Source organism: Streptopelia decaocto, assembly GCF_964273445.1.
Source record: "Streptopelia decaocto genome assembly, chromosome: 7".
NCBI classification, from domain to species: Eukaryota; Metazoa; Chordata; class Aves; order Columbiformes; family Columbidae; genus Streptopelia; species Streptopelia decaocto.
The window spans coordinates 23723821-23867999 of NC_138661.1; the positions used below are offsets into that span (position 1 = coordinate 23723821).

A 144179-nucleotide genomic window follows, 5' to 3' on the forward strand; every position below is an offset into this window, starting at 1 on the left:
GGAAATTCATCTAGTACAGGAATCAGAACTGGACCACTTATTTCCTTTATTTGTTACAAGTTGTTATAGTTTCTGAAGCTAAATACAGAGGAAGATGCCCATGGCAAAAAAACTGTCCAGACTGGAGGGGGCTGTATGCTTCACCCATTAATAAGGCAACAAAGTTGCCTCGGTCTTCTAGCAAAACTAAGCATAATTCTTCCCGGAGATTTAGCAATGATCTCATACTCAATATCACTTTATGCTTAGAGAAAAATATCCAAATCCATTGCTATTCATATATCAGATGGGCAAACAGACACCAGCTGCAGTGTCGCCCACTTACTCTGAATTAGCAACAACCGTATTGCAATTCAGCCTTTCACTTTTTCTAAAACAGAAGCTGGGAGAGACCATCATAATGTCTGTGATAATGACTGGGGGTGTGGATCATGAAGCTGAAAATTATTTCTCCTAAACCCCTTCCTTAGAAGAGGACATGTGTTCAGATTTGGCTGGCTAGTCTGAAAACGTGCCTATGTTCATTCATCTCTGCTCCATATCCAGTTTGTGCACTGGGACATATCACCATGCTGATTTCAGTTTGACAATATCACATCAAAGAGATAAAAAACATGTGACAAACTTAAACTAACCTTCCACTGCTATATTATTTAATAATTTAATAACAATTCTAATCTTGAAATTACAACTATACTATGCAGAAACCTGGATAAGAATGCCAATTTGATTGCATACTCAAAATATCTCTGCTTTTCAGGAAGACAAACAAGTTTGTATTATAGATTAACATTATGGGCTGGATCCTAACCTCGCATAAACTGGCAACACCACTGTGCTGCATCAGTTTATATCTACTGGAGAAGATATAGCCTAGTGACTTTAACATAATCAGATCAGCAATCCCATCCACAGCACTTAGCAGAACCGTACACAGGTATATAATATAGTACAAATGCTTGCTCACCATGGATTATGTATTTAGAGAGCAAGCTAACTGAAAGGAGTTAAGACTGTGCACTGTGATGCATGCAGTCCTTTGATGTGAGCCACAGGGGTGATGGCATTGTTGTATTGGAATCAGATAATGAAGGCACGAACATGCCGACGTGGCTAAGTATCACAACAGCCGTGCTAATACCTGGAGACTCGTGTAGTGCAGAATGTACAGGCATTTGTGGTTTTCTTGCACTGAGAAAAGACTTTCAGCCACCTCAGCTGTAGGCTGTTGATGTCTGAGGGCAAGGGAGGCATATGCACATGCACATCCATACAACATCCTTCCTTGAGGCTGCACCTGGATATAGTATGAAGGTGGGTATGTTCCCATGCTTTGGGCTACAACAGCAGTTTTAATGGATGCTGAGCCAGATGAACAGGAGTGCCGTGGTATTTCACATCCAGGACTGAGCAACAGATCATCATCCTAGCCTTACAGGAACGCTACAGACACAGCAGGCGGTAGCCTTTCCCTTGTGCAGTTTGACAGGCCGAACACGAGAAGTTCCAGTCTGCCTCAGCAGAGCACACCTTGGCTCCAGCTCTTAGCCAGGCTCCCACTCTCCCTTCCCATCCCACGCAAGAAGTCTAGTGCCTACAAATACCAGCATAGGCAAAACCACAGCTTGTAGTATCTTTGCACGCTGCCCAACCTGGTCAAACACCCAGCTGCTCCAAGAGCATGGCCAGGTACAATCAGGAGTGCTGAGCGTTGTGAGTGTAGCTTTGCCTTTATGTCTAATTACCAATGCAAATTTGCAGAGTCTGCCTCAAGAACCAAAAAAAAAAAAAAAAAAGAAGTGGCCTAGTTTTTAATGCTCTTATTAGTGCTGAATACCTTCCCGCTCTACACAGACACATGGCTGGGAAGCAGGAGACAAGGGCTCTAGCCTTTGTGCATAATCAGGCAGGGCAAGCTATCTGACCCACGCGTGCCTCCACCTCCCTCCTTCCAGTTAGTGCTTTCGTCATGCTGAGCTCCTGTGCTGTGGTTTCCAGGCAAATTTCCACTCGGTGCTCAGAAAGCTGAAACCTTTAGATTAATCCCAGATCTGTCAGCCTCCATCATTTTCAAGCAGGGCTGCGAGCTCCAGGGCACTCTGTTACTTTCTCTAGCACTGAGGAGCCTTAAGCCTCTTGCTCTCAGTCTCCTGGAGACTGGACAGCCCCACTACTCTCCCTCCTCATCCTGAGATGACCCTGAGTCTGTGGCCAGTCTGTTTGCAGCACGATTCTCTGTGAATCAAGTGATCAATTTGTTTCCTATCCTTCAATGAATTTTGATTTGATCTGCAAAGTTCCATCCACTGAGGAGCCAAACACTGCAGCATGCCCTTTGCTCCCTTACACGTGGCTGCCCCAGCCCTTGAGCTGCAGCCGTTCTGGCTGGGACCATAATCCTACTTGTTCGCTGCAGCTGTGGAAATGACCCTAAATACCCCACACGGAGATTCTTAAGCCATTTCACTGATAGCTCACTATTCCTCATCAGATGAATTTGAGGTTTTGCTCAGATCTGTCTTTGGCTAGACTGAACCTCTCTGATTTGTCTGTCAGTGATCAACAGCCAGGGAAATTTCTTTCTCTCGCTCCAACAGGCCATCATTGCCAGTTATCTAGCCCTCATCTCTAAGGCCATGTTCAGCAGTCATTCAGAGAATTTGCAACCTTCCCTTCTGCCTACCTTCTACCTTATTCATTTTGCTCTACTCTGGGCAGCAGCAGTGGCTGCTGACCTGAGGCTGCAGTGCCTAGGACTAGTGCCTAGTGCCTGGGACCATACAGCATGGCCTCCAAATAATTTGTGCTCACAAATCATGTGTGAACCACAGGAACCATGAAGAACACCACCACCACCAAGCTCTTAACCTGCTGGAGATGCTGCACAGCCAATCCAGCACCAGCAGGACCCTTGTAAGTGGCAGGAATAGTTATCTGGAGCTAGCAGAAAGGAAAGAGGATTTGTAAAATTACTCACTAATGACTAAATTCTGGGCTCAGTGCTCTACAAATCACAGGCCAAGAACTGTTCTCCGCCCCACTGACCTATAATCCACCACAGCATTTATTTCCAGCCTGTCCCAGTCTACGAAATCAGGATATGCTTACTCAATCTGCAATCAGATCTGCTGGATCTCCTGCCTTGCGCTTGGGAGTGGCATGGGGATGGAAGCATACGGTAGGCTGAGCCCTGCAGAAGTCACCACTGATAGAGCAAAACAGTCTTGGTCCTGGCTGCTCAGTGTTCACTGCAGCCTTCCATCATTCTGGCAGCTGGGAGGCTGGGGTGAGGGGCTGGCCTGTACCAGAGCACATGTACCCCTGGATGAGTTGCCTGAGACCACCTCAATGCCAAGGGCCAAGGCCTCCCATGTCTGTGACAACCCTGTGCTTTGACTCTGCCATTGACAGGCAAGTGCTGGACAAAGAGAAGAGCATGATGCCAAAGTCCACTGAGGAGACAGGAAATGAAGTAGAAATAAAACACAGCAAAGGGTTGAAAGGTCTGTCCCTGAGAAAAATCCTTGCAGATGCTAAGAAAGGCAGATAACATTAGCAGAGCGGTGCTGGCAGCCAGTGCCCAGGACTCCAGGACTTTTTCTGGACTCTTCCCCTTCACACAGGCACTCTGAGGTGGGCTAAGGAAACCTGGGAGAGACTCCACAAGCTGGGCATGGCCCTGCCACCCAGCACCCTAGGAAAAAAGAGCAGTCCTAACCAAGGGCCTTGACAGGGAATATTTGAAGCTCCAGGCACAACTCAGGAAGCAAAGTCCCACACACGTTATCCAAGACGCTGAGGAAACCACAGTTTGCTCTGACCTCAGAGGAGCAGGTGATTACCCAGCACTGCCAGGACGTCTCCCACAGCCCCTGCAAGCCAGCCCCCATCCCGCCCTCCCAGCCCTGCTGAACAGGGACACGAGTGCCCCTCGAGGTGCCAGGCCCACTGCTTAGCCAATCATCGTTTCTGTGAATAGCCACTCCTTGTTTGTGGAAAGGGGAGATACTCTAGTGCTGGGTGCTGTGAGAAGAGTTTAACCCTTCAGCACGTAATAAATAAATCCTATTATTCCAGCTCCCTGGCTAGTGCTCCCTCCAGTCTTCACTCCCTGAATCCCTTTTGAGAGTAGCTGAATCAATGTTTGACTTGTACAAACAACCACCTGACTGCAAGTTGGAAGGGATTCAGATGGGGATTAGAGCAAGGCGGTGGATAAAAATCTGTTACATGGCAGTATTTATTCTAGATCCCTGTGGCACTCAGTGTGAACTCTGGCAGCATCCCATGCTCCTTATTCAATGGCACATGTGCAGAGGATTGAGAAGAATCACTTTTGGGAGAACATACTGCAGAGCAGTCGGAGGAGAGGGCCGGGATCTGGACTGAGTACACATTTCCAAGCCAGACTGACTTGGCTTTGCAGTGCATTCTCCCAGGGGGTGGGAACACCTTTAGTTTTGAGGAGAATTTTGTACTGATGAAATTTCATTGCTTTGATAGCCCTAAGGACATGTGCCAGCTCTGGTCTAGTATCTGGGATCAAAATCTAATCCTGCCTCCTCTCATTGGGCACAGAAAAAAAATGAGCACTGAGCCAGCAGTAGGAGCTCCCTGGATACAGGACACCTGTCTCAGCCCACAAGAGCAATGCCACAACAAGCCCCACATGGCTGCTCTCTACTAGTAGCCAAGCAATGAGGGAAACCGTTCAGGCAAGGGGTGAGGGGAGCTGTAGGTGGCAATCTTTGAGATGAGGTGACCTGGGAACAGGACTGTAAACAACCCACTCATTTGCCCCAAGGGGCCACCACCGAAACACTGGTTTTGACCCAGCCTGGCCAAGCTAGACAGGAATAGTCTCCCAGGACACGCATCTGGCCCAAGTGCCCTCAGTCCCTTTCCAGAGCACACGCACACAGTCTGCTAGTGCGAGGCAGCATGGGATCGCCAGGGCAGTGCTGCAAGAGGCCGCTGACTTAACAGGCTGTGACAGGGCTGTCCAGCAGCAAAGAGAGGCAGAGAAGCCGCTGCTCTCAAAAAAGGAATGGAAATAGGGGTAATTCAGTCCCAGAACTGAATCACCCATCCCCAGCTTTGCCTTCTCTTGTGCTGAAAGTACCAAATTTTCATCTGCCGGAGGTAGATCACATGTCAAGGGAGATGAACCTCTCTACACCAGTGCTGCAATTTTTTCTCCACAGGATGATAGCGCTAAGAGCAAGATGAGCACCGGTCAAGGCCCCCTTGCCTTGCTGCCACCAACAAGGCAGCGAGCACAGGTGCCCGATCCCTGGGAACAGCATTTCTGGGTTGAGCGATGTGGAGGTGACAGGAACAAATGAACCGGAGAAGGACTGGAGGAGCCTGAGCCGGTTTGGGTGGCCCCAGTGATAAAAGACTTGCTCTGAGCACAGCTGCAAACTTCAAAGCCTAAAGTGGTCATGTCCTAAATGCTTAACAACACCCTCTGGGGACTGTGCACGTGGCTGCATCTGCTCTGGAGTCAGCCTCAAACCAGTAAAGGAAACTCTCCCATGAAGTGCTGGTGCAAATACAGGGCAGCAGTGTTTGCTAGCAGGGAACACCATGGGCCTCCTCTTCCTTACCTCTTCCCTGGGCTCTGCACAAATCACTGCCCCTCCTGTACAGTTGCAGATGTGACTGTCTGTATGGACAGCCTTCAAGTTAACCAGCATTGCTGGGGCCTGGGATGCTGGGTCATTTTCTCAGCTTAGCCATTTGAACTTCTAGTTTAAATTTTGCTATCTGTAAACCAGAGATAAGCCTGACCTGCAAAGATGTTGGTTCACTTAATGGCTAGAAAGCTTGCAATTGTGCTTTAACATCACCAGGGAGAAGATAACAAGAGACAGGCAAAATATTGCTATACATGTAACATTTTATGAGATTATAACAAATTTTAAAGTACTTCATGCACCCATGCATCATACTTTATTTCTTACAGGGCCCACACTGCATTGAAAATAACTAAACTTCTGGAAGGAAACTAGGAAGAAGTCATAACTGCCAGATTTCTGTTCCCTAGACCCTTCCCCTCCACTTGGTCTCTTTTCCCCCTTGCTTTCTCTTTCAGTACAATCTACACTTCTGTTATCCCTCATTTCAACCTGTCTTCCTCCATCTGCTGTTCTGAAATTATTGCTCACTGGGTTTTTTTTCATACAGAAGTAAAAAAGCATAAGAAGTAGCGTGGAGCCCCAGAGGCAACCACACCGGGACAGCAGCAATCGCATCTTTTCCTCTGGACGCACTGACCGCCTTCAGGACTTGTGACAGGGCTGTGAATCTGGGACTCTCCTAGCTTTATGTGTCACTTCTGTGGCCTCATAGGTTTTCTGCAGGGACCAGGGTGAAGTCCCCCTCAAGCAGACCTTCACTTTCATGCCGTGGGAGAGCCTCTATCCCTGTGAGTGTAATTTGGTCCATCCCAGTCCCCAGACACCCTGGCTGACCTTAGCAAGCCCACTTCTTCCAGCCCAAGGGAGATACTCAGGCACTACATTATCTTTTTCTGCTAATGAAGTTGCCTTGTTTGTTCTGTTGCTTAGGGGAATAAGTTAATGTCTCAGAATGCCCTTTAACAGTGTTTGACTTTGTTTATTAAATATTTATTTTGCAAGATAAACACAGTTAAGGGTCTCCTATCAGGATTCCTTCTGGGAGGAGAGAGTGTCAAGAGCCCCAGAGGACAGAATTAGTACAGAGATCCAGGTTGGGTTCTTATCCAGAAAAACATATAGCACCCATCCTTTCTAACAGCATAAAAGATAAACAGTTTCATCTTCCTAATTCTCAGAGTTTATCTGCAGCAGCCAGAAGAAAGTGGATCTGACATGCTTAGGGGTCTTTTACTCTTCTTTGCCTGAAGCCTGACACTCCTTCCCTCCTACTGGCGTAAAATGACTGTGCATCCCAAAACAGTGAAAGGGAATCCTACAGGCTGCATTCTCATGGCTGCTGCTACAACAGGGTTGGCAGGGCAGGAGGATAAAGCAGGATGGCACTGGTACAGGAAAGCCTTCAGTGGCAAAGGGAGAGGGGAAATTGCATGGATGGAGCACACCAGGCTGCGTACACACCTGCTGAGCCTTTCTTTGGGTAAGCAAATGGGCAGAGCAAATACAGATAAATGCAGCAGGTTAAGCAGTCATGATTAGAACTGAGCACTGTGGGCTACCCCGAAGCTTTGCAGAAAGGTCAAGACAGCTTCCAAACTCCTCCTCAGCAATGCTAGCAGAGATTGGTGGGTCTCTGCAGTCAGTCTAGGACTCACAGGATCTGAGAAGGATTTTAGAAGTGACAGGTCCAATGCATCCCAATTCCCCCTCTCTGCCCCTGATGCCCAGAGAGGAACAGGCAGATGGGAAATGGTTCTGCCCTCTTGAAACAGCCACATTGCCAGAGTGAAGATGCCACCTCCTCTCTTGCCATGCACATGGCCAACATTTCAATCTGGCCTTTCTGGTCAGAGCCCACTGAGGCTGTTGCAGAGGGAGGGTTACCCCCATGGCATCCTTCTGCTGGGAGGGTGACTCCCATGGCCTCTCATGGCTGGAAGCAGCTGTAAGGGAAGAATAGCTGTCTCATCCTGATGTGCATGGGAAAGGGAGTGATGTGGATTCAGCCTCCAGCCACCTGCTATACTGGAACGGGCAGATCATTACCCACAGAGCTCTGTAATTTTGCTTTGCGAATGCTTGCCCGCTGGCACAGAGCCTGAGGAGGAGAAGGGGGAGAGAGAAGCTGTTCACAGCTCTGCATGCCAAAAAGGCACTTTACCCCATGAGGCCACAAATGCCTCTGCAGCCATGAGACCCTGAAGTCTTAACCTGTTCTGCTGCTCCCCAAGACAGCTTTTTGTAAGAGGTGAGGAAGGGGTGGCAAAAGAGGGTAGAGAGGTAGAGAAGAATAAGGAGCTGTTGAAGAAAGAGCAATGCAGGGAAGGGAGGATGACAGGATAGCTAGAGAAAGGCATGCAATAGAGGCCATGGAGGTATCTCAAAACAGGAGTCCCTGCAAGAGTTGACAGCAAAGGGACGAGACTCCATCCCCAAGGTCTCCCAAACAGGCAAGCTGTAAGCACCCTCTGGCAACTAACAGCAAGAGCAGGGAAGAGCCTGCTTGTGACTTTCTGCTAAATGCACTAAGGCTTGCAAAGCCGCCTTCCCAGGGAAGCCTGGTTCACATAGATGTACTGCTTGCAACTACAGGAGGCTACCATTCCTCCTGTCTCCCCTACTTCCCCAGAGCTTTTAAACTGGTGGGCAAATTTCAGCTAAATCTTTGACATGGCTACATCTCCATGTGGTATTATATTTTTACAGTTTTCATGAAAACATGCAAAGGGATAGCTGAGAGAAGCCAATTTTTTTACAAAGGGACATGTAAAATGTGAATTTAACAGTTTTCTCATCTAGCAGCAAACCCAAACAGGAGAGTGCTTCAGTGAATAAATGTCACAACAAAGTTTAAATTCGAACTCTCTGATGAAAAGTAGTTTTTCAGCTAGCAATTGTACAAAACCACAATGATTTGATTAAACTGGACCCCCAGACTCTGTTCCATGATGATACCTGCTCTCCTGATTTTGTTTGAGCCCATTCCCTAGAGATATCCCCTGTGAGGTGTACATCAGAGAAGGCAGAATGCTGAACTCACTGAGAACACGTTTAAAGCCAAGTGCTCAGCAATCATTATCTTTGAAGAAACTCTCCCTGCTCTTAAACCACGGAGCCTGCACACACAGAACCAGAGGATGGTTGCAGCCTACGGAGGATCTCTACAGAGATCTGTGCAGAGCTTCTTCCCAGGCAGCAGGGCCTCTACTGCACCAAGACCTGGGTGCAGCTCTGATAGAGGTATGGCCCAAGAGGTCAGGTATGGCCAGGGTGCTGCAAACCAGAGAGAGAAGAGATGGGCTCTACTGCTTTCCACATTTCCCAGTTAATTCTCTTCTTGGCTGCTAGGTGTATGCCTAGATAAGGAAGATGTTTTCAGTACAAAAAGGAAATAAGGCTCAACTGCTCACACCCATATCCAGCCCTTCCCTAGTGAGCTGGGAAAGCCTCTTCTGCTAAAGCACCCCTAGATGTTCCCTCTATGTTCAGGTAGCTCCAAAAAGGGCAAGCTCCATGCTATTCAAATACCATTCCCCAGCCTTGCCTTAAGGGCTCTGGATAAAGCAAGCAACATGCCAACAGAAACACCTGAGGAAAAAAAAAGTGTAAGTCATGAGGAAGCAGGTCTTTGGTATCCATAGACAGATGCTCTCCTTTTTATAGTGGAACACCTGTTTTCTACTTCACAAGTACTCTAAATTTCTAACAGTATAAGCCACAAGAAAACTGAATCCACTGTGGCCACCTGATCTATTGTAGCAGCAAACACGCATCCCAGTTCTGCTGGCACTATTACATACTCCAATAGCACCCATGACTTACAGGATATTCACTGGGCCTAAAAATCACTTTAAGAAGCAACAGATAACATTTTTTTAATGTAATTTGATGACATTTTGATGAGTCACACCATTTTAGCACAAATTTGCATCAGTGCTTATTTTTCTAATTATTTCTAAAAGTGTGCTATGAGTTTTTCAAGTATCTAATTAGGGAATCGTTGCCCTGAAAAGCTTCCCTTGATCCTACATGTATACATGGAGGCTTAACTTCAGTATCAGAGCTTCAGATATTAAAATGGACAAGGGACAGGCAAAAAGGGGACAAACCCCAGGATGACTAAGAGACAGTTCTAAATGTTGATCGTTATGATTTATTTATTTTTCTTCCCTTTCTCCTGAATTTTCCATCCAGCTCTCACCCACTCACAACATGGAACAGTGACAGGTGAGTGTTTCCTTGTCAGAGCTGAGAAACTAAAAACCTTAACTTTAGAATGAAAGAGTTCCTTCAGTCATGCTAACACCGCCCTGTGTGATGTTGGAATGCAGCTGGGAATTAATGGGTCAGAACAAAACATTTTCCCCAAACTGGAAAAAATTATATATTGCTGTTGATTGCTTCATTTCTTTTCTAAGTAGATGAGGCAGAGATCTCATTAATAAGATTTCAAGAAAATTTAGAGAAAAAAAAAAAGAAACAAAAACAACACACTGCTGAGACTTTCTATATTTAGTAGCTTCTCCACTTCAGCGCATTTGCTTGCTAAAAATACCTAAATGTACTTATTGGTGGGGTGGGGGAAATCGGTATTTCTGCTTTTTACCATCCAATTATTCCAGCAACAAGGGAGGTAGACAACTGCAATTTGAGATTCCCTGACAGTTGTCTGCTGAACGTGCAGCATTTAAATGCCCATGTTTGCAGAAGGCAGTAAGAAACCCTCTGGAGAGGCTGCCGTCGCAGTTAGCACGCAGCTGAGGCACTCGGCAGCACACGCGGCTGCGCCGAGGCTCAGCCCAAAGGGCCAGCAGTCGGTCTGGGGTTGAGTACCACTCGTCGCCTGACACAGAGAGGTGCCCACACCTCCCTTGGGCAAGGCAGGGGGACAAGGCCACATCCACGAAAGCCAGCAGCAGGGCATGCACAGGGAAGGAAGATGTGCCAGGAGCAAGATGCCTTTCCAAACACTCAGCCCAGGACACACCTGAGCAACTGGGATGTACAACATGATTTCCATTCCCCAATTAGGATATAAGTTATTTCTTTAGGGAATGCGGGGCTATGCTTACTCTGTTTCTTCTAAGCACTGCCCCTAAAGAGCAGTGTCTGTTTGAAACCCCAGTGCAGCTGGGCAGGGAATTGAAGACCCAAGCTGTCACCCTCTGCAGTCAGAGGAGGTTTGATTGCCACAACCAGCCCTGTTCGGTGGCCGCATCTCTGAAGAAAGCTGCTGATTCTGCTGCAGAATCATGCTGCCTACATGCATTAGGGCATGCATCCTGGCTCACCTGAGTTACATTTTTGGACCAGGACCTAGGGACAACTTTCCTTGGGTCAGTTCTTAGGTTCAACCTTCTTTGGATTTGACTGATAATTAGGGTTTCATGGGATTCAGTCTTCCCTTCAGTATAAATAATACTATTAGTAATTGCCTCCAAGCATGAAGTGAAATTCATAAGTATACATGAAGCCGCTGAGAGCTATTGGTTTAAAGTGCTGAACCATATCCTTTCAACAGGAGAGGTCCTGAACCTAAGGTAGAAATTATTCTTAAAGAGAAGCATAACAGGCAACACGGATTTGCAAGAGCAGCTTTCGTCACAGTGATCTAGCTTCCTTTTCCAACAGAGTAACAGGGTTAGGGAGGCAGCGGGTGCTGTGTCTTGATTCTAGTGAAGCTTTTGACATTTTGACATGTGACTCATGATATTCAAGAAGAGATTGTCTAGGTGAACCTACTGTGGGATAATAACATTTGGTTAGAAAAACATTTCTTGAAAATAGTTATCATTTCATTGCCAGATGAAAGAGGTATTGAGTGGATCTTACAGGCGTTCATTGGAGGGCCCAGCACTAGTCAATGTTTCCATTAATGACTTGGATAATGGAATAAAGAGCATACTTATCAAATCTGCAGATGGCATCAAGCTGGGAGAGAATGAATACACTAGAGGACAGAAATAGAATACAAGACAATCACAGCAAATTGGACAAATGATCTGAGAACACAAGATGAAATTCAACCAGGACATGTTCGTGTAATTAAACTTAAGCAGGAATAATCAACTTCATAAGTACAGAAAAAGGAACAGCCATCTAGGTGGGAATTCTACAAAAAAGAGCTCTAGATGTTACTGTACATCACAATCTGAAAAGCAGTAAAAACCACATCTCACCATCACAGGACAAGCAAGTATCATATTGGGACACTAAGGTCAGTCTGACAGACCTGTGATGTAGGTTTTTCCCTGCAGGATTATGCCCAGTGTTGGGCATCCCACTCTGAGACAGAGGCCAACTGGAAAGAGCCCAGGAAAGAAGAAGGGCAATGGTCAAAGGTTTGGCATCCATGGCCAACAGTGACAGACAGAACAGACAGAGGATGTCTAGATAAAGAAAAGATGACTGGGGAGGATCCCATAACAGTTTTCACACATCCAAACAGCTGCTACAAGGAAAAGAATAATCTGTTTTCCACACCCATGGTAAATAAGAGGCAAGAAATTCAACTTCAGCATGGAAGATTTGGGTTAATCTATTAAGAATAGGGAAGTGTTCGAATAGATTGCCCAGAGCTCAGTCAAAATATTATCAAGGGCAAAATTGGTGCAGCTGAACAGGCCTGGGGCAAGGAGATGGACTAGATGATCTCTCAAAGCCCTCCCAATCCTATTTCTTATAGCTTTTTTGATCAGCAGTAGCAAGTTTTTCACAGAACTCTCCATTCCTCCTCCCTCATATCAGATATTTTCCACAGTGAAAAAGGAGAGTTTTGAAGTTTTTACAATACAGAAAAACACACACATCAGTCCGTACCCAGCTTCAGCAAATCTATTTTCTAAATATGCCACGCACACATTTAGGTGCTCTCAACCCTATATGGAACAGAGCTTGGGACATTAATCTTACAGCAACAAAAACACACTCCTCTTCTAACAAGCCTGCATAACTGTTCCTAGGGGTGACTACGGAGCCACAGAGCCCTGCACATGCCTTCCTCGCTCAGCAGCTCCAGCTAGGAAAAGTGTTTACATCCCAGTCTGTGCAGTCCCAAAAATAAAGAGGTTTTGAGGGTTTTTAAATGTTTTCCTGTGGAAACTTCTCATACATTAAATTTCATGCATGCACCCAATAAACTAAGGTTATGTCTAAAAATATTATAAAACCCTAAAACTGTACTGGTCTCAGACTCCAAACATAGGACCAATAGCAATTAACATTAGCAACACCTGTGTTTGAAATTAACCCCCCACCTCTTTATGAGAATGGAGAAGCTCCTCTGCCAAGAGCTGGAGCTGTTGCAGGACCCGTTGCATGGGCAGATGCTGCGTTGTCCTGACGGAGGGCAGAGCACACCCTTGGAAATGGGAAGGGAACATGTGCTGGAAACACCCCACCCTGCAGCGCTCCCAGATGAACAAGACATAGGTTATGGACATGTATGCTACCAAGAGGAGAAAAAGTGACCACAGGACTGTAAATAGCAGAAATAGGTCAGACAAAGACATCTTGCTTCTTTCTTAAGTGATCATAAAACTTTTCTGCTGTTAAGATGACCAGGGGTGCATGAAACACCTCCTCCCATGCCACAGATGTGTGTCCATATGGACCCATGGCAACTCTCTCCAAACTGAGAAGGTCACACTCTCTTTTCAGGCTGCCAGTGATGAGGAGAATTAATGCCGTATCTTAGGTCAACCATAAAGTCCCAGACCAACACCTACTAAAGTCAGCAAATAACACCTTTTGATGCTAAAGAGCTTCTGAAAGAAGCTATCAACTGGCTCCAGGTATCTCCGCTCCTCCTGTGAGACCTAAGCTGCTGAAGTGTTTTGGTTCCTGGGCTTGCACTTCACCTGGCAAGGGGCTAGTTCTGCTGCATGCTGGGTGCCCCCACTTCTAGGGGTTTACAGGAAACGAGGGCTCATGTGACCCCTAGAGAGTAATTTCAGTACCAGACACAAGGAGCTCCTGCTGTACCTTGTCTAGGGAGATGTGGGTCCCTCCCTGCAGCTCATCCAAGCAGCTCTGCCCCAGGGGAAGGGCACAACCACGCTTTTCTTGTCAATGCACTCAGGCAGGAAGCAGGGACCCGTGGTGCAGAAGATGATCACTGCGGCTGGCCATCCTCCCTCTCCCATCTCTCGCCCACAGCATCTCTGAGCGACGCTCCCATCACTGGCTGTGCCCCTGCTGCTTGAGTTAATTACAGTAATTATACCTGCACTCCTCAGCTCCAGCTCCCTTTTGTTGTCACTTCCCTGCCCGTTCATTTGCAAATCTAATCGCTCAGTGGATTTTTTAAAAAGAAAAGGGATAGGGAGGGCAAAACTACAAATAAATAAAGTATGATTCCTGCAACAACAATACAACAGGAATTGAGGAGCCATTGAGCTTCACCAGGTGTTTAATTTAGTGCCCCTGTGCGGGCTGCATGCTGCTCTTTTGCTGGGCTACAGCACTAGACCAGAGCGGGGAAAAACTAAAGAATTCTATCAGTCTCCCCCAGTGCGTGCCAAATTGCCCTGCCAACTGTTCACAGCGCAGCCCAAAATATTGCCCAGTGCTTCAGAGCTGACTTGCAGAAGGGCGGGAGAGCTTCCTGGGCACCCAGTGTTCCCAGCATGGCAGGATGCCCACACGGGCACCATGAACCTCCAGCAACTGATCTTCTCAGTGCTGGGTCTTACCCACTTCTCAGGCAGGTGTCCTGAGGGCAAGGGGTGCTGCAGTATCAGCTGTGGAAACAGGAATTTCTTTTCATGCCTGGGAGTGGAGGCTTTCCAGCCATGACCCTGGAAGAGCCATTGCTAGAGTTGAGTGTAGAGTTCACGTCACCTGTCTGATAAGGATAGATTTGAAGTCAATCCTTTGAACAAAGAGGAGAAAAAAGTGTAACCAGAAAAAATGAGCAGAAATGGCTTTCCAACTGTTTTCAGGTACTCTGAAGAAGAGGAAGCCTGTGAGGTGCCCTGCCAGCTGACACTGGGATCAGTGTTACAACACTGTCACAGGGCAGTGAAGTAAAGCAGCGGGCTTTGTTCAGCCAGTACCATGTATACGATTTCCGTGAGAAAAGTACAAAACAGCGTTAATTTTCATCTTTTACTGCCAATAGATAGAGACACCAAAAGAGAGCAAGGCGCAAAGGCATGGCCTGGTTCCTTTGCAGTAAGTGTAGCGGTTTAATTACACTGAACTGAAACACCTGCCCCCCAGGCCTTACACCAGCTTGTCAGTGTAGCCACTGACTGGACTGAGCTTGTCCATGTTATCCCAGATGCCAGAAGCACCCACTGTGCAATGCTTTACCACTCAGCACCAGGGCTGATTTCTCTCATTGCCCGTGCAGGAAAGGTGGCCCAGGTAGCTGCAGAAGCCCAGGAGCTTGAGAAGGTTAGGATTAAACTAACTCACCTGATAAAGTATCTCCCATATGAGGAAAGGCTGAGGGAGCTGGGTCTCTTTAGCTTGGAGGAGACTGAGAGGTGACCTTCTTAATGTTTACAAATACATAAAGGGTGAGTGTCACGAGGATGGAGCCAGGCTCTTCTTGGTGACAACCAATGATAGGACAAGGGGTAATGGGTTCCAACTGGAACACAGGAGGTTCCACTTAAACATGAGAAGAAACTTCTTCTCAGTGCGGGTGACAGAGCACTGGAACAGGCTGCCCAGGGGCTGGTTGTGGAGTCTCCTACTCTGGGGACATTCAAAACCCGCCTGGACGCCTTCCTGTGTAACCTCATCTAGGTGTTCCTGCTCCTACAGGGGGATTGGACTGGATGACCTTTTGAGGTCCCTTCCAATCACTAACATTCTGAAAAGAAAAAAAAAAAAGGATAAAAGTATAGACTTTTTTATTTTTCAAGAAGGCTGAAAATAGGTGATGTTTCTCATGATCAAAGTAGATGTTTCTTATCATCATATGCTTTGTACACAAAACAGTTACTGTTTTGCATATCTGCATAGCAAGAGAGCACTTCTAGAGGATGGACAGAAGCAGGAGGTAGAGAGATCTTGTGAACAGTGTGGGCAGGCAGAGAGGCAGTCAAGGAAACAGGTCAGAACTGTAAAGCATTCCTATTTTGAGATAATATCCAACTGGAAATTTCCTAGTGGAGTGAAAGAGACAAATTCATTTTAACATTTTAATGGGGGAAAAATGCAACCCCCCCAAAGTAATGCCTTGTTTCCAGGAAAAAAAAAAAAATGAAACAAGAGTACTGCACAGATCTGAGCAATGTGTAACTGCAGCATTGCAAACTAGAGAGTCTCCAAGTCCTTTAGATTACATGCTTGAAAGGGTTTTCCATCTCCCAGGAGGCTGATTACTAGGGGATGAGAGAAAGGACCTGCAATTAGGTTGATTAAAATAGTGGTCCCAGTATGGTCTGTTCTTCACTGTTGCCAGGAGACTAGAAGGCTGGGATGAACTGTTAAACCTTTTCGTAACAAAAATAGGTGTTTACTTCCACCCCGTATGATCTTGGTCCTCTCCAAAGTGGTGCATTCTCTATTAGTCCTCCAGAAAAAAATCCCAACTCCACTTTCTTAGACTTGTGTTAAGATGGATTTACTGTGTCCAAAACCACACAGATTTTCCCCTGCCTTGATCTTCCCAAGTCCAGGCTCTATGCTAGCCATCCAGTGGTTGTTTTTATACTTACTATAATATTAATCTTGTTTTAACCTCCTCATCTGGACCCTAGTCCCAGATAGGCAGGTCAGTTCCAGGTTACTCCCACCACAGGATCTACATCTGAAGCAAAGGCTGGCTACTTGCCTCTGCTGGTGGGTGAGGACACTGAGACAGGCAGCCACTTACAGGTTATTAACTAGACATGTACTACCCGCAGTCAGTGACTTGTGCTGGAAAAGGTTACTTGAATACTTCAGGAAACAGAGGATCTTGATGTAGAAACCAAATTAGGCTACCTTACCAAGTTGATTCATTTTTTCCTTCCCTTTTCCCAGCTGATAGAGAAATGAAAGGAAACACTGAGTATATTGGTGGGAGATGCTTATAGTCCAAAGTGAAACCCTTGTTTTTGCTTCAGATGCCTTTTGGAGTCCATCCTAAAGCATACTGAGAAAAACATATATATTTGCAGTAGTAGCTGCTCCAAACGTAAAGCCTGAAGACCTTCATTTTTCTGAAGTGTCTCTGTAGCCTGATCTAGGCCTTTTGCTTCAAGATAAGTCTCATCTTTCCTAAAGCCCAGTGCATTAATGAAACTGAGCCAATGTGCCTTTTCTATGGCTTTCTTTTGTTGTATTTGCTGCTACAAAAATTGTGCACGACAAGCAACACTCGCCTTTTAATGCCCAAATGACAACATCCTGAGCAGGAGGCAAGGGCTGCAGTGGATCGAGGGATAGCAGGCATGACACAGTTTCGGAAAGGAAGGACAGAGATGGCAGTGAAGGTAGAAGATTGCAAAAATAGCAGCAAAATTAGCTCAAAGCTTAAGTCTCTGCTACAAATGCTACAAAAAGCTGTAGTGCGCATGTGGGGAAAGGGAGCTTGACTGCCAAGAGAGGGGATCCTTGCTCCTGTTAACACCGCAGCAATCAGGCAATAGCTGGAAAGTGCCATTTAAACCTCCCTGTGCAGCTGTGTTGTAACAACAGCACATAATTACTCATCATGCTCCTTTCCACAGCCTGCGCAGGCTGCCTGCTGGAAGAGCTGTGCTGCGCAGCCACCTCAGCACCGCTTGGCCCCGTGACTCCTTGGTACCCTCCAGATCAGGCACAGGGGAACTCACACGAGTACCTGCGAGTTTCCTGGCTAAATCCCGTAACATGCACGAGGCTTTCATAGTCACCACACCAAGCTCTCTGCCTCCTTGCACCTGGGTGGAGAGATGGCACTATTCACAGGCAAACATAGCCTAAGAATTAGGACAAGCAGCAGGAGCACTGCCAGAAAGTCTGGTTTGGTCCTTAGTCTTCAGGTACTTCACTAGACTCAGACTGGACACCAGCCTTGTTAGAGGCCCTTCTCTGTGTTTGCTCTAGCACATGCACCCAGTACTGTGAACGAGGATCTCTGGAGAGGGCAGACACATCCAGGGACTCCAAAGGGGCTCACAGGGGAGCACAAAGCCACAGCCACGTACTAGAGGATACAAACCCACTATTATTAGCACTAGAAAGAGAGCCTCAGGTTTCTCACCAGCATCTTCATAGAAGTGTTTCTGCTTCAAAACCACCCTGACTGGATGTCAAGGACACATTATAAAGGCAGGTCAATCCAGGTGTGCAGCAATGCAGCATAGAGATAGCAGTTGGAAGATTGCCAGAAGCAGAAAAACTAAGAACACACCCAAGAACCTTAAAACCAGCAAGCTCACTGTGGAATTACTAAATAAATTGCTTCCTGCAACCTCAGATGCTAATTACTTGTGTGTTTTAATTTTTGTACTTAACATTCTCCTACCCAAATTAAGTAAATCTAATTTAATGCCCCAATACAAACAGACTCCAAGTATCTTTTTCCTTGAAAGCTTTTGCTGCTAGCCGGTACCTAGACTCTGTATCAGGAACAGCATTATTTTAACTCCTAAGTGGCTTTTGTCTTACATGTTGTGAACTGGGAAGACAGGCAAAAAGTAGTGCAAGAGCTAGAGAATGTGCCTTCAGTCCTGTCTGTCTACGAGCTATAGCTATCCAGCCTTCAACAAATGCTACTGGGAGGGTAATACAGTCCAGAAAGATGGACCACTCTGCAGTTAACAGCATCCAACAGATGCTTCTCAGGTTTATTTTCTGACTCCACAGGAAGGCAGAGCCAGGCATAGAGCCCAAGGGCGCTTTTCTAGCTTATCTTCAACAATTCTTTTCTATCTACAAACTCTTCTTGGATAGCAGCCTCCTAGCCTTGCTTATACTCCTTCCATCTTGGATATTGTCCCTCTGATATAGTTTGTCCCTCAAGTTTCTAGAGGGCCCTGGCAGCTAAGAGAAACTTCTGCCCCATTTGTTGCAGCATCTCCAGCCCCTGTGGCCACACAGCAACAGGCACAATGGAGACCTGGGGAGGAAGGAAGGACACAGCACAAGTTTTCTACATAAGCTGAAAAAGTCAAGACTGCTTTGAAGGGTCTGCACAAGCAAAAGCTGTTATTTAGCTTCTTGACAGCAAAGTAGCTGCTGAATTTACAGAACTACATCTCCCTCCCAAAAGAGTTTTGCCACAAATTTCTGTCACGTCGTGAAAGCTCTTTGCTTCTACCTTGGTGACGACCTTTGCCACTGACAGTAGGAGAGGAGGATGTTTGTCTTGGCAGATAGATGGCTTCGCAAATCCAGAGGAATCTATGAGGTTATTGAGTAGATGACATAGAGGGCGGATTAACAGGAGCATGGGTTATCTTCGTAATAAATATAGCCTGCCACAGATCTCCATATTTAAGAGCAGCCTCTCAGGGTCAATAGCCTTGGTAGCTTTCGTCAGTCAATAAGACCTAGTATGAGCCTCATCAAAAGTGTCAGTTTTTTCCTTAGATGGTTTATGTTTTGAGTCTCCCAGAGTCTTTTCTACTACAAGCTTTTCCTCACATGACCAAATCCTTTCAAAGTCCAGGGACCAAAACAGAGGTGCTGGAAAGCCAACAGACAGTAATGTTTTGAGCCTGTGTGAGCAACACATTGGTGAACAGAGTCAAAACTCCCTTCAGTGTCACAGGGTGAGGAGGAAACAGGCAGGCAGAGATCTCCACAGAACACAGCACCCTCCAAAAGCCTCAGCACTGCTTTGCTTTTCTGACACCTTCTCCCACCTGTCCTCAGCTGCCACCACACACCATCCCAGGCCCACAACCTACAGACAACACAGGATGAAGGTCCCCTCGTGTACACATTGTCAGGCTTGCAAAGAAGCCCAAGGAGAGGTACACCACCATACATTCAAAAGAAACCACCATCTCCAGGAGCAGGACTTGCCCTAGCAACCCTTCCCTTGGCTTTTTCCCAGACAGCAAAGTAAGGAAATACCTGCCTTTCTCCAGGCCACCAGGCAAAACACCCCCTCTTTAGGGCAACCTCATGGCTCCTGGCTCTGCCCCTTTCTCCCCTTCCTTCTCCCCATCACCTATGTGTCACACCAAACGAGCTGCCAAAGCCTTCAGCAGATGCACTCGTTACCTCCAGCAAGAGAAAAAGCAGCCACGACCCAGAGCTGCAACCTCGTTACAGTTTGTAATGAGCTGACGGGAAAATATTTCTGCCTGATTAGAATCCTTAATGAGCTACTGATTATTACAAGTGGAAGCTGGTTGGCCTCCTGTTCTTTTCCCATCTGTAACAGCAGGGCAGATTCTAGTATCCCCCAAGTATCTTTTCCCCTCAGCCCAGCATGAAGAGGTATAGTCTTCACCAATCTGTACCACGCTCTGGCAACAGCAAAAGTGAAATACTGCTGGTATTAATATATCAGCCTCCACCGTAAATCAAGGGTTAAGATTTCTCCTGCTTGGGAAGAACCCTTAGTCACCAGCAATGTCACCAAAGACACCAGCCAAAGACACTGAGTCATATTATGCCCCAGAGCCTGCTGTTGTTGAAGGTTTTAAGACCCTTTGACAAGCACTTGGAATCAGGATGCTCTTTTTAATTGTACTTTACCTATTAAAAAATTGTCCCACTCAAGCAATGGTTACTGTCAGGTGATCTCACTAGCAGAGGAGAACTGCAAAATTTGAATTTACAATAGAGCAAGCAGGCAATACTGCACATTAATCACAGGGCCAGGGTCTCCCAAGGCAGAAACTCAGATCAGGCACTGCTACACTTCCCCCAGATGTGCTCCCAGCTGGCAGCTTTACAAGCAGGGCAGCACAGCCAGGACTGGGAATTTCCTGTCATCCCAAGGAGTATCCCTGCAGGGTGGGCTTGTGGTGTATCTGCAAGGCTGCTCTCTGAATCACATGTAGCATTTTCTTGTCTTTTTTCAGCTTGGGACCCCAGATGTCCCCACAAGACCCTGCCCCTTGGCATCTTCCACATTCTCTCAGCACTGCAGGCCCACCAGACAATGGTGATCAGTAGGAGGATCCAGCCCCTCTCTACCCCACATACAAAGAGACTTTATACCATGGAAGAATCCTCCACCTTTATCTCCTGTGCCTTTGTCTCCAAGTCAAGGCCCTCCGCTTTGCCTCCTCCAAATTCTTCAGCCAAATGCCATGCAGCCCTTGTTCTTCGCTCCTTCTCTAAAAGCCATGACCGCCAGCTTGTTCCTCACATCAAGCTATTCCTTCATCCACAGTGCCCAGTAATGTAATTTCTCTGGCTTCCCAACAGTCCTTTCTACAGCCCAAAAACCAGGCCAATGAGTGGGAGGGGACAGAAGAGGTTCTCCAAGCCCAGCTTACCTTATAACACAACCAATGCGATGGTCACAGGCAGCATCAGTTTGAGTGGAAGAAAACAAACTCAAACACTAACTGGTCTAAATAAATATTAAAGATGAAGCATACCTTCACTGTATTATTAAAGGCCATCCTTGGAGTTTATCTGCAGTTAATTGGAGCAACTGAACTTATCTTGGGAACCAATATGCCTCATGTGGTCTTGGTGATTCAACTCCAGCCCACATAACTCAAGTGCCCAAGATGATCTGGTGATGTGATGGAGCAAAGTGATTCATATGACTAGGAGGGCTTGGACAGGACACCCTGGTGACCATTGTGACTCAGTCTTTGCCAGTGTTGAGTCACAAGGAACGGATGGTCCCAGATAGACACAGTCAGTTGGTTTGTCACTGTGGCCTGCACTGGTCCTAAAGATCAAGTTTTCAAGGTACTCAGTAATTATTGAAAATAGGCACAGCTGCATTATATGTAAATACATACAGATATATAAGTATAAATCTTAAGAGATAGAAACTTCCTTATTAAAAGTTTAGACCTGCTGTAAACAGAAGTATGGAGTAGAAAGAAACTTCTCCAGTTGGCAAGTCTTAAGTGTAGTCCATTTGCATGGCTTTTCCACCTGCATCTGGGCCAGCCAGGATGAACTACTTTGGAGACTACAGAATGGACTAGATAGAGCATTGGTCTTATCCAGCCATTAAGATTACAGTTTCATGTTAGAAACGGCAACTTTTAATTGTAACTAGTGTTAATATTTTAATTACTTTTTTCCATTTAGACATCACCATTGCCCTTCAGTCTGTGTCATGCCAGATGCTCAGGGCATGTGGTTTGTCCTTCCAGCAAAGGAGAACTAGAGGATTTGTGCCTGGGAACATTCTCCACATTCTCTATATGCGCAGCCTCAGCCCAGGACTGCTGTAGATTTCCCCTTGAACTGACCTTAATAAAAGACTGAAGCAGAACAGTGGTGCTTACAAGGCTCTCTCTTTAGAGCTCCTGGCTGTGCCCCAAAACTTGCAAAACCCCCATGCCACACCACATCCTTCCATGGCCAAACATAAGAAAAATAACTTTAAAGACTATGGGTACCGGGCTCATCCATTGGCACATGCCTTAACAATGTCAACATATCTTGTCTCTTAACATGTGTTACACGTTCTTTAACTGAGGCATTAATACTCAGCACTTGTCACAATTCTAATCCACATATATCAAAGCACTTCTGTGGAAAGAGAAATACTGCGTAGGCTGGCAGGAGCCTAGAGATAACCCATTAAGATTTGTAACAGTGGCTAATATACTCACTGACTCAGTTGAAGATGCACAGAAAAGTGACAAAACCCTCTGCCCAACATGCAGTTGGGTTGGTGTGAAGCCCAGAATGGCTTCCCTGGAGTAATGTAGCGTGGAGTTTAAAAACATCTTTATGTGAATACTGTAGTAACACAGAGCTGTCTCTGTAATTAAAATTCTCCTGCTTCTAAGTACAGTCTCCATCAGAATCTGTTGTTTGAATCTATAAGGCATCAAATCCCTGCCTGAGCACTTCTCATTGACATCTCAACAGAGGCAAAGGGGACAGAGACTAAACAGCACTCTCTGCTCTCCATGTCTCACATTTGTAAGCACGTGGCATTTATTTCTGGGAAGAGGCTGCACTGTCCCACTGTGGAGAGATCCTGGGCAGCTTTTTTCCATTGAACATGTGAGAGAACAATGACAAAATGAAGGCTGCTGGTGGAGGCTGAGTCCTGTCCTGCTGTAACACCCAGTCCTCTTCTGTCATTCCTTGCCAGGGAAGAGCCCTTGACTTTTTGCTTTATGCTTTTGTTTTCCCTTTTGCTTCCTCTTCTCTCCCTCCAAACCATGCTGTTCTCTCTTAGATTTGCCCACCCTCTCCCTCTCTGACTGCTGCCCGTGCTCGAAGCGATTAACTCTGCCACTTTCTCTGGGTCTGTTCCTCTGAAGATTACTGTCTCGTGTTCAGAGTGGATAATCCATCAACCAAATGGCCAGCTGCCACCCAGGGGTCTGACACAGTCCTCTGGCTCTCGGGCTGGAAGGTCTCTCTGGCTGCACGGCTGGCAGAGCATGGAGAAGGCAGCGCACCAGGAGCAAAACCAGCACGGGCAGGCAGTTAGTGTTCCAGACAGCATGAACACACATAAATATGAGCACACATATGTATGCTCACACTAGCAGCTTCACAGCCTCAAATCTCAGGAGATGGCTGGAAGAAGAGCCCAGGAATGACTTAGCTCTCGGGAGACAAATTGCCTGCTCTCACACTGCAGAGACCTCCCTTTAAATCAGAAGGGGCAACTCTCCTTGCTAAAATCTGGGTAGGGGTTTCAGATGACTTATGGACCCTACAGAATGTTATTATCTGAAGCAAATGTGAACGTGAACTGTAGCTGAACATCGTGCCCATGCTGAGACACATGCCGGGAGCACACAGGGTGCCTTGAGCCTTGTTGTTGCAGTGCTGTGGGACCTCCCTGCCAGAGCCTGTGCTCCTGCAGACTGGCTGAGGGGCTTCAGCCTGGTTAGTGGAGCATCTCCTTTTCCCAGCTAACAGTCCTCCTGCACAGAGCTCAGGCCATGCCCTCATGAATGATGGGATGGCACCTCCTGGCCTGGTGATGCTACTGCACACCTGGCTCTCCACACAGCCCTACCGAAATGCCTCCAGTTCAACTACTGTGTCTGTTCAAAACAACTGCCCAGACTGAGCTAAGTCTGAGTTACACCACTATTTAAACCAAACTTGACCTTTAGCATGATCTAAAACACACCTAACATCACTCTGCAATAAGAACCACCGATAAACAACATCAGTATCTTTACGATACAGCCCAGACCACAGCCAGGCTTCCTTCAGCCCAACAAGATACCTTGGAAAGGCAAACCAAGAGTGAGAGAAACATCACTGCAGAGTGGGCTAAGGAGGCAGCATCCAGCAAGAAAAGCAAGGGGAAAATTACTCAGTACTTGGATAGACCACATAGTCTGCTCTGGGCAGCTGGGCACGGCCCTACCAGCTTCATGCAGCTGAGCATGGGGCAACATCTGCCTCATGGCTGAAGCACAGAGTGAAAGGAAGTTGCATGCCCCATGCCAGTTGGCAATTCCTCCCTGTGCCTCATTTGCCATGCCCCTAGCACAGCCAGCTGTGCCATGAGGCAACAGCACATGGTCTGCCAGTGCAGCAGAAACTGGGGGTAAAAAAAAACAGGCTGAGAAAACCAGTTGCAATTGGGAAAAATATGTGAGAGGCCAAAGACTGAGATGCAAGCTCCTTGCTGGGAGCAGGGCTAAGCTGGCCAGGCTGCACGTGGAATGAATGGAGATCTGGCTGATATAACAAGCCATTTAAGAAGTCCAGTCTCCTCTGCTTTTCACTATCTTTTCTTTCCCATATTTCCCTGGTTAGTTTTTTAAGGGCAGACAGCTTATCCCATCAAGCTGCCCTGAGAGGAGGGACTGGGCTGTCTGACCCTCTACCAGTTCCATACTGACAAGCATTTATTCAAACCCTTCTCTAGTTTCAACCAAGAGAGAGGCACACAGATCTCAGAGATAATGAAAGTGTTATAGATTTAATGAAAATAGGTAGCTGGATAGAGGACTCTCCGAGAGTCCCCACTGCAGGAGAGATTACAGTGTGAGCTAAAATACCAGCCCCCAGAAAACCTTCATGGGAGGCACCACATAAATAGCCCAGGCCACAGGAAACACATATCATCTGCCTCTGCGCTCAGAGGGCACTTGCAACTGGACACACAGCAGGGAGTCAGTAGGCGACGGCAGCAGGCACAGCCCATCGTGCTGGACCAGCACAGCTCTCTGTTCCCCTGGCCTCTGCAGAGAGGGAGGGCACGGCTCTCTGGGAGCAGATGCATCCATTGTACCCAGTCTGCTATTGTGTGGGTTCTTTTCCTGTCATCACTGGCCAGCATTGAACCGTGCATTAATGTCCAGGACTGACAAAAGTATTTAAAATGACTCTCCATCTCTCACTTAGGAAAGAGCATCCCCATCCCTCTTTACACCTGCCCCAAGGAGACTGTATCCTCTATACTAATGATGCTGGGCCAGCTCCATAATGAAGCCACACTGTGCCACTAGTGTTCGTGCATCCTCTCTGCAGAGCGAGGCAAATGAACCTGCTCCCTGTGCAAGTCTTCCCACACCCTCTCTGCAAATGAGCTCATGCCAGGTCATAGCCTGACTCCACTGCTGACTTTGCTGGAAAGTGACTGCCCGCCAGTTCCTTCAGAGGCTGATGAACAACGTGAACCAAGCTTAAGAATGGATGTGACTCTTGCCTGCTCCCTGAGTATTTTCTGTACTCTGCCTAGGAGATCCCACTTCTTTCTCTGAAGGAAGAAGGAAGCAAATGGAAGGGCATTATCACTCCTGTTTGCACTGAAACACTGGCCGTGCCAGCACGTAAAAAAATGGAAGGAGCCATATAACTTCCTCTTTAAAAAACAGAAGGGCTATGACGCTTTCTAATCCTAGAAATGAAGTTAAGGCCAAGGCTGACATTTCAGGGATTGTTGCCAATTAATTTAATGAATAAAAGTTTCTTCTTCAGATGTGCTCTGTGCATGCAAGAGAGGAGCCGGATTGTTTTCCTGCCCCAGTTCTGGGTAATAATTTTTGCTGCATTCACTCAGAGACATCTGTCTGTTTTCATGCCTGCAGCGTAAGCTGGTGTTGAAGTTGCATCTGCTAAGGAGCCTCTCTGCTCCCTTTCCTGGGGGCTATTTCAGGGCAAAAATACCCATTAACTGCTTACACTAAAGCACATACTTCACAAAAACACGAGCAAAGAACATAATGATGCATCAGGCTCTGCATATAACCCATCGGCTGTGGTTATCCGTATGGTCGTGTGGTTATCCGTATCCATGTCCGGATAAACAGAGGGAGCAGTGGTCTGGAGCAGGGTGGCTGCTCGTGCCGCAGTGGCTGGGCTGCACGGGCTCCCCCAGCTCCGTGGCCAGACCAGCACAGCTGGGTCCTGGGGCATTGCAACAGAACCAAAATCACCAGCGCTGCACATTGTCCACACACAGCCCCTGTTCCTGAGGACGGCTGGGCTTTCGGGGTGGCTCTCCCCACCTGCCTGCAGACCCTGGGGGGACACACACGGCCCTGAACCCCTGTGGTCCTCCTCCTTCCCTGCAGAGCCAAATCCACACCATGGCCACCCTCCTCCTGCCACTGCCGAGGCCCAAGCAGCACTTCCCAGCCTCGCCAGCAGCTGTTTCACCCGACACAACTGAGGTGCTGAATGAAATAGCAACGAGTTCCCAAACACACTACAAAAAGAAAGAGGGAGCAAGAAAGGGCCAGGTGTGATGTGTGTTTCAGGGTATATGAACGACTGGAAACAAACCCCAAATCCCTGAAAACTTGGAGAAAACAGGAACAAAAGGTGGGAGAGAACCACACAAGCAAGGGGGAGGTGGCGAGGAGAGGGGCTCTCGGTATTGATGTTTGAAATGGGCTCTTTAAAATGGAAGATAATGACACTGAAAATTATTCTGAGCTTTTCAAAGGCATAAATGACCAAACTGCCTCCTGACTCCTGAATTACATTATCCAGAAAGAACTTAATAGCATGTTATTATCGCTTCTCCTCGCTGACAGGATTTCAGCGCTGAAAAGACAAACAAGAAGCGCATTCATAATCGCAACCGCATTCACCTCTGCAACGCGCTGGCCGCTGCTAATTTCAGGTAAGTGTCTCAGCAGCCGGCTGGGGAAGCTCAGCAGGGCTCATGGTGCTTGGCAGAGAGGTAATTGCCTTTGTCACTGCCTGAGGGGGACGGGCTGGGTGTCCCCAGGGGGCAGGCGGCACCAAAAGCCTGCTGCAGGGCGGAGAGCAGCATGGCCTGAGCCAGCTGGTGGCAGCTGGTGGGGACCTACCCCCAGTGGGGCTCCATGTCCCAGTGGATGCCTGCGAGTGGCCCACAGACAGCAGTGGGGACCCCGAGTCTGCTGCAGCCACAGCTCCGCTGGCCTGCCAGGAGCTTATAAGAATGGGATCAAGACAAGAAAGGGGGACACAGGGACATGCTGGGGCTGGGGAGTGTGAGCAAACAACCTGGCTTGAGCTGCCCAGGGGTACCCCAACCTTTGGCATTTGTGGTGTGTGGTTCCTTTTCATGCCCTGGAGAGAGCAGTGCCACAGATTTCCAGAGCTGGGCAGCCTGGCAAGCCCCTCTCCTGCCCCTGCTTGCCACCCCATCGCTGTGCCCCAGTTCACAGGTCAAAGGGCAGCTCCATCACATTGTGCTCCTGACTGATCTGGCTGTCTTGGCCATGCCCTGGAATGGGCATCGTTCTGGTGCAAGCCAACAATGACCCTGGCATCACACAACACCATTGTGCCGCCATCTGAGGGCCACAGCAATGCAGCAGTTTGCTTTGGGCCATTCCTGAGGCCTTTCTTTAAATTCTCCCTGGTTTTTATCAATGTGCACCACTGCAGTCCAAAACGCCTCTCTCCCAGGAGGTGCCCCATCTCCTCCTGAATTCCCCCCCAGCAGCCAGAGGTGGGGCCAGCTGCAGCCGTGGCAGGGCAGTGCAGGAGCCCAGCCTGGAGAGAAAGAGACAGGGAAGGAAAAGAGGGGGAGAGCCATTTTGTGGGCTCCACTCAGCTGCCATCGCCACAGGACACATTTGCATGGGACAACACAGGATGCAGAGGGTGACCCAGCCAAGCAGGGTCCCTGGGCCAAACACCATCCCTGCTACAGTGCCACCATGACAAGGCCAAGCTAAGCCCCAGGGAAAGCCTTTGCGCAGCACTCTGTGTCTGCCTGTGATTTATGTCCAAGGTTTAACAACATTTCATTTCAGCAGCCACGCTCCGACGTCTGTAGGCCCCTAAGCAAGTGAAGGCAGTAACTGCCAGTAACAACAGCCAGCGCTGTGCTCTGCCGCCTGCTCGCTACACCTGTAGTCAAGATTTTTTCTCCTAGTAGCGCAATATGGCAAATAACCCTTCCCAGCAGAAGACGGGCTGCAGAGGGAGCTTATGCAGCACACCCAGAGCCGCCTCTGTCATCGGGGTTGGACCCACAGCCCAGACTCAGCAGGAAGCTCTGGGAGAGGGGCTGTAAGAGCATCTGCTCCCTTGGCAAAATTCAGGTGCTGCTGGGGACAGGAAATATGGCACAGTAGCACCTGAACAGCTCTGCAGTCCTGTGACCTCTCACAGGAGCTCACCAGGGGCTGGTCCCTCATTCTGCTTGCCAGGGAGTATGAACGCAGCAATCAAAGGAAACCACGGGGACAAGACCTGGGATGGAGATCGCAAGAGTAGGACCATGGACCAGTCTCCAAACTAAAGGAGTTTCATGAACCACATAACCCAGACAGGGCCAGGGCTGAAGGGCAAACTGCATGGAACAGCCTTGGCCAGCAAGGACTGCTCAGGTGACCTTGCAGAACCTGCGCAGGTCCCCATCCCCTTCATCATCTTCACTAACTCTTATTCTCTGGCTACACAATTAAACAGTCAAGTATAATTTCACCAGGGTGAAACTCTCCTCCCATGAAACTGACTGTCCAGCCTGCCATGCAATTACCAGCAGTACCACACTTGTAGCTGACTTCCCACTCCACAAAAGACACTCTGCTTTTCCTCCCTCTGTCTTCCTCTGGGGCTCTGTCCACCTCACACCAATGCATTTTAGGTACATTGATACCCCGAAGTAAATCCCCAGCTCACATCACCTCATTGCTCAGGTCTCCACACCAGCTGTTGCAGAGCAGCTATTTCTGCGCTGACCTGCTGCTAGTGGCTACACTGACAGTGCTCCCTGCTTTCGTTCTGCTCCGATTTAACTGATGGCCCCACGATGCAGAGGAGCAACTTGCAGCCCCAGCGCAGACTGAGTGCAGCACAGGCAGCCATGGGACTGCCTACCCTGTGATATATGCATCTTATATCACTGGGTTTTCCTATCAGCCTTATCGGCATGATGGATAGTTCAGGCACAGTAAAGAACAAGATAGTAATAACAATGGCCATGATTACTATTTTTCATATTTTCTTTAGGAGCAATATGATATTACGAGGCTCTGTGCACGTCACTTTGTTTATTGGCTACCACTTAGTAATCTCTTCCATCTCCGCTTTATTAAAGTTAGAGATGCTGTTTGGCTGTGGACTGAGAGGAGAGCAGCGGCTCACAGGACAGCCACCCTGAGAGACACTCACTTCCTCACATCCATGCTGAGCCTGGAGCTGCAGGATTGCAAACCACCACGAGCTAACGTGCATTTTACATGCTGACACATCCTGCTAGGTCAGACCTAAGTCTTGTTCCTTTCTTGGCAGTGTTTCAGTTATAGGAAGAGTCTTTATGAGCGTTATTCATGCTGATATGTATCGGAGTGGGGAAAAGTAGTTTCAGCAAAAAATAATCTGAATCAAAATAAAGTAAAATAAAATAAAATAAAATGGTAAAATACCAAAGCTCCTCCCTGATCCACACTGCTGATGCAGCCTGGCTGAGCAGTTTTTAACAGACAACCAGAAATCAAAGTACCCAGGATACAGCAAGCAGCTTAGGAGGCAGCTGTGCGAAGAGCACACACTGATCAAACACCATGGCTGATGTGGAGTGCCACAGAGGATGACAAGCACAGGGATGCTCTCTGGGTCACACGCACAGACCCAGAAAGGCCACTACCCTTTGACAAGGTCACCTTGAGCTTCATGGGGACTGCTGGGGGAGGCCAGTGCTGCTGCATGTCACAGGGTCAGCAGGAGGTGTGCAGGTGAGCACACAGTCATGTCCTGCCCAGGAGCCCCTCAGGCACAGCTGCAGATAAATGCTTCGCAATGATCCCCACAGGGGACAGAGACTCGGACCACTGTCACATGGAGAAGCATCAGCTTTTTCCCAAGCTGGCATGGGCAAGGAAGATCTCTCAGCCAGGTTTATCTCACACCACCCATATGCTGAACGCCCTCAGCCAGGGAAACACTCAGCACTGTCTCTATGAGGCCTGATCATCATCACCTAGAGGTCACCTAGCATCCCTCCAGCCTGCTCAAAAAGCTTTCAGCTGGATGTAAGTAGAATCTATGCCCAGTTTAAAGCCTGTTTAAGGCCCGAGGCAGCTGTAGCAGGACTCTGGGAAGGCACACACTGCCTCTCCTCAGGAAGGCACCATGACCTGCAGGTTTTGCACAGAAAGACCCAAGAGGCAGCTAGCCAATTAAAGCTGCAAGGCGCACTTCTCAGTCTGGTGTTTGCCGGGACAGGCAGGCTCATAGCCCTGGCATCACAACCGAACCAAATTAAAAGAGCCAGCTAGCCCTGGCCTGGGCTTCAGAGCAAAGACCTGGGCAGGGACATCATCTTGTGTCTGAGCACAGACACACAGGGAAAGCTGGGAAGGGTGAAACCCAGACCAAACCTCATCCCACAGCACTGACTTGACAGCGATGAGAGCCCTTGCCTGCTCCATGCCGTGACTGCATGGCTTCATGGCAAGGCTGTGTGGAAGGGGCCACAGAGCATCTGTCTGTCTGCACTCCGACTCCTAAGGAGACTCTCATCAACAGGAGACCCACTGAACCACACTTCAGCTGGCCAGATCCTTGAAACCTCCAGGGTTGGAGACCATCCCTGGGTGACACACTCTAGCTCTGCACCACCCTCCCAGTGAAGAAGTTCACCCCTGTGCCCAGTCTAAGTATCCAAGCCATAACTTGTGGCCATTTGCCCTTGCTAAGTCATCTGGTGCTCCCAGAAGCAGTTTGGCTCTATTGACTCTCTAATTCCCTTTCAAAGAGTCAGTGGCCATTATCAGCTCATCCATTTGCTTCTTCCTTGCCGAACTAAACAAGCCCATCTCCCTTGCAGGCTGCGGAAAGTAGATCCTGGCCATGTCACATGCCCTCCACTGGACCCAATCCAGTTTTTCAACATCCCTCTTAAACTAAGAGAACCAAAAGAGGACACTGCTTTGAGTGTGGACTCAGCAGCACCAAATAGAATCACAGAATAGTTTCGGCTGGAAGAGACCCTTAGGATCATCAAGTTCAACCATAACCTAACTCTAGCACTAAACCATGTCCCTAATCACCACATCCGCACATCTTTTGAACACCTCCAGGGATGGTGAATCAACTGCTTCCCTGGGCAGCCTGTTCCAATGCCTGACAACCCTTTCCATGAAGAATTTTTTCCTAATATCCAATCTAAACCTCCCCTGGTGCAACCTGAGGCCATTTCCTCTTGTCCTATTGCTTGCTACTTGGGAGTAAGTAATGTCTTGGGAGGGCAAGAGTGTGATTGTCAAGGCTACTTGTTCTCCTGATGTAGCCCAGGACTGTGGTTTTCACTGCAAGCTCATGTTCCCCTGAGGTCCCCTGCAACCCCTTCCTGCTCCTTTTCAGCAGGGCTGCTGCTACTCCACTAGTAGGTTTTCTGTTCATCTGAAAGGTCCTAGTGACACCTCACAGAGTAAAACATTAGAGTATGTTAGTATCACCTGTATGATGCTTGGAAAGGACAATTAATTAATTACAAATGTCAACCTCTTATTGTCCAGCTCTTTTACAGTCCTGGGCAGCACCTGAGCAGCTGCTGGAGGACAGAGGATGACCCCGGCCTCAGACACCTTGGCGGGGCTGGCAGAAGGCCAGACCCATGCCACAGGAGCCTGGTGGCCCTGGTGCCCTGGTGGAGGAGAGACCCAGGCTGCCTCCCAAGTTGGGGCTTTGCATCCACCAGCCTGCCATCCCCGGCAGAGTGACAGCTGCTGGCTGACCAGCTGAAACAACCACCAAGAAAAGCCCATGAGTCCCACCTAGGGGAAGGAGGGAGGGAAACAGCCACAGGAACGCTCCACAGAGACAGAGCCAAAAAACCATTCTGATCCGCCTTGCAGAGACCGCTGCGTCTTGGCAAGTAACACATCATGCTGCAACGGTGTGTGGGGCGGTGGGAGGAAGTGGGAACCCTTTGTTGTGCCAGCGATGGTGACTCACGTGCCACAGCGTCTGGGTAGCCTGTGAAAGAAAAAGCAGAGGGTGCAGTCCAGAAACATTTAAAAATCACAAGTCCGTTTGGAGCCATGCTGGGTTTGGTATTTACTCTTGAAACACAGACATGCTTTCTTTTTCCTTTCCCTTTTCCCTTCCCTTTCCTCCTCCCCTCCCAACCCCAAACCCCAAGCCCTCACTAGCAAAAATTAATTGCTGCAAACACACAGCAGCATGCGCATCCTCCCGCTGCTTGTCGAAGAGCAGTTTTATGCCTGGGTGGAGCACAAATGCTGCTGCTAACTGCCAGCCATCGCCACACTGCGGCGAGGCAGCCGAGGCCAAGTCCTCTCCTAAACGACAGGGGTAGGACAGCAATCACTTCCCTGGCCATCATCACACAGGGACTGGTGATGGGATGGAGTGGAAAGCCTTTGGGCCTTGCAGACTCACTCCATGCAGCATGGCATGAGGCACTGAGCAGGGAGAGGTGGCAGCAGCTTGCTCCCAGAGACACCAGCATTTCACTGCCTGGGGTGCTCACCATGGGGAGGTCTGGAGGTCCCGACCCCCAGCACTGCTGCAGCCTCACCGAAGGTATGAAGCTGCAGATGTGTGTGGCCTGGGAGCCTGAAGTGGGGACAGCTGGGGGACAGCAGGATCCCCTGGGGGCTGCTGTGCTCCTACAGCAATCAAGACCCTTAGCTATGTCTGCAGGTGGGAGATGGCTCTTTGGAACAGAGCAGGGAGAAGCCTTTCTGTTTCTTCGCTGTAGAGATTAAGAGGGATGTGATGAGCAAACTCACAGGCTCCAGTTGCTCCTTCCCTATTGCCCCTGCTCCACCTTATGGCCACTTTATTCAACTTGTCCAAGGATCAGCAGCCCCAAGCAGACATGGATTTACCCCACAGGCCAGGAGCCCTCCTGCCTCCAAGCTCAGCAGTGCCGGCAAATTCTCCCTCCCAGTACAGGGCACAGCTCCAGCCTGCACCCCCCTTATCTCATCTCCTGGGTGAGATGGGGGTGGCCACAGTTCGGGCTGCAGGGTCAGGAGCCAGCCCCAGCCTCTTTCTTTTAGACAGGAGACAAGGAGAAAGAAATGCCTGCCCCTCCTTTCTAGCCACCCAGTTGTCACGGGGCAAAGGGGGAAGCCACTGGCTGCCCTGAGGGTTGCACCCCTCCAGACATCTCTCTCTTTGCTCCCACTTGAATGCTGGGCACGCTGGCACAGCACGCCACGTGTGACATTCCTTGCATGCTCTGGGAGCCAGCGGCCTGCCTGCACCCCTTTGGACTCGGGGTACAGGAAGGAGAGTGGTGCCAGGGGCACAGGGAGATGCACAGCGGTGTGGGGGGAAGAGCCCTGCCGAGCGCCGTGTTGGAAGGCAGCCCCCGTGACCCGAGGGGAGTCATTTGTGAGGGAATGACTTTGGTGCTGGCCAGGCTGCTGGCCAGTCACAGTTCATTTGCTATGGGAAGCAGAGTGTGATTCATTTGGAAAGCTTCTAAGCTGCCGCTGCACGAGGTTCATACGCCCCTGCGAGATGGCAGAGGGCACCAAGCAGCCTTGATTGCAAATCTATATGTCACCCACTTGTCATCATTAAAGTTCACTGGATGGGTTAGGTAAAGTCTACGGTGTTTAGCCTGGACTAATGCTCTCTCTTGCTTTTTTTTCAGCTACATATAAAAAGCCTGTTCACTCCATACCCTGAATTCTTGTGGTTTTGCATGGCAACATCGTTTACCCAGACTGTCCCATTTCCAACCTCCAGTCAACCTAGTAATAGTACATTTAAATGCTAGATGAAATGACTGCTCTTCCTCAATACTTCCAAGAGCACTGAGAACCTTTAGGGTGGGAGATGCCATGAGGCTACAATGTAGTACTTCATATTACAGGAGCTGAAAGCTGACCCTTGGTTTTGCACCTCTGGCTCCAGCTCCTACTCCCTATTTGTCCCAAGAAAGAGTCAGTGGGCTCAGGAGTCTGCTGCAAGGCCAATGTTCAGTGCATGCACCAAACTTGAGTTTGCTCACAGCTGAAGCCGGGCAGACAGCAGCCTGTGTGCCAGCTGCAGGCAGAGCAGCAGAGGCTGTGTTTGCGGGTGGTGAAAACGCCAATAAACGCCAAGTGCACAGAGCAGATCCAGGTTACCCATGTTTGACAACCACAAATTGGGATGAGAAAGCATCTTTTCAAAATCCTTTTAACACATTCACCTTTGAGAGCTTTCAGCAAAAAGACAAGGCAGGAATGTTAAAGGGTCAAACTCTGGGTGTTTGCTTGTTCTGTCCTCAGGCAAACCTTCATTGATTGACTGTAGGCAGGGCAAGAGCTGAGCACCACTGACTGAGGAGTCCCACTGCTAACATGGAAGATCACAGCCTCTTGGCAGAGACTCATGTCAATAGACAAAGCTCTTCCAAACACACCCCGCGCTCTGCCCACCAAACACTGCCAAAAACGACAGTCTGAGGGGCTACGGGTTCCCTACCACTGTTAGAGCCAGAACCTTCCTTCGGCAGCAGAACAGGCAGTCACGTGGTGGGATTTTGGAGGGCTGAAAGAACATGTGTGGCCAAGAGTGGGCTTGGGGCTCAGCAGTCAATGCACATGCCAGCTGCAGGGAGCATCTCCACAACATGGGATCCTCTGGAAATGAGGGATATGCCAGGGTCTCACTGTGGGATGAGCTTTCACACACAGATGTTAATGAGACCCAGACAGCACTCTGGTTGGTATACTCAGGCACAGATACGCAAAGGCATTCACAGGGGCAGCTACAAGATGAGGATGTGCAGTCGGTGACCATTGCTAGAGGGTCTCCTGAACCTTAGTGGGTGCACCAGGGCAATTTCCTGAGCAGAGCTCTGCTCGTGACAAGAATAAGACAGGCCCACCTACGCTGGCCAGCCTACAAGCTGTAAGTGCCTAAGCAAGGCACTGATTCAGCCAGACTGTTCCCATGAACAAAGATTACTCAGGTACAGACTGCAGGACCAATAATACAGGGCCTCTGTGACTCCTTGTTGACTCAGAAGTCTCATTCACTGCAATTACCACCACTCCATTCCCCGACGCCATCACACAACACAGAAGTCAGGGCAATTTCTGACAGGTTGGGGACAAGTTTACAAGGACTTTCAGTCTAACCAGTGTCTCTTTTTTTGTTCTTAGCAAAGATAGGAGAGCACATCAGACCTGCTGCTGCCCCCTAGTAGAAAGTGCTCAGAGTCAAGGCCAGGGTCAGACGATTGACTGCACAGAAGACCAAAAACCCAGGTTCAGTAATTCCCCATCCACAACTCTGCCAACCACACACGACTTCTTGACAGCCCTGAGCCAGCCAACTGCGCCTACACTCTTGCACTCATACACAGTCACTGTCATAAGCCACATGTCCACAGTCACTGACTCACCATAACCAAGCACACCTGCAGTCAGGTACCTTCTCTGGATTACACACCTCTTCCCTCTCCCACACAGCCAGCAAGAGAATCGGTTCGTCAGGGACTGACACACGCACTCACCCACACTCTGCCCCCTGCTTCCCTTCCCATGCAAATGGACATGTTGCAAGGTCTTGCACCCCTGCAAGCTGGGAAACTGCATGCAAACTGAGAGAGCAAGAGCTCTTCTGGTGGCTTGGTCTCAGGCACAAGCCTGAGGCCTGAGTAACAACCCTCAGCTTAGCAAGCTTGCTGGCAGTGGAGAGACATTCTGATCTTGTCCTTCGTGTCCCCTTTCACCAAGATGATCTATGAGAAAGCTGAAATGATCTGAACAGTCGCCTCCATCCACCCTTCTTGGCTACAGGAATCCTCACAAGCAGCAGGGATGTCTCTCAGGATCCCAAATATGTCTCACACAAAAGAGGCCTCTGGGTGAGACTTCCTCATAGCCATCCCATAGCTGCCAAGTCAGAGCCATCAGACCTGTCACTTGCACCACCAAGCAAGCGGCAGGTTCTCTTCTGAGGCAGGAGCAGTGGAACGTCACAGGTAGCGATGAGGTGAAACACTCAGTGCTTGGCACAGGGACAGTGATGTCTCACAGATGCGCCATGGCATGCTCCCCCAGGCAGGGAGGGAGGCAGGCTCAGTGTGGATCCGGGTGACAAAGTGCGGTGCCTCTTTCCAGCAGAATGACACTTGCGCCTCCATCCCATCTCAACACCCATCTGAAGCAGCACCAGAGGACCCAGATGTGGAACAAACCTCTTGGGAAGAGGAAAGACCAAGAGGCCAGCTCATTTGGTTTGCAAGGAGTTAATAATGCTGTATGGCATCACTCAGTGGAGAAATGGAAACCAGACTGAGGTTAGAGGCCCAAACATCACTGTAAGTGCACAGCCAGGCATCCCTCCCCTAAAGGTCTCTGACACATTTATTTTGCTGTGTGGCACTATTGTACAGTACACATACATTACCAGCAGTTTTAGAACCCTGAGTTGTCATTCTTCCTGCCTTCCCTGAATTTCAGAAAAGAGGCAGGACCACTGTTCCCTTCTCCCATTTCACGTGCAAGGAAACAGGCCAGGAAAAGTCCGGAAACATAGAGACACTTGCTGACAGGACTGGAGATGAATCACAGAAAGCCAGACACCAAGTCCACCACTCTCACCATTAGGGTCACATTTGCCTGGTTCAGGGAGAGGATGCCCTAGTGCCAGCTCTCCACAAGGTCTGACTCCTCTGAGAAACAACCTGCACACCTGAACAGAAATCAGACTAAGGAGATTGCAAAAACTATTATAAACCCTTTTGGATTTGAAAGGGACTTACCACCCCTCTCTGAGGCTCTGAGAAATGTTTTGGGGCATTCTAGGTGGGTTGGGATTCTCTTAAATTCTGCAAGATAGTTTAAGAAAGAGCCAAGTAGAGGCTTCTGCTTCCAGCACAGTCCCACTGGAATCTGAGTGGAAAGTACATACCCAGCCCTTCCTGACACACAGTATCCTGCACCTCCTTTTGCTAAACCATGAAACAGCAGAGCTCCAGTACTGACTCCACTTCTCAGCGCCACAGAAAAAGCTAATGCTGTAACAGGCAAGGACAGTGCGGCATGTAACGTGGAACAAGACCCAAAAATAGCCCACAGAATAGGTAGAAACAGTCAAAAAGGGAAATGTGCCATGGAGAGCAGAAGGGAGTGAGCACCCGGGCATCTCCCACCAGCTCACGTCAGTACGTGGAATGGTGCATCCGGCTCAGGAGAGCAATGACCCAGTTCCCCAGCTGGGACCCTTTCAGCCACAGGAAGAGTTCATACAAGTTGATCTGCCACAGGCTCAGGGCTTCTGCGAGAGAGATCTGGGCCCTCCTGTAAAGTGAGTGACTCTTGCTCCTCTGGTACCTAGAATGAGAGAAACAGCTGCATTAGATTGGGCACGATGCAGCCTGGCAGGAAGGAGGCCTGCCCTACATCTTCAGTACAACTGACCCTCCCCAGAGGAGGGGAATGTCCCATGTCTGGAGAATCACCAGCAGTGGGGATACCCGGGACTTGGGATTTTCTCCAGCTGATGTTCTTGAAGAGCTGGGGACTGGCCTCCTAGCACGAATTTGGCAGAAGAGACAGTCTGTTCCCTTGTGAACCTGTTTCCCACCCCACTGCGCATCATGACCCTGGGCCATGGCATCCTCTGCTTCTATTCCCAGCTTCACTTCCACTAACAGGGACAGCTGCACACCATAGCCCTTCCTGGTAGCACACTCGTAAGAGTCCAGCAGTCCTGACACACGGATTCCAGGAAAAGTAATTCTCTGTTCTTTAGAAGCAGAGATTAACTGGGATTTGTAGGTCCCTCATCAGTCAGAGAAATAACTGTTATTTCTTCTCCAAGGAGGAGGAATCTGAGGCAGAAGTGTATTGACTCAGAAGACTCACATGGAAGTCACTTGCACAACTCCTGTTCCTGGCTTTTAAACATTGGCCTGATCTTCAGTCAGCCCTAGCCCCTCAGTCAGGCAGCAGAAACTGGCAGCTCTGAACTTGCAGATCTCGCTTACCCACAAACACTTCCCAGTGGTGATGCCTGTAATGGGTAGTAAGCCACTTCCCCTCCTCTGGAGGGGATAAACCCTAAACTCTTACCCTAAGGCCTCCAACTCCATCCCTGTCCCCAGCCCCAGGGTGACAGATCTGTCCTCTGGAGAGCCTGGTGGGCATGAGAACAGCACAGACACAGGCTGAGACATGTAACAGCAGGGGTGGACCACAGCAGATATGCTAATGTGGGGGAGGGGTTCACAGCTAAAAGTAAGAGGTCAAGTGGTCAAGTTAGGTCTTGTTACAGCCCTGAGTGGGTGGCTTGAATAAACCTTAATGGCCCCAACTAGCCTGGGACCCCCTGCAACCCTCTGCTCATAGGCCCAGGAGCTCCAGTTAATCTCAGGCCTGCACCTTCAGTCCCTGCCTGAGCTATACTGGAAGAGTAATGGTCCTCAGTGCATGCCCTGCTGTGAAGCCCCTTGACTTGGACCTCAATGCACATGTTGACCTCTTGGCTTGACCTCAGCACTGTCTTGTCACCATGGACCTGCCTTACAACCACTGGACCTGACATACAGCTTGACTTTTTGGTTTGACCTTGGACCTGCCCTGTCATCATGACGTCACATTATGATATGGACTTGGGATTGGACCTGACCACTATCTCCGGTTCTGTCCTGCTCATCTGGCTCAGCTACTGTGGGACTGGGCCCTGGCTGGCCTGCTGGCCCTGGGATCTCCCCTGGCTCCTAGCCCCAGGGACAGCCAGCCCCTGCTGCTCCACATCTGGTGCCTGGAGAAGAGACTCACGTGGAAACGGCTCTGATGCAGCAGCGAGACATGTTGAGGAAGGAGCTGGCACTGGCCCGTGTGTGCAGGGCTGACTCAATCCCCCTTAACAAGTCATTGGTCTTCAGCAGCAGCAGCATCTGGCGGGGGACGTTGTTGAGAAGCTGGGTGATCTGTGGCAGGTAAGCAGCAGCGTTGGACCGGATCTCCACATCCTGCAGCCAGCCAGGTCATGTCAGAGAGAAAGGAAAGAGAAGCTGAGAGTGCATGGGAAACCCAGGTCCAGATACAGCTGAGATTTTGGCAAGAGGAGACGATGTTTTCCCCAACCACGACTCTAGGCCCAGGGAGGCCAGCCTGAGAGCTCTTTGTCCTGCTTCCCTGCAGACAGCTGGCTGTCCCAAGCACCCACTGCACAGTCACAGATCATTCTTGCCGTATTTCATCTGCCTCTCACTGGGATAAGGCCCCATCCCCTCACCGGCAGGACTGACAGCCTCTCAGGAGAACAGGGCACTCGCTGCTGTCTCAGTTCTTGGCCCCAGGCAGACCATAGCAACCACGTCTCATTACTGCCCTTGCCGCCTTCTGACCAAGTCTCATCTCACCAGCCCCACAGCCGGCAGAGCTGCAGGTAGCACACGATGTCTCAGGAAGGTGGAGGCATACTGCAAGGATAACCAGCCTCCTCCAGTCACTCCCAAGAGGGTGACCCGTGCAACTGACGGCTTTATGCTATACTGATGGAGCTGTTTCCAAGGCCTAGTTTCATCCTCTGTTTTCAACACAGCAGAGGTGAGAAAGCATTATGCAGCTAAGTATCATGCTAACCCAAAAGATCAAAAACTGCCATCTGTCAGACTAACGGTCTATCTAGACCCACACCCTGTCTGGCAGCAGACAGCAGCAGACACTTGAGGAAAGAGTGTAAGACCGAGGCCATTCATGGTCCTTGGTTCCCCAGCTTCCAACAAATAAACTGCCCACAGTAAGATCCCAGAGATAACTGATGGGCTACAGCCTAAGCCATGGAAGATGGGCTCCCCTCCAAACATGAGCCACCACAGCACACAGGACAGCCAGTCCCCACTCTTCTGCCTCTTTAAATCTGAGAGTTTCTCCACCATCCCAGTAAATGTAGGACAGTGTGGTGTGGAGCTGATCCCATATGCATATCATGTCCCTACCTCTTCCTACAGAGGCCATGACATGAACTGACAAAAACAAACAGAGGTCTTAGAACATCTGAAATTTCCAGAATCCAGCAGGACACACGCAGAGGGCAGTAAATGACTTCTTACAGGAGGCAGGCTGCTTTGTGGGGAAGGGAAAGGACAGCTCTAAAACCTTCTCTTCTCTGGAATGAAGGATGGACAGCCTACATTTCATGATACGGGATCTCACACTCTTTGTGAACTTCAGACTTATTATAAAGGAACAGACCTGCACAAATCAAGCGTGCAGGTTGTGATGGTCAGAGATGTACACAGTTCGCACACCACCATGGTTGCTTTGATGCTCACAAATAAATCTTTGTGTCCTCCTGCCTCAATCACTGATCAAATGCACAAAGCTTCAGCAAGAAGACACTTCACTCTCCTAAATGTTACATGCTTTGTTCCATTATTTGTTGGCAGAAAACTCCTCCCTGATTATTTCTTATCCTAGCCAGCATCACTCCAGTGCCTACTTTGTTTTCCACACACAGGTTTCCTTTCCTATTTCTTTTATTTTTATTTTTAGCTCCAGCTGCTTGTCCAGATCACAAAACAACCACATGATCTGTCATCAGAACTGTCACTTTCTGTCAAGAGTGAAGCCTATGTGCAGAGGAAGAAATAAGCTGTGCCACAGGACCTGAGAAAAGCCCCTTGGCTGCAGTGGCTGAGGCTGCTGCAGGATGCAGCAAAACACAATCATAAAATGAGATGAGATGAGGCTAGCAGCCACCCTGAGTGGTCAGCTGCCTGGCCTTAGGTTAAGGCAGACAGAACTAGGCCTATGGCAATCCTCACACATTTGACTAGCCTGCTACTAAAACTCTCCAGTGATGTGACTCGGAGCCTCCCCACACCAGCATTTCACTGGACTTGCCATGAGGTCCAGCTTATCCTGTGTTTAACCTCTATCTCTTTAGCTGAATTTAAATCCATTACTTCTTGTCCTGTTTGCAGCAGTCTTTAACAGATTTGAAAATCACCACTACAACTCTTCTCAACTTGCACTTTTCTACTTTTTTTGCCCTAACTTGCTCAGACTTACCTCACGGGTTCTCCCTGCTTGACCACCAGTCCTTGTAGCTTCCTACTGGACTCGCCCCAGTTTCATCAAACCTTTCTCAAGATGCAGTACCCCGGACTGGACATGGGACTACAGACAAGATTTCATTTCAGGAGGATTGTTTCATTGTCTCACAGGCTACTCTCACATCAACATATCCTCAAGCACACTCTCCAGAGCTCTATGCTGATGGTACCTGCCTAGACAGCACTTGGCTCTTGCTGCTGACACAATCTTTCAAATTCACCTCTAAGCTAAGGGCAAGCAGTGGCTCATCTCCTAATGCCACAGGAAATCTGCTCAGATCCCCATTATCCACTGCAGGATTATCCAGTTTCAGCATTAATTGTGTCATGGAGGCAAAGACAACAGAGCTGGCTCTATACAAGCAATTCAACTCAGTGACAACGCTCATTAGCCCACACGAGGAACCATGTGGCTGCAGTCACACCTCTGGCATAACCTTCACAAGCCAGTTCAGGATAAACATTGCTTATTAGCTCAGATTCAACACTGGCCTCGTAGTATTTGAGCCAGCACTCTGTCAATACATCTTGGTGCCTCTGATGTTTCTTCTGGAGCTACCAGCTCCAGAACTCACCACATCAAGCACAGATCTGCTAGACAGTCACTATATTATCTCTGATATGCAGAAAATTAACTCAGGTAGGAAGCAGTTGCATTACTGGGAGAGAGGGGGCCCATTACCCAAGGTATCTGACCTACACATCGCTATAGATAATGGCCAGCCAGTGCAGCAAAATCCACCACATTCCAACCCAAAGGAGCTTCCAGAAGAGAATTTCACAGGACAATATTATAACACTACTTAAATGAATTTCATCCTCTCTACTACAAATGCATGCAGATAAAAACAAACCATAGAATACAACGTATTTCCACCTACAGACACTAATCCATTGGCTGAAATCACATCACTATATGGTCATCTCTAAAAACAGCAGAGTTGGCAGGGGCTGCTGCTGTTCTTAAGGTGGTATGTGCCTGTCAGGAGTGTGAGGAGATGTGAGAAGGATCCCAGCATGTGTGGACAGGAAAGGGTGGAGAATGTAAGTGACAATTTCCTAGATTTGTAGTGATTGAGTTGACAGGATCTGCAGTTAAGCAACCTTGACTCCAAGTTAATAGGGTTGCTGATCGAGAGGTAATTTCCAAGGGTTTTAAGGAGTTTGTATCAGTGCTGATAGTCATTTACATGAACAGTGATAATGCATTATCTTTCTCATGTCTTCCCACTAAGCCTTTATGTCTCCTCTACCTAAACCTATCCTCCTTGATGGTTCCCTGCACAGCTGCATTTGACACTTTTTTAAGAAAAGGCTGATGTACAAATGCTTCCCATGCCAGAACTGGTGAACACTTAACCATTAAAATATTATACAGAATTTAAGCAGCGCATGACAAGCGACACTGGGAAACTAAGTTCAGCCACTACAAAACACATTGCAGGAATTCTGGCTTTTTCTAGCTCAGCTGTCAGTGCAGATTTTGCCACAAGGCTCACCCACCATTGCTGTGATATCAGTGGTACAAGTGGTTACAACAATGAAAGGCACATGAGAAGAAGGAAGGGCACATGACAGGGAAGGGCACACTACCTACCTCTCTGGCTGAGACTGGCGATCGGTCAATGCCCCTGTTGACAGACTCCCAGGACCTGGCGGTCAGCATGCAGGCGAAGAGAGGGTACAAATCCCCTGCCCCAAGCCGCCGGCTGTACTTCTGCACCCTCTTCATATCAGCCTTGATGAGGGCCTGCCAAAGGCGGCAGTAGTCCATACGGAATGAATCGCTCAGCACCTGTGGAGGGAGACATAGCCCCCAGAAGTCCACGGAGAACAGGGAAAACGGGGAGAAAGCTTGTGGCCCCTAGCTATGCCCTATCCCCCATTTCAGAGCCAGGAAACATCCTTGGAGGGTTACGAGAGTAACAGGAAAAATGTATTCACAGGGCCTTAGGGGGCAAGGCTGCAGCTGGGTGTGCTCTTTCAGCCTGATGCCCCACAGGCAGCCTCACAAGGCCCTGGAAGCCCTCATAGCCAACATACCTGGTAGAGCCCATGGTCCAGGAGGATAATGTGGGCCTTGCCAGAGGCCGGGCATTTCTTCACTAGCACGTTGCCTGGGTGAGGGTCACAGTGCACAAAGCCATTTACAAAGATCATTTCACTGTAGAGCTTCCCCAGGTTGCGAGAGATCTGTGAGGAGACAGGAGATGGTCATACCCTGCCACCCACAGCAGGGTGCCTGCCGGGGAGGGGAGGCAGCCCCAAATGCCAACACTGCGGGGAGTGAGGGGCTGGCATGTGCTGACATCGCCACAAGTTCTTGCAGCTCCTCACCCTGACAAATGCACAGGGTGGCTGCTGGTATCTACCGGGGGTGAGCCCAGGAACACAAGGAAGGATTCACACAGCAGGCATGGTGAAGGTGTTTGTGGGGTCAGGGGTTATCTAAAGACACTTGCCTGGTATAAAAAAGATAAAACACCTGTGGGCAGGAATAGGGTTTCTGGTAATGAGGAGGGAAATGAGAGGGCAGATAGGGAAAAACACGTTCACAGGGAAGGCATGGAAAGAGCTGCTGGGGTGGGTGAGATACTGCTCAGAGGAAGACTCAGGTGTTTCAATCCATGGATGGCAGCAGAACCCAGTGGAGAAGGGGTGGGAGGAGACTCAGCCTGTCCATCTGCTTACCAGAATGAACATGGGTTCCCTCTCCCCTGACTCCATCGCACTGTTCCCTACTTTCCCCCTTCCTTTCCTCAGTCCTCTGCTAATCTGATTTGCAGTGTCTGTGAAGATGAAGCAGCACAGAAAGGCTGTTTAAATCATCCTGTTACTGCTGTGTATTCCCCCATGCTACTGCTCCTTATTACCAAGAGAAGTTACTGAAGTTAAAAACCTCCCAGGAGCACGCAAATATCCCCAGGGCCCAGGATCAATCCCTCACCATGCACTAACACAGCAGCCTTGCCCTGACATCCCACCACCAGCCCTCCCTGCCATCAGAGCAGCACAGTGCTCCACAGACGAGTGCTGAACAAGCAATTAAAAGACAACCATTATAAATTATTCCAACCATGTCCCAAGCCACACAGAGTAAGCAGCAAACAGGCAGCTGTCACCACAAGCAGAGGTGGTAGAAGAGGTAGTGGAGATACTAAAAACAGTGCATCCTGCAGAAAAACGGACAGGGAAGGGCTTGCTTCACCCACCTCTGATGTGTAGCTACCTCTAAGAATTATGAATAGTGCCCAAGTAACTCCAAGAGAAAGAACGGGAACCCTTCCTGCAGCACATCAACTGGGACAGCTGTAGGACCAGGTGGGACAGATCTCCGTCCCTCAAGTGCAACCTGGAGCCACTGCTGAATGATGGGGAATGCTGCCCCCATGCAAAATCACCCATGCAGGTGGCACAGCACAGCCATACAAGTCTCCTGTGGTGCAGCTCCCCTAATGCCCCACAGGTGTTACTGTAAGTACCAACTGAGTGGAAAGACATTTCCCTTCTGAATCACTAGCTCGGATCACTAGAGCAATGAAGTGACACTTATAGATCTCCTAGATTGCTAGGGAATAGACTTCCTTAACATAAATCAACAAGCTCTAAAATTGGATAGGACCGAAGTACCAGGTGCTGTGACCTCCCAGAAGAGCTGAGTAGCACTTGATGACAGTCCAAGGATGTGCCAAGATAGTATGTTGTTCACAGGAACCTGCACACCAGAAGGAATAAACTTGGACATCACAACTGATAATACCATCAACCACGATGACAGTGCCTAAGTTGTGAAAGTCAAGCAATGGAGCAAGTTGTCCAGAGAGACTGCAATCTCCGACCTCAGAGTTTTCAAGACCTGACTGGATAATACCCTGAGTAAGCTGGTCTGACCTCAGAGCTGACCCTCCTGAGCAGGAGGGTTTGACATGAGACATCCTGAGGTCCCTTCCAGTCTCACATATTCTATAAACCCACAAAACCACCTTTCACCAAGTTATCTACACTACCTCCATAACAGCATCTTCTGTTATGACTGTAGGCTCCAGTTACAGGGAAGGTCTTCCCTCCTGAGCCACCATCAGCAGACAGGTTACTAAACAGACCTGTGGTCCCAGCCTTTTGCAGCCCACTATGCAACATACAAGAAGCTTGGGATTCAACTTCTCACCTCATTAAGAAAACAGAGGGGTCACAGCCGTGTTCAGACCCACAGGCTGGGTCACAGGTACAAGACAGTCTTCACTGCAAGATCCTCATCCTCTCTCCCTTCCCTCATGTACTCATTTACCTGTTTCTCAGCATGCAGCCTTGATGCAGTAGTTAATTCATTGAAATTAGACTTTAGGGCTTCTTTTGGAAAGAGGAACACATTCTGTACAATTTAGTTAGCATACAAAAGATACGTTACAGGGATTTATGATGTAAGTATATAAACACTCTTTACTTCGAAAAAAAATACTCAGTGTATTTTTGCATATTTTTGTCTGTTAACATACTTCTAAAATAGGATAATGTGCTGGTTTGACTGAAAATTAGTTAATTTTCTTCATGCAGTTAGAAACCTTTCTTTTTTCATAGCTGCCACAGTCATTATCTGGACATAGTTCGAGAACAAGAGATAACACCCCAGGAGAGAGTTAATGTTTTTAATTGCTCTGGTCTGAGAGCCAAGGACATTCTGAGCCCTCTGCCCACAGGTGTGAGACATCAAGGAAGGGGGCATGGATGGGGCAGAGCTTGACTGACATCCAGACTGATCAATAAGAGTATTCCATCCCGTTAGCATCATGATTCATATTTAAGGAGAGTCAGGATCTTCCAATCTCTCTCTCATGCGTTCTCACTCTTGCTCACTCTCAGGCGTTTTCTCTCTCGTGCATCTTTTCTTTGCTCGTTTTTGGCAGAGCCAGGGGAGTTCGCTTCAGGACATTTAGTTTGGCCTTTTGCCATTTGCAGAGGCCTCTGGGCTTTTCTGACTTTTTCCTCTTCAGGATCAGCTGTTCAGGAGCAGGTGCTGCTTCCTGGGACTGGCTGCTCAGTGTGGACAGAGCTCATGAGGAATTGCACTGAGTATCTTTTATTTTATGTTCTACATCTATTTTATATATATATATATATTTACTAGTAGTGTATTAGTATTTTGTTATTTTATTAAACTGCGTTTATCTCAATCCAAGTTTCTCCCTTCCCTTTCAATTCTCTCCCCATTAGGTTGGGGGGAGAGTGGTGAGTGAGCAGCTGTCGTGGTTGTATTGCTAGCTCAGGGTAAACCACGACAGATAAAAATTAAATTGATAGAAAGCATCAATACTGTTGAATTCTAAACAACAAAGAAAGGTCATATTTCTAGGGCTTAGAGTGTAATATGTGAATAGCAACCTATCATTACAATTCAGACAGAAGAGTTCATGTTTCTAGAGAAAAACTTTAGGAAATGAATATGACACCTTTATATATATTAATTCTCCAGTACTGTGCCCCATCACTATGGGTCTTTATGCCACCCTTAATGAGAAGGCCACTAAATAAATAACATATAAAGAATTCACTTTGGAAGAATGCAGGCAGGTGAAATGAGAAAATGAACGAGTGAAAACCTCTACTCAGGAGAAAGGAGGAATTTAGCATGCATTTAGGTTGTGTACAACCTCAGGGTGAAGGTGCACCACAAATTAGACAAAAGGTTGCAGTGATTTACAGAAGCAAAGACCAAGGTAAACACATAGGTGTTTTGTTATGACACAGAGAGGTCATCATTCCTTAACCTGCGTAACATTTCCCTGTATATCATCCAACACGAGGCCTCTATCTTTTCCACAGTCCCACAGCATTGTTCTGCTGCACATCGTAAAAAAATAAGTATCACCTTTGGAATCCTGAATTCACTTCCAGACACCTCATTAACAGAGAGATGCAGACAACATGGAGTGAGTTCAGAGAAACCAAATAAACGGGCAAGATGCATGAGGAATTTACTCGGGAAAAATATTAAAAGAGCTGAAGATTCTGAAGTTGCCTAAGGAATGGTGGAGGACGAACAGTCTACAGATGTTAAAAGATTTGAAGAGCAAGGAAGCAGAAGCACTTGTAGCACTGGATGTGCTACAAGAAATATTATAATACAAGTAGGCAGAAGGGGGTGTAATCAAGAATGGCATAATTTAGGCATAACATAGAAGAAAAAAACTATGCTAGTCAGTAAGCAAAGCTGAGCTTGATACATCAGGATGACACCAGACTCTGGCCAGAGGCATGTCCTTGCCTATTGCCAGGGGCTGTGTTATTTTCTAAAGGAAGTTCAATTCATCTGTGCTGCGGCAGAACATGATGACTACAGTCACCAAGTGAGCCTGTGGCCTCACCAGTCAATGCAAATAGCAACCTGCCATTGCCACATTACGTGACATGACCATGATGCTGTGTCAGGCAAACCACACCTTTTCAGCCCAATGTTTTAATTTTGAAAAAAATGTAACTGAGGAATAAGCAGATTGCAGATGATGAAACGGAGAGTCAGCAGCAGCCTGGGGAAAAACAATGGAGTGACATGTATAACAGCCAGACTTGGAGTAACTCTTCACCAAACTAAGCAAATTATGTTCATTTTATGTACTCAGTGTGGCAAGGATGATACATGTCACAAACATGTAACGTGAGTTACAAGCCAATCCAGAAGAAAATAAGAATACAGTGAAGACATTGATGATTGATATTGTACAGTATCACACATTCTCTCTATAAACTGCTTAAGTTCACTGGAAATAAGTGACAGTAAGCATGACTTCAGAGGTTGTTCCAAAAGCTCACTTTTCAGATGGAGGGAAACTTTCCCCTAAATCCCAGCCCAACTTTAATGATGTCCAGTTTATATCCATTATTTCCTGTGTTAACATAACCCTAGAGTTTAAACAGTCCCTTCCCAGTGTTTACTAACCCAATGTGTTCACCAAGAAGGTAATTATCAGCATAAATACTGCCCCATTTCTACAGGATGAACCTTTATCTGATATGTACTGGGAGTCAACCTGCCTTTTACACAGTCACACTGCACTGGAAACACACACCCTGCGATTGACTAATATCCCACAGCTAATTCTAATATGGCACCTCCCTCTGATAAACTCCCAGCATATATAATAAAATCTTCTCATTAGTTTTTAAGTGCATGGCTTCTACTTGGTATTGCTGGTTTTTATCTCTTTCGATCACTTCAGTCCTCAAGGTGCTATTGCTGCTCTGATCCTCCTCTATAACGACAGAACCTCCCAACTTGGTGTCATCAACAACCTCCTTCACACAGTTTTGTTGTGTCGAGGTCATCACTGAATTTACTAAATAAGATCAGTTTGAGGAGCAAACCGCACAAAACTCCACTACGGTAATTTCTCTCCACCATTGCCTCTATCAGTTTCTTACCTGCTTTGCAATTTCCCTGCTAATTCCCACCTTTTCTAGTTGACCAACTCGTATCCAGTGTACCAAGTATTTTACCAAGTACACCTACTGCATTTCTGTAATCTAATTCAGAGGATCCCAAGCTGCAGTATAGGTACCAGCAGTGATATATTTCTTCCTGTACACATACACAGCTGCAAACTGCTGCTGCCATCATTTTTGAAAGCCTAGACAACCTGTTATCCTTGCAGGATCCACTGTGAAGTACTTTTAATGAACCTGTGTTACAACTCTTGCATACAGCCCCATAGCAGCAAACCTTGGGCACACACCAGCCCCTGTCAGCACATCCAGCTGACAGGGCAACCTGACAGTAACAAAACACTGGAAAACCCATCACAAATTAATATATTTACAAACATCAATATGGAACAGTTAGCAAGAAACCTCTCAGAAAGGATAGAGTGTGTGCGAATTTGAGCCTATGAATACCCCAGCAATAAAAAGACAGCACATATATCATGTTCATGGGTAGCTGCAATGTAACAAACCAGCCTGGGTTACCCAGGGAAAGTCACTTTCCTGGCCTTGTTAGCAAGCAGGAGTGGTCTTGGCTCTATGTCTCCAACTGACATGAAGAAGAAAGGCAAAGAAAAAAAATCCTGTGACATGGTCATTGTAGAGCTGATCTCACTGCCTGCCCCTGATAAGTCCCAGATGAAACTGCCTGATAAGGCATCATCCCTCCTGTCCCACCTCCATTTGTGACTGTCTCTTTAGATCGGGAGCAGATACTAGTCTCTGGCCTTAATTTGGCTGTAATATTTGCCAATTATTTTAAGAGATGGTGACACTAACTTCTATTGATCTCATTAAAAGTAAAGGTCGTTGTGCAGCTCATTTCTCAGTACTCAATATTACCTCCTCGGGCCAAAATAATAGCATTGATTTTGGAACCTTAATCGAAGGTTAATTGGATTGAAGAGTGTATTGGGTTTTTGCTTTTTTTCATTGTTGTTATTACAGGCATCATATAAGCATTTGCTTAATCCTGCTAGGGCAATCCTGCCTAATTAAACTGGTGTCAAATTAGCAAAGGGTGCGGATGGAGAATAGCCACAATTGGACCCTGCTGTGTCGCTGCTCTGAAATGGCTCTTGTCCCTAGCAGATTAGGATGGTCACAAACAAGAGATCAGATTTCACACTGTGCCCTCTGTGATCCAGTCATGAGGATCAAAACACAGTGCTCTGTAATGCAGTACTATTACTATGCACTGATCTAGTGTCACAGCAAGGTGATGTCTGGATGCACACAATGTCATTAAGATACAGGAACAGTTTTTAGGACTCCTGGAGTGTACTCCTAGCATGCCCCATACTCTCTGTTGGGGACTGAGGAAATAATTTTCCTGCTCAATGCCCCATCTTCCGTGGTATTTGAGTGCGGAGAAATATTCTGACTCGTCTGCCCAGGGAACTGAGGGAATAACTTGATAAGTTTCTACAGATTCTCAAAAGGACACAGGTAGAGAAGATCAGCCATTGTTCATTTAGTTGTTTCTTGCATCTCTGTCACATCCAAAATGGCCACGGAGATAATTTTTCCTTTAAATGTAGTTGTATTTCCTTGGAGTTAATATAAAGCATCTTGCTGAGACTTAAGCGATTGATTGACTTTGATGCTTGAGACTGACTTCCAGTAAGAAACAGGTTTGTGTGTAATTTAACTCTTTTGGCTGGTGTCTTTGCACAGTTCAGAAATCACTATCCTTGCTTACCAGTGCCTTGTGAATTTTTATTAAGGTTCAGACAAGAGGAAGCATAAGAGAATCTGTAAGGAAACCTCTCCCCAGACTAAATCAGCAGGTGCAAAGAGCAATAGCCATTTTCCCCAGGAACAATGTTCTTCTCCATGCTCCATTTCATCTAATACTTGAGTGTTATAAGCACAAATACTTGAGACATGAGAGGTTTCCACACTTGTGCTGACAAAGGGATCCTACCCTGGGAAATCCCACTTAAATTTTAGCAGCTACAAGGCAGCAGTTCCTGACTCTCGGCAGAAGGGTAAATCCAACACTGAAAGCGTATTTCAAGTTGCAAAGCTGTCAGCCATGAGAAGGTAGCTGGGCTCTAAATCGAGCTAAGAGATACCATTCCGGTGCAGAACCCATTTAGTAACAGAAGGAAGCAAAAAGCCACAATAGCATGAAGTGACAGATGGCAATAATTGTGCACAGTAGCTCATCTTAAGTACCTTAGCTGTTTGCTTTCACTTCTCAGCTGGACAAAACACTTCCCTGACTTCTGAATCATCCACAGCTCATGACCAGGCTTTTAGTGAGCTGAAGTACATGGCATCGTTTCCTTCCCCTGACGCAAATGTAAGGCAGGGCGATCATGGGGGACTCTCCACTTGGCTACCTGAGCTGGCTGGTTAGTTGGTGACAATTCGGCACATGTCAGAAGTGCATCTGTAAGCTCCACATCTCCCACGGCCAGCTGATCCAGCAGCCTCTGCTGAGACAGGCATCAACAAGGAGGGACCCATGCAGCAGATCAGAGACAATGTAAAGATTTGTATATAGAAAAGGTCTCTCTAAATGAATCAGATAAAATGAGAATGGGTGCAAAAGGAGCATTTATGCCATTTGGGATGTTCTTTAGAAGACCATGTTCTATGTAGCCTTGCTGTCCTCCCTTCCCTTTTGCATACGGTATGTTACAAACATCTTGAGCGCTCCTCGGCCTCATTTTTATCTTCTTTCCCTGCTCCACCCATCTTTTCCAAATGTATCCTCCCAACCAGAACTGTAAATGCTCTTGTCTCTTGAAAAGGAACAGCCAAGTTTCCAAATGGCCCCCTTCTTAACCCTGGCCTGGTCTTCCCTCAAAATTCATGCCATTCATTCATTTCTTGATAACTCCACCCTCCAGGCTTCCCTCCCGCTGTCAATATCCCAGCTGCATGCTCATCCTCAGCTACACTTGCACATGAATAAGTAACTGTTCTACAGGCAGATATTTCAGTGTTTGCACTTGTCTTTAGAAATCAAAGCCTTCTCTGATTAAATGCCATTACAATCCAGCGCTTGGACGGATTCAGAGAGATTAATGTGCTTTTGGGTAGCTTTAATGATAATCCTGCTACAGATGGTATTAAGTAAATGTCAGTAACCTGGTTTGAAGGGAGCTTTCACCTCGGGGATCCTTTCCATTTAGAGGAGAGAGGCTCAGCTTGCTTTTCAAGGCTGCATTGTCACACAAGAGAAATCCTGCTTAGTGAAGACTCCTCTTCCTCCACTCAGTAAAACAAAATGGAGTAAGATGATAGATAGATAGATAGATAGATAGATAGATAGATAGATAGACAGATAGATAGATAGATAGATACATGGATAGACAGATAGATGGATAGATAGATTTAGGTGATTTATAGGGAGCTAACGCATCTCTTGAAAGCCAGAACTGCTGTATAAGTTGTGTCATAGTTTTAAAACCTGGGTTGCCACCTGCTCCCCATGCTCCTTTCAGTGTCTGCTGCCTTCTGCTCACTTCACCAGATTGCCACACAGTTGTTCACCCACGGCATCCACAGCAGAAGTCAATAATGACCCTGAGACATATCTGTCCCTGTCTGCTGCACCTTGCCAGAGTAGTCGTCTGGGGTGTGCACTGCTCCTACCTCATCTTACTGTGGCCATAACAACAGATCTTGTTGCCCATCACACACTTCTGACAGACTCGGTATTCCCTCCTTTGCACCGTTGCTTTATTGGTAATCAGTAAAAGTTAATCATATATTTTGGGGGGTGAGGAGAGAAAAGGAGGAAAGAACAGCTCAGCAGAGGCACTGAGAGAGTCTGCAGGAACATCTAGTCCTACTGCTAAGCTAAATAACACCATATACCTGACAGATTGCCACAAACCTCTGAGACTTATACTTTGCAGTAGTAAAAGTCTGTTGGCAACTTCTTCTAAATTACATCTCAGCCATCACTTAGAGGCCAGCTGAGAATCAGGAAAAATATGTGTCTTCATTGCTGCATGGAACCTATTGTGCCAAGACATCACAAAAATCATCTTCCCAAAGGGGCAAATGAACAAAAGAATGGGCTGAATTTCCACCCTAAATCTCCCTCATCACAAGCAAAAGCCTCTGCAAGCTAGAAAAACTGAAATCAGCTGCTTCTCTACTTTATTTTGGTACATATTGGCAGCAAAATATGCCACTGAAAGGCTGCAGTTACTGAATTTTCCACCCTGGCTGGCTGAAGAAAGCCATGGAAGACAGCAAAGAAATGATCTTCCCTGGGCTTCTCCAGACAGCTTGCTATCTCCAGTAGTTTGAGAAAATTTAAAGAAGCAACCAACGTCCCAGGGAGCTATGGTCTGCTGGCTGCCTCGATCTCAGAATGGATCTGCTGTCCAAGAACTGTGAGGAAGCCCAGCTCAAAATCTGCATGTAAATATTGCTCAAAAGTCCTGCTAATCCATCAAGACAAGCCTTTCTGCCCAGGCAGAGGAGTTGGAACTAGGTGATCTTTAAGGTCCCCTCCAACCCAAACCATTCTATGATTCTACGATTGTTTCAAGACTTAAGGAATATTCACTTTCATATCTGAGTGCTGAGGGCTAGATTTGATCTCTGCTTTTATAGCAGAAGGAAAGGATAGGATAAATTCGCTCAAACAAATTACTCTCTCACTTTTGACAAGTTAAATTAGCTGAGTGAATGGAGCTGACTGGGTGCTCTGCCATGGACCAGGCTTTTAAAATCACTCTTGATAGCAAAGTCCATGATTTATCATGTTCTCACGAGTCACACTATGATGTCTTTGCAGACCAGATGCACCATTGAGGCAGTTACCTTGTGTGGCAGAATGCAAACCCCCCTCTCTCCCCCTCCCTCCTTCAGTATGGAAGGACTAGGCACATCTCCCTCTCTCTCTGCTACTTGAGGCTGACAGCTTCTTTTGTTTGGCCCCAGAGCACCCCGGCCAGGGCCATTAGGAGAAGGGAGTGCCGAGGCGCCACTGAGCCGCTGGGCACCTGCGGCCAGTGTGGGGGATGTTTGGAGGCTTCAGGGGCACCCACAGCCAGTGTGGGGGTGCAGAGAAGCTTCTAGAATGTCTGCAGTCAGATCTGATCAGCCAATATAAAAACGGGATTCTTGTCGAGACTCCGCCCATTGTCGCGGGTCTCTCGGAGCACGAGCAAGACGCTGCCGCCGAGAGCCCCCTCCCCGGGATGGAGACTCCGCTTGCCTTGCCGCCACGGCTTTGAGTAAAACTTCTCGCAGGATTGCGAGTATATTTATACTTTCCGTGCACATCTGCACGCGTAACTTTCCGTGCTCAATATGAGCACGTGTATAAATTATTTCCTCGCATAATCGCGAGTGTATTTTCCTTCCGTGCACATTTGCATGTGTAATTTTCCGTGCACATTTGCACGCTTACTTTCTGTGCTTAATAAAAGCATGTGTACTTTTCGTGCACATTTGCACGTGTAACTTTCCGTGCTCAATACGAGCACGTGTATAAATTACTTCCTCGCACAATCGCGAGTGTATTTTCCTCCCGTGCTTCCACATAAGCACGTGTAATATTCCGTGCACATTTGCACGTGTAAATTAACCCTCACAGGATTGCGAGTGTATTATAAATTTACCCTCGCAGAATCGCGAGTGTACACTTCCCGTACTCACTACGAGTACGTGTATCTCTTTAAAAATAATCCCACACCGTGTTCAGGCAAGTGTGTACTTCTCCGGGACTCAGGGACGGCTCCAGCATTGTTTTGGGTGAAGCCATGTGCATGCACTCTGTGGACCACCTGTTGTATTAGTTGCTGCCCCTTAATAATTTTCCTCAACTGATATCCGAACCTGTATTTAAGTCACTTTTGGAGTGCTAAAACCCTGTTTCTCACCGGTTTAATAAAAGTTGTTTTGGACCCTGTTGTCCCTTAAACTAAACTTGGGGTGCCTCCATGACACCTTGGTAAATACAAGGAAAGATCATTGGCACAAAATAGACACAGAACTGTGTCTACCTCTGATCAGCTGACAATGACCTCTGTGATGCTCTGACAGGAGACAGGAGGAAAACCAGTGACTCAAATGCTGCAACATCTTCATAATGGAGGCATGCAGGGAGAGAGACTGTGCTATCTGCATTTAAGAAGTCCCTTGAATGAAAATGGACTTGGACATCTTGCACAGAAAAACTGTGTGTTATTCACTATTGCCCATCGGTCTGGGCTTGTACATCACAATTACAATGGAAAGACAATCTCAAAATCTGCTTTAACCTTAGACCTTCCTTTCCTGTTTTTCAGTGGAGAAACACATGAAAATGTGCCTGCCTTTCTGCCTGCAGAAGTTACTGATAAATGTCTCACAACTTCTGCTGAGTGAAAGAGCAAAGGAAGATGCAAAGAGAAATAGAAAGAAACAGGTAGGTTATTCAGTCCCCCACCTGTAGCATGGCTGAGCTCTTTATGCTGAGAAAGAGCTGCATGCTAACTTAGGGAGGCAGCTGAGAAGATACAATTAATGTTGTCTCCTTGTGAGTTTGGTATGCCCCACAATTCTCGTCCCTTAAAAGGTCTTTATCATGTCCCCTAACTGATGCCACATAACATTGCCATGGATTGCCAGGGAGCAGAGAGGAAGAAGAGCAGAGAGAGAGGAAGCATTCAGATTTCAGAAGTAAGTGGACAGACAGATTAAGTACAATTGATTTTACACTATAGTTCATTGATAGGCAGTCAACCAAGTCCAGCTTTGAGGCTCATCAACAGGGCACAAGGGGAAAGGTGAGCAGCAGTGCCTCAATCAGCACTCACTGACTGAGAGGGGTGGCTTGACACACTGTCCAATGGCTCAAAACACTTTCCCCAGGCATCTTCTCAGTCCTTCTGGGAAGTTATACCTTCTTTTCTGCAAAAATCAATCACCCACAGAGAATCTAAAGTGCTCTTCCAACTTCATGCCACACATACAAATTACTTCACTTATCAGGGAAATGTAGCCTCTCTGAGGATGAAATCTGACAGCTGTTTAATGAAGGACTGCAAATCTACACAGTAATACAGGACCAGGAAGCAAAGAAGAAAACTGTTGCATCTGGAAGAAAAAGGGAGATTTTGGAAGGCAGAAGAAAATAACACATGTCAGAGAATTAGGCAAAAGCACCATGGCTGAGACTCCAGTACTCCAACAACTGTGATCATATAAGAACTTTGGCTTACATCTTCTTCATAATGTGATAGCTGTTGGGATATAAAAGCTACATCCCATGTGTTTGCCCAGGAGAAAGCTAGTGCAGAAGAAACAGAAAGGAGGAAGAGATACAAAAAGAATCAGAAGCTGAAGTTCCTTTAGGATAACAGGAACTACCATCTTGCACCAAACCATGGGTGTATATAATATAAGAGCATGACCATCTTCCACTGCCTGACTCCTTGGAGATATCTCTAACTGTGCAGCCTACAGGAGAGTGCTCCCCAAAAGAGGTTATGTACTTTGCACAGAAGCACAAGAACTGACATCTCTCAGATTGATTGCTCTGTTCACATCTGTATGTGCTCCCTTTTCTGCCCTCTCCTGTCCCATCAGCCTCTGTTTGGCACCAACTTCAGCTGATGTCAACATCAGTTTTACATTGCCCATCTTGCCCAATTCAGAGATGGCTGAGAAACTACCTCATTGACATTGATGCCATTCTTCTCCATGTAGGCCTTGTCGTTCACCTGTCCCCCTTCCATAAACTCCATGAGAAGGACACGCCTTGTTGAGAGTTCCCAGTAGATCCTGGGGACCTGAAACAGGAACAGATGGGTTATGTCAAACGACAAACTGGGGAAAAAAGAATATATCACACACGTCCCAGAAAAGGAGTAAAAGAGGAAGAGGCTGAAGTGGGGGCTTGCTTTCTTCCTGAGCACAAGCAAGGTGTTAAGGAAGTTTATTTGACCTAGGTTTCCTGAAGCAGAGACACAACCATGTTTTCCAGAAATTCTTCTTAAACAATTTATTTATAATGTACAGCATAGACCAGCTCAAGCTGGGTGCCTCCAGAAGAGAGACCTTGAATAAAGAAAACATGTGGCAATTATGTCCTTACAACCTAAGCTTCCCATCCCTCACACATCAATTCGGGCCAATTGTAAAATTAGAGTCGGGGGTCTCCTTGTTCTTCATTGGATATCTTCATTTTTGTCAGGCTGGCCACTTCTTATCTCTGCAGGTAGTTGTTTGTCTTTTTACCAACCAGAGTAGACACCAATCAAAGTGCTGACCTTCAGTTGCTATTTTGCACCTGCATCTGGGGAGAAAAGCAAGGCCCTCGCAATAACCAAAACATTCTTCTCTTTCTTGTCTTCTTTTAGATGCACTGTTCCATTCCTTTACTTTTCTCTAGGGATGTAGCTCCTGTTGACAAGCAAAAGCTCAAAAGCTCCTTTACCTTCTTGCTTGAACAAATTCTGGGTCCCTTTTTTGCTTAACAAGGCAGAAAAGTTTAAAAGTTCAGAGCAAACTTAGTTACTCATGCTAAGGAGTTAGTTATAAGCAATTTCTAAACAAATTCTATAAGAAGCAGTATACCAAATAATTCAGTAGGCTAAGGCAGTCTATTCCCTAACAGAGGCAAACCTAGCTACTGGCCTCTTCCCCAGGACAGCAGTAATGTGTGCAAGGACAAGACACCAATTCAACAGTAGCAGGATCTATGCTCATGCAACATTTCAGACACCACTTTAAAAGACTTTGTCCATCTCCCACTGATGTCTGAGAGCTTTCTTATCTGCTCTGCAGCTCCTCTAGCTGTGCGGTTTAACTAGTACCTATTGCAAGTTTCTGAATCATCCACTCAGCTCCTTTAGACAGGAGCCGCATCTCGTTTGCTACGCACAGGGCCCACTTATGTAGCTCTAAAAATGATAAGCCATCGTCATAAATTGTATCTCCACAGTGCCCCTTGGAACACTAACGCCTTTGAGCTGACAAACCCTGCGTACTTAGGCCATCTGCAATTGAACCGGGAGAAAAATCAAGCGTCACAAATAAGAGGCTTGTCACAGAAACCCTGGGAGACCCTTCACTATCTTATAACCAATGTGACACAGTAACAAGTGTAAAATGTCAAAGCACTTTTCATTCCGTCTTCAGTAAATCAAGCTGAGGTACAAGTCAGAGGCCCCTTGTCACCCAGGGAGGCAGTGACGCAGACATCGCTCAGTCTGGTTCCCCCTTTTCCAGCTTCTCCAGCCAAACTCTTTCTGTGCTGAAATCCCCAACTGTCAAGAGTCCTTTTGCTGAAGTTCCCTTTGGATAATCCTCATGTCACTCTGACTGTGTGTCTCTCAAGCTGTCCAGATTTTCCTTTGCACACAGGTGAAGACATGCAGGTACACGTTCCACCTATTCCCATTACTGTGCCCCAGTACAGAGCCACGCTTTGGATCCTGCAAAGAGAGAGCTGGCTGTGCAGCCCCCTCTCCTCACCCGCCTGACTTGGCTGTGGACTCAGGACTTGCACCCTGAAAGGGTGCAGCACCCTGGAGCAGGACAGGAAGAGGTAAGCGGTGTTGTCCACCTAACGCAAGCAAAGCCAGTGGAACCAGCCAGGCCACTGCTGCTCATCATAACTCCTGAATATGCAGCATTTGTTTCATACTCTGCTTGTAACTACTGACGGCACCTCAGTCTCTCCCAAACTATCTGCCTCCCCTGCTGCTCCTGTCCTAGAGAGACCATTTTCCCAATGTCACTTACTTCTACCTCACCATGTATGCGACACTGTAGATCAAAGACTCCTTTGCTGAGCAATTCCAGTGTCCCTCAGTTTCCTCATTCCATGCTCTGGGCATAATTTGCATGTTAACTTTGCATGGACTTTGACGCCAGGGATCCATTATGTCTAAGGGGGACTGCAGCCATCCCAGGTTCTCTGGGTGTCCATTCTTTGCAGAGTTAGATTGGTGAAAAAGCAAACAAACTCCAAAGCTAATCAATCCCCAGCTCATCTAGCTCACTGATCCCTGCTGCCTTAGATCATTTCAGATGACACTCACTCTTGCCTCCAGATTTACAGAGGCAAGTCAGTGGGTTTGCAAAGCACTATCCATACTCTCAGAGATGCCTCTCTCACTCACAGACAAATTCTTCAGTGATTTTTTTTAATTACTCACAGATGTTTGGCTGTAATGCTAGTGCGCAGAAACAATTTATCTTAGGCTTTAAAAGCTCAAACAGGTTCACAGACCAAAATCCACTTCTTAGCTTTTTAGCGTGTTTAGGAAAATTAATGATACAGCAGCTCAATTCTTCTGTTGCTTTTGGGTGATGAACACGTCTCTGAATTGGCAGGTCAGACAGGAGGATCCATTATTTAGCCATCTCAAGCCATTTGTTATTACTATACGTATCGATATCATGATAGCTCCTTAACCCAGCAAGGAGGTAATTGGCCGTCTCCATGGGGATTTACTTCACAGTATCCTAGTTACAGCTGCAACGGATACAGCTCTCCAAGGTGCATCACTTCTGATAAGCGCACACTCAGCAAAATCATTGGCCTTTGGCCTTCTGTAGCCCTGGTGGCTTTTAGCTATCTGTGTCTATGGAAAGGCCACTGCTGCCACTGGGCTCCAAAGGGACTGTCACAAACCTGGAGTCAGGTGACAAGGAATTACAGCACTTGCACAGAAGAAGCAGGGAAAAATGGATGGACCAGCTTGTAAAGTCTAACAAAAACTCATCTCATTTCAGACATATGTCACTCCCATCTTGAGATTTCTGCATAAATAGGAGGTGAAAACCTCATTTTCATGTGTGTATGAAGGAAAGCCCAAAGGATGATGCATTTTTTGCTGCCTTTACATATGTGCAAATGCAGTTATATCAGTAACTGTGCCAACGGCACTTTGTGCTTTACCATACTTTTGTATTTCCAGAATGCACACAGTGGAGGCTTTTGCCTCTTGTGTGTCAGAAAACAATCTGTAACTGTGCAAGTTTGAAGATGTGAGCTTATGTCTTTCCAAGAATGAGATGTGTACATGTTTGGTTCTACTTGAGACATTTGACAGAGACCTTAGTGTGTAGCAGGGGAGGCGGGGTAAGGGTGTAAGCAGGAAAGAGCAGCATACGGGTGCAGTTGAGTTTGTGTATGAAGTGTAACAGGAATGCAGTAGCCACGGATGCGTATGAAGGATGTATGCTCAATTGCAGAGTAAGAATGTGCTTTTTTGCAGGAAGAAGGATCCATGCAAACATGCTTCCTCCTGAGATACATGGTCTCCTCAATCTTACTTGACATCATCAGCTTCAGTCTAGCTTTTTTGTTTTATGACTATTTCTTGCCCTCGGTTGAGATAAAGCCCAGGAAAAGGTACCAGCAGATGGCTCAGCAAAGAATGGCAAATTCACAGGTCTCTGGACCTGTGTTTGGAAAAATGAGTAGCAGGCTCCAGAGACTGATGGTCCCACACCACCACTCCTCACCCAATCTACAGTGCCTACAGCAGGAAAGATACGAAGAGGAAGCAGCTTCTGGTCCCTATCAGCAGAGCAGTCAGGATGAACAACAACTGAACTCCATTCTCTCTCTATATGGTTCCTCCAAGTGGTGAATGAGGTGTACAAGAGGCATAAAGTGAGACTATTAATGCACATACATACACAGAAATATGTGTTCCCTCACCTTCAGGAAGTCAAAGTTCTTCAGCATATGAGCAACCTTCTCAGCATTTCTGCCCTCATTGAGGAAATCCAGCTCCAAGGGCAGATTCTTCTTAGCTTCTTCCACCAGCCACATGAACTCAAAATCTGGAAAGATCTGCTTCACAACCAAGAGGAGAACCTGAGAACAAAGAAACAGACAATCAACTCCACCCTAGCTCCAAAGCCACACAGCCACACACAGTGCTGTTTCGATAGGATCATTCCATGTAACTTACAGAAAAAAAAAACAGTTTGCACGCCAAGTGCTTGTAGGTTCCTGCAGTATCATAATACAAAATGCGGTGTCAGGCCTTGGTCTTGTAACACAAATGTTGGCCTGCCATTCCACACAGGCACACCTAGGATTTGAATGATGGCACAGACACCAAAGGGAGCCCAGCTGCCTCCTGCCTAAACATAAGAGAGCAAAGCCCTGGAGAAGATCTCACCAAGGGGAGGGCCCAAGAGCAACTCTCTTCTGAGTCCTGTAATTCTACGAGTTATTGTCTGGCTTCACATGCCTCAGATAATGCAGAAGAGGAAGACCTAAAGTGAGACTTGTCAGCTCTCCATTACTAATTCTGCTGCTGAGTAAGAATTTGCTAGCACAGAAAACCCACCCAGAAGTTCAGAGAAGACAATGGAGTTCAGATACAGGTAGCAGGCTACAGATCTTTAAAGCACACTCCTGGTGGGGATCAGAGGAAGATTTGCCCCTCAGTGTCAGTCACAGCCATCCTCAGTGTTGCTAAGGTGGTCTTTTCTAAATATCATATATCCACCACCTGGCACCCTCTTCTTCTTAAAGTAATTAGGTATTCAGCTGCACACACACTTGAACAGATGTGGGAAACTGCAGCAGGTCTGTGGAATTCTTGACAGAAAATATGGGAGTAGAGATCAGCCCTGAAGATATTAAGATTTACCCTTGAGAAGGATGGGAGTAAAAGAGTATCTGGAGGTACGGAGTTGTACCCGTGAGAGAGAAGGGGATAGAAGAATAACATGGATGATAGCAAAATTAACCAGAGATGTTAGTGCTGTAACTTGTAACCAATAGTGAAAAGACACATGAACTGGTAGAATTGTATAAAAATGCACTTGTAGCAATAAATGGCACCTATTACTTTCATCTTGAAGGAATTTGGTCCATGTCGTTTGTCCGTCTCAACCGCGACAAACAGCCCAGCTGAAAAGTGCCTAGAAACATTTGCTTACAGCAACATTTAATAAAAGAGTGAATGACGGGCTGTCCATCCTGAAGAAAATCAAGATTATGTGATTGGATGTCATAATCAAAGCTGTACAGCAGCTAAGCATTTCTGCTCAAATGAAGGACCAGTTTCTCAACCAGTGTCACAAATTTACGCAAGCTGACAATTTGGACCACATCTTAAGCAAAATAATTTGTTTGGGTTTTTTTAACTACTTGGGTCATAAAACAAGAATAAAACATAAAAATGCAATCCACCTTCCTGTCTTTATCTTACTTGTTCTGTACATCTATCTGAAACTGAAAACAGACTTATCAGTGTGTGTTCCTGAACAGTTTCCCTTCCTAGATCTCCCCCACTGCGGTGGGAATTCCTGCACTGCAGGAGGAACGTTTAAAGCACACACACAGAAAGCTGCTATCATGGAAACGTATGACAAAAAATAAATTTATGAACCATCACTGCTCCTGTTCAGCTGTGTGAAAACATTTGTTCTCCACCCCTGTCTCTACTTTTCTTATCTAAATGTCAGTTCCAAACTCAATGTTCCTTTAAAAATGTAATCACCAGGTTCCAGACACTATTGAATGATATTTCTACTGTTATATCTAGAGGCATAAATCCTTTCAAATTTATGTCACCCAAATGAAATGTAACCAGCGATCTTCATGAACGTGAACATAAACTTTATAAGGGCTGCAGGATTATTTCATTGGTGCATGATGTGAGAAAATTCATGCATTGTTTTTTCCTTCCTTTAAATGCTCTTTTGAATCCATTTGCCAACTTGATCATCAGCAGGGACATACTTAACAAGTGTTTAGCCTGTCCCTTTTCTGACATCTGTCTAACATATTGTCTTGAAATTGAGTATTGATATAAGAGCAATGAGGTATCTCTCTCTGGATTCATCAGATGCTGTACTGATTTTTAAAGAGTCAGCGCTGAGGTTATGAAACCTCAGGTGAATTTAGGAATTTTCCATCTAGCTTTTCCCATTCAAATTCCTTCCTATTAGTCTCTAAATAAGACCATCTCCACCAATATTTAAATTAACCTCTACCTAGCTGCAACGTCTGTTTGATTCTTAAAGGACAAGAACGTCAGTGTACATTATCTGGCTTTCAGTGTGGCCTACACAAAAACAGTCCCATACAAGAATATGATGATGCATGCAAACTAACACTCCACAAGAGACCCTTTGAAAACAAGACTGCGTGTGTCATGTTGTGAGCTATAATACTATCCCATGGTTGTGTGTACACAACAGATCTCAAGAATGCAAACTAGATTGTCTGTAGAGGAAGGACAATACTAAATAGCCAAAAGGAAATACATTGGTTTAGTTTCAAGTTTCCTAGGAGGATTAGTCTAAAACACAGAAAAGATAGAAAAATTCTAAAATCATTTGTTCAAATGTTTCTTAGCAGTGTAACCAGCAATCACAGCAACATGGTGTGACAGGGGATTTTTTTCTGTTATACTTACTGTTAAAAGTGCAAATGTCCCAAGGTGGATACACATCTTGGCTCATTCATTCACAATCCTCTTATTGCCCTGGGCTCACAGTCTTTCATTACCATGCACATCCTTTTTCCTTGACAGCTTAGTTTCTGCCACCCTGTCCTGGGCAGGAGTGAAGGATGCCATAAGCCCCGGAGAACTGCTGCGCATGTGACAACTCACCCAAGCAAACTCATTGGGCACACCAGTGCAGTCAGTCCTGGAAAGGACCTGAATCAAATCCCAATCTACAGCTGTACCCAAAGTGAGTTCAAACAGTTCTTGATTCTCAAACCAGCACCGAAACAGACATATCTCATTTTACTGGGATATCTTTATTCAAGCCAAAAATTTATTTTGCTATGAGTTCAAAATAAATATTCAGCTGCAAACTGATGTGCTCTAGCTGGAACCAGCTGTGCTTCTTTGCAGACTAGCCAGGATTGCTCAAAGCAGGGTGTTTCAGTTGCCTCAAGAATCTTTAGTTATGCGCTCTCTGAGAGGGTGCTGGCAGGATCTTTGATTCCTGATCTCATGTGATGGAGAACTGTGTGTCATTATGTCAGCAGTACCGTCTTAAGCAGGGGTGTCAAACTCCCTCAGCTTAATCTTCCCCTTTTTAGTCACATGGTCATACTTGTCTGTCAACAGATAGGCACATTACTGTACTATACATACAGAAATAGTCTTACTAGGACACCATTTACAGACCTAATCCTTCCCCTCTCCTCCACCTCAGTCCTGTCTCCATTTCCTGCATTGTACCATACTACTGGCATCTTTGACTACTGCAATGAAGAGCAGCGCCACAGCTTTTCTCCAGTTCCTTCCTTCAGTGGACTAGACTGACAAGTTTGGGAGAATCTACAGCAGTGCACAAAGAACATGAGTGGTACCCACCACTCAGGAGAGGAAAAGGACACAGGCACTGACACTTTTTTCCTAGCCAAATCCCTCATTTGTGCATCTGCCCGTGTTCAGCGACCTCCATATCTCACTGTTTTTGTTTCCAGCATGAATCAGCTCAGCGTTAAGGAGCTGATCAAGAAGCAGAACTGAATGACAGCAAGCTCAGCCACTGTTGAATCCATACTGGAATTTAACTGAAAAAACATGTTAATCATGGAGAATGATATTTTTCTTGGCCACACAGCCCTGACTGCAAGGGGAAATGAGACCAGTTTAATCCACCAGCTAACAGGCACACACGCAGGAGAGACCTGAGGAATCACTTTCTAGCTTTTAAATCTCACATGGACCTACTCAGATGTCATTCATGTTTACCTGTCTTCTCCTTCCACCTTCCTTCACTCTTACCCCCTTGCTCAGCCTCTCCATTCCCAGAGTCACCCTCACTGCAATCCTCACCAACTTTCTGTATTATTGCTGTAAGGCAGCATTTATCTGTGGAGGTTCCAAAGCTACAGGATGGTGTTGTCATAGCTGCTTACACCATGGGTGAATATGGCAATTGCTCTTTAAGTCAGGATCAACAGGTATTTTTACCTCCATGAGCAAAATGTCCTTGGAGCTCTGAGCTTGGACCTTTGGGTGCTGGATTTTCACTGCCACCGTTCTCCCATCCTGCAGCACCGCCTTGTGCACCTGGGCTAGTGATGCTGCTCCCAGGGGAGTGTCCTCAAAACTCATGAACAAGTCTTTTATCTGCCAAGAGAAGAGAAAAGAGGCATTAGCTTGGGGTGCCAGAGACTACCCCAAGGGAAGTCCTGCCCACAGGCCAGACACGGCACATGCCAAAGCTGCGCAAGCTCAGCCCTTCTATCCTTTCTCTGTCCCCTGCCTGAACCTTGTCACTGCCTGGCCTCCCGGTGGAGCCTGCCAAGCACCAAAGTGCCCTGGAGATACTCTGCTTATGGAAACCTGGAGCAAAGACCCAGCAGCACATTTCATCTAGGACAAAAGGTCGACAGGTGACACATGAGGGACCTCTCCAGGCTGTCCTGAAAACTGGCTAGAGCAATTATGGTCACCATTCTTGGCTGTTACTGGGTACAGAAGCCAACAGAGGTCGCTTTGCATGTAATTCTTTTGCAGATATTTAATATTACCCACTGTCACCCCCTGAAATCATGTGTGTTCACAGAGCAGCATCAGACAGTTTACATGGTGAAAGCTAGGCACATGATCAGGAGCTGTGGTAAGGACTGGATTTAAGGCAGGGGGACAAAAATTGCAGTTTGCACCTCTGATGACTTGGCCTGAAAACAAGTTTTATGTGATTAACTTTCTCGTGCCGCCAATAAAAGCAAACAATGCTCTCAGGTCAGAAAAAGCACCAGATGGGGACAGCAAAGCACAACATGGGCAGGAAAGTATCAGCAGCTCTAGGTATGAAACTCAGGACTAGCCTAAAAGGAAAGCTGAAGAAGTAAATTCACCAGGGGGATGTCCAGGAAACAAAAACCTAGACAGACATGGGTGAGGCAATGAGAGATGGGCAAGGGCCCATCTGCCCTGAATAACACAGCACCCTGCTAGAGACCGCCAGTGCAGCACTGGGCCCTGGAAGCACCATTACCCAGGCAGCGTGCTGCCAGCCTGGCTGCCCAGCCAGCCTCCTCCGCACAGCTCATTAGCCCCGAGGGAGCACTAATGAGCTTTAGTAGCTCACGGAGCTAGTTCACGCAAGACTAGTTAAGGGATTGTGTCCTGCTCTGTAAAGGAAGGTGCAGACAAGCTCTGAGGTATCCAGAAGTCAGCAAAGGGAACCTGCCCCACCCTTCCCACAGGCTGGACTGATTTCGGGTGAGCAGTTGAGAAGCCTGTAATTTATGCAGTAACAGAAAAGAAAGAATGTCAGTGCATTTTTATAACCTGCTTTTTAAAAGGTAATTAAACATGGGAGCTGCAGCGAACTAGTAATTAAATATGAATAAAGACCTTCTAAGCAAAGTCTTCATGCAAAGCTTTAAATGAATATTCTTTTTGCTGACAAGGAAGAAAAATACTATACAAGGAGCAGCCTGTTCCCTTGTGCAGCTGCCAGGGAATGAGCCCCCTCCCACACTACCCTAATCCTTCTCTCCCAACCCCTTCCACAGAAAACTATTGCTAGCAACAAGCTGGAGCATTTGCAGCAATTAAATTCCAATAGAGACTCAGCTGCCTCGAGTAATTCACTAGGAAGGTGCATTCTATTTATTTATTTAATTCCCTTTGGTCCTGGCAGCAAAATCAATTAAGTAAAACAACTGCATTTAAAAACAACTAGTTATGTGGTTTTTAATTACAGCAGGTCCATAATTCAAACCTATTGACATTCCTGTCTTAAGACAAAAAAAGGTTTTTCTCTCTTTCCTCCCCACCCTTCCTCTTTGCTCTCACTTCTGGATTTTGAGATTCTCATTTCTGATTAGTATAAAGAAAGAAGCACCCACAGGATGGCTCAGGGGATGCATTCAAGACGCAAGGACTTTTACCTTTGTGTGAAGTTTGTCTATCAACAGAAGAGAGGACCTCTTAAGGCGAAGAGACTTAACGTGCCCAGGAGCATGTTGGGCTACAAGATCCCATAAAAAAAGGACAAAATGCAAACAGAGAACTTGCCACATGAGGTCAAGCTGGGGCTTTCTTCACCTCCCTTACTACCCTACATTGTTCATGTTAAGGGGATGTACCCTTTACAGAATAGCAGCCAATATTGCTAGTCTGTCATAAGGGTGGCAACACCTTACAAAGGTTAAAGCACAGAATCGGGAGTTCACTGGCCTGAATCCAGTGAGGCACATTTATAGCAAGATGACATAGAAATTGGATAAAATTCCATCTGCTCTGGATTTCAAGAGCTTTTTAATTGCCTACGCTGTCAATCCAACCATTTTCACCAGTACTGAAAGCATGCAAGGGGAAAAATAAAAGCTGCACATGTTCCCTCTGGCAGGAATAATATCTATAATATTCTTGTGTGACTAAGTTTTCTAAGGAAACATCACTTGAAGAAAGGTGTCTCCAGGAGTTCTTTTGGACAGAAGGATTTCATTTAGAAACTTGTTATTTAGAACTTGAAAGGCAGGATGGCAGTCACGTCCATTAGAGGCAGCCCAGTGGCCCTGCTGCAGTGCAAGGGGGACTCTGTGTGCACCCAAAAGCTGCAGTGCAAGCAGCAGGGGAAGGGATGCAACAGAGAATTGATGGCTCCTCCGGGAGCTGAAGGGCAGAGCGTGCACATCAGGGAGCAAGCAGATCGCAGCCCGGCCATTACAGGAGCAGGTGTGAGGCTGAGATAAAGCAGCAGCACAATTATGGCTGGGCTCCAGGACCCCCCACTTAGCAAATTGCCCTCATTCATTATGAAATTGTCCTTTTGCAGCTCGCTGGAGGCAGCTTGTGCCTCTGATGCAGGCTGTGTGTCCCAGACAGGCAAAAGCAAGCGAGAGGCTGTATATGACATGGAAGCAGAGAAGCGGTGAGCGAGACTCCCACACTACTGCTGGAGAGCGGCGTCCCTCCCGAGGGAAGGCGGCTGTACCCCTTCCCTGCAGGCAGGGAGCTTGTGGAGCAGGCTGCAGGCTCTTAGGGCTCACAAGCACCCAGCTAATAAGCACCCTTAACAAATACTCTAACCATGCTTTCCAGGATGGATAATTAGCAAGCAAAGGTCTGGGACAGTCAGAGCCCAGCTGACATGGTACTTAAGGAACTTTCGAGCTTCTTTCAGGCCACAGCTAGTCTCAGAGGGCCTTATCAAACTGGCTGTTACCCTCTGTAATCCTGGCAGGAGATGAAGCAAGTATAGTTTCCAGACAGCTTTAATAAAGGTTTAAAAGAGAGAAAAGGAACTTCAGAACTGCTCTTTCAGAAGTGCAGGACAGCCAGCTGTGGTTCAGCACTGTACAGGTGAGCTGTGTCCCTGCAGGCAGTGGTTTCTCTTACTGGCCTCCGGCACAGCCAGCTCCCCATCAACACATGCTCAACCAGCGAATGAACACAACATACTTCACTGGCTGGAAACACAGCCTGGACTGTTCAATTCTAAAGAATGAAACTCATCTAATTTTATATATACAAAATCTTTTCATGATTGTTGGTATTAATATTCACATCTCAGGGAGGTGATATAAAAGCTCTAGCAGGATCTGTCTACTTAGACATTTATTAGTGTGTATTCATGCTGAGGTTGCACCTAGAGACCATCCTTAAGCCCAGAGTGGCACTGTACAAGGTGCACAGCCATCGCAGGCCCTGCACAAACTCACACTTTCCAGGAGTCCCCAGCTGTCACCTACAGGCCTCCTCACATGAAGTGCCTTCCCAAAGCACACGCTGCTCTGCCCCAGTCTGTGGTGCACACCAGCTGATGCCGCAACGCTGAGCTTCAGAATGCCTCGACGTTTTTTGTGAATCCTGTCCTTAAACACTTAGGAAGTTACTGGAAGTCAATTGGATTTAAGCTCCAAAATCCTGAGTCCTTTCTGAAAGTACTGCCTTACACGACCTGCCCAGCACGTTTTGAGAAGTCTTTGACAGAGCTGGGATTTAACCCACATATCCCAAGTTCCAGCCTGACATCTTAATCTCCAAACCATAAACGTTAAATGTGCATGTCTTGCTAGCTAATTTCTTTTGAAATATACTGCCTATTAATCCCAACCTTTTTATATCCATGTGCTGCAGCAAATGATCAAATATTACTGCCTGGTCTCAACCTGCCCACTCCACAGAGAGGTCTGTTCCCTGTTCCAGAAAGGCTGCTAACAAAGTAGCATGGAGACTGTCATGGAGCCCCTTCCTTGCCCAGCACTACGTAACATACCCCATGTGGGACGTGGTGGCTCTGCTCTTCCGTAGTGGCCACGGCAGATGAACAGTGGCCAAGTGTCAGCAGTCTGTTCAGGACAAATTTATGGTGCAGTGGGAAGCAAAATCACAAACAGAAGGTGACTCAACAGCCCAGCTTTGTTCAGCTGGCAGGCTGAACCCCTTTCAGCATGGTGCTCCAGACCACTGGATGTGGCACAACCAGAATGAGGTCACTATGGGGTCTAAATAAGAATACTTTGCATTTACAAGTGCTGTCAAGGAGGTTTCCAGCAGAGTCCAGGACAGTTTTGAAAATTCTGGTTTTCCACAGTCACTTACAAAGAACCTTTTCCTCAACTCTGTCACAGCTGAACCAGTCCACTACAGGTGGTGTCAGGGAGGAGACTTTCAAATGCTCAGCATTTCCCAGGGGAAGACAGTCCTTCACCAAAGAATTTCAAAACTGACTTCAAATATTTCCCAGGACTTCAAAGGACTCTTCAGCTTGGAAAGAGAGACAATGGGGATGGAATGTCACAGAGCTCTTTAAAATCACTTCTGTCACGGACAACAGAATTGGGAATACTCATTCACTCCACAGAACTCATGAGCAGCAAATTGTCAATTAACACATAAGATTACCAGATGTCAGGATTAAAACAAGCAAAAAGTATTTTCTTTTTTTCTCCACACCAATTAAGATGTGGAACTCATTGCCACAGGATGTTATGAATACCAGAAGTCCAGGTGGGTAGATAGGTCGATGAAGAAAAAATCCATCCCAAATTATTAAACATCAAGACACAATCTCTGGCCCAGGAAATCATTAACCTTCAGATTACTGGAAGGTCATACCAGGTAAAGCTTAACTGCATGCCTGCCACGCTTTCATAACCTTTGCCTCTTAGCCAACACTGGCTACAGTTGCTGGTAGAGTGGTGGGCTTCAGCTTTTGGTCTGGTCTGTACAGTAATCCTTATGTTCTCCAGAAGCTCATCCCACCAGACTGACCAGTCTCCATGACAGCAGGATAGAGAACAGAGGAATTGTTTTACCTGCTGCTAGCCTGGGACTCAGTTGCTGTTTGACAGCCTAGAAAGTTAGTGATAGACGCTGCAAGTTTCTGAGAATGCAAAGGGTATGGAGGAACCAGAGCTGGAAGTGGTCCAGCCTCCACAGTAAACCCTGAGCTGTGATAACGGTGCATCTTCATGAAATGGCTGTCATACAACATTCACAGAATAAAGGTGCTTCTGTTATCAAAAGTATAGTAAATATTCCAGAACTGAGTGGAAATATGCCCATGTCAGGCGGTTGCACCAGAGTCTGGCACATCTGGGGAACATGCAGCAGGAGCTGAGATCATCTCTGACACAGGCCATCTCCAGACACTTCACTGTGCTCCACAGCTTCACCCATCACAGCCACTCAAAATAATACACAAAAAGGGGCCCAACAGTGATGATGCTGTTCTCTTATCACCAAAAAAGCATTGCAAACTGAAACACTTAAAACCTCAACCACAATATCACAGCAGATCTCCTCTTCCGATCACAGCACACTGTAATTGCTCCCAAATCTCGCATTTTGTATTTGGAGATAGCAATCTATGAGATATCCTGCTATTTCAGAAGGGGCTGAGTAGGCAACACAGGATTAACTTGAACTTCTTGCCTCCAGGATACTCATCACAGGCCGTGATACAACAGAGCTCCATTAACAGCAGTATTGTGTTGTGATGGCAAGGAGCAGCCCACAGCCTCCTCCCATTCTGATGCCATGCAGCAGCACAGGAAGATGCACATGGGGAAGCTGGTATAAATCCATTCAAGACAAAGGAGATCATACAGTTGGGAGACAGGTCCATGGCAGAAGCTGACAGCAAGAAAGTGATTAAGGTAGGTAAATGTTGCATATCTCCTTGTGCTACGATTCTCCGAGCTGGAATTCCCTTGTCGAGGTGACTTGATTCATCTGTTTTTTCCATTCCTGATAAAAACAGCACTAACTGGCCTCTCTTAATCATGGCTCTATGATCAGCAATTTGCTAAGGTGAGCTCAGTCTGCAGGAGTTTTCAAATATTTACACAGGGATAATGCTGCCCACTGTGATAATGGGACTCGTGAGCTTGCTGGAAAACAGAGCAACACAACACCACTCTGGGAAGAGAGCAGGGTTCCCAAGGAAATTTTGGGTGTTGCATCTGTGATCTTAACAGTTCCTAGTACAATGTCCCCTCAATTCCATGTGGCAGAATAGCTGAAGAGTTACTTAGTTCTATGTCTGATACAGCATTTCTAAGGCTTGTGGCTCCCAGAACTTTTAGAATTTGCTTTATTGACACTAGGACACCATTGCTCTCAGAAGTCTGAATGCCTTTCCTGGACTAGGTCCAAGGGATGTGAGGTCCAAGGCTGGTCATCCTTTCGAGAACATACACATAACTGTCCATGGCACCAAGGACTCACTGATCCCTGCAAGTCTGATAGACCAGAGCTCTAGGTGTGAGAAAATGTTACCTTGGAGTAGAGTGATCTACTTCCCAGACAGCAAATGAGGGTTTTTTCCATTGTCCCAGCCTTTCTATCCCTTCTATGAAAACAAAATGCCACAGTGTTGCTCCAAGAATTATTAAAACAGCAAAACTGAAAGATTAGATTTATCGCAGCAGACAGTGGATTATGAAGAATAATTCATCAAATGTCAGAACAAACAGCCCACAATTTATAGGCGGCTTTGTTGAGTCAGTGAAATCTGATTGGACTTCTCCCCACCTAATGAATGCCAAGCCTAATTGATGGTTCCTAAATGCATATGTCAAGAACATGTATTTATTAACTCAATATTTTTAATATTATTGTAGATATATGCAGAATAGTGGTTTTCTTCTGAATGGATATTAAATATACATGTAAATGTGCATATGTATAGAGGTATAAACTGCATCCAAGTGAATACAGGTAAAAGGTATCTGTGTATTCCGATGCACTGAAACAATTACATATGGCTTATTACACAAAATCCCTGCATCTTTCAGTGCACAGGATGGCAAACCAATGCGGTCCATTTCAAGGGGAGATGCGTGTTAAGGTGCCTGCCTAGAATTTGGAACAGCTGAGCCCTAACATTGGATCTCCCTGATATCCCATGTGATATGGGCCATACCATGTCACAGAGCTCATGCATAGGTGAGCAGAATTAGGGCTGTCCAGTCAGCTATTAATCTGTCCTTATCTAATTTCCCAAGACCCAATTTGTAAATTTAATATCTTTTTAAAAACCTATCTGTATCATATAAGTAGTTATTACACACACAGTCACAGACAAGTAACTTCACCTGCCAGTGGTATACATTTGCTCATGGTGTACCAATAACTGCTAACTTGGTTAATCACCACTAACATTGCACCACAATAGCACAAAGCCAGGACTGTCCATCAGCCTTTCTTCTGGGAAAGGACTGTGAGCCAAATGTGGTACAAAGTTCATCTCTTCCTTTTATTTCTCCCTGGTACCACTTTGGTACTCTGCAGCCCACTACCAGCAATGCCACTGAGCACCTCAGTCACAAAGTCATGAATGTTAGAGAAAATGAACTCTGCTAAAGGAGGAGTCCTTGATACCATCATCCACAGACCAAAGTTGGCTCACTCATCCACTGCCTGACACCTAGGATCCTGGCTTTTCCCTGTTCTGCTCACTTACTGTCTTCTTTCTATAGTCTTTTCTGGCTAGAAAAGCAGTGAGAAATCCTACATAAAGTTACCCTTGCTTTCATCTCATCCATCCACTGAGCTGTACAGCAACGGTATCAGTCTACTTGCTATAGTCCCTATAATTGTTACAGAGCCGTACTTTGAGCAAAAGCACGTTTCATGCCATCCCTGATGATTCCTGCTTAATAGTCTGTGTTCAGACACAGACACGGCATCTTCATTTATTTTCCTAAGTAAAGTCAGATCCTTAAGACAAGGCAGAACTGTCTGAGAATATCACTCATCCTGGATCGAAACCAATCTCAGCAGTGACAGCTACAACAAGCAGTAACAGCAAGGAGACAGAGCTGATACACCCTACCTGAGAGGTGAACCTCATCTCCCGTCTTTCTGAAAGGTGAGCCACTTACCCATGGCTCCCACAAACAAACAATATTCAGTCCAATAAAAGCAAGGATTCTCACAACCAGACGGGAACCTAATCCTCCTGACTGTCACAAGGAGATAAATGTTTTTCATTAATTAAGCTATTAGGTGTTTTACTACCTTCCAGAAACACAGGATGCTAAGATTCACAGACTAGCTCAGTGCTCTGAGAGGCAATGCTTTCAACCGTTGGAGTTCTGCAAGTTTTCTACTAGCATCACCACAGCCTCTTCCATGCTTAGCTTCGTTCAGCTGTTCTTTCTCCAGGTGCTGGTTTCACAAAGCACTCTGAAAGCAGAGAGACTGCACATCGGACTTCTGACATAAGGTAGATATCAAGCTGGATAGTAGGAAAGAGAAGTCCAGACTTCATCTGCAGGCCTAGCACAACATCTTCAGTAGCACAGGCACCTATGACAAACCAGAAAGAGGAAACAGCAGAGCTAGGATGTCTCAGAACAAGTCTCTAAACCACCTACCAGTGTGAGCATTTCTCCTGGAAAAAGTACTTCATTTCAGACAATGCAGACAGCTTCCTCCCACGCCTCTAATTCTACGCTCAGAATTAAATTCCAAGAAACAATTTCTTTCCAAAATGTCCACTACCAATTGAAAGACTTTGCTGTTGGAAGCTGCATCATTATTTTAAGCTGCAAGTCCAGTTCACTTCCCTAAGACAGGCTGGAAGGTGGAAGAACCTTGCACTTTGCACCACTGAAATCAAAACTTCCCCAGTCTGCCTGTGACTTGCCTTCAACAGCAGCCAGTGCTTCCTGAACCAGAGAGTCAAGCCAGAGTGCACTAGCACAGTGGACACCACATGCTTGTGTGGAGAAGGTGGAAAACTGTCATCTCTCAAAGTGCACACTAAATAATGTCACTGTGCACTCTATTTTGCATGATATAAGCATCTTGTAGCCTATGCAAAATGCACAGACCAAAGCTACAGCATGCATATACATATATTATATATCACTGTTCACTTCCTTCCATTCCCTCATGCTGAAAAACAAAGTAGTGACTTGTGAGCTATTTATTCCCTCCAATAGTGCAGGCTATGGTACAAATGCTCCAACCTGCCCCATGTTCCCTGCCCTCCCCTTGCATATACAAATGCTTCCCTTTACCTTAATATGCTCTTTTATCTTGATCTGTCTCCCACTTGAACAATGCTCATTAAATCCACTCTTTTCTCTCTGTGTTTTTGGAGAAATATTATTTCCTGTCTGTGAAGATGGAGACACTTGTCAATCATTGAGACAGATTGGAATCACAGCCCTTCAAGAGCACACAACTTCTCCACACCCAGCCATTTTTCGTGTTTTAATTGAAAGAACTCTCTCTTTCCTTATATTTCTCCCCTGCTAATAAAGGAGGCTCTCAGTTGTTACACCAGTGTGCAGTGAGGACACAGCAGAAGACAACTCTGCTGCCAGTAAACTTCCTCCTGCATCCCATCTGCCCAAAAGGATTCTCTTATTCCATGGTTCAGGAGGAGCAGTAGTGGCCCATTTCTACTGAGATCTTCACAGTTTTACTGTGTTGCCTACAGCTCTTCAGCACCCTGCTAACAAAGCAGGAACACCTCTGTAGTTCCTAAGGAATGGGGCAGTTTCCTCACCCTTCTGCTTTTCTAAGGCTCTGCTAGCATGTCTGAGCAGCTTCCTTACCCATTTCCCAGCTTTCTGAAGATGCTCCACAAAGCTCTGCCCACAGGTCTGACCCCCACCACTGCATCTGGCTAATAGCTCATCTAAAATTCCCACCTCCTTTCTGGTGACTTGGAGTTCTACCTCTGTACTCTAGATCAGCCTGCTTCTAGTGAAACTGCAACTTCAGCCTATCTCTTAGATATCTTCTTACAGATACTCATCCCTCTGTTCACATTCAACAGAGCTAAAGCACAGTTTCTAATCTTCCCACTCAAACCATCCCTCCTCCTCCCTTCTCATCACAACAGAGAATGTCAGCAACTTCCACTCAAGTCCACCTGCAGCCTTGGCCTTGCCATCAACACTGACCTCCCTCCCAATCTTACTTCCAGGCCAGATCTTAATCTAGTACTAGACATCAAGTACGAACGCTCACAAGTGACAGGTAAAAACAATTCAACTGTTCTCCCCTGGTCTCCCCCAAAGGTCCCATTTCTCTTGAGCCACACACATAGTAAGACACATGGTGGTCCCCAACAGACTAAGAAGCCCCTGACTGAATTCCTGCAGACATATTCCCAAATGACATATTATCCATACAGATTTCCAGCAGCCTGCTGCAAAGACAGCACATTTAGAAAGAAACAGCAAATCAATAGAACAGGCTGGGTTGGAAGGGACCTCAAAAGATCATCTGGTCCAATCTTTTATGGGAAAGGGAGCCTAGATGAGATTACCTAGCAGCCTGTCCAACCTCCAGTGGTGAAGGATTTCACCATGTTCCTGGGGAGGTTGTTCCCCTGGCTGATTGTTCTCAATGTAAAACATTTCTTTCCCATATCAAGATGAAACCTCTTCCAAAATGCCACAGAGACAGGGCCAGTTGCCACGTTAAGCAAGAAGGTAAGATTTAAGAAAGTACCCAGAAGTAAAATAAATTTCCAAGACCACTTTGACTCCAGGCACAAACACAACCCTGCCACACACTGGTGGAAACCTGGGTAGGAAAGGGTCAAGAGATCCACAACAAACAGGCTCTGTGTTACTCACAGCCCAGCAGAGGGAGGCTCTGCTGAGGACTGCAGAGTTGCCCCAAGAGCCCTGTCAGCAGCAAGCCTGCACAACAGCAGCAGTCCGGTGAGAAATAACCAGCTGCCAGAGCATGAGAATATACAGGGACCTTTGGGAACACCCATCACCTGTGCCTCATCTGAAATGACTCTGATTCAGCTTTGAAAGCCTGGGGGCTTTGAGACAAGTAAGAGAGAAGGGGTGGTGGGGGAGAAATGTCTGTGGGCAGGTTTGTGTGACTATACAGAGAGTTGTGAGAGGATGGCTGGGGGAGGTGGGCTACAAGCCCCTGATCAGCAAGCAAAGCTGTGCCAGGGCCTGTGCAAAGTTAAGCAGGAGGCACAGGGCAGTGCATTGATGTGTACAGCTTGTGTGGGGAATGGCAGGCAAAATCCTCCAGCCACAGAGAGGCCAGTGAAGAACAAAGCCAGGACAGATGTTTGTGTGTGTGGGCAGAGGCAAGGCACGCAGGGGGAGCAGAGGGCTGTGTTGCAGGGCCCCTACCTGGCAGGACAGCACTGCATATATGTGAGTATATGTTACACTGACAAACCCTTCTGTTCCAGCTCCTGAAATGGAGAGAGAAAGAGAGGCATACTCCCATGAATACAATATGGAATGATTTTATGTGTCTTCTCAGAAAGGGATGAGGGGAAAAGCCTGGGACAAAGAGTGGGAATGACAGAAGCAGCATTGCACAATCCAGCAGCCTGACACCAGGGTGGACAGAGGCACAGTACAATGAAAATGCACAGAGGGCAAAGCCTGGTCCCAGCTAGATTCTGCCCAGCTATGTCCCTTCCTCAGGCTTTAGTCATAATTACATCGATGCAAGCGTGACAATGTTTTATTAAAGCACAGCATTGCCCTAAAGTAATAGGACAGAGAAATAGGAGTGAGGATCTGATGTGGACATGGAAGTACATGTAGCCTGGCAGATGTGGGCAGCTCTGCCTGAATTTAATTCATATCAAGAAAGAGATATAATGAGGTCACTACATCAGAAGAAAGATGCTAAAAAGGTAGTAAAGCCCTGCCAAAGATGTAAAGCTGAAAAGCCCATTACTAGTGCTGACTGTGCCTTGCTGGGTGCCAGAGGCACAGATGTACAGCAGTCCACACCACAGAGGACAAGGTGCAGGGACTGAAGAGAAGTCAAGGCAGAATAACTTATAAAGATATCTGGATGGGACCCTGGAGTTTGTATCCTTTGCAGCCTGCTCTCAGAAAAAATGTCCAGAGATCCAGGAAAGTCATTTGAGAGAGACAACTGCTGGGCAAATTAAATCCACAACCATCTCTGCCAACAGCATCACTGGCACCATGATGGGGAAGGGGTTCTGTGCATCCCCTAATGACCAGTCCTACAAACGCTGGAGCCCAGAGCTTTCTGCACTGATCTAGAGAGGGAAGTCCTGTCCTAAGCCGGCCACATCATTTTCTTCATTCTTGTCAATATCCTGTCTGAATATCAACCTCTCCTTTCTTCTCCTGCCCATACTTCCCCTATTTTCCATGTCTCTGCTCTGATCCATCTGCTCCTTCTACATTTTTTTTTTATTTTCTGTCTCTGCTGTCTCTTCCTCCCATGTTTTTTCCCTTGCCCCCAGATCTTCTTGTTGGGCTGCCAGGTCCCTGGTTCAGTGGTGTAACTCAGCTGATTTACTCTCCTTACAGTAGTGTCTGATCTCATGTAAATCACCCTGCAAACCCAGCCTGTGAAATGGGCTTGTTCACTAAACTCTATGAATAGGAAAGTAGGCACAGCTGGCCTATTCATAATCAACATAAAAAATAGATTAGCACTTTACAGATTAAACATTATCGTTTCAACAGTTAACATAAATCAACCACACTTACAGGCCTACCATTGCTGCTGCCACTGCAGGGTAACAAACATTGCCAAGGAAATGGCTGCTAGTCTGGGTGCATTGGGAAAGACCTCATTTGTCTTCCTCCTTGAATGTTAATTTCTCCTCTGGCACTCCCAGGTTGTACCACTAGAGGTTGTTAAAAGGAGAAAAGTGGGCTAAGGAAACAAAGGTAGGGGGTTAATTTTGTTTCATTCACATGTATTTCCAAGCAATCCAACAACCAGAGCCAGAATCCAACTGCCCTACTTCTGAACAGAGTCAGACCCTGGAATAGGAAAAGGACAAGGACCCTCTAAACACCGACTGGCATCTAGCTCCATTTCCTATGGTTCAAAACCACTGGGCTCCTGTGGATGAGGTAAAACAGTTGGGTGGTTTCTATTTAATGTAAGCAGGGGCACCAATCTCAAAAAACACCTCAACATAGCCTGCGGAGCTGCCTCACCAAAGAAGAGCCAAGGACTGAGATCCTCTCCAGACATGCCCTGTGGAGAGCAGAGCCAGAAGAGAGTAGCCCAGAGTCTGCTACTGGTCAGGCTGCACAGTCTCCTTCATCGGGCACAGAACACCGTCACTGGAGATGCTCAACCCAACACACTGTCATCAGTCGTATAGTCAACAGAGAGATAAGGCCCACAGAACCAGTACAGTCAATACTCTTCCCTTCCTGCCTCGTCACTCACTGAGAACCACCCAGTGTTTGGAGCAGCCAACCTGTAATTCCTGAGCTGGTTCTGATGACTGCAAGGGATTAGTAAAGATCTTTGACAGGATATGCCATTAAGTACCAGCCTCACAGCTCCTTTAAACAAAACAATAAAAAAGAGGAAGGCAGCCAGGGCAGAGACACTAGCAGCTCACAAAGGATACAGCAGCAGAAGTTACATGGAAAGACTTCTTAACAAGCCTGGTAATTTTAATTGTTCTAGCCTCCTTCCAGCCTTTCTTGATAAATGGGAATAACAGTTAATAGACCTGAACCAATCACTTACATCCCATAAGGTGTTTGGTAAAACTAGCTTTGTTCTCCACTCACAACTGATACCACCTCAATTTCATTCATTATCTGAAATGAGCCAGCTAATGTATCTTTTCTACTAATAATTTGAAATTTGGAAGGGTTGGTGCTGAACAGCCTCTTCCAAGAACTTGCCAATTTGAGATGGAGTGGTCATGTGAGCTTTGCAAGGGAAAAACTCATGGGTGTGCTTCAGCTGAGCTCTCCAAGCACAAACAATAGGTCATGTGAGTTTATTGCTTCAGTTGTCACAGACAGCTTCACAGGTTTGGCTCAGAACCACACATATAAAACCAAAGCACTGCAAAGCTTACAGAAAATAAGTGTAAAGTGTGCTTAATGTTCACAAACATAATTTGATTTCCAAAGAGAAAATGAGAAAATTTCCCTTCTCTCAGGCTGGCCTGCCCACTAGAAACTGACACTGCTTAATTATGGTGGAAAGACCTTTGAGGCTCCTGAGATCCAGATTTTTGCTTCAATTCTCAAAACACAAAAGTATGTTAAGTGTGAGGATTCCCATGAGGAGAATTTCCAATGTTCTGACCCATAGCAGCTTTTTCACAGGGAGGAGAACCTGCAGGTAAGGTTGAAGTACTTTATAGCTCAGCATTCTTCCATGGAATCAGGAGCTGTCTCTCAGACAGATCCCAGAAGTGCCATAAAACAGAGCTTACTAGATCACTATACATCTTTAAAATTCATAAAAATGCTATGTGTCTATTCTGCATGTTAGGAAAATGCAGACATGCCAAGGTCAGGTCCTATAACTCCTCCTTTCATCTTTGGTCATTTGTTTCATCTACAAAGAACCTATTGCCAAAAGTCACCAGACTCACTGCATCATGTTTTCATGTTCTCAATGGGTCAAGAGCAAAGTAACTGAGCAGACATAAAATTCTGAAAGAAAACAGGAGATGCTAACCAGGCAGAATCAGGCAGGATATTAAAAGATCAGAAGGCAGGCAGATGACAGGATTCCCTGCTCCCTTAAAGAAAAATCAGGCATACTAAACCCAGCCTGTGGCTAGATCAGAGCATCAAGTAAGAATATTTCTGTGTACTAGCAGCAGGCTTTGAAACACAAGCCAGTTCCTCCACATAGCAGCTCAGTGTTTCTGCCCCTGCCCAGACCCTGCGATGTCATAAATGCATAAAGTCTGACGAGTAAATGAGACACACAGAAACTCTTCACATGCAAGAAGGCCACATCAGGAATATTAATCCCAGCTACAGACAGCAATTTCCAGTGATTGTTTGGAACTGGAAGGGTTACCCGTGTGCTGAGAGGTGGTTTCTGCCAACGGCTAGAGAACTGCTGTGCAGCACATCCACCACCTCTGCAGGACGTGGACACCGAACAGCTCGACACAGCTGTAGTGTGCAGTGCCAACCAACATTTATTTGCATCAGAGCAACATTTCAGGTGTCATCAAAACTCTGACAAAACCATACTGAAGAGAGCCTGCCATCTGCACACACGACACTGTGAGCCAACAAATTCCATGCAGGTATGTCATGCACTACCCCCAGTGAATTTGTAAATTAAAGAAAAAAAAAAAAAAAGTCACGAAGCATGCAGGTTAGAACTACTCCCTGCCAGGCCATTCCCAATTGCATTTTCTGATCTCAAATCTTTCACTTCCTTGCAGAAGAACTCCCAAAAAATCCTTCCGAAAACCCACTGTTCTACCTCCTGTATTGTAAATCTCTGCTAACTTGAAGGAAGCCAAAGGCCATTATCCTCTAATCTGTCCACAGACCCTTCCCTCTCTTGGGCAATGGGGATTAGAACACTCAGGAAGAAGCTGCCAGGACTCAGCCAGATCCTCTCCCAGAAGACATGAGTGAAGAGAAAACCCACTGAAGGAGGAAGTAACCTGTCCCAAAACGTCCCTGGTACTAAGGCCACCAGGCTGTCCTTGGTGTGACATTAAGGGTCAGTAGTGCGGGAGCTTGCAAACGGAGCAAACAGGGACACAAGGGACAAAGCAAGTTGAACCGACCAGGCTGCACAAAGCTCCCTGTTTGCTTTCCCTGTCTGCACTTGCCAGTGGAACATCGGTTCTGGGCAGCTACTGCTCGCAGGAGGACCCACTGTGGAGGCAGCTCTACTGAGATCCACCAGCGGCTGGGGCCTCTGCCCAGAGACAGGGCAGGGAGAGCGCGGTGGAGGCTGCAGCCACAGCAGGACCAGCACAGGCGGTTGCTCCTGCCCTTCAGTTGAGTAATGCGGGCCCATTTGTTCTGGGTGACATTAATGCTATTCGCCATCCATCTCAGACTCTTTAAATTACCTTTTTATGGCCAAAATCCTTCTCATAATTGATAAAAATCTCTTTTTTATATCCCGAGTTATTGAAAAAATGTGAAGTTTTTTTATTCCTCATTACAGTTTTAACACAAATGTGTTTTTTATTGATGGCTGCTTGGAAGCCCTGACGGGCCTGCTGAGTGAGGCTCAGAGGGGTGGGAGAAGGGCCAAATCCTCCCGTCCCACTTCCTAGCCCCTCACACTGTCAGAGTAATGGCCACCACAGCCCAGCCTCCACTCTGGTGGGTAATAGAGAGTGGGTAACTCATGCAGAAGAGGAGATTTCCTGAGATGGACATACCTCCCAGAGCATGCAGAAGAGGCTCATGCTGATCTAAATCTAGTTTCCCCCTGCCTATTAGTGATATACATGAGGGCCAACTTCACAGAGCAGCTCAGCATGGCATTGCTGGAGGGGGGTACCTAAGGACAGATCAAGGGTCATGAGCTACGGGAGACCTAGGTATTCAGCAGAGCCATTCAGCATCAGTCCCACAGCCCCAAGCAGCCATGAGAGCAGCCATGCACTGACTGTGCCATACATCAGTGCTTTTGGACAGAATGCTTGACCACAAGGCTGTGCAACACTGGAGGACGCAGGCATGTGTCCTGGCACCCTAGACGGGACAGACAACATGGCCAGCCTAGGAAGAGGCTTCCTGGGGCCATAACAGGATCTGCAGCATCGTGACCTGAAGACCTTGTGATCTAGCAAGGTAAATGAATCTTCTCTAGGGCAACATATGGAGCCAGCTACGGAAAGTGGCTCCTATTCCCTTGGGAGCCACTTGAAGTCTGTAGGACATGCAGTGTAATACCCAACAGCCTATTGAAGGCCTAGCTGCTCTCCCACAGGGCTGAGCACTGCTTCAATAGTTCTGCAAATAAGAAGTAAGCATATGTCTTGCCAGAGCTTAAAATGCTAATCAACAGTTCCAGAAGGAAGGGAATCAGTCCATTCTTCTCCCTGTCATGCTGTACCAAGAGTGCGTACAGAAATAGGAATAAAAAGAGGAGTCTCTTCTATTGCCTCTGTCTTTTCTCACACTCCAACAGTTTGAGGGCAGGGAAATCTCTGGTTATGAGGATCAACACCTTGCTGCAGTCTCATCCTAAATCTTTCCCACAGCAGGTTCACATGGGCGTACAATTTTTGTCCCTTCCTGTCAAATGGCTGTGTGGCATTGCTGCACAACATTGCAGTGACCATGCTCCCAGGTGTATATGGGTGTATTTTAACAGTGGGTGAATAATGCTCATGTACCCAACCTAGAAAACACTCTGGGAACCTTGGGAGCAATTTAAAGTAGAGGGACAAAGGGCAGCATCCTCTTCAGCCAGTTTTACTGCAGGGACAATGACTTCTCAGACTAGGAGTATCTGTTTCTTACTGCACAGCTTTCGTGCCATGCCAGGTACAATGGTATGAATCCAAGGAGACCAAAGCCCTTTAACTGAAGGCTGGGTCCCCCAAACATCACTGTGAAAATGCATCCTGCTTCACAAACCACAGCACAGGAGGCTCCTCTACCACACGTGCTTTGCTTACAAATCGTAGTCTAACTGTTGACATACCCTGCCCTGCTCAATCAGCAAGCTCCATCACTATATGGCTGCAGGAGGCTTCTTGCAAATGGCAAAATAGTCCTTGATCAACAGGTAAGAGCCGCAACTAACTGTGGATGAAAAGGACAGTCTCCTTGGAGGTGCTGGCTAATCAAGCAATTAGAAACTGCTTCCCATTACCTGCACTCCCACAAAGCAGAGCTGGACTGTGACTTCCTTCCTTCCAAATGACTATCTTTCCATCTACTTAAGCCCTTTATATGATTTGGCTTCAGCAGGGACAAGCCTTGACCTCTGGGCTCTCCCCAGCCCTTTTCCCCAGCTTTGAACAAAGCAAGCACTGGAAGCAACACATTCAATCACCGGTGTGTTCTCCCTATGGAGCCTGCTTTACCTCTCAGCCTTCCTGGAGCACAGCAAACTTCCCAGCAACAGCGTGTGTGTGCAGATGTGGATACCTGGAGTCCAAGCAAAGAGCTGGTCAGGATTTCTTGGGATCCCTCACTTAATAGCATCTGAGACTGCTCAGTTTCAGCAGCTTCCACTCATCTCTGTGACAGCTTCAACAACTGGCCAGAGATGTGAGGATAAGTCAAGGGGCAAGGAGGAAGGAAACACCCTCACCACCATGGCAGGTAAGGCCTGTCCTGTGCCCTACACCAGCCCCGAGGCCCCAGGCAAGGACGCAGACTGGTCACAGAGCACCTGGGCAGCCACACCACAGAGGCACCCACCAGACCCTGCCTGAGACCACACTGGCCTCATGGAGGTGATAATTTCATCCTTGCCCTAACCCCAACTGCACAGCCTCAGACCAGACACAGGAGCAGGGACCAGAAACCTGGCTTGATGGGAACCTGCCAGAAAGCAGCACAGGTGGAGGAATCAGGATATTTCTGAAGGAGCATTGGTGAGAGACAGATGGGGAGGGAGTGTCTCCCACCAAGAAAAATTATCTCCAATGGGAGTTAAAGCCTGGGTAGAGCATGGACCACACAAACACACCGAGGGAAAGAATAAGGAGTCTTGGGGAAAAGGCTGGAGAGTTGATTACAAAACGCTGATGTGTGAGGATGGGCTGGAAGCTGATGAGCAATGGGGTCCGGAAAGTGATGTCCTGCTGTACACAGCAGAGGGATTACAGTGGTGCTGGGTGGGTATAGCTGTGCTGTGGCCTACTGGGATGTGCAACATGGCTGCAAACCTGGAGGTATTTTAGGTAAAAGAGTGTGTTGGCATAGACAGGAGTACACAGTGAAGCCAGGAGATGTCACAGTATCCAAACTCATTATCATTGCATAGCAGCAGAGAAGCAAGACCCACAGAGCCATACTAGGGACTGCACTGGACAGTACTGGAGCCAGCCAACAGAAAGGCACAAAGGACGTTTGGAAGAGCAGGGTTGTAAAAGCTGCCGAGCCACTCTGCAGCCATTCAGTCCTACGAGGAGGGATACTGTGGATAGGCCTTGATCAGAGCAGAGAGAAGTAGACATACTTTTGAAAGGTCAAAGTTTCATAATTGTCCTATCAGTCTTAGCAATGAGCAATTAGCCCCTCTGAGCACCTTGTGCACAGAAATCACATGCAGAAAGACCTACAGAAAGCCCTTCCGTCAGACACAGAAGGGCTGTCAGGTGGAACTGGCTTGGCCAAACTCAGAGATGTCCTGAGTTCTGCACTCTGGGACCAAACTAGCATCACCTTCCCAGTATCCCTGTCTCTCACAGCCACAAGCCAGTATCTTCCAACAGACCTGCCAGAGGGAGGAAATCCCCTAATCCCAGTGCTGACAAAACATTTCTTCCATCATTTCTAGCTTTTAGGCACAATGATTTTGTGCTTTTAGGGTGCAGCCACTCAAAGATTTATCTTCCAGAGTATTTCCTAAGTATTTCTCCCTAAATGTCTGGTGTCCACATTTCACCAGAAGTTGCCTGGTTCTGCTCTGCATGCACTTTGTTGAGAGAGCTTAGCTGAACCAGCTATCTTTCCTTGTGTCATTAATAGCTTTGTAAAGAAAATTACAATTGTGGGATAGGGAACACTTCTTTCATTTTCCACACCTGACACCTTTTCATTTTCAGAACCTTGTTCAAGTAAGAAAGATGAAAACAGAGGTAGGAGAGACGCTTTCATTCATATCTCATGATCCATTCTTATGCACACAGCTTTTCCCAACTGCTCCAAGGAATACAGGCAGAGCAAGCCCAACCTGTGGTATCTCCACTATCTCCCCAAAAGTCTTTTACTCTGTGATCTCGCTGGTGATCCTTTCCAAGAGTCACCGTAAAGGTTTGTTTGTACAGCCTCTCTCACTGTTACTACTCATGTTGTCCTGAGAATCCCACTCCCCACCTCTTGCATAGGACACTCAAAATAATCACCACCTCCCACCATCACTTAGCCAAACCACCATGGCCGAGATTAGAAAGACAGCATCTGCTCACTACTGATTATTTTCATCTCAATGATCCCTGGTAGGTAGATTCCCCCTAGACTTGAAGTCACTACCCCTGGAGGTGTTTAAAAGTCGTGTAGACGAAGTTCTTAGGGACACGGGTTAGAGGTGGACTTGACAGTTTCAGGTTAACAGTTGGACTCAATGATCTTAAAGGTCTTTTTCAACCAAAATTATTTTGTGATTCTATGATAGGGCAACCCACTAGTGAGCATATATGATGCTTTTCCTTCTATGTCCAATCAGCACACATAACATTTGCCTTTAAATCAGCCCATTAGCTCATGGAGCAGAGCTACATGCTGTAGCTCCTAGTCTCCAGCCATGATGCTGGCCTGGAATGGGAAGGCATCCATCAGCAGCGTGTCACGCAAGTCTGCGTGCTGACAACAGAGCCATGTCCAGCTGCTGTAAACCTACCTCACAAGCTCTCTGCCTTTGCTCAAAGATCAGTCCCATTGGCATGCTCTCCATTTACACCAGTTTTTCCACCAAATCACTCAATTTGTCAAACATTCAAGCCTCTGATAAGATTCTCAGGAGTAGGTCACATCAGAAGACAGACTATTTCTAACTGACTGAAGATAAAATGTGTCTATACATGAAATTGGCTTTTTTTGATCTTCATGCCCTTTTGCAAGCTCTTGCCTAATTTGTCAGCTTGTCACATTCCTCCCCAGGTATCTCTATATTTCCAGTTGCTATTTCCCCCATTTGTTCTGCACTGATCCAAACGGTATGTAATTATTTCTTGCCTACACTTGAGATTCATTGGAGAAGCCTGCTCTTGTGCCTGATGGGGGAACTGGAAATCTTACCACTGAACTCGAGAGCAGCAGGGTTAGGCCTAGGCCCCTGGGAATGTTCCCTCACTGTTATTTTCTCTTCTATTTGAATTTATCTGCAGGTTCCCAGGTGTGATGCTGGCCCCAAGGGGGAAGGTTTCAGGATCCCTCTTTGCACTCCCTTCCATCCTGACACTCCACCTTGCCCTTCTGTTATCTATATTTCAGCTAAGTATATCGTATTTAAAGTGTACTGAGGAGGTAGCTACACTGGAATTAAATCTGTTCCTGAAGTAACCCTATTAAATCCTCTGGGCTCCAGCAAAGACATCTTTGGTGCATTGGGTTCCCCAAACCCTTTTTGTTTTTAAATACCTTGATTTGGTATCTTGTAACTAACAGAACTGGGAATTTATCTCAGCTTTTAATACTGTCCAGTTTCACCAGCTCCTTTATTTTTATACGTCATTCTCTGCATTTCTCTCTTTTATCACTACTCTCTTTCATTAGCATTTCCTCTCTCTTTCTTCCCATTTCTACCCTTTTTTCCACCCTCTCTCTGTCTCTTTAAAATTAAATATTGCCTAGCACTGCCCATATGGGTGAAGTGAATGCTAAGAGGGAAGGCTGCTGTGGAGACTAGATTTGAGCTGCCTCGCTGGGAATCAATGAGGCATGGAGGGCTCGGCTAGCTCCCGAAAAGCTAGGAAACCATGGCGTATCAGAGGAAGCTGAACAAACACTTGAGAGAAAAGAAAATGGCTCACCTCCGAGCACTTGGCTCAGCCTCTGAGAGACACCACACAAAACAAGTGAGGGGTGGCTGCTGTGGTAATTTAATGGGGTCTAACCTTGGGGTGCCTTTCTGTGGCTCCTGGGGAGGGGAGATGGCCAGATGGAGGCCCATGGAGCAGCAGGGGTCTGCAGGGAGCAGCCAGCCTGCCCTGCCCCATCTGTCCATTGAGCTACAGAACACAGCTGGTACCAGCCATGCTACAAGGACGCAGTGCTGAGGGAGGGAGCATCTTGCAGGTCAGGGGCTGACATTAACCCTGCTATTAAACTGCAGGGAAATCTTAATCGTCATTCGTGACTAGAAAATACCTAGATCCTTAGTCTACACGTAGTCTACCCACCTCATCCAAACCTGTCCGTAATATACACTCTAGGTGCAAATGCTTCACTTACCTCTTCATGTTTCCCCTATACCTCCTTACCACACAGTCAGACAGTCCAGAAGAACCCAAAACAAAACCTCTATATATAAGCAACGATGTACACACTGTTTTCCTTCTTCAACCTCCTGTCTTCTTCCTCCTCACATGCACCTTCTCTGCCATTGCCTTTGCAAACTGTTGCATCCTGCCTCCCTCTCACCATGTCATTTTTGATCCTTGAAATGCCTCTCCTCAAACAGGGCTGGAGTGTGAGGGGACCTCTTCTTATAAGGGGCAAAACGCAGAATAGCAGAACGTCCTCTCTAAGTACTGTGATTACTTTCCTTATAGCTAATGAACACAGGTACCTACCTCTGATCTCAGTGCTGTGGGCTGCTGAGGGTTAACGGTGACACAGAACCCTGGGCTACTGCATTACCTGACTGCAAGCACCAAAAGTGATTTATGCTATTATTTTCTTTGGGGGTTAATTAGGGGCCTAAGAAAGTAAAGCACTGTCAGTGCTCGCTGGAATTGGTCGAGTACAACCAGGGGAGAGAAGTCATCCCTCACAGAGCTCTGCTAATATATCTTTGTCCTGAACATCAATATCTCCAGCTCCCAGCCCTCAGTGTGGCAGATGTCCCTGCATCCTGACCTCCAACAACTCTGTTAGTCTTGGCACAACCTCTGGGGTATGCTGCTCTGCTTAGTCCTGCCACTTCCACCTGGCAGCATTCACACCCTTAATCCTCTGTTATCTTCTCCTTTCCTAATAATGCCCATAATGCCCAATAATGCCCAGGGAAAATTCGTATGACATTCTCCCAGAGGCAAGGAGGAGATATCTCCCCTTAGTATCTCTTGCAACTGAGAACGACCAGGGACCTCCTTGGTCCTTTTTTCCAGGGCTTGCTGAGGCCTAAGAAGCCAACGTGGGCTATGGCTGCTCGTACCTCTTTGCCCAGGTCCTCACGGATAACTTGCTCAATCTCCTGCCTGGTGCTCTGTGGGGCCTGGCTGTGCAGCACTTTGAGGGTGCGGGTGTACTCCTCAGGCAGCAGGTAGTCCAGCGCTCCCAGGTGCTGTCCCACCTTGATGAAGGTGCCTCGGTTGGCGCAGCACAGCTCCCGGAGGCGTTCAGCAGAGCGCAGGTGCACCTGCGGAGAAACCAGAACATCAGCCAAGCCCTTTTGCTGTCTGTTACATGCACAGGCCCACATATGTAACTTTTATTTGCCCAGTATTTAAACAAACCAAGGATTTCCATTTCTTCATTTTGGGCATCATCATCTAAAGCGTCAGCTAACTATTAGGATTCTGGCTTGGGTTAGAGATGTTGAGCCAGACTAGGAAAAGATGCTCCAGAGTTTAAGGTGCTTTGACACTTGTTTGCACAGGCACCATAATCAGTGACAGCACATTAATTTTTGGCTCTGTCCAGGGCTACATCCTTGTACAGAATAAGATGTCCAGCCACGAGGCAGCATTGGTTTGTCACTGTGATCTACCGCTACGTTGCAGAGTTTGGGAGCTCCTTGCCAAAAGACAAAAGTCAGGACCACAACCAGGTATGTTAGAGTCTTAGTGTGAGAAGAAAACCATAGATACCATCCCAGAAACTTCCAGAAAAATGCAACAAGAATCTGCTAAAAATCAAAACTACAGATGTCTGTTTGACAGTGAGGAGGACAATACATCGGCAGTCCTTCATCCTCCTGAGCTCAGTGACACACCATGAGGGAAAATTACATCGCTCCAGTCCAGCCAGGTCTTGGTCTTACTGCTTACATTGTTAACAGAGTCTGCAGTGACAGTGGGTTTAGAAACTAAGATTTAGAAGACTTGCCAGCTTTGCTCACATTGGCCACAATGCAATCACAAAATGACAAAACCTATCACCAACTGCTTGCCTGGTCTGGATTTCAGCTCCTGAGGTTCATTCCGCCTCTCAAGAACAGACCATCCACCACATCCTTCCGTAACAATGATTTATTCTCCATTTATTACTCCTACTAGAGAAGCCTCCTGCCAAAGATACAGTTATGCTCAATATTCTTTAATAAACATCAGAAAAGTTTACCCCGATACATTAATAAAATCTAAGCAAATCAATGACAAAAAATAATTCTGCACCCATGACCTGTTACTGCCCGACACCTATCTGCATGGAGGCTCCTAATTCCTCTGGTTCCTGTGCCAGAACTCACTGAAGGTCAAATCCTGTGTTTGCAGACCTCATCTGCCCAAGGTCGTGTGGTGAGCGATGCCACCAAAAGCCTCAAAGTATGTGGCAGAAAGAAACAACACGACAAACATGAATGAACAGCACCCCCCAGGCCCCCCTTGCCCCATTTAGTGTCTATCTTTGTCCTCCATGCAAAGCAGTGCCATGTCACATCACGGGACAGGGCGAGTATCTCGCATTTGGGAAGGCGTCAGGGGACAGACGGGGTGCTGAGCTGCAAGTGCACAAAACACAGTCCTAGGGGAGTGTGAGGAGAAAGCTTAACATGCAAGTCTCACAGTCAGCGTGTGAGACATGACAGCTTGATGCACACACGCACACACACTTTCCTGGGTGGGCGAACGCTGGCAAGCATAACCCGTGCTGGGAGCGTGAGCTTCCCCCAGCACACAGCCTGCTCAAAAGCACTCGCAAATGCTTAAGCAGAAAATAACACCCACAAGCGTGCCTGAAGCCTCCCACCTTACTGAGCTGCATGTTACACACCAGCTTCAAAGCTCCTGCTGTAACAAGCCAGCCTCTGCCCTTGCTGTTTCCCTGCTCACCTCCCCTCCGTGCATCAGGGGCAAAAAAGCAGGCCAAAAGGGGACAAGGACAGAAAGTTGTGAAAGATGACAAGAGAGCAAGAAAAGCAGGGAAGGAATAACGGGGTGAAAGAGAATGGTAGTGGGAGGGAGGGAGCCCGAGCAGCTTAGTAGTTTGTCACGGCACTGAGAGTGCAGCCCATTACAGGGAAACAGCTTTTACGCAGCTCCGATAATCGCCCTCTGCCCGCCGCCTCCATCTATGCAGGAAACCCCCTGCCAGCAGCAGGAATGGGGACTGGCGGCTGGCCACCTCCCCCGAGGTGTTGGGCAGCCACAGCTCAGGGCACAGGTGGGAAATGGTGTCAAGGCTCCTTGCTGGTGTGCTCCAAAAACCCAGCACTGAGCATGGGCCAGCACAGACCCTGTGACCTCCCACGGGCACAGCAGGAGCCCATCAAATGGCTCAGGGCAGAGCTGTGGCACGGTGCTGGGCATGAGGCCAGGCAGCCAGCTCAAGATAGAGGAGCTGGCTCCCATGCACCTACCACACAGACCACCTGGAAAAAACAGGATGGAAAACTCATGTATATTAAAATCCTGGCTGTATACACACTTGGATGCAGGGTGTATCTTCGTGACACTCACTGCTGAGAAGGAAGCAGAAATAGCCTCTCTCTCCTCTATAGCACAAGGATAGTGTAAGTTTTCACCCTCCCAAACTTATCCACCCTGTAGAGAGTCCAGCTGGCCTCATGGACACAGCAGTCCTGGCCAAGAGAGAGACACCATCCTTACAGAGGGCTCCAGGAACAAAACAGAACACAACACCCATGCACAGCATCCTCCACCTTGCTATCACAACTGGCTTGGCTAAAACTCCTAAGAGACAGCTGCCCCGGCTAGCTGTCCAGACCAGGGAATGCCAGCTCCAGCCCCTGCTAGGGAAACAGAAGATGACCAGCCAACTTGTCTCCGAAGAAGGAAATCCATTCGTAGCCCTACATTTTACAAAACTGCAGCCTGTATTAGACACAGAAGTACAGCAAGAATGAAGCAGGACTGTGAATGCAGCTTCCAAGGTCTCTTTTCTTATCAACCAGGTTGGGATTTTTAGCAGAAAAATGTTCATAACGCTATCTATTCATTGCCTGTATCTCCCCAAGCTAGGTCACAGTCCAGATGTAGCACTTGTTTCTCTGACAGAGGACCTTTTCCTAATCATAGGCAAAGTAAGAGTGCCACATTCCTACTAATGTGTCCCACACTGGTGACCCACGTTTCTGTCCTACCTTGAAGAAACTGCAGGGTAAAAGGAAACCCCCAGAATGTCTCACAGGTTTTCTCTGAGAAATCTCACCAAGAGTCTGCTCTTTGTTGCATAAGCAATACCTTGAAGACTCTTCTCATCAGGGAAAAGAGCTGGAAACAGGGAGCTGCTTGTATGCATCATGCCTAGGAACACACTGCAGAGAAAGGAAGCATCTTACGTACCAAGGATTACCAAGAATAAGCCTCCTTCAGGAAGCACTTCAGTTCACAAAGGCTGTCAGGGTTATCAGACCCATGTGGTTTACCTAAACTCGGGGTAGACTGGGATTAACACTGATTATTAAAATCGTTCCATATGGGCCATAATGGAAGTAATAACTGTCAAATATGGAGAAGATGCACCTCTGGGATGAAGCACATACTCAGCAAGCAAAGCTGCAAAGGGAAATTTTTAAATTTACCCTTGATGTACAAGTGGACCTGACTTCTCAAGTAATTTTGATGCTTTTGAAGGAGCCTTTACTCAGAGACCTAGGCAAAGAACTGCTCTTTAGAGCATCAGACATACAAGGTGTCATAAATTGGCAGATGCTAATCTGGTCTTAAAAATAAATGAATTAATTTAGCAGAAAATAAACACAAAGTTAAAATATACTGGTGAAAATTTGAGTATCTGTTATCTGGTGACAGACCTGGTGACAAAAGAGAAGGCCACTTAAGACAATAGGGTAAGTGGTAGAAGCCACTCCTCATACGAAAAAGCCTTCAGAAAAGTAATTCCAACCCTGAAAGGCAGACTCATAGCTGGAAAAATGTGAAATTAGGATTAGGAACGCAGAGAGAAAATTTGAAATGCAATTAGTCAAAGACGTAACAAACAAGTGACCAGAAATTCCTGGTGATGAGTGCTGCCTCCAGGAACACTGCAGACACAGACATCTCACAAAGGACCTCAGGCTGGATTTTGCCCACAGGGCAAGGCTAGAAGGGCTGCTCCTCCTCTCACCTCCACACCGAAGAACACGCTTGTGCAGGTGAGCAGGAACAGCTCCGTGCCACGTGGTGCTCACTCGCGTCCCACCTACTCCCAGCCTGAGCAAGGGAGAGGAGGCACCTTCTCCTGCTGGAGGAAACTCCCTGCACGAGGCAGGATGCTGAGGAGAAGCCTGGCCATTGCTGCTTCCAATGGAGGGACACTCTCCAAGACGGTAGTTCAAGAAAGATGTCTCCAGATAATACCTTGAAAACTTCAATCATAAAAATTACAGATTAATTCAAAAAGTAGCTGAATTGCTACTAATCCTAACAAAAAGAGGATTGCACATTAAAACTGTTAGCTTCCAGAGGAGTGATGAGGAACAAATGTCCCGCTTTTAAGAAAAATCCAGAGTAATTTGAGAAATTATAGTCCTGCAAGCTTTTATTCTATGTAAACTAAATTAGTTGAGGCAATAATTATATAGAGTACTAAAAATCATCTAGCTAAATGTGATATGACTGAAAAAAGCCAACAGAGATGTTGAGAGGAAAAAAAAAAAAATCATTCTTCACCAGTTCACTAAAATACTCTGAGCATGTTAATGCTATGGTCAATGGAAGAGAAAAGGGAGATGTTTCTTGGGACTTTCAAGTGGTTCTCAATAAACTCCTTCACAAAGAGTGATAAGAAAACTGAGTAATTATAGGAAAAGATGCAAGAATGCCTCTTTATGTCACTTGCTCGTTTTACACCATTCCCAGCTGAGAATTGCCCCTTTGCAACGTCAAGCCCAGCACTACTGACAGCAGCAGTGGGTGACGCTCTAGTTAGGACAAGGCTGCAACACTTAGTGATGGTTTTACCACAGCTTCATTTCAACCTGCCCTGAATTCTTCTAGACAAGGTGATGCTGCAGAACACTGTCTACATTAGCACTTGCAATGTTGTTATTTCCAGTGAGGCCAAACTAGCACTGTAAACACTGAGAAATACTGAGAAATGTGATGAAAAGGGAAACATGTACAGGTAGCACCCACAAGGCAGAACAGGCTCTCTACTATAAATGGGTTGACCTGCATCACTGTCAAAAACCAACAGCAGAGTGTCCCATTACATCCATTCTTACACCAAAGTTCCATGTCCCTGCTAGTGATCTGGTCAAAGGACAAAATGGTACAATGACAAAACTTCCATGAGATGCAAGAGAAATTATTCACCACTACAGAAAAATAAGGCCTATCAAGTCCCTGCCAGAGACAGGTGAACTACCAGTAGACTGGCAGATCATCCTCAGCATAGACGGCTGCACAGTTACACATATTGGAAGGTGCGATTTATCCTGCCTGCATGCACTGATGGGCTCTAAATTAACTGTAACCACCCAACACTTGCATCACGTTGTAGATGGCTCAGTGAAGGCACCTGCTCAGTGCACAGTGGGGGTCAGGAAAACCCAGGCAAGCTGTTTGACTGTGTTAAGAAAGCAGAAGAGAAAAACATATCAAAATGCCACTGTATAAATTGAAAGCCCAACTTCAGCTTGAATTCTGGACATCCCACCACAAAAAGAGGCCCAGAAGAAGATGACAGAGAAGGACGGGGAAAAAATGATCATGGACTTGAAAAGAGTCCTTAAAAAAAGAGATCTGAAATGTTAGGAGACTGTTTATATCAGAAAGAGTTGATGCATTAAGAGAGAAGAGTTATATGAAATAACAGAAAGAAAATCTCCCATTCCTATTTCCAGTTCTCACAAAACAAATAGTAGGGCATTCCACAAAGCAACAACCATTTTAAAATTGGGGTGTTTTTTATGTCCCATTTTGCACAGTACAGCATTAACCAGTGGCACTCACTGTCAGAGGATAGAGAAGCCAAGAGCTTAATGGAATTCAGAAAAGCTTTAGACATTTATGATAAAACAACCATACCTGATTTTATATGGAGCTTTCCACCTCTAAAAGTGCTTTTACAAAGCTCTTAACAAAACTCAGGATCCCTATCCTCCATTTTACAGATTCATAAGAACATTACATGTAATAAAATGTCTAAAGGGTTTTAAACATTCTTGCTTAAGGCATCAAGACAAAAATTACCCTATTGACGGGCCACAGTGAGAGATGATAGAATGCAAATAGTGTGCACTGATGCTCCCAGCATCATTAAATTCTTTAAAAAACCTATTTGGTCTATCCAGCTCCCACATTCCAGTTAAATCAGTCACCCCTTCTGCTGGGGTTCAACCTGCTCCCAAGGATCTTCTGTATTTACTAAATTAGCTGCCATTGCAAAGACTTGGAACGTTGGTGATGGACTCTTGCTTTCTTCCCATGGCACCGCAGAATGGTTGCGGACGGTTTTTCATACTAAGCCTTTAGGCTGCTGGGAGGTGTCTTGTGGCACACAGTGTGTGGTACCATCCTGAGCATGTAAGCTGTCAGTCATTCTGGACAAGACAGCTCTGCCAGGGATGCCTGCGGTGGCAGGGGGCTGGACTGGGAGAGCCAGGCTGCCCCTTGGACTCCATGTGGAGGGAAGAGAGGATGTCACCACACCTCTGTAGCAGGTACCCCCAAAACACGGTAAGTCAGGGAGGGAGTAACAACATGTCAGAGAAGATAGGAAAGGAATCTGGCCACAGTCCCTTTCCACTCCTGATCATGACAGGGTCATATGCATACAAATGGTAGAACTATGGAACAGCCTTAGATGACCCAGGACAACACAAAGCAGAGAGGAATGAAAGGATGTCCACCTCAATTTAATACAGTGAGAGACTGAAATCAAGTGCCATGACAAAAGGTCTGTGATGATGTTTAGGGAGAACACAGCTCCTGGTGAAGTGAACAGGGTATTTGGGTGCTTTAAAAACAGCAACACAACCCACTGCAATGATAGTGTATTTCATCCAAGGGGCTGTTATCTCCTCTTTCAACAAATCTGAATAAGCATACAGTTAATATAAACTACTATAGCCTTCGCTAACACTGTCAGCCTGGTAATCAAACTGACTGACAGCAGGGGTGCTGCAAGGAGACACACAACTCTAAATGGAATTTTTATTGCCGCCTTTTTGAACTATCTTTCCTGCCTACCTTTTACAAAATTTCGTTCCTACACATGCCAGATATTTCCCATTCAAATGCTTCCTAATACCAACACTAACTGATCATACCACTAATCACAGACAGATCCACATCTTTGAAATTGGAATAACTCCTGGTGCAATGTACCCCACTATCTAATAATTCATTATATTTGTAAGTTATATATAACATTCCTAAAGATTTACTTACAGGTCTCTGCCTACCCATATGAAAGCACGGCATTTCAAATATTCCCACATAGGCAGGTACATTGTTACCTTTTCAGAACTATGCTTTTTAGGTAGCTACCCTTGGTGCAAACCCTGGTTAAAAAGGCATCCCCCTAATTCTCAGTTTTGACTTCCATGGCTCAAATTAGTCCTGGCAGATGCCAAAATGCTTCAGAAATTCTGGCACAGCAGTAGGTTCCCAGTGGGACAGCCAGGAAGTGAGAAAGCAAGCTTTATAGCTTGCAGATGATGACAGATGGAGATGACCCCCTAGTTTACAGTGACAATTTCTTAGCTTCTCAGTTTCACAAACACAGTAACAAGGAGTCATACAACTAGCAGGATGGCCAGTGAACTCTGTACAAATGGAAAGACATACACAGTGTGCCTGCATCAGACACCTGAAATCTGGTACTGATGCTGGGGCCTTGTATCACCAGTACTAGAGGCAGCTGAAATTAAAGCACACACGTTTCATGACTTGCACAAATCCTCCCTGGAGATGAGGAGGAACTTTTCCAAACCTGGCCAGCCCATTTCATGCTGAACAGATGTGCCAGTTCCCACCCTCTGAGTCATCAGTACTCTGAATTTCCACGCACAAGCACACACAGACATTGACCTGCCAGCTACGTTACCCATACTCCCAGGCTCTTCCCACGAATACCCTGATTTACAGCGTGGTTCCTAACAATTCGCACAAGTGACTAAGAGGTGATTTAACAACAAACCTCTAGTCCAAGATGCCACTTGGTTCAGGAAACATTTACCCTGGGCTGAGGTCCATCTCTTCAGCCAGTCACTTCCCAAGCTGCTCTCGAGAGGAGGACGCAGTGTTGCTCGCACGGAACACCAGCAGTCACCTTGCTGAACCCTGCCCTTGCTGGCTGCTGCATGCGCAACCTGCACCAATCACCTGCTTGTGTTCCATCTTCATTGTGCTCCAAGCTCGGTCATTTATGCTCTGATTATCTCTCATTACTGACGACCTTGCTGTAATGAGTTTTAATCTGCCTTGTATTAATTAGAAACATTTTCATTAGCCAGCTCAATTTTAGGTAAATAGCTAATAGAAGCAACTGAGCTGCAATTAGTTATCTGTGGGGCAGTTCAGGAGTAAAATCAGAAGGGAGTAGCTGTTTCCCCTGTAGACACCTCTGTGATATAATGCACTATTCTGTTTAAGTCTCCTGAGCAGGGGGAACAAGGAGCCCAGGGAAGGGATGGTCAGAGACAAGGGGAAAATAACATGCTAAGATAACTGGGACATAGCACGTCTACAGCTATGTCATCACCTGCCTATACTACCCTACTAACAGTTCCAGATCAAACTGCTGAATACAGGAATTTGAGAGTCAAGCTGAGTCCTTTACACCTACAGACATCACCTCCAGTGAACAAGGTTCTTCTCTGGAAGCTGTTTTACACTGAGGGGAGCCCTCTCAGGAAGACAACACCTGTGAGTGCACAACAAACAGCTCCGTCACACAGGTTCTCTGTTGGGACATGTACACTTACGTGAATGGTGCTTACACATGAGGATGAAATCACATCAGATTTTCACAAGGAGGAAGGACCAGATCTGTGTATATGCAGATGTATAATACTTGCAAAGTCAGCAGGTTCCCAAAAGTGCCCTCAGTGCCTTGTTGTCGGTATATAAAGAGATTTGTGCTGTGCTTGATTGCAGAGCACCCATGGAGGATAGGAAGTCATTCAACAGCACGGCTGCAGAAGGCACATTTACAGAAGCTGCGTGAAATTAGGCACATGTCTCGATGCATTGATCACAGTGCCTGCAGCTCCTGCTACAGAGGCAAGTGAAAGGATAATAAATTTGACACAGCATCTCTCAAAATCTTGCTAACAAAATTAATTCAGCTCAGCTTGGATCAGACCACATGGGATGGCAGTGAAAACATGCTGAGGGATGTAAAGACACCTTCTTATATGGCCTTGTATTTAGCTGTGTTGGGAGGCTCCCGGCCATCAGTCCTATTAAGTCCTGTTTTATTTGGTGTTTGCAGTTGCTATAAGGAACAAGATCAACCGAGATGCACATTACATTCAGGAGTGTTCCCTAAACAGGAGCTGCTGATACACCCTACAGAAACTGTAGACTATTCACTGAACAGCAAGAGATGATGTTGTGCAGTAAAAAAATGAAGGAAGACCTGAAGGAAGAACAACCCCCAAACAGCTATGTCCATGTAAGAAGACCCTGGGAAGGCAGTAACATGGGAAGTGAGGGCTGGTCCTGAGCTGTGGGTGGAGGGAAGAGCTCAAACAAGGCCACAGTAGGAATTAGCTGTCACCAAAGCTCATACAGTTATGGCTATGCACAGGGAGGCTCCACATGGGGCAGAGGGGTGTAGAGATGGTCTCTTCACTTAAAAAAAAGGTCTGAAGTCACAGATAGAGAGAGCAAAGCAAACAAGCAAGAGTACATCAGGAGTTACTGCAAGACAGAAGAACCAAGATGGTATAAATGAGGAAGTTTCACAATTTGTCCTCAATAACAAAACCAGATGGTACCAAGAAGGCTGACCTGGTAACATTTTCCAGCTACTCAAGAGGTCAGACACTGTAGACAGGAAGGGAAAAATACAGGGTGTTACTAGAGTTAGTGAAGAGGTGGATGATGAGATGAAATCAGTATCAAGGGAATCTGTTCAGCACTGAATATTCCTGGCCTTCAAAGCAAAGTGAAGGATCCTAGCAGCAGGGGTGAGGATGGACATCTGTCAGTCTTTTCCCTAAGTTCCTGCTCCCCATCCTGCAGTATAATGGAGCCAGAAAAGCCATGGTTTCCACAGAAAGCACTGTCAGACAGAAGATACAGGGAGAGACACACTGAAAGGCAAGCTTTATCAGGATGGATGGCCCAAGCGCAGAAGAAAGGATGAAGAAAGCTCAGGTAAGTCTCATCTAGTTCAGCAGCTGAGAGTCAAGAGAGGGTAGCTTCACATAGTCTGCTCTCTTCATGTGGGTATGCAGGGAAGAAAGAAGTGCAGAGGCAGCCGTTGCAGCTGGAGGGGAGAAATCGTCACATCTGCTTTGTCAATGCCAAAGAATCTGGGCTGACATTTTTCTCTTCCCAACAGTCAAATCCCACCCTACCAGCTGCATGTCACAGATGACCTCCAGTCAGGGCCTATCTGAGTCAACGTCAGGCCATTAAACCGTGCAACAGCAGCTTCTCCCCCTTGTCCATATGCAAGTTCTCTCCTGGCAGGTCGCTCCAATGGCTGGGGAGCAGAGAAAGCAGGCTCCCTCTCTTACATCAGACGGGCACCAGCATTTAGCCTGGTCATAGAACCCAGAAAAAGGGGTTTCCAACTGCAGCATCTCTAGAGATCTCAATACAACCCCTTACCAAACTGACAGAGGCAGATTCCTTTCCCCTTCTTTACTCTGAGAAGCTCTGACCTTTAAAGTACAGTCCTCTTCCCATAGGAACAGGATGCCTGAAGAGGAGAGAGTAACACATGAAATACCAAGAAGTGATTAAATTGGATTGACGAGGAAGTCAGGAAAGATAACAACCATAGCACTATGTTGTCAATTCCAAAAAGCTGCAGTGACTGTCATAGCACTACATCCAACAGATGGAGTATGGCTGTGGTGCCAGTAAGTCATCATCAATGGCAAAGTGTAGTTCTAGTTTAAAAAGTGCCTATGTTAGAGGAAAAAAAAAGAAAAAAAAAAAAAAAAAGAAGAAACGTCCCCTTGTTACTCAGCAGGTCTGTTCCCTTCTGGCTATCAGAGTTGCTGACTTCAGTGAAATATGTGTGTGTGTGTGTATATATATATATATATATATATATACACATATATATAAAAATACATACAAAAATTATTCCAGCTTTTTCATCCAGTTAGCACCACACAGCTCCATATCAAGAAAGGCAGCTGGTGTCTATTCACATCCCAGCAATGTCACCACTATGGGAGACTGAGCTGGTGCCTCTTCTGATTCATGCAGAATCAATAGACTTGTTAAAATGCAAGTAGAAGGTCAAATCCTTCCTTGAAGCCACTCCTTTTCTTTCTCACTGAAAACAATAGGTTTGTGCAGGTGCCAATGGAAGAAGAATGTGGAAAGAATGGGCTTACATGGGTGCCAGTGAAAGTTGCATTGGTCTACTGAATCCTTATGGCTGCTGGGAACACAAACAAGAGAGAGAACTTACATTGGCTTTGAGGATGCCACTTAAAATAGCATGAGATAGCAGTTTAATAAAGTAAAACATACAAATATTTGGCATGGCACTCACTGAGATGAACAAAAGGAGAGCCCAAGTGAGGCTGTGTATCGGTTATTCATTATCCAAATTAGATTACTTTTGCTCCCACAATAAGCAGAAGGAATTACCCCCAGCAGTACCAGAAGCAATTGTCTTTACTGCAGCTGGTATCACAATGAACAATATTGTACGTGCCTCCCCTGCATTTGCCTGTGGCTCACCAGGGTTGTGAAGGGAATAAAACAGAGATCATCTTTATATACAATTACATTCAACACTTTGCCCTTTCCCTTACTGGTTGCTGACTTTTCCCTCTCATCTAAGAGATGAATGAGCATCCACGAGGCAAGGATGCTGCATTTGTAAATGTCAAACATATTATAAGAATCTATGGTAAAATAGTCAGTAAAGCTGTTGGATGTCTTGTCTCACCCTAATTTTAAGAAAACAGAGTGTCCCTCCATCTGTAGGCTCACTGTCGGCCATTTTTTTCTATACAAGGAACTGTGTGCAACAGGAAAGAGCAGTGAATGGGGAGTTGAGCACACAGCCAAGAAGAAAAGGAGCAGAAAGCCTCCACCTCCAGGTTACCTATCCCATCCAGGATCAAAGTGACCAGTCAACAGTCTTTAAGAGTGATTCAGGAAATTATAAAATAGATTCCTGCTCAATTGCCTGTGGAGAAATATCCCTACCCTTATCCTCCACCCTTGCACAGAAGCAAGTACAAATAGCAGGAAATGGGCTTTATTAGGTGGAAATCTAGGGTGAATATTTTCTTCATATATGAGATGCTGATTACCACAGATCACCTGTGCAAGTACCCCAAGGAGCAGGGTAAGGAAAGTCTGGTCCATCACTACCCAGTTGCAACTTCTTTGTGGAAAAAAATGCAAATTGGGCAGTGCTTGCCACAATTTAGAAAAGAAAGTGTCATCTAGGAATCCACACGTTTCAGTTTGAATCTTACATGAGCAAAAGTCAATATTTCTTTGTCAAAAGGGGGAGAATCTGGTGTAAGAGACTAACACTGGACAAGAGAAAACAAAGATGACGCTGCAGTAGAGATAATAGGCAAGAGACAATCTCCATCAACATGCTAATCAAAGACAGCCAATTTCTAATGTTGACTAGAAGGTAAATAGTAAAATCAAGAGAAAGGCAATCAGTACAAAACCTGAGAGAAAAATAATATTAACAAAGATCCTCCAAAGCATGAGTCCTTGCTGGCAAAATACAATCACTGTTGATAGTCCCAAAGACAAAATTTGCATGCCAAAAAGGACCATAGAGAATTAGCACTACACAAGATGGGTGTGAAGCAAAGCAATAAAAATAAATCAGATGCTAGTAATCCAAAAGTAATGCTACTGATGACTTCTAGCCTCATGTCATTATTTTATTAAAGCACGTACATACTTCAAACAAAGATATAGAAACCCCATGAAAAAGGTTGAAGTCACAGTGTAAAAGGGAGTTGATGTCTGTAGGCAGGGGAACATGGAAAATGGGATAAATGTGGACTTGGTTTGGTCTCTGGAAAAGAGTGGAGCTTCACTGTTCTCTAATTAAGAAGGCCATGGCATGAAAGGGCGCTGTGCAATGATTACCACAGAGGACATGTTCCTTTTCTGGGCAGGGGCAGAATGCCGTATGTACAAGCACTTGGCTGGAGGTGATAAACTCTGTTTAAACATCTGTTTGACAACTTGAGTGAGATTTCAAAGAAGGTAAAGCTGATAATTTGAACAGGCCTCCTCCAGGAGGCCTATTTAAATCCAGACATGCCTATTCTGGAGCCTAAGACAGACTCCTTTTTAATCATGTGCTCATCAACCCATAGTAGCCAGTCAACTATTAGATACTTATCTAACTGCCTCTTTGAAAGCACAGTTACCAAGCTTACATAAACTGCTGTCCTGACTACACGTTAGTTGGGTGAGCTGCTAAACACAGCCATGAGTGAGTGATCCAGATATTTCAAACTCCTCCTCCCCTGGTCTTTGACAGACACTTCAGTCACAGGGAGCAGGGTGCCTCAGCCACCTCCACTACATGAAGGCAGCCATCTATGTGCTACACCACAACAGTCCCCAGAGAGCACCCCACAAGAATAATTTGGGGAAGGTAGTCTTGTGACTTCCAGGGGGCACAGGCACACAGAACATCACTGGCCACTTGGAACTCAACCAGCATATCAGATCTGACCTCCCTGACACAGGGAACCCTTAGTGGCCGTAAAGCAGTCTGGATAATGACTTCATGTCTTGTCCTGAAACCCATCAAATCCATAAGTCCTCACTTCCAAGCCTTCATGATGCTGCTCAGCCGTGACCCAGACAGAAGACATTGGTCCAATACCAACCATGAAGATCTCCCCTCCATATGGCAATGCCCAGACTCAAGCTCATTTCAGCACATGATATTGGAAAACCAAATGCTGAGAAAAAGCAAGCTTGGAAACTCACTCTGTAGTCTAGTCCCATTTTTGCTAATCCTCCACCTCCAATAAAATATGTTTTGGCTTACAGAAAAGTATATGTTTCTAGTAGTTACACAGGAACTGTTAGATTTTACTATTCAGTTGCCTGAAAGAAGAAAAAGAAATTTCCTCTGTTTGCCTATTAATCTGTCATGACGAGATACTTCATAATTAATTTGTCCCTAACGGTTGTTTTGTAATGGTAGCAAGAGAATATTTCAGGAATGGTAATTACCTCTGGTGTCAAAATGATGAAGAAAACAAATGTTCAACCATCAACAAAATGCAGTGCCTTTTGCACTCCCACCCGATGGCAGGTGACACCACTGCACATCAGAATTACGGTGCAGTTAATTACCAGGCATGTTGCAATTGAGAATTCATTTCCCATCTTGAGATGAAATTTGTTGAGCAATGCATGTGGAAGGAGGGGCATCTGCCACTAGGATGAGTTGTTTGGGGTAGCAGTCTTATCTATGCATTGCTTCTTTGTTGATTTACTACACGTGTCAAACAATTACAAGCAGTGAACACTTTTAAAAAATATTTAAAGGAACTTTCCTTCATTAGCTACACATATGTCCCACCATTTCAAAGATTTTGCAAAAAAGACAAAGTCTGACTTCTCTATTGTTGATTCAAATTTAGTATCCTTCAAATAAAAAACACATGCCTGCATTAGTCTTTCAATACTAATATGAAATATAATGGGTTTCTAGGCTGTTTGTAAACAGAAAAATTCCCTGGACTGTGAGCTCATCAGATTTCAGCATGTTTCAGAATGCAACATCTGATTGTTTCTGGAGTGAGATTTCCAGGACTGAAACTAAGGCACATACAGTGTGGATCTCGTCTCTCCAGGTGAGGACCAAGCTCTGCCAGTGCTGGGAATCCTGCTCCAGAAAGGGAAAACCTGCTGGCTCAGCTGCCACTGACACAGCTGTGCGAAGCCACAGCTGCCCTGCCTGGGGCTGGCAATGAATCCACCCAGTGTCTGGGTCTTGATTTTCTCAGAAAACTAAAACTGGGGCAAATCTTTGCTACGTGAGCTGCTAATGAATGGCAGAGCTGGTAGGGTAAATCTGTGCCCAATCTGGCAGCAGCACAGCAGGGGCCAGGGAGGTGGCAGCCAGGGCTGACGCATCAGTGTGGAGAGGAAAGGGCAGAGCTGGAGAAGGATGCAGGAGAACCAGGAGAGTGGGAAGCTGTCCTGGTTTTGTTAAAAACAAGTTTATCTTTTAGTGAATTTGCCTGTCAGCTAAAGCCTTCATATTAACTGCATTTTCTTGGAGAACCAGACACATGTTTTGGTAAACCTAGCAATGGAATGCAAACTTATTGATAAGCACGGATGGACATCTAGTGAGAGGGGCAACGAGAAACTGATGACCAAGAAACTGACCAACTGTGTATAACATTCCATTCACCTGAATACTTCATATAAAAGTGGGAGATCATGAGGATCTCATCCTTTTTTCTCTTCTGTTTATGGCCGACATTAGGAGAGGACCTTGCTAGTCATCCCTGCAAACTGAGGCCTAGTGACAGACTGAATCCAGCTCCGGTTGGCTGCAGAGTCCAATCCAGGACTTTGGGTGCCGGCTCTGCAGTTGCTGAGACTTTCAGGATTGGTTTTGTATATTTTGTATTATTTTCTCTATTCTTATTAGTAGCATTAGTAAAACATTGTTAATTTTTCCAACTCTCTTCTCTCTGTCCTCCTTTCCCTCCCGATTGCCTGTGCTGAGTGGAAGCGGGGAGAGGGAGGGGCAAAAAGGGGGAAGATGGGGGGAGAGGAGGTTAACCATACATCTGCCAGGGTTTTATTGTCACCCCGCAATCTAAACCCTCGACAGAAGCTCATTCAGGCCCAGCACAAGTGAACAGAGAGGCTGGTTGTGCTGGGCTAGTGTGCGCAGCTGCCTGCATTCACCCAGGGATGCACCAGAAGAGGTGCACGTGTGACGCTGGTTTTACCTGCGTTTTGCTCAGTCCTGAGCCACATTACCAAGCACTCACTACAATAAAATCAAAATATAGGTTTAAAAGAGTCAAACATCACCCTCACTCCTGGCACAGACTCAGTACCAAGCCTGTGGCCTCTGGGGCCAGTGGAGGTTGAGGAAAGCTACAACTGATGTAACCCTGTCAGTCAGGGAGGCAGGAGCTGGTACAGCTCTTGGGAGCCCTTCACATGCATCAGGTTGCAGACACCTCTCATCTTTGAGCACTCAACCCAGTACAAGCACCAGCTCAGAGCAAGGAAAGAATGGTTCCAGCCAAGAGCCTTGCTGTTTCTCACTCCCCATCACTCAGGAGCCATCATTTCATTAGAACAATGTTCCCCAGTCAAGGATCACCACTCCGTACATTTGCAGTGAATAACTCCCAGTTCAAACTGTCACAAAAAAATCTCAGTTTACTGCAAGAAACAGAAGCAGGGAAGCTGTCCTGGAGAGGAAGAGGAGTCATAGAATAGGCAATACCAGAGCACTCCAGAGATGAAACAGCTCCTGCTGGGCTCTGGAAATGCCCAGCTGTGCTGCCTGTGAATACAAAGAAAAGGGCCCAAGGGAAGAAAGCATATCTTTCCCTACTTCTCTTCACACAACAGTCCTACCATAAACAAATGGGAGTGCAAAGCTGCTGCCCTTCAGCAATCCCGCGAAAAACAACTTGTGTTCAGAGCAACCCTACAATAACAAACAGGCTGCACTGTTACAGAGTTCACAGGTAACTCAAAACTAGTACATTTTCAAACAGAGACTGCAGAAGTAGTAAAGACATTTTAGAATCTGGGTTGTTGTTTTGGTTTGGTTTGGTTTTTGTTAAAGCAATTCTACTAGTGAACTTTTCAGTGAATTTACCTCTAAATTCACCAAAGCTACCAAGACAGTAAATGGATCCAGGCTTGGCAGGAGGCATTTCACAAAGCACTGTGCATGTGTGTATATGTGCAGGCTTACATGTAGTTTCATCATTAAAATGGAGCTAGGAACAGAGTGGAGGCTGTATAAAGATGACCCTTGTCACTATATTTGCTCCCTGTAGGCCACTTCCAAGTCACATCAGCTCAGTACACTGACAAAAAGAAGTTGTTACTGGTGTCAGACCTGCCAAGATGCTGCTGCTGCAGAGGAAGGAGCAGCAAGCTCTCTGAATGGTGCACCATCAGCAGAATTTGCAGCCCCTGACACAGGACTCTCAAGCTAAGAAAAAAAAAAAAACAAACCTCAAAACAATCCTGTGGGACCAAAGGTAGACTTAACTAGGCTAGCAGTGAATGCAATTACATCTTTGATTCAATCCTCCAAAACCATCTTTGAACTTCTGACTGTCTTGGAAATGGCTATTTCAACAGAAGGACTCGCACCCTGACCACACAGGCAAACAGATGTGCCTGTCCAGATATACAAAAATGCAGAAACATGCTCACATCAGCAGATTTCAAGGAAGGGCACCTGAACACCCTAGTCAATAAAGAGTAGCTTCCAAACCTGGCACTTACCTTTACATCTGGTTTTGTTCCTAGACTAAATCAGCAACTGCTCCAACTCAGAAAATAAGCTTCCATTTTCACTTGTCCCAAGGGCTTCCTCAGACTAGCAGACTCCTGTCAGGACTGAGTCTGTCCCTGAGGCACTAGATGGAGGAAGATAGTAGAGTTGCCTCCATAGATACCTTTCCTTGAAGTTTGTGAACAGGGCAGTCCCTACACAGGTAAAAGGGTTTGCCTGGAACATGCTAAGACACCTTCAATGTTGCCAAGAAGTCCAGAGAAGTGTTTGCAAGACACTACCCACCACAGCAATTCCCTCAACACTGACTTAACAGACTAAATGAAGACACTGGCTTGACAGGTAAGATAATTGTGTGCTACCCTCCAGCACACTCTTTTATCAGATACACTTTGGGGAGAATGTTATAAGGTCACTGGTTTAGCAGAGCAAATCTACCGTATTCAATCCTGCTCTGAAATTCCAGCCTGGCCCAATATGTAAAATATCCTCTGCACGCCACAACAGACTTATCGTTCCTGGTTTTACATCTGTGTACTCCTAATTTGGGGTTCTTCAAGCTGGTGTTTGACTGCAAGCTGACTATAGCAACCTTAGAAAGGGGAACTGAATCCACAATATAAGTCTTGTTAAGGACTCAAAGAACAAACAAAACAAAATTTGAGAAGCCCAGTTTGCCATTGCAAGTACTGATGTGTCTCTATCCTCCAATGAATCTTTCAGGTATCTATTTTTCCTAGTCTCAGATCAGATTATTTAAATTCTCAAGCCATCTGTCTATTTTTAAAACAGGTAAAGCACTAGCTATCTGTCAGCACTACTGATTTTACAGGTGGCCTCCAACAACAAAGTCATATAAACTGGCCAGTAGTTCAAGGCTACAGTGTCCTTCATTAAGAAAATATCCCTACTTAGGGCCTGATCCAAAGTCAATGGGAACAGCCTTAAGTTACTTACAGTGGCATCCTAAGCAATTCCTGCTTTCTTTTTGTTTCCTTCCCCCTTCACACAGGCCTCTAGCCCTCTGAGAAATCCTGTGTTCGTATCAATTTGCAGAACCCACATCTAGAGTGAAAATCTAGGCAAATAAATAAATCTCAACCATGAGCTTTTCAGAGAAGATACTGTCTCTTGCCGTATCTTTTGACCTTGCATGGCTAAGTGTTCATTTCACAGTGGGACTCAGGGCGTAGTCCAAACACTAAATAAAACAAAATTGCTTCTTCACTTTCCATTTGCTCTTCTTATAGTGCTCTTTGTGGTGCAGGCTTCTTGCAGCCTACATCCTTCAAGGGCTTCCTAATGGTTTCCTCACTGTACCAGTTGAGATGTTCTTCAGATGTTCTTCTGGCTATTATGAACCTCTTCAGGAGCTATAAAGAAGCAAAGTAATGAGGCCTTCAGGGATTCAATTGAAAAGGGAGAGCCCCACCTGGAGGAGAGAAGGCTAAATGCTCCCAAGGCACAGAGTTTCACTCCTGCTGGGGAGATTCAAGAAAGATATTGGACCACTTAGGCCAAGCAGTGTGCCTGACACCTCCCTTGCATTCATGCTCTTGGAGTGAAGCACATCAGGGACAAGACTGCACAGCCAGAAAAAAAAAAAATATGAAATAAGGCACTGCCTTTTTCCTCTCACTTCTCTCCTCCTTACTCCTCCAAAAATGTCACAGTGAGATGGCCCACCTATCTGAATAAATCACTACAGAGGACTGAAGAACATCCTGTTCTATAAGCACACATCCCAGAAAAAATGGACCTTCCTAATGCTCCAAAATTAAAACGTAGAGATGCTGTGGCCATAATATTCAGCTGACACCACTCCAGAAAGCAGGAGGAAAAGGAAGTGTCTTACAATTATAAGATTTATTTTACAGCTTGTTATGTGTTTTCAGTGCAAAGCTTCCACTCTTTATGTGTTGGCAGGAAGTTTGCTAGACAGCAGCGCTCAAATGTAGAGTCATCAAGCCACCAGCTGGTCCTGCTAGTATCTTTTTTAGACTGCATTAGCGTCAACCATGTCTTTTAGATTAAGAGATATCCTGGGGAGCACATAATAGGGCAACCTAACATGATCAGCTCAGGGACTGTGGATGGGCTGTGAAGCTCTTCACCTCTATTAGGGGTTCCCATTTAGCTTGGTGACAGAAAGTCACTGCCACCTAATGGCTACTTCGTGTCTCTTAGGGAAGTTCATTTGTTTCTTCTGACCCCAGTTCACCACAAGTTGAAGCACAGGCAAAGAGAGCCACCGCTGCATGTACTGGCTGTGATGTAGAACAGCTCACAGTCCCCACTCGCAGCTGCCTTTTTGAAGGAATGCCATGGAGAGCGCCTGACAATTTCTCTCCACAAATGCAGTCCACCTCCATCATGAAGAAACCATTTTAGGATATCCCTTATTATTTAGGGCACACAGTGTTACTGAATCACAAGGGAAGTCCAAAGACACAGGCTATTTTGTTGGTGTGAACTATCCAGAAACTGTAGGTTATTTTTGAAAAACACATGCACACATACACCCACTCATTTTCTTTCCAGGATGCTTCAGCTGGGCAACTTCGCTGTGAGACAGCTCATTTTGAAAACACCCACCCCAACACGAAAAGTAAACACAACAAAAGCCAAGTCTAGCTTCCAATGAGCAGGAAATCATATTCTGTATAATGATGGCATGAGGTTACGCCTTCCAAATATTTACCCAAATACTGACAGCCCAATAACCAGGAGTTTGAATGAGAACATCCTTATTCTGCTCTCAAAAGGAGGAAAGTTAATTAACTTCCCCAAATGGCTTTTCCCTGACAAAGCAATTCTGTAGCAAACAAAGTTAATTCAAGAATGTATTCTTACTGTCTCCAGATACACCTTGACCAGAGATCCTTTCTCTCCTTGCTATGTCCTCTCCATTAAGAAAATACCTGTATCCACATTCACAGCACTAATCTTTTGTCTCACATAGGAAAATGACCAAAAAATGCCCTGCTCCAGATTTTCAGCTGTGGCCCCTAGTGCTGAAATCTGCAAAACAACCAGCCCATTGCAATCCTCTTACTACACTGACAACAACTCAGGAGCCCATTGATGCCAGGCCTTAAACAAACTGTATGTTGTGAGAGATCTCCTGACTGACAGCACGATCAACAGAAATTGACACCAGCAATATAGGAAGTGTCAACCAAGACATCCAGGTGCTATGATGAGAGGCACACTGGAAATGCCAGGAGGTAGGCTGACTTGAGACTGAGGAGACAAACAGTCAAGGAGACAGAAAAATGTCAGAGAAATGCAGCCCTCAACAGAATAAAGTGGTTTGTTGAGAAAGCAAGAGGTAAGCAAGCTGCCCTTCTTCCTTCTCTGACCCAGCACAAGCAGGGGCAGAAATGAGAAGAAAAGTCCAAGCTTAGGTGTGCAGAGAAGGCCAGAATCATTTAATGAAAAAGGCATGAAACTCCTATCTCCCCTAATGCTCCTGACACTAGATCTACAGACATCCAATGTCCTGGGGCTAACCACAGCTACCACTGGCCCTGACATCAGTACACTGGCATTAACATCATATTCAGGAAAAGAGCTGACACCCTGGGAAAGGATCTTTAAGTCAGGAAAAAGATGAAATTACCTGTGTGGTCCAACCACCAGTGGCGAGATGAAGAAACCACTGGGACAAGAATAAAGCCTGACTACTTAAGCAGGTTTATCTCTGCTACAGGAAGAGGCAGAAATGAAAGAGAAGAGACTTTTTTTCTCTTGACAGCTGCTGAGGAAGGGCTGTGAGTGCCATCAGGAAGGTGGATTCTCGTGTCTCCTGGCTGCCAGGAGAACTAGAGAGAGGCAAATCAACTCCAGGAACAGAGAGTGAATTCCCAGCTACCGCTTCCTGCCTCATGGAGAGTAGTAAATACACCTCCAACTTGCTGACCATAAAAAGGGGCTGAGAACTGAGTGACTGAGCATTAGCATCAAAAGTGGCTCATAAGGGACAGAAAAACAGAGTAAGATTGAAGATAATTCCTTGGAGCTAAATGGGAACCTGTCTAAAAGCCCCTGGGGAACTCATTTCCTTCTTAATCTGCTTTGCATTTAATTGTTTCCTAATGACTATGTCCCTGTTTGGCCCCAGCAGCCTCAGATACTCATGCTACCACTGAGGTTTCCCATCTCTCATCTGAGGCAGTAGGTAATTTATAGGCTCCAGTGTGATGGCTGACTGGGAATACATGGAGAGTGAGTTAAGCATTATCATTTGCACTGGAATAGCACCCACCAGTATGCTGGGTACCTGGAGGAGACGCAAAGAAAAAATGTTTTTCCACTGCCAGCTGCACGCTTGTCCCAAAAACACATGCAGCTGCACCTCTTCACTGGAGACCAAGGCACAGCAGCTGCACTCAGACCTGCTGGCACTATCTAGAGTCCCAGGGTCACCACATCCCTGCCTCACAGAATCTCTGTGCTAAACAGCACTAAAAGTGAGGCTGGAAATCAGTAATCAATTCATACACATGCTTAAAAGAAAATTCCAAACTCTCAGCATGTGAAGAGGAGGTTAAGCTGGCCTCACCTGAAGGACAGAAAGCTAAGAGAGTACAATGAATAGCTGAGAGTACCAGAGATCTATACAGGACAGAGGCAAGTAAAAGCAACATCTCGATAAGTAACCTTCACACACACACAACACTTACTTGGGAGCAGCATTCACACCCTCTTGGCCCCATGCAGTGACTAACCTTCAGTACCAGCTCCAATGGGGGAACCCTGAGCTAGTCTCAGACCAGCAAAATCAGCTGCAAGATTGTAAAGACTTGGTTGCTGTCCACTTAGAGCTGCACTGAGATAAAGAGTTTGGCATGCAATTGCCCAGGCCCATAAAATTCTTCCCTGCCAAGCTCATGCTTTGCTAGGACAAGCACCACAGGGACACTGCTGAGGAAGCCACAAGGGCTGTCACTGTCAGGCCCAGTGGTGGCACTCCATAACACCTGCCAACAGCAGGACAAGCCTCCACAGGCCAATAAGTTTTGCTCACTCATGTTATGTCTGCACCTGCTTCCTCCTCTCTATCTCCCAGCTCATTCCTCTTCATGCAGCCAAGGGCTAGTGCTGGCCATGTCACAGAGTCCTCTTGTGTCATGCTGGTACACCACACTTGCCGCTGGCTCTGCCACACACAGAGGCTGACTCAGCTGGCCTTGGCTGCCAAGCAGGGAGAGCAGTGTTCTGGCCAGCGCAGGCAAACGGCCCTTTCTTGCTGCCCGGGGCATGAATTGACAAACCATCAAAACCTGCGTGACAGAGGTTAATGAAGCCATAGAGAGAAATGGCAAAAGGTCAGGAATTTGCAAGGGCTACTGCAAACTGCTGCCAAATGACAAGCTGTCCACAGCACTGATAACTCCATAACCTGGGTGTCACTCAAGAAAGCTACAAGCAGCCCTTCTGCAAACCAGGTTCCAAAGGCACACGGCAGAGACATGGGCAGATGGAAAGTGAAGCTCCAGACTCCAGCTCATCTATCTTCAGTTTATGGCAGGGCATCAGTGCCACTCACCTGGGATGACAAGCTACAGCAGAACAGCTCAGCATCTTTAGACAGGAAAGGATGATAACAAGCCCAAGGACACCACTCTGCAAATTACCCTAAATACTCTAAGACCATACTGATGATGATGTGGATTTGCTGCCAGAGGCAGACTAAAGCATGCTGGAGTCAAATGCCACTGATTTCTACCTGGCCCACTGTTGTTTTCAGCTTTATAGTCCCTCCAGTCTGAGAGTCCCTAGAGAGCACCACCCCATACATTACAAGCACATCAGTGGCCTAAATCCTATATGCACTGGGAAGAAAAATGAGGTTAAAGACGTTACTTCAAATATACTATGCAGACTGGCCTAATTCAGCAAAAGCTGTATTTCCCACTCCAAAATGGCCCTGAGCTGAAATAGCAGAGACCCTGGCTACATACACCACATGCACTCAAATAAAACTCAGTGTCACTCATAGCTCAAGGTACTGTAGATCTGTAGGCTGGAATGAAAGGTGCAGCAGAGGACTGAGAGGAGCAATAGCAGTGCTTATCTTCTCACTAGAAAGGCTTTTTCGATTCACGTTAACAAGTAATACCAAAACACAATGTGTTTCTCAATGAGATGTACCTTTCTTTGCCCAATTCCAACTTCTTCAGAGATCTGCAAGCCTGATGCACCCTTATTATTTCCCTCCAACACACACCTTTTACTTAAATCGCTCAGCTTTCATGTTATGGCCATTACCAGTCAATAAGCAGGTCAAGAATCCTCTGCGAGTCCCCTCTCAGCATCTGACCTCCACACAACCAGTCTGGGCAGCCGAGAACTGGTGGCAAAGCCCAAACGCATCACAACCCATATACTGAGAACTTGAATCTCTAATGGACATAAGTGAGCACTGGTTGCACAAGGCTACCGCTTCTCCATTGGGTGCTTCACATCCTGCAAGCATCTTACGTAATATGCAGCACAGCTGCCTCTGCTGTTACCCATTTGGTAGAAGGCATATTCAGTTATTAAGCTGACAGCCTCATGGTTTGCTTTATAGCAATGGCTTTGGCAATACAGCTGTGCCTGGCAGTTTCCAAGGAACACAGTCCAGTACTATCACCTACCTGTGATTTGACGAGCTCATACTCCTCTGATCCATATGGGACGCTCCGAAGGGAGGTGAGGTAGTCGTAGGCGATAACTGCCGTCTGCAAATGAAACCAGAAATGTTGTGCAAGCTCCACCGTTATCTTTGATCACAACAACAAACCTGCTGTTAGGGAAAATGTATGTAGCTCAGGTTCCAAAGTTTTGCCTCCACAGTGGAGTTTATGGTAATGGACTTATAAGAAATTAAATTAAAATACTTACATTTCAATGAATATTTACAGAAAGCAGTGCAGTGACCTCACTGGCACCTAGCTATTAAAAATAACCAACATTTGACACTCCTATACTATCCTCCATTTGAGAAACTCAAAGCATTTTCATAACCTCTGTACAGCACCTTGCCCAGTGGACACCCATTCTCTGTCAGGTTCCACAATAAGGTCTGTTGCCAGTAACAGAGGTCATGACGACCCTCTTTGTGCCCAACCAGTTATCCCACACTTCATCTTCACACCTCCAACCTTCCTGGCCACAGTGGTGCACAGTGAGCTCAGTCTGGGTAGATGGTTCAGCAGGGAGCAGAGTGGCTAAAGGCAAGTTCACCACCGTGGTACTTTAGGGGGTACTCAACTGCACAAAGTACTAGACGACCAAAGGGACAGAGTGTCAATTACAAAACAACAATACGAGGATCCAGCTAAAGCTTATTAGCTAGACATAGCCACAGACCACAGAATTAGATTCCTAAGTGCCTTGCTTTCTGAAAATGGATCTGGGGTATTTCACAATTTTATCCTACAATGAAAGTTCCTCTCTTTCCACAGTCAGCAAACAGAACAGAAACATACAGGTCAGGTTCATAAAGTTTACCTGGGGGCAGAGAAGGGAATGATGAACCTGTCCACTCATCTGTCATTTGAACTTCAAGATCATTAGCATAAAGAACCATTTGCATAACTCAGATCTAAAGTCAGATTTCCTCAAACCTCCCCACTGAAGGGGTATCATCCCATTCTGGGACAGGGCACTATCCTACCCCTTTTACCGCGTAAAGCACAGTCAATGTAATGTGAAAGCCAGGAAGGCAAAGGGATCAAATCAGGTTTGAGACAAAGTTGATGGAAGTGACAACAGTGCAACAGGCAAAAGCTCAGAGATGCATCAAAGAAGGGATCAATCTGAAAATTAGTTACAGGCACACTTCTCCCTTGGGGAGGTTAGGTTTCTCATATTTCCTGTTTTCAAGATTGGAAATTGAGCTTTTCAAGCTCTCTTGTGCCTGGTGAACTCAGGAGCTGCACAGCTACACAGAGTCACATTCAGAAGAAAAATTTTCAAAGCCTCTGCCCAATCTCAAAAAACAACTTTGAAATGGAGGGAGGTTCAAATCAGCCTTGCATGAAATCTTGAGTTGGTTCTTATTTTATCGCAGGTCCACGAGGGTAATTATCACCTCCAACTTGAAAGGAAGCAGCTAACAAATTGGCCTGTATTACAGGGGAAGAGGGAATTAATTAAGCGGTTGCTAATTACATCATAATCTTAAACACTGAATTAGTATTATAATGATCCTGATAGGCAACTCTGACATTGCCAAATCCCTGCCCGCGTCTGAGATGTATTTCAGCTACTGCGCAGAACGTTCCTTCTACATATCCAAAATAACAGGGATGCCCTCAAAGAAATACAGCAAATGCACAACTGCTCTGCCAGGTTTCTGATTTTACCAGAACACAGAAATTGTCTGAAATGCAATGCTGTCCAGGCCACTGACTTCTTTCTTATCCAAGCCAAGTGCTATCATTCATGTTACAGTGTGAGACTGAATCTCAGAGACATAAAAAGACCTACAAGATCAACCAGTCCTTCCCCTTACAAATGCCACATTACTTCTTTAACTGATGTTGTAGACAGCGCAGTGTTAATAGTCCCAAAGCATTTGGCTTCCAATTTGTATGACAGAATTCTCAACACCTTACACTCTTCCACCACACCTAAACTATCCTCAGACCTCACCAGGTCATGGCACAATGTTCCCTCTCAATAGTTGTCTACCCACACATAAGCAAAAGCCAGCTCCCTAAACTGAGGCTCAAGAAGAAATTTTCCGCTAGTATACACTTCATCAAGTTTCTTAAGAAAGTCTGCAAAGGACTATGCTTAAAATACCTGCAGACTCAAATCCTCCTAGTCAAACTCAGATGAAATCTGTCCACAGTCCTATAGTTCTAGGTAAAGTTTCTTGACCTCCATGTTTTCTTTTCTCCAGGCTTTTGTGTATTTTTTTGCCACATCATAACTTCTCTCGCATTTTTTTGTGTCTGCTGCTGCTGAACTTAGCTCTTAAGGATTACAACCTCTTAATTACAGCCTGCTTTTGCCTCGCTATGGTCCAATGTTTGAATCAACAAACCAGGCAAGAAGCCTGGGCAGGACTAGATTGAAGGAAAGGCACTTCATATCTATGTACATGCCACCAATATCCAAAGTTGTTTGTTTGCTACAGAGTCTCAGCTTTCATTTACAAAAAGAGTGAGCCCAAGAAGCTGAGCTTCTGAGAAATAAACATGTCCAATTGCTCTATTGGCTTCACTTGGTCTATAATTAATGAATGAGAGCAGTCTGGAATACTGGTGCTCAGATGGGAGCTGACCTCTGCCTCTCCAACAAGGAGCAGACCACAGGCTGGGAAGCCAGAGGTCACTAGGGCAGCAGGCCTAAAGGAGCAACCAAACCATATGCAGTCCTGTATAGGACTGAGGGAATAGAGAACTCAGAGACAGAAAATTCATGTTTGAAAAGTATACAGACACACAGATATAAACACATGCTGCCATCACGAACAGAACACATAAACATTGGCAGCATGTTTCTGGGGGTCACTGCTTGCGGCTATGGGTGCAGAACCCTCTAACACATTTAAGAACAGGGTCAGTGAAATGCTTTATAGTCCATGACTTGTGACTTCCCTGAAGGCAGAGGACGTGAAAGTCAAACATGTTTTTAGTTTCGCCAGCACCTAAAGCAAAGAAAATCTCCTTCACTCTACTTCCTATTGATTAGGAAAGTAATTTCTCACCATCACTCAAAAGAGACCAATTGCACAGCTTCATCCTGCAGACTTCTCCTTTATTTTTGTCTTAAACAGAAAACATTGGCTTTAAATAAGACTGAGAAACACTGCTCAAGCAGGCAGAATTTAAGGGCAGACTGGAAAGCACAAACAGCCTGGACAGCAGATTCCTCTCCAGTCACAATAAGCTGTGTTCCCTCTCCCTGCCTCTGTTTTCTGTGCAGCAAGAGGGTGAGAGCTGCTCCCTGCCACCAGGCAGTGCTGCCTCATGGTCAGGGACAGAGAACAAAGCTTAGCACATGTTTAGCACTTATTAGGTAAGAAGATTACAGTTTGTATTTCTGCCCTCACCCTTTCAAAATAAACACTCATTTTTCACAACAGTTCATGGTGCAGCTTGCACATATAAACAGAACAGCACCTGAGCCAACCCACAGAGCATCTGCCCTCAGAAGCTGACTTCCCGTAAAACTCATAAATGAAGTGCTTAAAAGTCATAGAATATGCAGACAGCTCCTTACCACTGGGGGTCTGTAAATGATGGAGATCGTGGCCCAAAGTGACACATGTATAATGCAAGTGAGGTACAGGGAGACTGGTACCTGCTCCAGAGTCTCCGCTATCCTTGTTCTTGGCTGCCCATGGATTCATCAGTGAATACTGTCAAGCACACAGCAGCTACCTATTTGGCTGGCAGTCTCCATGCCAAGGTTTTCCAGAGCCATGATCAACACAAGGGTGATATAGCAGTGATGCTAAGCAGATGTAGCATTGATTTTACAACTCTGGAAACCAATCCAGTCTCAGAAGTACATCATCTCCCATCCTCACTTGAACCTTGCTTTGAGAATGATCCTCAAAACACCTGCTGTCCCCCCTCTCACACTAAGGGTTGCAGGGCAATGGCTACCATAGCATATCAACACTAGAGCCACAATCATTAAATCAACATGTTCTAATGTAAAAAATGGCCTATGCGGATGCAGACAAGATGGTTTGAGGCAGGTCACTGTTAAAGGCAGCAGAACTGACCTTGAAGGGTGGCTGATGAAGCTGCAAGCCCAAAGTGAGTCCTTGCTTTGAAGGTCCTACCCAATCCAGGGAAGCAGAGACAGTTCTCTGCAGTCTAGTATCTCTGCATGTTTCTTTCCAAAACATGCAAACAGCTCTATTCCTTCTATGCTTTCACGTCTTTTCTCCTCACCATGTCAAGAACTTGAAGAGCCCCGTATTGACCTTCAGTCTCATAGAGCCAGCTGCCAACGGGAAGTGCAGAGAGGGAATGCAGGAAATCTCAGGTTCTTGTGAACTGCAATTCTCTTACCCACCTAGGAACACTCCTGCAGATTTCTAGGATGAAACTTACTGTGGCAACGGCTCGGCCCACACGAACAATTCCAAAATCATTGGGATCCAGGAACTTGTTGCCATACAGATAGATGCCAGAAGCGGCTGCTGTCAACGAAGCAAGTTTCAAGGCCCTTCGTGCCATGGGTGATGAGCCCTGCCAAGATACAAAATAGCGACTATAACATCTGAGAAGGATGTAGTGATCTAATGCCTATAGCCCCAAGGGACCTGGCAATCCAAGTTTTAATTGCTCCTTGCTGATGCATTGCTAGCATGCCCTCAGGCAAGAGCTCAAGCAATCATGCAGTAACCAAAAGCAAGCTCTGACTCCATTGTGATTTCTAACTCAACAGTGTCTATGGGCCACAAAGCCAGAAGTAACTCATTGTGATAGACCTTGGGAACCCACAACAAAATATTTGCTCATGGCCCCAGATGCTTTACAAAGAGAAACAACAGGTGGACAGGGACAAGGGAGCAAGCGCTCCCCAAAAGTCAGTTCTGATCACAGCAGTAGGCCTCATCTTCACTGAAAATGTTTTGAAGATATCCCAGAATAGACCCATCGCAAGGGACCAAGAGAAAATCAAAACAAGCAAGGTTTAAAAAGAGCTCTTGCAACACCAAGAGCACCCAAAAACTTGTTGGGAACTCTACCAGACTGGCTGTCAAAGTGCCTTGCTGCTGGTGAGCAGTGGGGGGACAGTCACACGCAACACAGGGGATGAGGAACTGCTCAGAGTGACCAAGCAAGACTTGTTTTATCATCATCACCATCCTGTTCAAGTGCCAGGCGGGGACTGCAGTGGCAGAACAGATATCTGCAGGAAGTAACAGCCTAATCCTGGCCCTGTCACAGGCCCAGCACAGGCCTCGCTCCTGATGGTGGGGAACAAATGCATTTCCCACACTAAGCACTTTGGAGCACCGCAGCATATAAAAATAGTGTGAACAGGATTCAGATCTGAAAAAAAAAAAAGTTACAAATCAGATATATTTTTCTTTCCCTACCCATTGACTGGCATTGGATAGAAAAGATGATTGACCATTCTTTCTGCTTACACCCTGAACCAAGAGCGATGGTTCACTCACTCTGCAAGCGCTCGAGAGCACCCTCTAGAGCACAGGCTTTTACCTTAGCCAGATGGAGTCCACCTACTCTTAGACTTAATTGAGAAACTTTCCTGCTTCTGTGAACCTTTAGTGGGGTCAGTCTGGCTCATGCCTTTTCTCTTGGACGCCTTGTAAACAAAAAACACATGCAGTGACACGGGCCAAGCCTTTCAAAAACACCTCACAAGAATACAATCAGCAAAATAGGCTAATATAACACAAGAGACCTCTGTACATGAACCTTAGCTGAACTTTATTATTTCCTTTTATTTCCTTACAAGCCCTAGGTAACTTTGAGGCAAAAAAGCTGAGATACATTCTGCCAGCATCAGTCAGAGCCGCCTGCAGTACCCCAGCTCTTTCTCCTGTCACAGGCTTAGCTGGCTGATCATGACTCCTCTGAACCTACGATCAAATTCAAGAGAAAATAAACCTGGCCCCTTGACTACAGCCAAATGAACATGCACTTCACAAAAAAAAAAAAAAGGTGCCCTCCGCCCTGACCTGACTGAAATTCTAGAAATTCTGGGTATCTTCCTGGAGGACTGATCTCGTTTGTACAAAAATTTCTTGTATCCTCTGTCACCTTCAAAAAAACATTTTCTGCTAAGTGTTTTAATTAAACCATTTCTGCTCCTTTTTTTTGTAAAATTTCATTTATTGGAAGTGAAAAGTGCAAAAAGTGAGTTTTTTAAACACAGAAAATATGCCTCTCTCTTTCATTATTCTTAGCTTCACCTTCTTCATTACCAAAAGAACATTTGCTTGAAAGCAGGATGCAAGTCCATCTGTTCTTGCATCTTATTCCTACCTGAAGCTATAATCTGCAGCTCATGACATCACACCTATTCCCATACCCGCCAGCTGTACATCATGAACAGAAGATGGGAACTTTAGGTAGCAAATAAACAGGCAGAGCAGCTGAGCTCTTCAGCAACAAAGTTCTTACTTTCATGTTTGATGTGTTGTATCAATAAAAAGGGAATAACTAAAAGCCCTCCAATTTAAGGTATAGAAATGGATTGTCAGAAATCAATTGTATTTCACAGTTTTCCACAAGGTGTTGAGGAGCCTTTACAACAACCCCAGGGGCACCTCAGAGACCCCGTCAGCTGTGAAATTCGCCTCACGATGTCACCGCCACTCGTTATTTAGGCCTGCGCTCCTCTCCCGTGCTGGCTTGACTTTCACACGACTCCACACACACAAGGTGCCCTTTCCCCACAGCCGGGCACTCCTCAGCCCACCCGGGAGTGCTGGCACGGGCGGGCGGTTGCCGGTGTCCCGCCGGAGGTGGCTCCCTCCAGGCCCAGCACCGCCACCCGCCCCGGCGCGGCCGCGCTGCCCGGCAGACCGCGCTCTCCGAGCCCCGGCGGGACCGCAGAACACCCGGGGCCGCCGCAGCGACCCAGCGGGGCCGATTCGCCCCGCGAGTTCGCGCCCGCGCCGCAGCAGCGCGGCCAGGGGCTCCCCGTGAAGGACGCGAGGGGCCGAATACGGCTGCTTTCGGTTCTCCCCCGGGTGTGCCGTGCCCCGCGGCGCCCCCCGCCTTTAGAAACAACCCCAGCCCCGCCGAGCCCGGCGGCAACTCAGCCTCTGCGCCCGCGGCGGGGCTCGGCCGCCTGGGGCCGGCCGCCCTTCCCGGCGGCACCAGCCGGGGCGCAGAAGGGCCGAACCGGGCCGATGAGCCCGAGGCCTCAGCGGGGTGTGGGAGGGCAGCGGGGTGCGGCTCCGTCCCCGCCGGACCCTTCGCAGCCTCCAGCACCGCGTCGGCCGCACCACCGACGCGCGGAACCGGCACTTACCGCCCCGCCGGCACCGCGCGCTCAGCCGCCAGCTCCCCCTACGCTTGGCACATGGTACGTTCGTGCCCGCACGGCCTGCTGGGACATGTAGTCTTCGACCGGCCTCCCGGAGCGGCGGTGGCGCGGCAGTCGGGCGAGCGGCGACCCCTGGACGAGCAGCGGCCCCTGGGCGAGCCCGCCGGCCGGCGCTGAGCCTGCTGCGGGGGTGCGCGCTGCTCCCCCTCGTAGCTACACAAGAGAAGGTGCACGGGCAGCACCGTTCCGTTCAGTGTACAACGAGGCAACACCATATCCGCTTTACCAGCGGGGCTCCCAGCCTGGCACAGTGCCCCGAAAAGCCGTTTTCTGTGCTCTTAAAAAAAAAAGAAGATATGTGTGTAGATATAGATATAGATATAGATATAGAGATAGATATAGAGATAGAGATAGAGATAGAGATAGAGATAGATAGATATAGATATGTTTTCATACACTGGAAATCACGCGAGACAGTAGAAATACCAAACTCGGATACCAGAGTGTTCCCTTTCTATACCTGGGAGAGGTACTGGAGGGGCGCTGGTGCTGGATGTCGGTTTGACCAGGGCACCAAGTACATTTTATCTTGTGAGTCTGCAACACGTCACGATATAGGTGCGAGCACAGCCACCTACTCAGCCACAGCGCATGGGCTGCAACACCGTGTCTGTTCACAGTGCTGAGCGAGTGCTCTCCCCACAGGGCTCCTGGCAATAGAGTCGAGCACTCATACGGCTCCTGTTGAGCATGAAACAGTGTTGTCCATCATGCAGTCAGAGACTCAAGGAGCATAAATTTGATAGCATACACTATGCAGCTGTACTTAGCTTTTATCATTTGGTGAAGTGTGTACATGGTTACCCAATATCATCTTATATTTAAGGGCGTAATTCCAAAGGCTAAAGAGATGTGTATCATAAGTATGTCAGAAATTGCTGTTCTCCACCCAAGACAATGATTCAGTACAACTGTGTTCATCAAGCTGTTGGCAACAAGGAAAATTATTGCAGAATGAAGGGGAAAAAAAAAAAAAAAAGAGCTTTCTCTGCAGCTAACCTTTAGCTTCTCACATAAGAAATGAAAGTTGTAATAAATTTTATCTTATTCAAGGTTCAATGCAAAAGCAATCTCTTCCCCGAAGTCTTCTTGCAATAAAGATTATGATAAAAGAGAGAAAGAATGAAGCAGAGAATGAAAAAATGTTGCTGATTCATCATAAATCTTGTAAGAGATTCGTATTGCCTGGAGCAAATACCTAGTCTGATAGTCACCCACTTGAAACTTAGCATTTCTAGTTGAACTTTCCCCCTATTGTGAAAAGAAGGAAACTCAATGTTGGTCTCAAGTCAGTATCTTTCTGATAGAACGTGCAATTCAGTAACACCTGGGAACCCACAGTGGAAAATTTTAAGTACTTGGGACAAAGTTAAGGACATAGCTATCACAGTTAATCCCTAATAGTTTAAAAGGATGCCAGAGACCAAAACCAGAATGAACCCAAAAAAGTTTGTAATAATTCTCTGAGCGTTAAAGTTTCCAACAGGGTTCTGGAAACAATGACACAAACTCAGGAAAGCATCACCACACTGTGTTACCATTCATATTTGCAGGGATACAGCTGCACCCAAAAAGGTAGAGACAGGGCAAAAAGGGATCTAGAAACACTCAAATTATGAAGGAAAAGGTCTCAGCTTCTAGAAGGAGGAGTAATAAACTGGGACATTATGCTCAAGGAAAGATGCTGATGACCAGCTTCTCCTCCAGGACGAAAAGGTTTTTCATCCAAGCCCTGTGAAAAGTGCTGTAAAAGTAAGCTTCTCCCTGCCTGTGGGACAACAGCATGTCGAAGATCTTCCTAAAAGACCAAAGTAATATTGGAAATATTTGCTGGGTGTCCCTTTTGTTTCCATTTGGCTTCATTTCACTTTTGTTTTCCCTACTTGTCCCCTGCAGCAGACATTAACAGAACTGCCTGCACAACGTGGGCTCCCTCACAAAGCAGCTACAAGTTATGAAGGGCAGAGTTAAGGGTGATCACCCGCCAGCACACTGAGGATACAGGGTCCACATGCTCAGTTGCTGCATCAGCCACATCATGGCAAAAGTGGTTATACAATTCAATCAGTTTCTTCCCCTCTTGGACAGATAGGAGCTTTTGAACATCAGTTACCTGCAGGTGCAGTGAAGCATCCCAGCTTAGTCTCGGATCGTTACAAAATGCCTAGGAAAGACTATTTGTTGGAAGGAAGCTTTATGGTTTAGAGGGTGATGTTAAAAAAGGAAGAAAATAAAAAGTGAGGGAGCCATGCATGTGATGAGAAAATAAGAGAGAAATAAGTGCAGGCTGAACATGAAGTAACCACTCTGAATCACAGAATAAAATAAGCTTAGAAACATGTGAAAAATATCTACTCCTGTACCTACTACCACCTGTGGAGATTTTGCTATAGATTTTTGTGTTTGTAAATTCACAACCTCCATGGCTCAGGATGATACTGGGTGTATTAGTGGAGTATCCATTTAAAATTACTGTGCTACTGCATATAAAAATACAAAATAGAGATTGTATCCTCAGCACAACCACTGATTGCTGATCACAGCTCGCTGCTTCCACCCAGAATGCTTAGGACTGCTGCCCAGGGTATCAATCCCTGCTTTAACCGCTGGATCACACGCGTTGGCAAAGCTCCCAGCAAAGGGAGCGAATCAGTATCTGATTTTTGATGGCCTCTCCTGGAAAAGCTATGGGAGGTAACTTCAGATTAATTCTGTTCCTTGCAGCTCTCGGTTAAACAGGCTGACTCTGGGTCTGCTGTGGAGAGGGAGTTGGAAAAAAAGAGGCTTTTGTAGTATAACAATGCTGTGTGCCGATGTGCAGTGGGCAATTATGTAACCAACGCTGAATCTTTCTATAATTAGAACAAGCACCTAGTTAGAGTGATCAGAGCTCTTTTGTGTGAGCCTGCACGGGGGTAGCAAGAAAGAGCTTGGCACAAAAGAAAGATGCTGGCTTGATTTCCCTTTCCCTTTCAACTGGTGAATAAATTAAATCTCAGATTACCCCAAATTGCTGTGAAAGATGAAAAGCAAAAAGCATTTCCTTTTCATTCTTGTTGAAAACATTTGCATACCAGGTGTGAACCTCATGTAATGCAGAAACAAACCCAGGGACTCAGGCCTCTCTGTCCCAAGCAGCTGAGCAAGAGGAGCAGCCAGACTGCCTGAACACAGGACAGAAGGTCAGTATCAACCCTCCCTGCTGAGAATCAAACTTTTTTTTTATATTCCCTTTGGTGAAGAACATGGCAAGATATCTGGAAAGTCTCACTTATACCAGACATCCCTCATGTACAGAAGAAAAGAGAAACAGTCTGAGAAAGCAGGTGATTCTCTGATTTTGTGGGCCCAGAGAACTAGTTTAACAAGGAGACATGGGGAGAAATTGCTACCAGTGCAGTGGGAAGAACAGCTTGACCCGGCAGATCCTTTTTCACTCTTCTGCTCTGTCCTCACATTCTGTGGATGGTCAGCAACAGAAATACTGAGGCAAATCCACCTTCTGAAGCTGTAAACAAGTTCAGCTCTAAAAGTCACTGTAGCAATGTCAATTCATACAAGTTGAAGATCCAGCTGGTGGAATCTCTGCTGCTAGAGATCTGTACTTCAGAAATATTTTCTGATTCTTTTCTGGTTAGTTCAGGCCACCAAAATAAATATTACAGTTGTCTCTGTATAAGGCTGGACAGATGTGCAAATCAACATGGAAGACAGGAAGCAAAACAACCTACCTGGAGCCAATTCCAGAAGGAAGCTTAACAGGTCTCCTGCCAGGCCAAACCCACACACAGTCTTGGTCCAGCTTAAACTGGAGATTAGCAGGTTTTGCTTTTATATCAGCAACAGAAAGCTCAGAGCTGGCTCTGGGAGCCATCCCATTTTAGAATAGGGTCTTCTCCCCAATCATCGTACAGAGCTGTATCTGGATAAGGCATCTCTCAAAAGAAACACACCCATTGCTCCAGGTCATTCAGTCCCTTTGAGTCAGCAGTGAACAATGTCAGAATGTGACAACAGAAAGTGATGTGCTGCTTGGAGAGCTGTGCTTCAGGTGAGCTGCAAAATCCACTCCTACTAGTATTTTGTTCCTTCAAGGCCTTTGCTCAACCTTGTTGCCCAATATCAGTTTAGACAATTGCATGCCGTGTCCATACCTATGTCTTATAATTTCTGTTGGCAAAAAAATTCCACTTTACTTTTCTGAAGCTGTTGGTGGCTAAAGGATACTCCACTTCTTCTTCCAGGTTGCTGGGAAGTGTCAGTTGGCCACCATGTCTTATGTTAAAAGATGGTTATTATCCAGGAGTGGAATGCTTCCAAAACATTTGCAAAACACCCTGGAGTCTGGAAGGTGTTACAGAAGTACATGAGATCATTTTTGCCTATCTGAGAAAGTTTACTTTTCTACAAAGTAAAACAAATAATAGAAATTAAAACAGCCTCCCTTCAAGTCATTCCAGATAATACAGACATGGCTTGAAGAATCTAAAGATTTTTATGAAAGCACTAATAGACCTTCTGATCTTTTTCCCCCAGCTATAATTATTCCTTCTGAACGCTGCCTGTAGCCTCTAGGGGACTGTGAAATGCAGGGCTTGCTGATGTGGCTGAACCTTTCCATCAAGGTAAATATCTTATTTTTCACTGTTTAACATCTTACCTGTGGCATAATTTATCCCTTGAGTTGAGAAGTGTTGTTTATTTTGATATTTTTTATCCCACAACGTGCAGTGACTGTTAGGCATACAAATGTCTGATATTAACAATAGCTTATTCCATTACTTTGTATTGTCATCTTCCTTTGTTACAAGATATTTCATGAACCATTTAATTCTGCATTTGCAAATGTGAAAAGTGCTGAAGTAGATAAAAAAGGTGCAGGGGATTTAACAGCCTAAATCTGCTCCAAAAAACTATTCTCAAAACCAGCTGTGGTATACACATCAAACTAAAAATGTCACTGCTGGCAGCCACGCCAAGGATTAAGTTCTCCACAGAGCCTGAACCCCATACTCGCCACACAGAGGATCATCTTGGTGTGATCATTCTGGGAAAAGAGACGTATGTGGAGACCTGATAGCGTTACTGTCCAGAAACGCTAAGCAAAAAATATAATAATAAAAATAAAAAGGAGATCATCCTTCTTTCTTAGAGACAGACATATATTTGGGGAAAATGTGTTTAAGGATCTCAGAGCCATTCCTTGCCTAGTGTTTCCTCTTGTCGGAGCTCTGCAAGAGTTGGTGTCATTGAACCATTACCAGGTCTGGTCCAAAAAAAGTCCAGAACTAGGAGACACAGGAAGATGCACAAAGATGACAAATTCACAAGTCAGAAGAGAATATTAACTTCTCTTGTCTGGTGCTGTATATACTGGGGGACATTATGTTTCACTGGCTGTTCCTGTATGAGCTCTGGTTGCTTGGGCTTGTAATAATGGAAGTGTCTCTTCCCAAGAGACTTCAGCCTTTATGAGAAGATGATGGATTGGAAAGTGAACACCTCCCAGAATTTTCCGGAGGTTAATCACTCCCATTGTTAAATATTTCTGCCTAATTTCTCATTTTAATTTCCCTAATTTCCATTTTCAGTCACTGGTTCTTGTTTTTTCTTTCTCTATGAGAAAGTGCTTTTGGATCTTCCATTTCTAACTTGCATAGGTACACATATGAAATGATCAAATATCTTCAAAATCTTTTTTGTAATGAGCAGAACATACTAAATGTTTTAATTTGCTTACTCAGATCATTTCTCCTTGTAATGTAATTGACAATAAGGACAGATAAATGGAGTTCACTTCATCCTAACTTTGGAATACAACATTTACCTCTTAAAAGTTCACCACAAAGCAAGTTTACTTATTTGATTTCCCCTATTTGCTTCCAGTCAATATTAGCTTTATATTATCTTTGTAGTCTTCTGTCCTGGTTTTGTTAAAAAACAGGTTTCTCTTTTAGTGAATTTTGCCTGACAGCTAAAGCTTCATATTAGCTGCATTTTCCTGAAGAACTAGATACATGTTTTGGTAAACATAGCAATGGAATGCAAACTTATTGATAAGCATGGATGGACATTTCAGGAGAGGGGCAAGGAGAAACTGATGACCAAGAAACTGACCAATTGTGTATAACATTCCATTCACCTGAATACTTCATATAAAAGTGGGAGATCACGAGGATCTCGTCCCTTTTTCCTTATGGCCGACATTAGGAGAGGACCTTGCTAGTCATCCCTGCAAACTGAGGCCTAGTGACAGACTGAATCCAGCTCCGCTTGGCTGCAGAGTCCAATCCAGGACTTTGGGTGCTGGCTCTGCAGTTGCTGAGACTTTCAAGATTGGTTTTGTATATTTTGTCTATTTTCTCTATTCTTATTAGTAGCATTAGTAAAACATTGTTAATTTTTCCAACTCTCTTCTCTCTGTCCTCCTTTCCCTCCCGATCGCCTGTCCTGAGTGGGAAGGGGGGAGAGGGAGGGGCAAAAGGGGGAAGTGTGTGGGGGGAGAGGAGGTTAACAATACATCTGCCAGGGTGTTTGTTGTCACCCCGCAATCTAAACCCTCGACATCTTCAAACCCTATTCAGTCTTCCAGCACTGTTTTACAAACTTGAACAGTGGGACAAAACGAAGTCCATCTAGAGTTCACTATGTCCCTACTTACACATCCATGGGCTGCACGTGGCTTTTTGTTACTTCATAGCACAAGAAATTCATGCTAAGCTACTTCTCTCTCATAACCCCTCTGAATCCTTTTTGGAATCCCTGTTTTCCAGGACAGTCTGTACTTAACCCCCTATTTCTTATTTCCAGACACAGAAGTTTGCACAATGTGGTATTGAAACACATTTTGTTTTAACGTATCCCACTTGCCAAGTAATCTACCTCACCCTGGATGATTCTCCTCTCAGTGTTACAGCCTTTCATTTTGACATTCGCAAATTTTATCTACAGCAGTTTCATACTATTGCCAGCTGATGAAAATGATGACTAGTACAAGTCATAGTGTCCGTTCCTCTGTAATTTCCTCAGGAATACCCTTACACAGCATTGATCCACTGCCGACAATTCCTTTGCTCTTTGAAATGCCAACCAGTTGTCCACCCAGATAGCATACGTCTTCAGGTGTTGCACAGTGCTAATTCTTTAATCAAAACATCACGAGAAGCAGAAGGCAGAAGTAATGGAAGGTGTACTAAGGTCTAAGGACAACTATGTGAATGATATATTTATTTCACCTGGTGGCTAATCTCACACAAAAACTGAACTGTTTTCTCAGTTGAAGAACAAAATTGGACAACAAACGAACAAATAACAAACAAACCACAAGCACACCAAAAGACCATTCTGCATTAAAAAAGAAGGTATTCAATCAGAAAGTAAGCACATTCTGGTTTTAAGAATTTTCCCACTTTCAAAGAAGTAAGTACATTCAGACTACACTTGGCCAACAAACATTGCTTTACAACAAAGTCTGAATGGTCCATTTTGAAAATGTTGCAAAGATTCAAACTTTCCAAACTTCCCACAGTTTTTGAGTTCAGAACTTCTCAAAAACAATTTTTTTTTTAATCCCACTAAACATTTTTGACCAGTTAAACCGCATATGTAAGCATTTTCTAGGTAATGCAGGGCAAGGACAAGAAGTTATTCACAGCTGGATTAGAAGCATATGCATGAAATAAAGACTATGATATGTTTACAAAGCCATATGGTTTTGAATAAGCTTCTACAGCCCCTTTGTACCATATGGTCCACTCTTTCCAGTGCTAAGAGCCTTACATATTCACAAACTCAAAATTAGCCAACTCAAACACCAAAATTAAACCAGAAAGAGTTTCAAGGGGAAGAAAATAAAGTCTTAAAACAAACCAGTGTTTCTTATAGCCAGACAGCTATAAACAGCTGCAAGCATGAAGAGCTCACCGTCTGCAAAGAGAAAGTGACTGCACCAATCTAAGAACAAGCTATGAGACTGAGGAAACCAAAGGAGCATTTGCCTCGTGCAGGAGCAGAAGCAGATTGCTCACATACAATTTTAACTTCTAAACAATAATTTTGTACTGTGGCTGTCATATAAACTGTTGCAAAATAGCTCACAAAGTTGTATATTTACCATACAACACTAAAAATGCCTCACAGCAAAGGAAGAAGGAGAAACATCAAAGTAGGAAGGAGAAAAGATAAGTTTTTCAGCTGAGACTAGTATAACAGCTGGAGAACAGATACCCAGGCAACTTCCAATGGTGACAGTAGGCTCCTGAATCAGGAGGCAATATTGCCAGATGTGACAACAGCAATTCTGTAACTAAAAGACTGACAGAAATGGGTAGGAAAGATGATGGATGAGTTTTGCTCAGGAAAATTATTGATAAACAATACAAGTCAAAGTCTTGTATCCTTAGCTTTGTCCAAAGTGTTCATAAGAGGCCAGCTGCCTCAGAGTGAAGGGGAAGCATCTGTCATGCATAGAAGTGATGACACACTTGCTGTCACCACAATGCAAACCCAAAGTCTGATTCCCACTGGAGGTGATGTGAGTTTTGGCATAGAAAGATTGTAACAAGGCTGTCCTTACCTTCCTCCAAATCTCCCCCATCCTCAAAACTGTAGCAAATGAATTTAGTCTGCAGGACTGGTCTGCCCCGCAGATTAGACAATAAAACAGACACAACGACTAGAAGACTGCAAGATGGACATTTAGTGTGCCTTATAATCTTCTTGCCTCTTACGGTAAGATTTTTTTATTTCTAATAAAGATTGTATTTATTTATTAATCATTCTACCCCTTTTTTCGGTGTCCAGCTTGTTTCGCTTCCAGATGAACCATACCTAATAAAATGGGACTCTTATCACTTTGACTCACTAGATGCTAACATAATGATAGCAGTTACTAATTAATAACTAAATTTCAGTGTTTATTATATGGTGACATATACTACCACTTCAATACAAATATTAATAGCAACCTACCCACGTGAATCTCCATCCAGCTCCCATCTACTACAACTCCCTGACAAATATTTTTCATTATTCCACCTTTTGATTATACTCTAAAGAGTGCATCTCTTGTTGTGATTTAATATGTAACGTATGGATTCCCATTAAACACAGACAACTCCTGGCATTTAATGTGGGAGCTTTCATTTTAAATCAATATATTTTTACACTACTTTCAATCTCTCTTCTTTCTTTCTCTCTCATGTCCCAATTCAATATCTAAGTCTCAGATATCAGAGTAAGAAATTTTATTCCAATGTATTTGCTCTATATTTTCGGCTTCCTACCTGGACACCTACAGCTGGATGCACCATAAAGTTACTGAACTTGTTGTAAGCTAACTGAATACACAGATGTCAGAAAAAAAAAATAATAATTTAAAAAAAGAGTGTATTTGTCCCGTTTCTGTCGCAGCTGTGCCCAAAGGACCTTCACGGCTCCGGTCACCCAGACTACGGTTCCCAGCACGCACTGCGGGGGTGGCGCATGCGCAACTGCTGCCCCCGCCCGTCCCCGCCCGCCCCTCCCCTGCCCCGCGGCCTGGCGCCTGGGAAGACGACGGAGGCGGCAAGATGGCGCTTACCAGGTGCGTTTGGCCAGCCTTAGCTAGTCTGGATGGGTGGCTGTGCTCCCTGGCTTGCCTGCGGCTTCCCAGCCGTCTTGCGAGGCTCCGGCCGACAAGAGAGGCCGCGCTAGGGAGCGCGCTGCGAGGCCGCGGTCTCTCCTGTGCAGTGGGCCCGCCGGCCGGCGAGGAGGCCGGGCCGCGGCCTGAGGGAGGGCGGCGAGGGCCGAGTCGGGGCTGGGCGGGCCGGACCAGCTGGGTCGTGCTGCTTTGTCGTGCCCGGGCGTGAGGGGTGTTTGGCGCTGCCTCTGGGTCAGGGCTCTGCCTCCCTGGTGTGCGTTCTGCGGGCAGGAGGAGCTGCTCTGCCTCGGCGGGGTGGCCGGGGGTCTCCACCGTGAGCGAGGGCGAAGGGTGTTTGTGGTGAGCCGCTGCATCTCTCGCACGCCCCGGGGGTGCAGCTTCGGCGGTCTGCCCTGCAAGGCCGGCTCTCTCGGAGGGTAGCGCGGCCTTATACAACACGGAGAAGGGCCCCGCAGTCTAGAGGAGATGGAAAATGGGAAGTCAAGAAATTATGTTTCGACCAATTGGTCTTGGCCAGGAGGTATCTGGAGTTACGGAAGGAGCTTGTTGACAGATCTTTTTGTAGGCGTTTGCCTTGAGAGAAAGGAAGCGCAAGTCTTTGGGACTAAGGGCTTGTTTTCTTTTTCTGCTCCGTAGTGGTGGGAAGAATACAGAGTGCTGTGTGACATTTTTGTCAAAGAATGGGCGTTGTTACACACTCGCATTCAAACAAGATGTGAATGTGGATTAATTTAACATCAGATATTGTAGGGATCTTCTAGAATGCTGAGGGAGCACACATTGTTTTTCCCCCTATAATCACAGGAGTTACTGCCCACTGGTTTATGAGAACAATACTCAAATTTCATAAATTTTTTCTTAATCTGCATGGAGTGATTGTAGAGAAAATATTAATTTAGTAGTAGACTGAAGCATAAGTGAGTGTCACAGCGTGAAATTATCAGAATTAACTTTTTATGTCTCTCTTTTTTTTGGTGGTGACTGTGGGTGTGCAGTTTCTTACCTGCTCCAACCCAGCTGTCTCAAGACCAGCTTGAGCTAGAAGAAAGAGCAAGAGCTCAAAGATCCAGGCAGACTGCTCTAGTCTCATCACGAAGGGAACCTCCCCCATACGGTTACCGGAAAGGATGGATACCACGGGCACTAGAGGTAGATATTTATATTCACATTGTAGTAGTAGTGTCTCTCCTCGTGTGTGTATGGGAAGTATATTTTCTGGAGTAGAAATAAAGCTGCTAGTGAGGGAGAAAATTGTTAGAGTTGGAAGGAAACTTAAAAATTTGTCAAAAATTCATTGTTTAAGTATGTTACTGGAAAAAAGGGTTCTGGACAATGATCTGTGTATTTAGCTGTAATCCTTGCCAGTTTAATGTTATTTCATCTGGAAGTGTCAAAAGGTAGAAGGCAAAATACAGATGGATAACTCTGATTACAAAATTGTTTTAGTATAGTTTCTCACTGAGCCACAAAAGATTTTGAAATGGTACTTGATAATAACATCTGAGACCTGCTCTGGTAAGTCAGAAGTCAGTGTTCTTAGGACAAGGCATGCTGTTGAGGTTTTGATACATTAATTTGTGTGTCCCCAAATGCCATCCTTGCATGACCTGGTGACAGCCTTGCCTTCATTTATGCTTGAGTTCCATTTTTGTAAAGATGGACTCAACACTACCATGGTGATGCATTAGTGCAAGAGCAGGTGACTTCAGGTAGTAGTTCTGGCATATCTCTAAAGTAAAACATTTTTATGTAGGTTCAGCATTTAATAAAGTGTATGATGTTAAAAATTATACCTTCATTTTAGTTCCATCCCTACATGGTTTATTACTAAAGTTAATATTCTAGTGCTTATTCTTTTTAAGTGGTAGCAAAAGAACTTCTTAAGAAATCAGATGAAGATTTTCAAAAAGCTTCTATCATCTCTGGGCCACAAAGTGATACGCATGTCAAAAAGACTGTTAATGGCTCCGTTCTGCCTCATAAATAAATGCAGATTGTTGAAGAGCTATAAATGTTTCCAAAGTATAAACTTTGTCCAGTGATTCTGGAATACTATAATTGAAAAAACAAAATCTGTTCTTAATAGATCAAGAGTTATGCAAAAATATGAGGAATGACGTGTTTTATTCTGCCTAATACTTGAACATTGATTCTGTTGAATGTGGGACATTGAGTGGAAGATTCTTTGCAGAGAATAGTTACTGCAAGATGTGTGTGCACTTCAGTATCTTTTCTTTCAGTAAATTCTGTAGTCCCCTGCTCTCTTACCAGGTAAAATAATAAAGTTACTAGAGCATTCTGGCAATGTTTTGTTAAAATCAGTCCATTCTTTCATTCAATTTTCCACGTGTGCAAATGTTATAACATTATTTTTGTGTTTCATTCACTATTTCTTTTGTGTAGGATTTTGGAGATGGGGGTGCTTTCCCAGAAATTCATGTGGCCCAATATCCATTGGATATGGGCCGAAAGAAGAAAATGTCCAATGCTTTGGCTGTGCAGGTGGATGCAGAGGGAAAAATAAAATACGATGCAATTGCTCGACAAGGACAATCAAAGGACAAGGTAAGATTTCTTTAGTATGTAGGCTGGCATGTATACTTGGAGAAGTGATATGTATGCATCACATATACTTAAACTCATTGATCTGGTATTAGACAAATGGATTGCCTCCTTGAGCTACAGTCCTGCTTTCTTAAAGTTAGACAGACATGGGCATCACTACGTGATAGTCTCCCTTATGTAATGAAAAGGTAAGGCAAAAATGGTGAGAGCCTCTACTCGAAACTTACCTGATAGCTCAGTAACTTTCATTGGAGAGCTTTCCAGTGAAGGCAAGAAACTGGAAACCGACCTGATTGCAGGCAGCCTCATTTCAGTGTGTAGAGATGGGGGACAAAAACAACAACAATCACCACACAAACAAGAAAACACAGTCCAGCTTTCAGAATGCTACACCTTTTGTCTTGCTCATTTAGCATTTGAAGCTCATGGCTGTTTTCAGTATTGAGAGCTCTTTCAATTTTTTTGTGTTGTTTTTTTTTTTTTAATTGTAGCAGAAAGTATTGCCAGTGGTTATACTCCAAAATTGTTGTGTTAAGTTCATTGATGGCAAGATTCTCATCAAGTTCAATGGGAGCCAACTTCAGTTTCCTGTACACAGTAGCCTTTTTGAAAATGAAGAGATGACACTTTATCTAGAAGTCCTAACTAGTACTGAGGAGACCAGTTACTTGGGTCTCTGACATTGACTTTGAGGAGTATCTACGTCTGTCTTTTTAAACGTAACAGTAGATTTCATTAAAACTTGAATTCTCTTAAGCAGGAGTTGGGGACTAAAAAAGTGCGAAGCCATGACCAAATGTTTGACCAGCTGCTTGTTATAGCAAGCATCTCCTGTAAAGAATAGGCTAAACCAAAGAAAATCTAAAAAGAGGGTTAACTTCAGAGGGTTTTTTAGTGGAAAGATATGAATAGCTGTTTTCAAAATAATTTGACTTGTCCAGCTTTAATTTAGGATGCCTTGAAAAGTTTATTGGTATGTAAAATGCCTCATGTCTTACTGTACATAAGGAAGGGAAAAAAAATATCTAAGCAGAAAAACAAAAGGTGAACTTTACCTCTCAAACAAAAAATAGGGTGAGAATTCTAAGAATATCAGAGAATCTATCTTTTTTTTAATGGATTTTTTTTGTTGTTGTTTTAAATTGAGTGTCTTTATTTATCAAGAGGAAGGCACTAAAATATTAACTACTCTTACAGAATCTTGTAATGCGAAATATTTGATACTTGATACTAAATAGAAATTTGACTTATCCCAAAGCAGAAAAAGTAATTTGGAGTAGATAAGTAGACAAGAATTAATAATTGTACTGATAAACACAACAAGAACAACAAAACCAAAAAAATGCCATCACCACAGTGTAGCTAAACCCTAATTTGTACAACTTGTTAACTACATCCTTGCCTACCTGTAGGATGAGGTTTAACATTCATACAATAGAACTGCTCAGATAGGGATCTAAGTATGTTTGAAAAAGAACTGGTAATGATAGTATACCTTAGGCAAAAAGTGACTAATCTTTCATTGTGCCTTATTTGGTTCAGCATCAGGAATATACTTAGAAAGGTAAAGTTAACATTTGTCATATTCAATTACTGAAGATCTGTACCAGCATTCATTCATTCATTTCCATATGGCATCTATAAGGAAGCAGTAATATTCTCATTTTGTGGCTGTACTCACCAGGATGGAAGAGATGAGTGGTTTTTCCAAAAGCGGACTCTATAGAATTGGTATTGGGGTTTCCTAAGCCTAAGCTCTGCCTTCTGGAGCAGCTTGGTTCTGATTGCATCCAGCTGGATGTAAATGCTGAGGATAAAAATTAAGTATTGTGGTTCAAGGGTCAGGGTAAAACTGCGGGAAATGAGATATTTGAAACAATTTCACTACTATTGGTTGATGTGTTTTGCAGGAGGGAGGAAGCATTAGCAGAGATCTCATAGGGAGCAGTTCTTCAATGATCTGTGTTGAATATTGTGGAATATTTTCTGTAGGAGAGAACTTCTGATAGTACATTGTCAGTAGGATTACATACAGAAGTTTCATTATCCTAAGAGCTGCAGTCATAATTCAAATAATTATTCAATCTTAATACTTAGAGCTAAGAGAAATAGATACTCAGTAGCCTGCCAGAAATGAGATCGAGTTCCTGATCCTGTTCTATGAGCTACTTGTTTGGTCTGAGTTAAGAAGTAAATTTTGCTTTTGCTACAGCTTATGGATTTTTTTGAAGTTGAATTTAATATTCTGCCTTCCTGTAGAGGCAGCAGTTCCATCACCCAGCCCCTGTATCTTGGTGGCTTGTCAGCAGTTTCTGTTATTGCAGTGGTTCATCTCTCTTGCATCTGTTCCCTTACATATTTAAAAAATAGTTGCTTCAGAGAATTTTCCTTGAAAAATGCTGACATAATGAGATAGTTTGACAAGCCTCCTGTTTGAGGCTGGCAGAAAGTCTGCTAGACACAAAATGCTGGATAATGTTGATGAACGTGGACACATGACCTTATGGATCCGAGGATGGAGTGCCATCTGGTTGTCCAGAAGAAGGATTTCCAGCATTAGCTGTGTGGTTAGCTCTTGTACCTCTATAGATTCTTCCAATACATTCTCTACTGATGTGACTAAAAGCCAGGCTAAAATAATGCATCAATAATGGATATATTCTGGTGAGACTAATACCCTCTCGCCTTATTAGGAAAATAAGGACATATAATTGCTTCCTGTGTTTTTATTAAGACAGAAGAGAGAGTGAAATCAAGGAATGGAATTATTAGGTCCATTACTTTTTTCTGGCAAGGCTGATTTTTCTGTGCAGGAGTTGGATTTCTTCTTAGTGGCCCACGGCTGCAGCTTAGATGTTAAAGGAGAAAAAAATCTTACCTACAGATTTATCTCAAGATGGTGAACTCAACTGAAACATTCACAAGAGACTAGTTCCATTGTTGAAGGAACTCCTGTCACAGTGATAGAATGAGTTAAGAGAATATGAATATAACTAAAATAATCAAAAGTATGTAACTCATAATGTATTTACATTTGTGGTAGAGCTTATTTTGAGAGCCTATTGCTATTTTTTTTCTCTGGTGTGTGTGCCAGGCTTCCAACCAGATAATTGTAATGGCTTCTAAAATATTATGTGCTTCATATGGAGAAACCGTTCTTTGTCAAGGAAGGAATTCATTCTGGAATGCCTGCTGGTAGCTTCTCAATTTACATGTGTGATTGAGGAGTGCTGTACAGGGCTGCTCTGGATATATATAATAAAATATGTTCAGGGGAGGGATTTATATATAACAAATTAAGACATTTCTGTCAAGACACTTGCCTCTATCAGGTGTCTGTGAAAGTCTGAGTGTGATTCATGTCTAAATCCTACCATGAGCTACAGTATTTTACACAACTAGTTAGGTAAGATTGTTCTGTTCCTGTTGACACAGGCATGCAGATTTCTAATTACTGCCTGTTAAGGCTCCCCCAGCCAGAGAAGGAATCGTCTAGCTGTACCAAAAATTGAGTGTTTTGTTTCTGCCTAGGAGATTCTGCTTTTCAGTAGCAATCAAAATGAAATATCTGAAACACAGGCTGATGCTTCCTTTTAAACTTCATAGATGAAAAATGGTAGTGAATGGGCATACTTTACATTGCTGTTAAAATAAGGTAAATATGTTGAAGAACAACACTGTGCAGCATATTTTTCTGCCTGTGTATGATGCTTCAAAAAAGGACTCAAAATAGAGCTTTCAAGAGTATCAGGTTTTTGCTCAAGACAAAAATTAGGGTATTTTCAGGCTAGTTTAATCCATATTATGGATTTCTTCCACATTAATGCAGCTTGCCACTTGCATGCAATATTTTAGAGTTTAACTAGTTTGTGTAGCTCATTTGTCCCTCAGTGTACTGTGGTTTTAGAGCATCTCTTAGATTTTTATTTTTTTTAATTCTTTGTTTTCTGGAATACTCTGAGCTCTTTCAGCATACGTTGTTCTTCAGGCAGCAAGATATTTGGACTTAGAGTTAATTACTGTAGAGGAAAAGTGTTCTTCAGATGTCCTTCGTTCAGCATCTGAGAAGCCAGGATATTATTGGTACTAATTCAAAGGATTAAAATTTTAAGAGTGAAGGTTGAGAAGCAGTAAAAAGCTCTTGTATGACAAATTAATGCTGAGGCTAAAGGTCAGTCTCATAGCTGGATGTGTACTTTATGATTAGCTTGAAATAATAGTTGTAATGACTTTTAGCCCTTTGAACTAAGACTTTCTAATGTTATTTTGCTGGACAAATGTGAAAAATGAATGTAACGCAATAATTTTTTCCTTGTAGCCATCTAATAATGTTATTTCCCCACATTGAAACATTGAAAATGGGGGCTTAAAGCTAGTCACAGCATGTTGTATGAACACTGAAGTACCTATGTGAGGGAAAGTGTAAAGAAAATGTTTCTTAAGCATTTATTTTTTCAAGAACATAGCAAATGCAATGACATGAAAAAATCTAGATGCTAAAAAACAGTTTGTATCAAATTCTTAATTAATCATTGAAAACTGAAGTACAGATGTGGATTTTTCTGTCTGGGGAGCCTGAATAAGAAAAACAATAGGAAATGGAAGCAGGAAACTGGTGTCTAATCCCAGGTCTTAGAGTGATTTACGTTATTATATTTAATCAAATTGCTTCTTTTTTTCGATTATTCCATCTGTAAAATGCGGTCTAGAGTATATTCCTTTTCTATGTGAGTCATTGAAGGATATGTAATTATAATGCGTTTAGAGTTGTATGGAAGTTTTAATTAGTACCTAAGGTATAATCTAGGCCTGGGACATTTCCTTTGAAATATGTACATTTATTCATATTTGCCAGCACTAATAAAATACACTGTCTTTCAGATTATTTACAGCAAATACACAGATCTTGTGCCAAAAGAGGTCATGAATGTGGATGATCCTGAACTGCAAAGACCAGATGAGGAGACAATTAGAGAGGTATTATATGCACTGATGTATGTAGTTATCAGAGGTACATTATGTGTCTTGCATTTGTGTTGAGATGCATTTTGTGGTACTTTTATCTTCAGATAACAGAGAAGACAAGAGCAGCCTTGGAGAAATCAGTTTCCCAAAAAATTGCAGCAGCCATGCCAGTTCGAGCAGCTGACAAACTAGCTCCTGCACAGTACATTCGGTATGTAGTGCTGGTGGGTGTGCAAGATGTTGCTACATGTAAAATTGATTAAAATTAGGATATTCCTTTAATTTCTGAGAACATAAATTCCTATTGAATTATGTTCTTCGGGAACTAATATGAAACTGGCTTAAGTATTTTGAATTAACCCGCTAACGATAACCTAGTTTGAAGTGTGTTGAAAAATGTCTTAACGTGTCACAAGTTGTGGCACGTTGTGGCGGGGTTATTATTAGAACAACAAAATGTAGCTTTGTCAGGGGGCACTATAAATGATGCTGTCCTGGAAACAGTCTTTACTGGGAGTTTCAACCCAGGACAAGGCATGTAACAAGGTTTTTCCCTTATATAAAATGAGCAACTGGAAAGACTTGTAATTCCCAGGAGGCTGATACTTATTTGTGATGATTTTCTGCTGCCACCACAGAAAAATTCCATGGCAGGGTTAGACTTGGCCTGAGGTGAATTCTGCAAAAAAGTTTGTGAAGAGGTTCTTAATAACCACTAAGTATTCACTAGGAATTCACAGACATAGGCAAAGAGTATTGTGACATGCTTTGTGTACTCTTTTAGTTTGTTTCTTCTGCTTTGGAATCTAGGTTGAAACAGGAGAATATAGCCCTGGGTGGATATATTCTGTCTAGTGTAGTTGATTCTGTGCATTCAGTCCAGTGTATCCTCTGTGCAGTTACCTCCTCCTGGCATTCACAGTGGAGTGCTGGTGAATGGGGCTGCATCTAGCTGGCGGCCAGTCACTAGTGGTGTTCCCCAGGGGTCGGTGTTGGGTCCAGTCCTATTTAACATCTTTATTGATGATTTAGATGAAGGGATTGAGACCATCATCAGCAAATTTGCTGATGACACCAAGTTGGGAGGGAGTGTCGACCTGCTGGAAGGCAGGAGGGCTCTGCAGAGGGATCTGGACAGACTGGAAAAATGGGCTGATTCCAATGGGATGAAGTTCAATAAGGCCAAGTGCCGGGTGCTGCACTTTGGTCACAACAACCCCCTGCAGCGCTACAGGCGGGGCGCAGAGTGGCTGGAGAGCAGTCAGACAGAAAGGGACCTGGGGGTACTAATTGACAGGAAGCTCAACATGAGCCATCAGTGTGCCCAGGTGGCCAAGAAGGCCAATGGTATCCTGTCCTGTATCAAAAATAGCGTGGTCAGCAGGACAAGGGAAGTGATCCTTCCCCTGTACTCTGCATTGGTGAGGCCACACCTGGAGTATTGTGTTCAGTTCTGGGCCCCTCAGTTCAGGAAAGACATTGAAGTGCTGGAGCGAGTCCAGAGAAGAGCAACAAGACTGGTGAAGGGACTTGAGCATAAGACCTATGGGGAGAGGCTGAGGGAGCTGGGGTTGTTTAGTCTAGAGAAGAGGAGGCTTAGAGGTGACCTCATCACTCTCTAGAACTACCTGAAGGGAAGTTATAGCCAGGTGGGGATTGGTCTCTTCTCCCAGGCAGTTAGCAATAGGACAAGGGGGCATGGGCTTAAACTTTGCCAGGGGAAATTTAGGCTGGATATTAGAAAGAAATTCTTTCCAGAGAGAGTGGTCAGGCATTGGAATGGCCTGCCCAGGGAGGTGGTGGACTCGCCGTATCTGGAGGTTTTTAAACTGAGATTGGACATGGCACTTAGTGCCATGATCTAATAAACGGACTAGAGTTGGACCAAGGGTTGGACTCGATGATCTCTGAGGTCTTTTCCAACCCAGTCGATTCTGTGATTCTGTGAAAAGTTTTAAACTGGTGTGGATAAAGTGAAAATGCAGCTAGAGCAGTGAACTGGGTGGAAATGGAGGTGAGAAAGGAGTATCCAGCTGTGTGCAGAGAACTGAGTGCTTTGATTGTTTTATTCAGGTACACACCATCCCAGCAAGGCGTTGCCTTCAACTCTGGAGCAAAACAGAGAGTTATTCGGATGGTGGAAATGCAGAAGGACCCTATGGAGCCTCCAAGATTCAAGTAACTATTCAAAACTTCTTCATGGCAAATAAAAGATTCTATAGTTTATTTCCATTTACAACATGCTGATTGTTTTCTTAATTGTTCAGAATTAACAAGAAGATTCCACGTGGACCGCCTTCTCCTCCAGCACCTGTAATGCACTCTCCTAGTAGAAAGGTATGAAATGCCATAGCTGTTCTCAGTTTTGAATTCTAGATAGATTCACAAATTCTACTTTAGTCTAGTTCATTTTTGTGCATCTTCTCTTTATTGCTCTTTTGATGGGATGTCAAGTGATAATCTTGGTGGCTGGTGCATCTTTGGGGTTTTTTTTAGGTAGTTCTGAAAGTTCTCTTCCTATGTACCTTGTCGGATGTTTAGATTTTTCATATATTTCATGCAAGACTGCAGTGCTGGAGTTGTCTGTGGCATGGAACGAGTTGCTTGAGGCTTTAGCCTTGGTACACTCATACTGCTTTTAGATAATACTGTTAAGCTAATCCTTAGTAACACAAGTTTGTTACAAGCTTAGCTGCCTTCTGAGAGATGAGTGTGATGGTGGTTCATGAGTTTCTTACAACCTGAACTGCCATTAGATGTGCATGTTAACAAGCTCGTTGTGAGTCAGTCTGTGTGATGAAAGTTTACAAGGATGGCTGAAAAGCTGTCATGACTTTATTCAGCGTTGGCAAAGGTACATTATTGCCGCTAAGAAGGCTTGTTTTTTTTGTAGCAGTGTGCTGAACTTTGCACTCTAATTTATTTCCATAGTTTCATAGCTGCCTTTGGGAAAGAAAACAGTATTTTCTTTTGCTATAAACCTAAAGATTACTTTGCTTCCTCTCTTAAATCAGATGACTGTGAAAGAGCAGCAAGAGTGGAAAATTCCTCCATGCATTTCAAACTGGAAAAATGCAAAGGTAATTAAGTTGTCATAAATTCACCTTTCTTATGTTGCACTCTGCTGGGAGACTGCTAGGAATGATTTAAGCCTGAATAATACTGGTTTTAAACTTCTAGATATAGGTAAAATGGCTGCTTCCATCATGGAGAACACACAATTGTACAGCTCAGTTTTTTTCTCTTCGGCCTATCTCGGTTGTCAAATTGATGGGAATATAGAACGGAGAGATAGTATATTACTTCACGGTAGAGATTATGTATTTTGAGTGGAAAAAATAGCATTAGTTAAAATCCCCATAATAGTGAAGTATGTGGAGTCTGAAACCAAAGTCTCTGGAGCCCACAAAGTAAAGCCATTGAAACAAGAAGGGAAGGGTAATTCCCAGAGAACCAAGCATGTTTCTTTTTAGTACTGTGGTTGGAATTTCTGGGAAGTTCTTGTTGCATTATTTTACTAATTCATTTTCATCACTGGTTAGCTTACCTATTCTTATTTCTTGTTTGAGTAGGTATGTTCTGTCCCTTTGATTTTTATCAGCCAGTAAGTTTATGTTCAGAGAGAAGGAAGAATCTATAATTTGCTGCAGGAACTGGTCTAATCATTCTCAAACTTACCAAGCTGTTGTTGTGAGGCAGCCTCTTCAAAGGGAGGAAGGAAAAGCTGCATGTTTGGATGTTGTTGGTTTTTTTTCTACCCCAACACAGCTGTATAACTGGGACTGACACTAATTAGTAGATCAAATTTTAGGTTACAGATGCTAAAACCAAAGCAAAAAATTTTGTAGAGCTCTCTAAAAAATCTTAAAATATCATCTATAAATACTTTTAGGTTTCAGCTTTTGAAGGCAAAATTGGCATTTACTGTATCTTGCTTTTGCTGGCAGCCTTCCACCTTTTTCATTTGGAATCAGCTAACATCTTTAACAGTTTAGGGAAAACAATTTTTAAGCACAAATAGCTTAGGAGCTGGGAAACTTATTAAAAAGAGTGGACCTTATCAATCAAAAACTGTCGTTTGTACTAAGATGTAACTTGAAGGAAAACTGTGATTCAGATTTGGAGAGAGTGGCATTGGAGGGGAGATTAGTGTTACCTGGTATGAATTTAAAGTATGTATAAAAGGTCCATTGAGGTGTATTAATGATGGGTTGTGAGTTTTGTGTGTGTTTTTGTTTTCTTACACAATAAATATAATAATGTTTTTTGTCACGAATAAGTTAGTGTCTGTGAGTAACTGCCTCTGTTTCCACTATAGGGTTACACCATTCCATTAGACAAGCGTCTGGCTGCAGATGGCAGAGGATTGCAGACTGTTCATATTAACGAAAATTTTGCCAAGCTTGCTGAGGCTCTCTACATAGCTGACAGAAAGGTCAGGTGGTTGTTTAAACTGTTTTGTTCCATGTGGTTTTATCTTCTTTGTATATTTATTTCCTTGGGAAAATCAGCTGTGAATAGGCTATAGCTTTTTGATTTGTCCTGCTTCTTGGCCAAACGTAAGACATGAGATTTTATCCACAGTATCTTTGAATCATTGGCTCAGCATGAGTTAAACTATTGGTGGTCATGGGTCTTGTTTCTCAGCTCTAACTGCTGTGGGTGTTTGGCATTGAACTTCATCTTTGTGGCTTCATTCCTGCCCTGTTTACCAGATAACTCCATGACAAAAGATCTGTTTGCATCCCAGGTGCTAGCTTTCTCTCAACTATGTCTTATGTGTGCAGGCTCGTGAGGCTGTAGAGATGCGTGCCCAGGTGGAGAGGAAGATGGCTCAGAAGGAAAAAGAGAAACATGAAGAAAAACTCAGAGAAATGGCTCAGAAAGCCAGGGAGAGAAGAGCAGGGATCAAAACCCATGTTGAAAAAGGTACTTTCATATGTTATTAAGATGCTATGTTGGGTTTTATTTTGTTTTGTTTTCCTAGCACAATCTAAAGTGTGGGTTTGGAGAAATAACCCAAGAACTTACAATACCTAAATATGAACTGTAATTTCTAAGCATGACATCTGTTCTTCATGTCTTTACTCGATAAGCCAGTGAATTTGGTTAGTTCACTGGTCTGATGGGATCTGAATTTGAACCTCACAGCAGTATGTCAGGGTATACAGGTTTAGAACATTATTGAGAATTTCAGAGTTGTTAACCAATCAGTACAAGTAATGGCTTCTACGGACTGTTCTAATTATTTTTTTATTTTGAAAAGGCCTGTTGCAGATGAAGAGTGATTTCGTTTACGAGAACTAAACCATCTTTAAGTTTTCAAAGATGGTAAATGCAATATTCTGTCTCTTGCATTGTTATAACTGGTCTTGCAGAACTGTAGTTCTTTTGCCCACTAGGCCCAAAAACTGATAATCTAAATCATAACCATTGTAATAATGATTGAAATGACATTTCAAAGATCAAGATGCTGAACTTACAGAGCGGTTACAGTCTCCCGTTATTACTAAAAGGTGGAGGTTATGGTCATATAATGCCAAATCCTGCAGCTGGGATGGACAAACCTCTCCCACCAGGCTGGGGACTCACTGCCTAGAGAGTCACGTCCTTGAGAAGGACCTGGGAGTCCTAGGGGACCATGTGCTGAACATAGGCGAGCAGTGTGTCCTGGTGGCAGTAATGCTAAGGGCATACTAAGCTGCTTCTGCCGGAGTGTTACCAGTGAGTCAAGGGAAGTTATCGCTTCCTTTTACTGGTGACCTGTTAGACTGCATCTGGAATACTGCGTGTAGTCATGGGTCCCCAGGTACAAGACAGACATTGATAAATGGGAACAAGTTCAGTGTAAGGCCACCAGAATGGTCAGGGGCTAGAGCATCCGCTCAGTGAGGAGATGCTGAGATAATGAATCTTGTTCTGCCAGGAGAAGGTAGGCTTTGCGGGGACCTAATGGAAGCTTACCCATACTGACAAGGAGATCAGGGCTCTTCACTAAGCTGTACAGTGGAAGAATAACACTGTGGTCAAAAGTTGAAGAAGGCGGTTCCAGCTACATCCAAGGAGAATAATTTTCACCATGAGGAAAATAAGCAGTGGGAAGAAGTTGCCCAGGGAGGGTGGCAATCTCTGCCCGGGGAGGTTTTCCCCAGCTGAGTGTGCAAAGCCTAAGCAACTTGGTTTGAACTCATTCAGCATTGATGCTGCTTTCATCAGGAGGCTGAGTTAGAGACTCCCTTCCCTTCCAACCTGAGTGAATCTGTGACAGTGAGTCACAGAACATTCTTCAAGGTGCTTTGATGCCTGCATGTTTGAACAATATTTTTACACTTAAAATGTGAAAGTATGATACTATGATCTGTAGGTGTTTTACGATATTAATTCCTAGATGAAAAAATATTCTAAGCTCTTGAAAGTTAGAACACGGTTGTTGGATATGCCTGCTTTAACTCTCTCATCAAGGACAGTTGTGGCATAAGAAAGCTGTGGCTTTCCATGTGTTCGGTTTGTTTAAAGTGTAACAGTTTAAGTGGTGCTAAGGGTCACTTCTGTAAAAGAATACTGAATTCAATCACTGTACCAGTGTCTGTGGCATAGTTATTCATTCTTCAAATATTTGTCTTTAATGAGCAATCTTGCATTTGTTCAGAGGATGGCGAAGCTAGAGAAAGAGATGAAATCAGACACGACCGGCGCAAAGAGAGACAGCATGATAGAAATCTTTCCAGGGCAGCCCCTGACAAAAGGTGAGTCGCAGAAGAAAGCTGCTTTATTCCTGTACTGGCACTGCCTTCCCCACTAGGAAAACTGTTACACTGGGTTTTCTCCTTTTGCTTGATGCAAGTGTCTGAATTTTACCTTGTGGAGATAGTGGTTTACATCGGAACCTGGTGTTCACGGTTCATTCATTGCATGAAATGGCATTACTGTGGTGACAGACTGCAGTACACTCTTCTAAATTTAGAGTTTTCCAGATGAATCGAGGAACGGGGGGTTGTTGGTTTTGGGTGGGTTTTTCTTTAGCAGAACTTCTGTATATTCAGATTTAATTAACATGCTGACAGCAAAGGTTGAAACCTTGATCCTCTAACCTCTCAGTGAGACCAGAATATTTAGTGGCTTTGTTTCTGGAAGCTGTTCATTTGAAGTAAGCTTGGATCTATAAGTGTAGGCTGAAATGTCTTGTTTGCCCAAGCCAGTGAGATTTCTGCGCACCAGTGGTTTCTGGAGACTGAAAATCTGTAATATCTTAAAACTAGATTGCTCAGCCTTCCTAGAATATAATTACACTAGTTCTTGCAAAAAATAAATATGACATTTTAGACCAAGTCAGCTTGATGTAAATTCGAGATAGTAGAAAGCAAATTTAAATGTCATGCCCAGCTGAACATAACTTTCCCAAGTGTTTCCTTTGCCAGGAGACAAATTTCAAATGTTACCTAGTAAGGAAGGGCAATAGTCAAAATCAGGTTCCTGAAGCAAATAGTTAGTAACTAATACAGGATCAAGTTGCAGTTGAGTATGGCAGGAATATGGTTTACTGACCTAATAAAACTTAACACTTTTAATTCAGGTCAAAGCTGC

At 45.5% G+C, this 144179-nt stretch overlaps 2 protein-coding genes across 4 annotated transcripts in view; one reads left to right on the plus strand and one right to left on the minus strand.

Annotated features, from left to right (window-relative positions):
* Positions 1–36167: 36167 nt before the first annotated feature.
* On the minus strand, positions 36168–119388 carry ADCK1 (aarF domain containing kinase 1). Of its 3 annotated transcripts, XM_082058548.1 has the most exons (11): positions 119351–119388; positions 116449–116586; positions 112024–112107; positions 87750–87953; positions 64500–64658; positions 60257–60415; positions 56253–56369; positions 43189–43338; positions 42743–42940; positions 38861–39054; positions 36168–37411 (listed from the first exon to the last, which is right to left on the minus strand). In XM_082058548.1, the coding sequence occupies exons 2-11, from the start codon at positions 116572–116574 to the stop codon at positions 37240–37242; spliced, it is 1563 nt and encodes a 520-aa protein (XP_081914674.1). In that variant the 5' UTR covers positions 116575–116586; positions 119351–119388; the 3' UTR covers positions 36168–37239. The 3 variants fall into 3 exon arrangements, with proteins under 3 accessions (XP_081914674.1, XP_081914676.1, XP_081914675.1); XM_082058550.1 differs by lacking the exon at positions 87750–87953; XM_082058549.1 differs by lacking the exon at positions 64500–64658.
* A 9535-nt stretch (positions 119389–128923) lies between these two features.
* SNW1 (SNW domain containing 1) overlaps positions 128924–144179 on the plus strand; it is a 17387-nt gene continuing 2131 nt past the window's right edge. Inside the window, exons 1-12 of the mRNA XM_082058831.1 lie at positions 128924–129008; positions 130061–130214; positions 131469–131630; positions 136512–136607; positions 136700–136806; positions 138669–138773; positions 138863–138932; positions 139610–139675; positions 140914–141030; positions 141383–141524; positions 143245–143341; positions 144169–144179. The exon at positions 144169–144179 is cut by the window's right edge and continues 107 nt beyond it. Of these exons, the coding sequence (XP_081914957.1) occupies positions 128995–129008; positions 130061–130214; positions 131469–131630; positions 136512–136607; positions 136700–136806; positions 138669–138773; positions 138863–138932; positions 139610–139675; positions 140914–141030; positions 141383–141524; positions 143245–143341; positions 144169–144179 (1141 nt within the window). The 5' untranslated portion in view covers positions 128924–128994. The remainder of the gene's footprint in view (positions 129009–130060; positions 130215–131468; positions 131631–136511; positions 136608–136699; positions 136807–138668; positions 138774–138862; positions 138933–139609; positions 139676–140913; positions 141031–141382; positions 141525–143244; positions 143342–144168) is intronic.

Excerpts from the sequence above, each read along its gene's own strand:
- ADCK1 (XM_082058548.1), bottom strand. The coding sequence starts at position 116,574 with ATGGCACGAAGGGCCTTGAAACTTGCTTCGTTGACAGCAGCCGCTTCT. Across the intron at positions 56,370-60,256 it reads AGAACTTTGACTTCCTGAAG|GTCCCCAGGATCTACTGGGA; the intron begins GTGAGGGAACAC and ends TTCCTGTTTCAG. Across the intron at positions 39,055-42,742 it reads CGCCAGTCTCAGCCAGAGAG|GATGTGGAGATCCGGTCCAA; the intron begins GTAGGTAGTGTG and ends GGCTGGCTGCAG.